The 140,798-nt window shown below is 36.3% G+C and overlaps 1 protein-coding gene and 1 long non-coding RNA gene across 11 annotated transcripts; one reads left to right on the forward strand and one right to left on the reverse strand.

Moving 5' to 3' along the window:
* Window positions 1-19,980: 19,980 nt before the first annotated feature.
* Window positions 19,981-86,199, reverse strand: CPEB2 (cytoplasmic polyadenylation element binding protein 2). Of its 9 annotated transcripts, none has more exons than XM_003898498.5 (12): window positions 84,342-86,199; window positions 81,121-81,402; window positions 80,279-80,368; window positions 71,470-71,560; window positions 54,555-54,605; window positions 47,253-47,276; window positions 37,649-37,819; window positions 36,002-36,091; window positions 31,735-31,853; window positions 30,981-31,095; window positions 27,984-28,165; window positions 19,981-23,991 (listed from the first exon to the last, which is right to left on the reverse strand). In XM_003898498.5, exons 1-12 carry the CDS (start codon window positions 86,010-86,012, stop codon window positions 23,764-23,766), a joined length of 3,114 nt encoding a protein of 1,037 aa, XP_003898547.3. In that variant the 5' UTR covers window positions 86,013-86,199; the 3' UTR covers window positions 19,981-23,763. The 9 variants fall into 9 exon arrangements, with proteins under 9 accessions (XP_003898547.3, XP_009204806.3, XP_017814065.1 ...); XM_009206542.4 differs by having other exon boundaries at window positions 81,112-81,402; window positions 84,342-86,194; XM_017958576.3 differs by lacking the exon at window positions 84,342-86,199 and adding an exon at window positions 83,808-83,927 and having other exon boundaries at window positions 81,112-81,402.
* Window positions 86,200-99,033: 12,834 nt separating this feature from the next.
* LOC108585845 lies at window positions 99,034-121,639 on the forward strand. 2 transcript variants are annotated; one of them, XR_002521950.2, is made up of 4 exons: window positions 99,034-99,085; window positions 118,914-119,054; window positions 120,467-121,417; window positions 121,591-121,639. It is a non-coding gene; the product is annotated as an uncharacterized LOC108585845 (long non-coding RNA). The 2 variants fall into 2 exon arrangements; XR_004182844.1 differs by having other exon boundaries at window positions 118,914-121,417.
* Window positions 121,640-140,798: the final 19,159 nt, after the last annotated feature.

Below are 140,798 nucleotides of genomic sequence, written 5' to 3' on the forward strand. Positions count from 1 at the left end.
CTGAGAAGGCCTCTCTCCGTCCCCCCACCCAAAAAAATGTTGAAAGCTTTTCCTCTCTGCTGCAGTATGAATATGGTTTGTCCCTGACAAAACTCATGTTGAAATTTGATCTCCAATGTGGTGGTATTGAGAAGTGGGGCCTAGTGAAAGGTGTTTGAATCATGCAGGTGGATCCATCATCAATAGGTTAATGCCCTCCCTCGGGAGTGAGTGAGTTCTCACTCTTGTGGGACTAGATTAGTTACCTTGAGAGTGGATTGTTACTAAAGTGAGTTCAGCTTCCTAGACTCTTTTTTTTTTTTTTTCTTCTTTTCTCACCATGTGATCTCTTTCCACAGGCCTGTTCATTTTTCTGCCTCTCTACTATGTTTTGACCCAGCATGTGCCCTCCACTAAAAGCAGACCAGATGCAGGGCTATACTCTTGAAATTCCCAGCCTACAAAATCATGGCATAAATAAATAAACAGACAAACCTATTTTCTTTATAAATTACCCAGCCTCAGGTATTATGTTATAGGAATGTAAAATAGACTAAGAGACTCTGAGATCAGAAATGGAACAAGGATACCTACTTTCATCACTGCTGTTTACTATTTACAGGTAGTAATGCAATAAAGTAAGAAATAAATTGTTTTTCAGTTGCAAAAAATAGTAAAGCTTATTAGCACAGATGATATGATTTTATATAATCTGAATAATAAACAGGTAAATTGTGAAAATTAATAAGTGAGTTTCTCAAAGTTGCTGGATATGATAAATCAATAGATAAAATTTCATAAAAATTCTATATTATATTAACAAAAGATTAGGAAATAAAATTTAAACAGAGATATCATTACAATAGCATAAAATACAAAGAAATCTAGACTCTAATAAAAGATATGCAGGCTTCTACACAGAAAACTATAAAATATTATTGAAAGAAATTAAAGAGTCTTTGAATACTGGGAGATATACCAACTTCATTGATTGGTGGGCAATAATTCATAGAAGTCAATTCTTCCCAAATCTATAGATTTAATTCAATTCCCCCAGTATCTCAAGAAGATTACTGCTGAAATAAGCTGATTGCTTTTTATAGCAACATAAACAAGAAGAAAGATGTTAAAAAAAAAAAAAACACTTATTCTAAGGGATATGAAGACTTGCTATAAAGCTACAGTAATTGTATGTAGTATGGTACAAGATCATACAAACAGAGCAATGAAATGCATTCCGGTTCCCAGGAACTATCCCATGCACATATAGGTACTTGGTGCCTGACAAAACTGACATTCAGAACAGCGGGAAGTGACTTTTTAAAATACACATGCTAATTCAGCTGAATATTCACTTAAAAAAAAAACTACTATTACCTTGCTCCATATAAACAATGTTCAGGTGAATGGGTGAAATAAATAGAAAAGTTAAAACAATGAAGCTTTCAGAACACTATATAGGTTCACATCTTTATGATATTTGAAGAGTTAAAATTTTCTTAACTAGGTCGTAAAAAGATACAACAATAAAAAGTATGATAAACTGGAATACATTAGGATTAACTACTTTTATACACAAGAAATATGATGAAATGCCTAGCCACAGATGGGAGAAGATATTTGCAATTTATGTATACAAAAAACGCTTGAGCTAGAATACATAAAGAATTTCTACTCAACAATAAGTAAAAGACCAACAAACTGTTTTTAAAAAGGGCATCTACAAAAAAAGATATCCAAATGGCTAATAAACACAGAAAGGTGTTCATCATTAGGCATTAGGGAAATATAAAATTAAATCAAAATAAATTACTGCTATATACTTACCAGAAAAACAAAAATTTAGAAGATAGACATACTACGTCTTGTTGGAATTGTAAAGCAATGGGAACTTCGTACCCAACTGGTAGGAATATTAATTGGTCCAATGACTTTGGAAAATAGTGTAACAACTTAGGTTGCAGATAAGTATCACCTGTTACCTGAAAACTCCTATTCCTAAATATATTCCTGACAGAAATATGTGTATATGCGCACCAGGAGACCTGTATAAGAATGTTCATAGCAGCCTTATTCATCATAGCTCCGGACTGGATACAACCCAAATGCCCATCAGCAAAATAACAGATAAAATATGGGTTTTTTTCTTACAATGAAATACTATTACAATAAAAATGAACAGACCACAGCTACATATGATGTGTATGATTCTCACAAATGATAGTGAAAGGAATCAGAAAGAAAACAAACATCCTATATGATTTCATTTGTATAATGTTCAAAATTACACTTTTGCTTTTAGAGGTTAGGATAATAGATATCTTTGAAAAGGAGGAGCATGGCGGGGGTGCTGGCAATATTTTATTTTGTGACCTGGGTGGAGATTACATTGGTGTTCACTATCACTGAATAGTGATAAAGGAGTAAAAAGAGTGCAAATCATGAACAAAAATATCAGAAATTATGGAGAATAATAGGCTTGGAGCAGAGTACTTAAAGTCTATGTGACTTTGTAAACGGAATTATCTAAACAATAATTGATGCTTAGGCAGATACCCGAGACAGTGCCGATAGGCAGCTCAGTGAGGTTGTAGGCTGACTCAGAGTAAAACAAAATTGCAGAAAAACAACAGACTGAAAAAATGTTGGCTCTTGAGACACAAACAATGCAGATGGAAGGCAAGCTCTCAACCAGGTGGGCCCAGAAGAAGGCATAACCTGCCACAAGCCAAGAGCCAAGAACCACGCAAGGGAGTCTTGAGTGTTGATGCTTGTTTTTAATATCCTTAAAATAGAGCTGACAAGTGCAAGTAGGACATACACTAAGATAGGGCATATCCTGGGCCATAAAACAAGCATTAACAAATGGGAAAGACATAAAATCTTACAGTGTGTTCTCCATTCACCATAGAATCAACCTGAAAATCAATAGCAGAACAACAACAAGACAATCTTCAAACACTTGGAAACTAAGCAATCAAATGATCCATGGAATAAAGAAAAAGTCTGAAGGCCCTTAAAAAACAAAACAAAACAAAACATTAAATCAAATGAAAACAATTTACAACATGTCAAAATTTCTGTAATGCAGCTAAAGCAGTGCCGAGAGAGAACTTTATAGCAATAAATTCATTCATTAGAAAGGAGAAAAAGCCTCAAATCAATAATTTAAGCTCTCACCTCATGAACTGAGAGAAATAAACTCAAAGCAAGAATAAGAGAGGAAATAAATATTATAGTAGAAATTAAATAGAAAACACAAAAACAATTGAGAAAAATCAATGGAGCAAAAAGCTAATTCTTTAAAAGAAACAATAAAATTGACAAATCTCTATCAAGGGTGACAAAGCAAAGAAGGAGGAAATTACCAATATCAGGAATGAAAAAGGGGATGCCACAACATACCCTGAAGATGTCAAAAGGATAACAAGAAAACAGTATGACCAATTCTGTCTGCGTAAATATGACAACCTAGACTAAAGGGACCACTTCCTCAAAATACAAATAACTACAACTTGCCCAAGATGAAATAAATAATTTGAATAGCCTTATAATTATTGAAGAAATTAAATTTGTAATTTAAAACTCCCCATGCCCAAAGAACTTCCCAGAAAGTTTCCCTGGAGAATTTTACCAAATGTTTAAAGAAGTTACATCGATTCTACATAATGTCTTCCAGAAAATAGAAGAGGAGGGAACCTTCTCAATTCAATTTCTGAAGCTACTATTACCATTATATTAAAACCAGACAAATACTGTGCAAAAAAGAAAACAGCAGACCGATATCCCTGAAGATTATAGATGTAAAAATCATGAACAAAATATTACAGATAATTCAGCAATATATAAAAGAGACTATATACCATGACCAAGTAAGATTCCTTCCAGGGGCCGGGCGCCGTGGCTTATGCCTGTAATCCTAGCACTTTTGGAGGCCGAGGTGGATGGATAGCGAGGTCAGGAGATCGAGGCCATCCTGGCCAACATGGTGAAACCCCAACTCTACTAAAATACAAAAAATTAGCCAGGCGTGGTGGTGCACGCCTGTAATCCCAGCTACTCGGGAGGCTGAGGCAGGAGAATTGCTTGAACCCCGGAGGTGGAGGTTGCAGTGAGTCAAGATTGTGGTACTGTACTCTAGCCTGGCGACAGAGCAAGACTCTGTCTCAAAAAAAAAAAAAAAAAAAAAAAAGTTTCCTTCCAGGGCTGTAATGTTGGTTCAGTATTCAAAAATTAATCAAATAATCCCCATATTAACAGTCTACAGAGGAAAATCACAGGATAGTATACATAGTTGCAGAAAAATAACTTGACAAATTTCCACACCCATTAATAATAAGAACTCTCAGGAAAAGGAATAGAGGAATAGAGGGAAACTTTCTCAACCCGATAAAGAGCACCTAGAAAAAAACCTAAAGTTATGTTTAATAGTGAAAAACAATAGTTTTCCTCTAGGATTAAGAACAAGGCAAGAATGTTTACACTCACCACTCATGTAGCATAATGCTATATAAGTTTTAGTCAGTGCAATGAGGCAAAAAAATAAAAGACATACAAATCAGAAAGAAAGAAATTAAACTGTCCCATTTGCAGATGACATAACTGTCATGTAAAAAATTCTGAGGAAAGCTACAAAACAATCTCTAGAACTTATAAGCAAGCTCAGCAAAGTTACAGGGTACAAAGGCAAACATACAAAGGTAATATACAGGTAAAAATACAGAGGTGAACACAGGTAAATATACAATGACCAGCTTCATATCTATATACTAGCAATTGACACATGGACACCAAAATAAAAACTAAAATACTATTACAAACATTCATACAAAAAGAGAAATATTTATGTTACATTTAAGACATGTGCAGGACTTGTATGCTAAAAGCTATTAGGTTGGTGCAAAAGTAATTGCGGTTTTTGCCATTACTTTTAGTGGCAAAATGTGATGAAGGAAATAAAATGCTGATGAAGGAATGCATGTTGATGAAGGAAATCAAAGAAGATCTAAATATATGGAGAGGCATATTGTGTTCACGGAGTAGATGACAACATAGTAAAATGTCAGGTCTCCTCAAATTGATATACAAGTATAGAACAATTTCTCTCAAAATGCCTGCAAGATATTTTGTAGACACTGACAAGATTATTCTAAAATGCATTTGAAAAGACATGAACTAGAACAGCTGAAACACTTTTGAAAAAAGAAGGATAAGAAGAAAAGAATCTGTATATCTGGTTTAAAGGCATTATATAGCTACCACAAACAAGACAGTGAGGTATTTGCAGAGGGATAAACAGATAAATGGAACAGAATAGAGAACCTAGAAGTATATACACACAAATATGCCCAATTGATTTTTACAATGGTGCGAAAGTACTTCTGTGGAAGAAGGATCATCTTTCAAAAAATGGCACGAGACCAATTAGAAACTCACTGGAAGAACGGAGAAGGAGAAAAGAAGGAAAAAGAGAAAGACCTGGACTTGAGTCTCAGACTTTGTACAAAAATTAATTCAAAAGAGGTCACAGACTTAAATGTGAAATGTAACACAATAAAGCACTTATAAAAAACAAAACAAAACAAAACAAAACAGGAAAAACACTTCAGGATCTAGGGCTCCACAAAGAGTTTTTAGACTTGATACCAAAAGCACCATCCATAGAAAGGAAAATTTGATCAATTTTACTTCATTAAAATTAAAAACTGTTGCTCAGTGAAAGATCCTGTTCAGAGGATGAAAAGGCAAGCTACAGAATTGAGGAAAATATTTGCAAACCATATATCCTATAAATGTCTGTCATGTAGAATATATATAAACAACTCTCAAAACTTAACAGTAAAGAAAAATAAACAATCCAATTATGAAATGAACAAAAGACATGAAAAAACATTTCACCAAAAAGGATAAACAGATGGCAAAAAAAAAAAAAAAATGTGTAGAAAAATGTTCAACATCATTAGCCGTCAGAGAAATGCAAATTAAAACCAGAATGAGGTATCTTTACACATCTACTAAAATAGCTAAAAGAAAAAATAGTGATACGGTTTGGCTGTGTCCCCATCTAAATCTCAACTTGAATTTTATCTCCCAGAATTCCCATGTGTTGTGGGAGGGACCCAGGGGGAGGTAATTGAATCATGGGGGCCAGTCTTTCCTGTGCTGTTCTCGTGAATAAGTCTCACAAGATCTGATGGGTTTATTAGGGGTTTCTGCTTTTGCCTGTTCCTCATTTTCTCTTTCCACCACCAGATAAAAAGTGCCTTTTGCCTATCTCCATGATTCTGAGGCCTCCCTAGCCATGTAGAACTGTAAGTCCAATTAAACCTCTTTCACTTCCTAGTCTTGGGTATGTCTTTATCAGCAGTGTGGAACAGACTAATATGATAAATTGGTACCAGTAGAGTGGGGCATTGCTGAAAAGATACCTGAAAATGTGGAAGCAACTTTGGAACTGGGTAACAGGCAGAGGTTGGAACAGTTTGGAGGGCTCAGAAGAAGACAGGAAAATGTGGAAAAGCTTGGAATCTCCTAGAGACTTTTTGAATGGCTTTGACAAAAATGCTGACAGTGATATGAACAATAAGGTCCAGGCTGAGGTGGTCTCCGATGGAGATGGGAAACTTTTTGGGAACTGGAGCTAAGGTAACTCTTGTTATATTTCAACAAAGAGACTAGCAGCATTTTTCCCCTGCCCTAGAGATTCGTGGAACTTTGAACTTGAGAGAGATGATTTAGGGTGTCTGGTGGAAGAAATTTCTAAGCAGCAAACCATTCAAAAGGTGACTTGGGTGCTTCTATTTTAAATGTTAAAAGCATTCTATTTTAAGAGGGAAACAGCATAAAAGTTCAGAAAATTTGCAGCCTGATGATGCAGTAGAAAAGAAAAACCCTTTTTTTTTTTTTTTTTTTTTTGAGGAGAAATTCAAGCTGGCTACAGAAATTTGCATTTGTAGCAAGGAGCTTAATGTTAATCCCCAAGACCATGGGGAAAATGTCTCCAGTTCATATTAGAGATCTTCATGGCAGCCTCTACCATCACAGGCCTGGAGACCCAGGAAGAAAAAGTGATTTCATGGGCTGGGTCCAGGGTCCCCATGTTGTGTTCAGCCTAGGGACTTGGTGTTTTGTGTCCCAGCTGCTCCAGTCATGGCTGAAAGGGGCCAACATAGAGCTTGGGTTGTGGTTTCAAGGCTTGGCAGCTTCCACAGGGTTTTGAGCCTGTGGATACACAGATGTCAAGAATTGAGGTTTGGGAACCTCCGCCTAGATTTCAGAAGGTGTATGGAAACACGTGGATGCCCACGCAAAAGTTTGCTGTAGGGATGGGACCCTCATGGAGAATCTTTGCTAGGGTAATACAGAAGGGAAATGTGGGGTTGGAGCCCCCACACAGAGTCCCTACTGGGGCACTACCTAGTGGAGCTGTGAGAAGAGGGCCACTGTCCTCCAGACCCCAGAATGGTAGATCCACCGACAGCTTGCACCATTCTCCTGGAAAAGCCTCAGACACTCAATGCCAGCCTGTAAAAGCAGTCAGGAGAGAGGTTGCACCCTGCAAAGCCACAAGGGCAGAGCTGCCCAAGACCATGGGACCCACCTCTCGCATCAGCATGACCTGGATGTGAGACCTGGAGTCAAAGGAGATCATTTTAGAGCTTTAAAATTTTACTGCCCCACTGTATCTCAAACTTGCATGAGCCTTGTAACCCCTTTGTTTTGGCCAATATCTCCCATTTTAAATGGCTGTATTTACCCAATTCCTGTACCCCCGTTGTATCTAGGAAGTAACTACCTTGCTTTTGATTTTACAGTCTCATAGGTGGAAAGTACCTGCCTTGTTTCAAATGAGACTTTTGACTGTTAATGCTGAACATTAACAGTTTTGGGTTAATGCTGAAATTAGTTAAGACTTTGGGGTACTGTTGGGTAGGCTTGTTTGGTTTTGAAATGTGAGGACATGAGATTTGGAAGGGCCAGGGGAAGAATGATATGGTTTGGCTGTGTCCCCACCCAAATCTCAATCCAGGGGGAGGTAATTGAATTATGGGGGTCAGTTTTTCCCATGCTATTCTGGTGATAGCGAATAAGTCTCATGAGATCTGATGGGTTTATCAGGGGCTTCTGCTTTTGCTTCTTTCTCATTTTCTCTTGCCCCTGCCATGGAAAAATTGCCTTTTGCCTCCTGTCATGATTCTGAGGCCTCCCCAGCCATGTGGAACTGTAAGTTCAATTAACCTCTTTTTCTTCCTATTCTCGGGCATGCCTTTATCAGCAGCATGAAACAGACTAATACAGTTAGTGATGAAGATATGAATAAACTGGATCGTTCATATGTTACTGGTGGAAATGTAAAATGGTATAGCAACTCTGGGAAACAGTTTGACAATTAAAAAAAAAAACACAAAACATGCAACTCTCATATGACCAAGCAATTACAATCCTAGGCATTTATTTCAGAGAGAGGATGACATATGGTCATACAAAATCCTGTTCAGACATGAAAATAGCTCCTTTATGTGTAATAGCCAAAAACTGGAAATACCCAGATATATCCTTTCGTGGGTGAATGGTTAAACAAATTGTGCAATATCTATATTATGCAATATTACTAAGCAATATAATATGAACATACTAATGATACAAGCAACAACCTAGATCAATCTTCAGAGAATTATGCTGAGTGATTACAGAGTGCACACCACCATGCCACAGACCTTATAATCTTATTTATGTATTATTTAGTGGAATGACGGGGTTATCGACTATGTTAGCACAGGCTGGTCTTGAATTCCTAACGCTCAAGAAGGATATGGGGATCCGACCCAATGCCTTGGCCTCTCAAAATGGTGCCATAAAGGATCTGCATGGTGATGAGCCACCGCACCCGGCCACTCTTTCTTCTCTAATCTCCTCATGAATGAAATGATAGATTCTAGTTTTGTTTGTTGTTGGTAATGGAGGAAATTGAGTAGAGCTTAGCAAAGTACCTGTCATAGAGGAAGCATTTCAGTAAAATGCAAGCTATTTTGAAATATCCTCATCATCACCATGTTTACAAGCAACTCCGGGAGGGATACGTTTGAAAGGAAGGTGGCAGAAGGGTGGACATCTAGGGCATGCCAGTGGGGTATGTGGCAGAAGGGGTTTGGACAGAATGAGTTTGGACATAACTGGAAGAAAGCCACAGTGAGGACTGGGATGGCAAGAAAAAGAGCCAGATGTTGTTGACGAGACTTTCATTATTTTTCTATGTCTGTTGAATGGCAGCTTATTTTATGTTTCAAACCCAGGTATTTGAAGGGTGATTCCTTCTCCCCTGCAGTCACTTGTAAGAGAAAAATTGCCTGTTTTGATTCTTCATTTGCTTAATTCAATTCATTCACTAAACGTTAAGCTAATCTCTACCTGTGTTTAGCACTGTTATGGGTACTTTTATTATTTGAAATGTAGTGCTTCCCATTTCAATTTTTCACCTGCAATATAAATGATCCCATTTGGAACAAAGGATTTGAAGGCTAATACAATGAAGAGGAGGCTAGATAAACACTGTTGCTTTGAACAGGGGCTTAAACTCCCTACGCATCAGTGTCTTCATCCATAAAATGGGCAGCAGAATTACCTGCCCCAAAAGGTTGTGAAGGTTAACTCAGCTAATCCTATAAAGTGCTTAGGGTTTCTGACACATATTATATCCCCAATAAATGTTGCTGCCCCTATGACAAATCCTGGACCAGATCCAGTCTTGCATGTATGCCTGTGACTGCAACACATGTTCCTCTTCCTCATGATTTGGGAAGGGTCATGTATTTAACATCGGCTTTGGTTTCAGATATCATTTCTATGCAATCTGAGCTTTGTGATCTGGAGCAGAGGATTTTACATCTCTGAGGTTCAGTTTCCTCATCAGGGGAATATAGCACGATTTAGTGCTTAGAAGCACGGTCCCCGGAGTCAGACAGATCTGGACTAAAAGCTCCCATTATTCATGTGAATTCATGTGACCCCGAGTTGAGCTGGTAACTTGATATCTCTGCACTTTAATATCAAATGCAAAGTGGAAACAATAATAGCTTTTATCTCCTAGAGTTATTATGAGGATACATGATATATTATATGCAAATTCCTATGTATGATACTCAATAATCCCCTTTCTCTTTTGCCTTCTCCTCACCTGTCTTCTTATATGTAAAGTACCTAGTACAGTGCCTGAAACTCAAGTAAGGGTAGCTATCATTATTACATTTCTTATTTCCAAGAGTAATATACTTATAAGTGATATGTGAATATGAAAAACCTATAAATGATTAAATAATTCATTTCTGCTGCATTTCCAGATTACACAAAGACAGCCCTTCCTCTTAAATTCTGATAGCTTGGAGAGAATGGCTATATGGTAATCATTTCAGCATCCCCAGGGCATTTGCTATGGTGTCCAGAAAAGCACGAAGTGAGATCTATTGGAGAAAGTGTGGAGGGAACAACTATGAAAAACAGGAGAAAACTCTAATGCTTCAAATCATTCCAGGTGTGACCCTCCCCACTTACACATGCCCAAAGTGGAAAAAGGATTAATCTTGCTTAAAACAGTTCTCCATAAGTTTCTGGAGTTAGATTATTTGAGTTAGAAAATGAAAACTTACACACCATTTTTTATTGCAACAGGTATTGTGTAAAGAGTCTTGCTGAAGTGTGGTGAGATAGGCTCATATGTGGCCAACTGATGTCTCAAACTCATGAGATGAGATATTGAGTCCAATTTGAAATAAGAGGCAAGCCTCTTTGAATGAACACTGTGGTCCCTATATTCAGGAGACAGCTAAAATCCAGAGAACTTTTTAATTTGTTAGAGAAGAGGTGAGTGAGTTTTGAAGGAAATTAATGTGCATTATACTCCATTCTACAATAGTGGGAGTCTTAATAAATCTCATATCCAAAAAAGTGCCAACATGGTGAAACGTTGTCTCTACTAAAAATACAAAAATTAGCTAAGCACGGTGGTGCACGTCTGTAATCCCAGCTACTTGGGAGGCTGAGGCAGGAGAATTGCTTGAGCCTGAGAGGTAGAGTTTGCAGTGAGCCGAGATCGGCACTTTAGCCTAGGTGACAGAGTGAGTTAGACATTGTCTCTAAAAAAATATTTTAAAAATCCAAAAAATGCATTATAGAAGTAATCATTTCGATGGGAAGAAGAAATAAGGTACTGAAGGTTTTCAAACTTGCAATAACAAAGTTGTTTTTCCCCTGTAGGAATTTTATTAATGAGTATTTTTTTAACTAAAAACATATAGCTATAAAAATGAAACATAACAAACCTGGCATTTGTTTCCATCTAGCTTTTTTCTCAAAAACAATCTCTTTCCTTTTTCTATTACTACTAGCTGTTCTTATACATTCTTACTATCTGTTTTTATCTACTTAGCAATTGTCTATCAAAATTTCTGCTATGTGTGAGGCACTGTTCTACATGTTGGGGCTGTCATAGTGACTAAGAAGGGTAAGAATTCTGACTTCAAGAATCTTTCAATCTTCCAATCTAGTGGGAGGGACAGACATGATACACGTAAGCAACCAAATCAATACAATAATTATGGGTCGTGATATGTGATAAAGGAACTAGATACGACACCGAGAGGGAAGTTAACAGGAAGGACTCCCTTCAGAATGCATGGACAGGAAAGGCCTCATGAAATCTGAGATCTGAAGACAGAGAAGACCTGGGGGAAGAGCATTCCAAGCAGAGGGAACAGCGAATGCAAAGTCCTTGAGGAGGAAAGAGTTTGCTGTGGTCTTGGAAAGTTCAGAGACACCCAAACAAAACAACTGTGCTGCGTGTGAAGCAGCATTTTTCTTCACCACTAAACTGCTCAATGGTTCGTTTTAATCAATAGCAGATTACATAACGCAAAATAAGTCTCCTAATTAATATACTGCATTGTGTCTAATTCAGATCATGAAAAGTCACTCTGTAGGAGAAATGCCTACACCACTTTAAGTAACAACATCATTGCGAGCCACCAAAATTTTAGTTTCTCAGGCAGCATGACATTTCAAAAAGTGCACTGGAGTGGCTTCTTATGGTCTCGGGGGAAGGCAAGCACTGGACAAAAACTCTGGAGCTCCCATTTTGGCTCATCCACCAAAGAGCCTTGGAACTTCAAACTAGTCATTCTCCCTTCTTAGAACTCAGTTTCCTTCTCATCTGAAATAATTGATAAAGTCACTTTAAATAAGTAAGGGCTATGGTTTATTTCCTGTAGAATGGTTAATGATTTACATGTCATCATCAGTATAATTTGAAAAAGGGGGAAAAAAAAGAAAGAGAAAGGAAGAAATAAAAAGAGGAGAAAAACTAAAGAAAAAAAAGAAAGAGGAAGAAAAACAATGAAGATCTTGCATATGAGTAAGAAAATGCTTAATAAATGGCATATAGTAATCATAACTTTTTAAAAACAGAAGTTTCTATGTCAAATATATGGCAGGGCTACCTGTTTAGTTGCTGGTTCCATCCCTGTCCCACAATTCCTAGTGCTGAAAGCCTGTAATCTGAACCTGACTCCTCTGATGGCAATAATAATTCTCAATTCAGCCAAAGAACACCAAATGTAATTATTGAATTCTAAAGATGGTCTCCCAAGAGTTCCCATTTCTTATTTTTCAATTGAGCACTGATCTAGGTACTGCTATGAGGAAATTTTGCAGCTGTAATTAAAGCTACATGTCAGTTGACCCTATAATACAGAGATTATCCAGTGGGCTGACTCAATCAACTGAGCCCTTTAAAAGCAAAATTTTTGCTGGCTGGTTGCAGAACAGAAAGTTTCCAAACTTGAGAAAAATTCAACACATTTTTTGCTGGCTTTGAAGAAAGAGGAAACAACGTTAGCAGGAATATGGTCAGTCCTAGGAGATGAGAGTGACCCCTTGCCACTAGACAGCAAAGTAACAGACATCTCAAAAGCACAAATGCAAGAAACAGTATTCTGCTAAAATTTGAATGCTCTTGCAAGTACTTTATTTCCCACAGGCTTCAGGCAAGAGTCCAATCCAGCCATCACCTTGATTTTGGCCATGTGACAAACTTAGCAGAGAACCCTGTCATATTCCCCCAGACCTCTGACCTACACAATTGTGAGCTAGTAAATGGATTTTAAGTTACTAAATTTATGGTAGTTTGTTACATAGCAATAGAAAATGAATACATCAAATATTTGAAGAAAACAATATGAAAGACACCAAACTCAACTAACATCCAAAGAAACAGTTAATACAACAAGTAGAATGTTTTTCTTTAAAAAAAAAAAAAACTATAATTTCTCCAGTAATTTTAAAAATTGTGTTAAGAACATTTAACATATCTATCTTCTTGACAAATTTTTAAGTGTACAATGCAATATTGTTCAATACAGTCATATTGCACAACAGATTTCTAGAACTTACTTATTCACCTTGCATAACTAAAACTTTATACCCACTGCACAGGCAACTCCCCATTTTCCCCTTTCCCCAAACTCTGGAGACCACCCTTCTACTCTTCGCTACTATGACTACTTTTGCAAATTCATATAAATATTTGTTCTTTTGTGACTGACTTATTTCATGCAGCACGGTGTCCTCAAGATTCATCATGTTGTCACATTTGGCGGGATTTCCTTCTTTTTTGAGGCTGAATAACATTCCATTGTATATACATACCGCATTTTGTTTGTAGAGTCTTTGACTTTGGTATCAGGGTAATACTGGCCTCATAAAATAAGTTTGGAAGCTTCTCTTCCTCTTCAATTTTTTGGAAATGTTTAAGAAGGATTGGCATTAATTTTTTAATAATTGAATAATAATTTTTATTATCATGTCTTCTCATTCCTAGGAATTTAACTGATAAAAATCAGAACAGAATCTGAAATATAGTCGCACTACAAAATTGGTTAGATTTCTCTCGGGATACCACCACATGTGCTCATAAGTGGGATTTAAATGAGGAGAAAAAAGACACATAGAGGGGAACAATATACACTGGTGCCCTTTGGAGGGTGGAGGATGGGAGGAGGAAGAGGATCAGGAAAAACAACAAATGGGTACTAGGCTTAATATGTGGGTGATGAAATCATCTGTAAAAGAAACCACCATGATGCAAGTTTACCTGTGTAACAAACCTGTACTTGTATCCTTGAACTTAAAATTAAAGTTACAATAAAAGGGTCAAAAATTATAAAAAGAATTGCATACTCCTAAGTCATCTATTTATTTAAAAGTGTTTGGTGTAACTCACCAGTGAAGCCATCTTATTCAATTTCCTTACTAATTATAGATCTGTTCAGGTTTTTAATTTCTTCGTAATCCGATTTTAGTAAGTTGTATGTTTCTAGTAATTTATCTATTTATTCTAGCTTATACAATTTGTTGGGTATAGGTGTTCATAGTAGCCTCTTATGATCCTTTCTATTTCCATGGCATCAGGTAAAATGTTTCCTCTTTCATTTCTGATTTTTTTTTTTTTTGAGTCTTCTCTCTCTCTCTCTTTTTTCTTTCAATTCTAGGTATAGGTTTGTCAATTTTGTTGATCTTTTTCAAAATTACTCTTAGTTTTATTGTTTTTTAAAAATTGTTTTTCTGTTTTCTATTGTGTTCATTTCTGCTTTAATCTTTGTTATTTCTTTCTTTTACTAACTTTGGGTTTAGATTGTTCTTTTTCTACTTTCTTGAGGTACAAAGTTATGCTGTTTATTTGAGATCTTTCTTATTTCAAGGTAGTTCCTTATTGCTATATAATTTCCTCTTACTACTTTTGTTACATCCCATAGGATTTGGTATGTTGTGTTTCCATTTTCAGTTTTCTCAAGATATTCTCAAATTTCCCTTCTGATTTTTTCTTTGATTCACTGGCTGTTCAGGAGTGTATTGTTTAATTTATATATTTGTGAATTTTCCATTTTTCTTTAGTTATTGATTTCTAGTTTCATTTCATTGTGGTCAGAAAAAAATATTTAGCATGAGATCGGTCTTCTTAAATTTGTTAAGATTTATCGTGTGACCTAACATGTAATTAATTCAGCACTTGAAAAAAAATGTAATTATTCTGCTATTTGGTGAAATATTCCGTATATGTCTCTTGGGTTCATTTGGTCTATAATTGTTTATGTCCTCTGTTTCCTCGTTGACTTTCCATATGGAACTTCTATTCATTGTTAAATGTTAGGTATTAAGTATCCTACTATTGCTATTTCTCCTTTAGTTCTGTCAATGTTTGCTTCATATATTTAGATAATTCTAATGTTGGATGAATATATATTTAAAATTGTTACATTTTCCATAAGAATTGATTCTTTTATCCTTATATAATGACATTTTGTGTCTTTTGTGAGAGCTTTGTCTCATAGTCTATTTTTTCTGGCATAAGTATAGGCATCCATCCTACTCTCTTTTGGTTACAATTTGCATGGAACGTTTTTCCATCTCTTCACTTTTAGCTTTTATATATTCTTAAGTCTAATGTCAGTCTCCTGTAAACAGCATATAAGATCCAATATTTTATTAGTTTTATTTTTATCTATGTAGCCATTTATAATTCGAGAATTTAATTCATTTATATTTAAAGTGATTGTTTATAGAGAAGAACTTACTATTGCCATTTTCTAGTTTTCTGTCTTTTGGTTCTTATGTTCTTTTCCTTTCTTGCTGGTTTCTTTTGTTGATTTTTTTTGGCATTGATATGTTTTGATTCTTTTTTACTTACTTTTTAAAAAATTTACTTTTTACTTTCTTTTGTGCATATTTTATAGGTATTTTCTTTGTGGTTACATGGGGTTTATAGAAAACATCTTATAGTTATAATAGTCTATTTCAGGCTAGTATCAACTTAACTCCATACAGAAACTCTACACTGTTACTTTTCTTCTCCCCACACTTTGTTCTTGATGTTACAATTTATATCTTTTAAAATTGTTTATTCATTAACACATTTTATAGTTATATTTGCACTATTTTTGCTTTTTTAACCTCTAAACAAATTAAAACTTTTTTACCCATCGCATTACATGTTATGGTATTTTCAATCTGTATATATATTTACCCTTACCACGAAGTTATATACTTTCACATGCTTTTGAATGGATGTTAAGCATCCTTCCTCTTCAACTTAAAGAATTCCCTTTAGCATTTTCTGTAAGGCACATCTATTGGTGAAGAATTCCTTCAGGTTTTGTTTGTCTGGGAAAGTCTTTATCATGCCTTCATTTCTGAAGAACAGGTTTTGCTAGTTACAGTATTCTTGGATGACAGTTTCATTCTCAGCACTTTTCATATATCATCTCACTGCCTTCTAGCCTGTAAGATTTCTGCTAAGAAGTCTGCCAATGCTGTTGTGTATATTTCCTTAGATATAATGAGTTTTCTCTTGCTACTTTCAAAATTCTCTTTGACTTTTAAAAATGTGTATTCTTTTGCTATTTGGTGGAATATTCTGTATGTGTCTCTTGGGTTCATTTGGTCTATGATTGCTTATGTCCTCTGTTTCCTCATTGATTTTCCATATGGAACTTCTATTCACTGTTAAATATTAGGTATTAAAGCATCCTACTATTGCTATTTCTCCCTTAGTTCTGTCAATGTTTGCTTCATATATTTAGATAATTCTAATGTTGGATGAATATATACTTAAAATTGTTACATTTTCCTTAATAATTGATTCTTTTATCCTTACATAATGACCTTTTGTGCCTTTTGTGACAGCTTTGTCTCAAAGTCTATTTTGTCTGGCATAAATATAGGCACACAGCCCAACTCTTTCCCTGCACCCCAGAAGAAGCTGAGAGCTGCTATTGCTTTTTTTGCCCCTAAATATGTTTCTATTCCAGTCTGTTAAATGCAGGAAGCGAAAGCCAATGTGATGCTTCTAGAAGGCAGGAGAGGGATGGGAAAAAGCTGGTATTTATCAAGTGCATCTATGTGCCAGACAGAACACTGGGTGCTTTACATACATAATCCCTAATCTGAATAGCAATTCTGTATATTAGGTATCACTGATGCCCAGTACGCTTAATAGACGTTCTCAAGATTTTCTAGCACCTATAGGGCAAGGATAGAAGAGACATTCCTTTTTCTAACTGTATATGCAGCCCCCGGTTCACTATCTTTCCACTATATGGGTCTGCCCCTTTTCTGATTTTATAATTTTCTAACATATCTTCTCCAAGTTTTTCCCTTTCTAGACATTATTTTCCCTCAATGGTCAAAAGCAGCCGTGCTTCTCTTACAAGAACATTAGAGTATGGTGATGGGAACAGTCAGGCAGGGCAGTGTAGTATGGCATAGTCCAATAGTATGGCATAGTCCAATGGCTCCTGCCCCTGCCTGTACAGCAGAATCACCTGGGGAACATGTTAAAAATATATTCATCTGGGCCTCACTCAAAGCCTACTGAATAAAAATATCTGTGCCTGGAACTTCGGGAATATATATTTTAAGAAACCATCAGCATAGATTTGAGAACCATTGGTGTAGTCAGAACTAGGTTTGGATCTTGGCCCTGCCATTACTTACTATTTTTCCATCTTGTGTTATATGACAACTGTTAGTCAAGCTAGACTAGGTCATGCTGCAGCAATATATTAGCCCTGAAATCTCATTGTCTTACCACAACAAAGGATTATTTATCACTCTTACTTCACTGCTGGCTTACTGGCCTTAGCATACAGTTTATTTCTGTATTTGTTTTGTATTTACACAATATATAGAAAAATCTTGATTTGCACACAAATAGTTTAGCATACTGACTTAGATGCTCACAAGAAAAGCAGCAGAAAAACTGGATGGAAGGTTGTATCACTAACAATATCTAACTCAATTGATGGGATTCCTTAGTTGGGAAGTACTCAGTTTAGAGGTAACTGAACAGGTAGGTTCACTATTTGGTAGAAAATACTTTTCAAATGGCAGTAAAGTTGGGGGTTAAAATAACAGTATTGTATATGTTCAAGAGTGTCATTAAAAAAATCTCAGTTGTCTGTTGTACTTAAAGTTTGAGATCATACAGACATATTTTCTATATATTAGGGAAGGCTAACTTTAACAATTATTGTTGAAGTTTTATCAATAGTTATAAAGACATAATTTTGTGATTTGCAGTAGAGCTTATTTTAATACACAGCATCACTACTTATCATATGACTATCTGTGTCTTTTTTTTTTTAATTTATTTATTATTATTATACTGTAAGTTGTAGGGTACATGTGCATAACGTGCAGGTTTGTTACATATGTATACTTGTGCCTTGTTGGTGTGCTGCACCCATCAACTCGTCATTTACATCAGGTATAACTCCCAATGCCATCCCTCCCCCCTCCCCCCTCCTACTATCTGTGTCTTGATAGTATCACCACATACTTGCCATTTGTCATGTGAGGCCCAAGTACTAACATAGTGTATTTTCTTCTTCAAGAGGAGAAAATGGTAGATCCAGGCTCCAGTGAGTGTGGGGTAGAGAGAAAGCTAATTGAAATTAAGCTTCCTAGATATGGCAGGGAAGTTGAGTCTTGAAAAGTTCCATAATCTGCAGTTAGATCTCTAACCTCATTATCTGCCATGCCCGGCTTTGGAATTTACACTCTAGAGACATACCCTACAGGTTGTTTTGAGCTTTGTTCAAACTCTTTCTTCTCCCTAAAATCTCTTATCACTTTTTTCTTTTGGTTAAGTAACACATATTCTTCATGCCTAATCTCAGTTTTTATTTCTTCCAGGAAATGTTCTTTATTCCCTTGTTCTTTAAATTACTTACCTTATTTTCTGTGTTCTTGTGGCCTATTGCACACATCTCCCTTATTTTAACATGTCATTGAAATTATCAGAGTACTCCTAGAATTTACAATAAACACCTTGTCTTATTCTTCACATCTCCATATATTTTTACATATATATATGCATTAAGTACATTCACATAGCTGCACAACCATCACCACCATCCATCTCCAGAACTTTTTTCATCTCAACATGAAATTCTATGTGCACAAGAAAATGATCTTTATGTTAGTAGCAAGGGAAGTAAGACAATGTGAAATTCCTGTTGTCTTAGATAGGCCAGAATGTGGAGGAGACTCTTTAGTTTTATTACGAAAGAGGACTTTGTTGAGGAAAGAGAAAACAGATTCCAAATAGAAAAGTGGCAGCATATGCTGAACATGATACAGATATGTAGAGATGCATGATTTGCTTGGAGGACATGGGTGACAGTGACAGAACATGAAGGGCATGCAATGGCAAGATTAGCCTAGTTAAGAAGTTTCTATGGTGTCTTGTAGAAAATGAGGAAATATTAAGTTTTACCCTCTGAGATACCTATGTCCTTATAGGTAAAAGAAAACATTTGGTTATGATCAGTGATCTTTCATTTTTTAAAAATGCAATGGAATCCTTTCTTCCTTCTGCCCAGTGACTGCATACTAATTTTTAGGTAGAACTTCAGCTTTGTTAAAGTTAAAAGTAGAGCTGTTCTAGTTATAATTAGGATGAGGAACCTAGATTCCACGCTGCTTATTCTATGCTTCTTTTCCTTCTCCCTCCTTTGTCAAAGTAGACACTGAAAAACACACACAGGCAGTGCAAAGAACAAGTAAAACAATACAAGTGATTCCCAACTAGAGGATATCCGAAAAAGTATCGTGAAAATTGTGCATTTACCAATATGATGAACATTTCCTCGTTTTTTGAATGCAGCATCATCTTAGATATGGTAATATTAACTACAAGTGATGATGGTAACACAGAAATTTCCATGATATATGGCGGGTGAGGGTAGGAGAAGAACTGACACAAGAGGGCTCAGGGCTGAAATACTGAGAGATACTAGACAACATGGTCTCCAAGGCTTCTCCCCTATCCTTGTACTGAAATGTAGTTTGGCCTGGGCTTCATAATATATTTATGTCACTAAGCTCTCTAATAAGATCTTACTGGTGTTTCTGAATATTTTAACTGATTTGAACTGAAGAATAAGATTCCACAACTATGCCAATAACTTAATAGTTTATTAGTCAGTCAACAATATTACAAATATTTAAAAATTACTTAATATAAATAGTTGGCAGCAAACTATTCCATTACAGAGTTAAATTACCAGTACAACAGACAGACTGGAGATTTAGACACCTGGAAGATAACAATAAAATAAACTAAAATATTTAACAAAAAATTTAAGCTGAAGGCGTTTACCTAGTGTCCATAAAAGCATGGGTTCTCCTTTTATTTAGAAAAAAATAAAAAACGGCTTTAACACCCCATTAGGAATATAAAATAAAATCAACTGAAAATATTAATTTGCATATCAAAGAACCATTTATAATTACAATCCAAACACTCCATAAACCACTTGTGCGATTCTATACAGAAACTGGGAATTAGAAACTAGTTGCTTTAATATTACAAAGATTTCAGCTCCAAAAATAATTCAACATAAAATAAACTTTAGCAATTAGTGTCATAAAATTATATATTTCCACATAAAAATACAAAATAATATTAATGACAAGAATATGAAAAATTATTCCAAGTATTTTACTACTATTAAAATAAAATAAAACCCAAAAAAACAAAATAGAAATATGCATGAAAAAAGTCTCTCCTTTTGTTAGCAAAACACTATCCAAAATAACTACAATCATTTACATCAGTACAAAGATTTCTGGATTTAAAAAATAGTTGCAATGACAAAAGGGGTATCTTTTCTGACAGTAAAAAATGACACTGTGGATAAAATCTGCAAAATATGCAATGAAAAAAATAAATTTGCATTAAAAAGGTTTACACTGTTTTTTTTTTATACAAACATTAGAAACAGTATTGCACATCACAACACAGAATCGAGGTTAGTCAGCCTTCCAAAATGTGTTATATTCAAGTTTTGTAGCATCTTTGAGGAGAGGCTCTGTGCAGCCAGATGCAACAGGGATAAAATATCAAGTGTTTTCCATACACAAATATATAAATGCTAAATGTTTCCTTCTTAACAAAAAGTGTGGATTTTTAAAGTATTTTTTTTCCTCCACAGTCATACTTTTGGGCAGCAATATGAATATTTAGGGAACACAAGTGAAGAAGCTTTTAAAATACAAAAATACAATCAAAATTAATAATTTTCTACAAAAATAGTAAAATAAATATGATCTGTAAATTAAAAAAAAAAAAAAAACTCCAATACAGTGTTTAACAGTTAGAAAATAAGAATGTAGTACATAAAAGGCAAAAACAAAACAAAACAAAAAAGAGGTAGGGGTGAAGTGGGAAAGGAATAAAACAGACTAATAAGCTTTACTTATACAGAAATGAAGGTAAAACAAACCATACATTTCTGTTATTTTTACCCGTGGCAAAAAGGGTGTTCTAGTACATTCCCCTTCATTCCAAATATTTATTTCTGTTTGAGAAGGGAAAATGATTTTCAACATCTCCAATTATTTTAATTATATAATTTGTGTTCATTATTTAATACATAAAAAGGCTCTTCAATTTTAAACATTAAGCAGAAATTATGAAAATAAAGTTTAAAAATCTGCGAAATTAAATATCTAAATAATTAACATTGCAAAACTACTGATTTCTTCTCTAAATTCCAAAAATTGAGGTATAGCAAAGGAGATGTCATCAGTCAAAAAAAGTGTGCCATAAAATAGCTGACTGTTGGAAAAATCTCTCACAGAGATATAAAAATAGTGCATAACAAATGTCAAAATGGATCAAGGTTTGGCAGGGTTAAGGTTAGAAAAGAATACTCCAAAAAATCTGGAGGATCATGGTTAAGTAACAAATAGGGAACATTGACAAATAAATTAGTAAAAAGCTCTTCTGAAAACAGCATCAACTTTAAACATTAAAAACTTGAACCACAACCACAATAAAACAGCAGAGTTAGACATGAACCACATATTTTTACAGTACAAAAAAGCACACCACAGACAACCAATATTAAGATCAACACTTTGCTCACATGAAGGATTGTCCCAAGGGTTTGCTATAAGGCAACACCCTTGTAATTTTCTCTCTTTAGAGTCAAAAATCTTAGTTCTGCATTTTTAAAAAACATTTACCATTGTTGGGTGCTTTGCTTAGATTGCAGAGTAACTCTTACATTAAAATATAGGGGCTAGTTGCATTAAAAATGCTCTAAAGAGAAAAAATATCACTAATGATATTCTAATAGTGTTCAGTACCAAGAGGAACTCATTAACTACTGCATGTTTCCATGCCACTTTCTCAAAAAAACATCCCAAAAAACCTGCAAGCAAAGTCATTACCAAAATTCCTTCATCAAAATTTTCAAAAAAGCAATTCTCAACTATTAAGAACAATGTTCCATGCAACAGTGACCCCAGTTTAGACAGAAGACCCCAATATTTATAGGTTAAACACATAAGCAAGTTCAAGCCAGATTTCACCATTGTCTTATAAAGGTAAAACTTAATTTTATGCAACTAGCCATCTGTATATTTCCCCTTCTCCATTTTGACTTTACTTAGGGTTTACTAAAGTTTTGCATTCTTCTATAAAATTCAGATTTTTAAATATAGGTTTCTTATGGGTCTTACATTTGGTGACTGGTTAGCAGTGTGCTGGCCATCTTTGGTTTATAAAGGATGTCTTAACCATGGACTATCAAAGGGGCTTAAATCAACTTTCTTTAGAATTCTTGTATTTTCTTTTGCTCATTCTTTTATCTATACTATATCACTGCACATGAATTAGAACCGCACGTCACAAAATTGCACAGGGATTACAAATATTACATCCAGTCTGCATAAAATCGAATTCCACTACTGACCAGATCACAAAATGGCTGCACTCTCTAATCTAAAACTAATTTGCATATTGTACACATGTAAGACGATTTTTTAAACTTGAAGTCACAATAATGCATGCAAGTTTGCTTTTTTAAACAAATTTTATAATTTGTTCATGCTACCTAGATTCAAGAGAGCTTTTTTGAACATTTGCAATACCTCACCTCATTAGTTAATAATTCTAGTGCATGCATATGGTGTATACAGGTAAGTAAACATGCATTTTTTTTTCACATTCTAAAACTATGGCAGTTTAGGCCATATTGTGCTGCCTGCATTTTATCTGCAATGCAGTGTGTCTCTAACGTTTTCAGTCCCGTATTAATAGGTGGCATTTACACATAACACCTATATAGCAGCAAAGCTAATACAGCTTGTGATTAAAAATGTTTAAAAATAGCTAATAAATCAGATTATCTTGAGGTATTATTTCTTGCAAGTCAAAATGGAGAGCAAAAAAATCAACCCTAATTTTTAGTTTATGTATACACTGAAAATAGCAACAATAAAAATAAGCATTTGTAGCAGACATATTCCATCTTCACTATTATTTTGCTACCTTTGGTAAATTACTGGGGCAGATCTTGAAGTTAAAAACCCATGTTTAGAAATAAGTGCACGCTTCCCCCACTATATAGCAGCAGACTGTGTTGCCCCTACGCAAAACATTCTCATATCTAATTTTAACTTTACATATAAAAATAACTTGGAGAAAATACAAAAAAACATTTTATTTTAACATGAAAATATCACAAAAATTAGTAAGCCTGAGATGTAGGGTTTTGGTGAAAAACAAGAGGCTTGTAGTGTTTTGGCTGCTGATAAAGATGCATGTATTGATAGCTGGGGTGAAAAGCAGAAGAATGCACTTATTTCTTCTGCATGTCAGTATCTTCAGACACAGTAAGCCACATGCACCCTTTCTTTCCTTGTTAAACAGAGGCCAGTTTGCTATTCTTAGTTCCAGCGGAAGTGGATCTGACGTGGGCGATCAGCACCTTCCTTTACCAATGGCTTATGGAACTCACGTCCAGCACGAGAGTGGATATTTGCCCAACAAAACTCACAGTAATACTGCAGGCAAGTGACATTGGCACAAAAAAAGGGAGCAAATTTTCCACCACAGCGTGCGCCCTGGCATTCATCACACATCTGGTCATCCAGCACATATGGCTTTACCTCCACCTTGAAAAAAAAGAAAGTAAGTCTCATTAGGGTCTGCTTCAGAAATCAAGTTCTGTAATAACTTAAAATGTTTCTATAGAGGAAAAAAAGGACCAGCAGTAAAAGCTGAGGAAATGGGCAGTTTCTCAAGGAAGGAGCTTTACCGTGTAGTAGGTTAAAATACTTTAAAAATCTGTAAAAAAATCTGATTTGCAAAACATTTCACTCTCACCTTTCTTGAATAACATCTTTGAAACACCTGTGTCCTGGTATTTTCAGAGTTGGGGGAGATTGTGAGTGAAAAACAAAAGAGATCTCAAGTAGCCATGGAAGACAGTTTCCACACCTTTTTCCCTCATTCCAGTATCACCTGTGAGATGGCAGAACCCGAACAGCCACTGATTAAGGCAGCGCTTCTCCACTGCAGGTGCGAGTCACACTCTGCTTGGAAGTAAGTGGCACAGACAAGCCAGAACTGTGGAGAATCTTACAAAGGGCATGCCTAGACTTCTGTAAATTTGTAAGATATAAAGTCCAAGTCCTGTTGTGAAGGTCTGACTTGGCAGAACACTTCAGACTGGAGTCAGCTCTGAATGATAAACTTCTCCACCTCAGTTTCCACATCTGTCAAGTGGGAATAACAGATCTTGTCTCAGAGTTGTGAGGCTTAAATTGTGAATGTCAAAGCATAAGACAGTGCTTGGCACATGGTAAAATATTCTATAAATTAGTATTATCTACTATTAGCTGCAATAGCCTTGCTTTTCTGCTTGTGATAACTTTATGAATGGAAGGTTTTTACCGTTTGGCTGAAAAGTGCCAGACAGAGTAACAGCTCAGCTGTTCCTTAGGAGACAACAGAACACTGAGTGTTCTGAACGACTGGATTGAGATAAAGTAAAGGTTGCCTATAGTAAAAAAATAATGACCCAACAGTTTGTATTCTGAATGTACTCTACTGAAATACTTGCATGAGTGCAGAAAATGAATATAAGGATACTTTCTGCAATATTATTTGTAAGAACAACAAACTAGAAACAACCTAAAAGTTGAGTAAAAGAACTGTAGGATGTTCATTTGATAGGTCATGGAATTACATTGTTATTTATATTTCATTCATAAGGATTAGGATAAATATATTTTATGTATATTCGACACTTGGCTTTTCTGAATTGCTTGTTTGTATCTCTTGCATATTTTCTTGCTGGAGTTTGTTTTTTAAGTTGATTTATGAGTTCTCTTTCGTCAGTTAAGAATTTTTAACCTTTTTCCTAGTGGCTTTATAATCTTTAACACAAATTTTTAAAATTTTTATGCTTGATCTTTATCTCTCAACTTTTTCCTTTATGGGTTCTATCTTTTCTTTGCCAGGGTGCTATTTTTGATTCATTATCTTCACTACAATTATAGTTATAATAAAAAAGAACATTATAACGACTAAAGAATAAATTAAGGTAGCAGACAGTTACTGGATTTCATTTCACTGAATTATAAACTCCATGAACAATGCGACAGCACCCATTTGCACAACATTCAGTTCCCAGTGCCTAGAAGAATATCCAGCATGAAGTAGAAATGCTATAAATATATGCATAAATGCAATATATTTACATATGTTTTCTGGGTTTCTTTCTCATGGTTATTTATTTATTTTTTTTAAATAAGATTTTAGAGAAATTGAAACCAGGGTCTGTGATGTTTACTTCACTTCCATAATAATAAAGTGCCAGATGTTCAGGAGTTACACTTTAATATAAAACTGTTGAATGAAAATTTTGCAAATGCAATGATTTCAATTATCTGTATTTTTAAAATTCTACATATTAGTTTATGAAGCTAACCTACTTTACTCAAAACCAGAGACTTTAAAGATGGAAAACTGAATTTCAAAACCTATTTTTCATTAATAATCTCTGATAATTAAACTCTTCTACATGCAAAACGAAGTTTCATTAACACTACACTTCACCTAGTCTTATTTTCTAACATTTACGAGAAATCACAGTGAATTATACTACTCATGAAATAACATACAAAAAAATACAATGAATTACACATCTGTGGTGATTGCTTTCCAGCTATCAGATAGGAACTAAACCACAGTATCCATGAGTCTAAAAAGTAAGTGGAATAAACAATTTTTATTCCCTCCAAATATGTATCCTGTGTATCTTTGGGTTGGCAGTTATACACTTAAATTTACTCCATTTTTATGGTTTAATAACCATATTCATATTGGAGAGATGAAAAGTATAAAGGTTAATGGTTTAATATTTCTTTGTATAAGCAATACTAGTGACTTGTAAAATATTTAAGGCTCAAATTCTTATCAAATACAGTTCAAAATTACCTTTGTAACACTTATCTTATTATAAGCTTTTCTCTCAGGTATTTCAATCAATGCCTTTTTAAGAAGGCACAGGTATCTCAATTCATCTGCTCTGCAACTGAGTTGCTCTTTAAGAGTCAACACTCTGCTCCAAATAACTGGTCCTTCACTACCATTTCAGAAACAAAGAGGTATGAGGTATGACACTGTAACAGTCTTTTTCTTCTGCTACTGCACATTAAATACCATGATTATATACTATGTAAATAACGTCCCCTGTGACTTATTACCTCTCTGTAAAGTAGGGGATTAGTGGTCTAAACCACTGCTGTACATTTGTGTCACTTTCGGAGCTTTATCGACTCCTGTTGCCCTGGCTGCCTCTCAGACCAATTCAGCAGAACCTCAGCGGGTAGGACCCAAATGTCAAGAATTTTCTAAGTTCCCAGGTGAATAACGTACAGCAGAGGTTGAGAACCACAACATTAGAGGAACTCTTAACGTTCTTTCAGACAAGTTCAGAAAAGTTATGTATGCATGTCTTATCAAAAGCAGAACACCTCCTCTTAGTTTTTTTTGGGCAACCTTTTAAATAGCAATGCAAACAAACGAACAAAAAGGAAACCACTCTGCATTTGTGAACTGAACCTATGCTGCGTTTCTTTTCTAAATGAGATGGTTGGGTAATTACATTGAGGACTACTTCTAGCATGCATGGTCTAGTCCATTGGTATTAATTAACCAGCCTCCCTGTCCCCAAAATAGTCTTTTAATGTGCCAAACAGCCCCCGGTTTCAAGAAACTGTTACACTGGGGAAAAGGAGTACCCAATCAACTTATATCTTCTATCTACTAATTTGGATATAAAAAATCCATTTACCCCCATATTCTTAATGTATTTCTGCTGTACTATAAATATAAACATGATTATTTTAGAATATGTTTAGCTATGTATAGGAACTGTTCACAGATTTTGGCATAAAATAGATTTGTAAATGAATGCTAGTGTCTTTATTTTAGAAGGTAGTTAGTACTTGGAATTATTCAATAGGGTTTCAGTTATCATTCCTAGTACTTCTTAAAAGTTCTTATTGTGATGATTCAAGCAATGCTACTAAAAAAATTTTAAGTTTAGGTCAATTATTTTAGAGAAATATACACAATGCATTTTTATTTTAGATTTTGTGACAAATGAAAACAAACATTTAAATGACACTCTCCGCCAAGTTCTATTCTAAGTGCTTGTGTATATGTGAATGCATTTCATCCTCAAAATTACTGAGAAAGACATATTATCATTGTTTTCCATTTTACAAGTGAGGAAAAGGAGGCATAGAGAAGGTTAATTTGTAGAAATGGGGTTTAATCACAGGCAGTCTGACTCCAATGTACAGGCTCTTAAAACCACCTCTGCCTCCATAGTTAGAATATTTGACCTTACTGGCTGATTAAAAAATTTTGACATGGCTGCACAATGATATTAATATTTTTATATTATACCTAAAGTTTAAAGTGTGTTCAGTAATTTTCCATTTCAAGGATATTTTTATATAATATCCTTTAAGACTTAAAGAAGTATAAAAACTAAACAGCGTTCGAATTATATTATTAACTCCTTAGGGTATGAAGCTTTGGATCAGCACCTCATTATAGGACATAAGTTATTTCCCAATATGCAACTTACACGTTTATCAATATCACCATGCTGAAGCTGAACAAACCGAGCACTAATGGCAGCAATATAGCTCTGCTGATTGGAGAAAGCAACTCGCCCAGCACCTTTTGGGTATTTTAGCTCAGGATCTGTATCAATTCCTGCATAACAAACTCCACCATACAGCCGGTCCATGATCATAGCAAGTTCCACTTCAAAAGGAAAAGAAGTTTACATCAAATTTGAGAGAACACAGGAATCAACAATTTTTAAGTACTTTTTGTAAAATGTAGAAGTCAATAGTATATTATCATTTGACCAGGAGTAGAATGGCAGATAAGAGGCTGTTGTTAAAAAGGAAGGGGATCAAGGATGCCTTTTTTTTTTAACTATAAAGTGACTCACCACCATCACATCTACCCACTTACAGCACTAAACCTACTATATACTCTATCTTCTGACCTATAGACAAATAGTTCCATGCTCTTTCCTAAATCCAATCCTTTCACTTGCATACTAGATCCCATCCACTCTCACTAAGGACACTGCTTTAGCAATTCTCCCCTTTCCTTTCTATACGATCAGTTTTCCCCTTATACTAGATCATTCCCAAGTATACTATAATTTTCCTATCTTAAAAAATTCCCTTAACACTTTTTTTCCCTCTTAGCTACTGCTCCATTTCTCTGTTCCCCTTTACAACCAAATTTCTCAAAATCTGTTCCAGTATTCCCCCCAATTCCTCTCCTCCCATTCTTTATTCAACTCTTTCTAATCAGACTATCGCACCATGACTCCATTATAATTGTTCAAGCCAAGTCCAATGGTCAATCTATCTGTAAATAGCATTGAAAACAGTTAATCCCTTCCTTCTCATTCAAATATTTTCTCCATCTGGCTTCTAGAATATATTATCCCACTAATTCTGCTCCTACCTCACTGATAAATTTCTTCTGAGTCTTCCTTGATAGTTCATCTTAAACTCCTTAACTTTTCAATGTTAGAGTACCCGAAGTTTCAATCCTTGCAACACTATCTACACTCCTGGCTTTGGTAACTTCATCCTGTATCATAGCTTTAAACACCATCTAAGTTTTTAAGCTCCTACATTTTTATCTCTAGTATGGACCTCTCCCCTGGACGACGGACTCGTATATGCAACTGTCTAGTGGACAACTCGATATTTAACAGGCACTGGCCACACTCAGTATATTAAAAGTGGAACTCATTATCTTCCCCTATCCCATTAAACCTGCTCCAATGAGTTTCTGCTGACCCAGTTAGAAAGCAACAGAAAAGATGAAGTTGTCAAGATGTTTGGCTTCATCCTTTCCGTATTATTCCCTTGCTCCATACTGTACATGCAATCCTGTGAACCTGATTTTCAAAACATATCTAGAGTCCAATCGCCTCATCTCCATCACTAACATCCTGATTCATGCTAACATCATTTTTCATCTGGTTCATGGCAATAGCCTTCTCTCTTTGCTTTTGGCCCTTGCCTTCCCAGCTTGTTTTTAAAACAGTATAAGGAGTGATTCTCTTAAAAAATATACCAGATACCACCATAAAAATACATTAAAAATATACCATATATGATGGTTTAATTGAAATTTCTATTTGGCAGCTCTGAATGGTGCCATAAACTTGTGTTCAAAACCAAGACCACAATCTTCCCTCCCAATCTGCTCCTTCTCCAGTGCTCCTCCCATCTCAGTAAAAGGCATCACTGTCCACCCAGTGGCTTATGACTGAAAGAAGAGATTCAGTCTTTGTGTTTACCTCATAAATATCTGTCACCTCTGTTCAGTTGGCTTTCTCCACTGCTACCACTAATCCAAGCCACCATTGTCTATCTCCTGGCTTGTAATAATAGGATGCTAAACTGGTCTGCCTGTATTTACTCTTACCTTGGCCCCCCTCTCTCTGAGTCATTAAAGTGAACTTTGAAAACTGCAAATATGATGAAGTCTCTCTTTTGCTTAAAAACTCTTCAATGGTTTACCCTTGCTCTAAGGGTAAATACCAAGTTAGCCTATTAGACTTGTATGATGTGAATCCTGTCTACTTTTTCAATGTCTCCTTGTGTCCCCTCCCTCACTCTTTGTATCCCAACTCAGGCACTTTGGACTTCTTTCAGTTCCTCCAAAGCACCCTGTTTCCGTCCACTCAAGACCTTTAAATAAGCTGTTCCCTTTCTGTGAAACATACTCCTCAGAACCCTACTACCATCCTGATCCTACTCCTTTAGCCCAATCTTTGTATGTCAGCTCAACTACAAATATCTTCAAGATATCAGACTTCAAATATCTTCAAGATATCAAATAATCATATTTCCTTGCTACATGCTCTTCTATTCCCTATGTACTTCTTTGTAGAAGTCATCATATTCTATAAGTATTTACATGTATGAATCATTCTTTAACATATGTCTCTAAGACTGGGGAGAGGATGTTTTCAGTGATGGAAATCACTAACACTCTATACATGGTGCAGGGTACCATCTAATGTGAGCAAAGTGGGTATATACATCTACAATTATATTCCCATGTGACATATTTTGGTAGGTTTCTGGTTCCTAGTTATTGATAAACAGAAGTTTATCATCATTCACTTATCTAAAGTGCTACTTTAATGATTAAAATATAGATAAAAGAGAAAAATTCCCATATTTCTTTTTCAGATATCGGAATTGATCTACACAAAATAAACAAACCCCAAATACTCGTATCTTAGAGAGGTACACTTAGAAAATCGGAATTATTTAGGTGGATTCTTATAGATTTGCTTGGAGTTAGCTACTGCACTAATATTGATAGATAAGCACTCAATTTTCCAGTTTGAGTTTCAAGAAGGGGTCTCAGAATTTGTTTCAAAATTCTGTAGTTAGCAGCTATTGGAGCATGAAGAATCTGCTTCTGCTCTGTCCAATAGTGTCATGTACACAATAGCTTCCAAATGTTTATTAAATTGACTAGGACATATTTAAATGATTTTTTTAAACAAAATTGTTAACATTCTACTTACCAGCCCTTAATGGCCTAGGAACACCTCCAACAAAAATTGTTTTTCGGGGATCCAAAGGCTGAGAACCATCCATTACAAAATCACTATCACTTAAATTCCAAGGACGTATTTGAACCTATGAAGAAAATCACATTGAGTCTTACTCCCTTGATGGCTTATGAGAATTTTCTGTTTGTTTTTGCCAGTTAATAGTGATTGTTTTATTGTTTAAAAATTTGTATAGTGGGACCTGGAAACAAATTTTTTTATAACTTTTGATCTAAATACTATAAATCAGCAGTCCCCGACCTTTTTGGCACCAGGGACCAATTTTGAGGAAGACAATTTTTCCAAGGATGGAGGTGGTGGAAGATGGTTTTGAGATCAAAGTGTTCCACCTACGATCATCAGGCATTAGATTCTCATAAAGAATGTGCAACCTAGATCATTCACGTGTGCAGTTCACAATAGGGTTTGCATTCTTATGAGAATCTAATGCCATCTCTGATCTGACAGGAGGTGCAGCTCAGGCAGTAATGCTGGCTTGCCTGCCACTCATCTCCTGCTGTATGGCCTGGTTCCTAATAGGTCATGGACCACCAGTACTGGTCCACTGCCCAGGGGTTGGGGACTCCTGCTATAAATTATCTGGATGTTTCAAAAACTAAAACTCAACATGATAGTTTAATTGTTCTTTTATTAATTAATAATCATTTCAAAACAATTTTTGAAAAATCTACATTTGTAGCCTGAAGTTCATGTGGTATTTACTTACTGGTTTGTCCTTAATAGTAGGGCTAGAAACACACAGATAGAGTTTTCCATCTTCTTCAATACAAGCATCAATTAGTGCCTGAACTGAGCTCTCTTCTTGAAAGAGAAGAAATGCATAGCCTGGAATAACCATTAAAAATGAGGCAGTATGTCAAGTCAAGTGATTTTACTCCAAATTTCAGTACTATTTAGAAAATACATGCTTTTGAAAAAAAAAAAACAAAAAAACAACTAGGACAAAAAACCATTTACCTTCTACAAGAGAACACAATATACTATGTAATACACATTAAAACAGATACTCAGTAAAGCAGTTGGCTACTTTATATAGAACACTTGCTATCAGATATTGTACTAACTTACATGCATTATTATTTGATTCTCAAAAGTCTATGAAATATGATTCCCATTTTACAGAAGAAGAAAAATCAAGGTACTGAAGTCAGTCTCCTAGTAAATAGTTGGTTGAATAATTTCAAACCCAGGTCAGCCCCAAGGTCTCCCATGCTCTTTCTAGTAGTGATACTACCTTCTTAAAGAACTTGGTAGAATTAACCAGGTGAGTATATCTGGAGCTAAAGTTTGCTATAAAGGCCTTCAGGTTAATCCAAGTTCTAGAGCATACTTTTAGACTGGAATACACTTGGAAAGGTCCAGGAAATCCCCTAAGCAGAGGAAACATTCCACAGTCTCACGAAAACTTATCAATGATACTAAGAAAGCTACAGTAGAACGGTTGGAATAAAATATGTTCCTTAATAAAACATGGGTCAGATGGATCAAAACTTTTAAATCAAGCCTCAACTCAGAAAGCAGTGGAATACATTTTTCAAACTGTTTGGAGACTATCTAGACTTGTAAACAACCAATTGCCAATCTTTAACAAAAAATCATGTATCCAGCCGACAGAATAGACTACTTATAAAAAGAAGGCATCAAAATTTACACAACAAGTTTACTATTATGTGATTATTCCCAGCAGGTGATAGCTATAAATGATCTATCCCTTATCTTGGCAAGATTTCTATGTGAACAAATGTACAGCATTTTAATCTAGTCCCAGTATGAAGCAGACATCAAGCAGGTCATGTATGTCTGTTCCACCATATAACGGGAAGTGTAAGGTCATGTTTTACTCAAGTCAAAAAACTCAGCTTATTGTCAACAATAGCTTTATGCCACAAAGGTCTGATGTGACACTAAAGTACTTCATTTTAATAAAATTAATAGCTGATTGTATAAAAAATACCTGAAGCCATTTCCCCCTATACAAATGATTTCACCCTATATAAATACAAACTTCCAAAGGTAAGATTACACAGGATTAAAAAACATGTCTTAGATTTTTTACATTGCTAGAAACAATTTAAATATTCTTAAAAATAATGAAGCTTTTTTAAGGCTTTAATTTTGATACAAAATAAGGATCTGGGAACTATAAGTATTTTGTAATAAGGAAAAGGGTGTAAGACCAATTTACTGAAATAGTACATTAAATTCGGTCATTTTTAAAAATTTTTGATATTAATATTTTAATATTGCTAAATTTTAAAATAATACTTTAAATTCAATATTTTTAATATTTCTCAATTTTTATTATTAGAGAATAAATGTTTATATTACAAAAATTAAGCCATATCAGGTAAATTATGACTTACCCAATGCAAGTCATTAGCTATTAAAATATTCTTAACAAAAACATACTATATAATAGCTTCTTTCGAATTTGTTAAAGCAAGCTAACAATCACGTAACGTGAAGGTTATCCACTGCAAAGGGAACTTATGTACATGTGTGGCTTAGCATCTAAGGGACTCTAGTCACTGCTGTAATTACAAGGTAGCTTCATCCACTGGATGCTTCTATACCAGTGTTTTCCAAACCATGGAAAATGCTGAATTACAGAAATAAAAAAATTGCTTGAAAGAGCAAGGTTTGGGGATACTGGTCTTTGAAAATGGCTACAATTAACTGTAATTGTACCAAAAAAAGTATGAACTGCCAATGCCAATTTTATGTTTTCAATTAGAGAAACTACTACAAAACCACAATAACAATGATAGCAACAATAGCAATAAAGACAACTATTCTGTTTCACATTAAATTTGTTCCATCTCATCTTTCTAGGCTTAGAGTACACCATACCTGTAAGTGAACAAGTGGCTCATGCAAAAATGTGCATCTCTCTCCAGCCAAACAATTCCTAATTCCTTTTTAAAATTCTATTTCCATTCCTGCCTGGAACTCTGTTCAAGTACTTTTTATCTATCTGTATACAGTACCTTAAATTAATTCCAAACCTCTCAGTGAAGCTTTCCCCTATCTATTGAAGTAATTTCTCCATCCTATAGTATTTTTTGTTATCTCATTTATTAGGCAGTTAACAATCTGTGAACTATTGAGAATATGAACATTCACAAAGGTGAATAAAGACACTATCTTACAGACCTTTGAAAGAAACTGACATTAATAAAATAATTACAAATTTTTAAAGTTGTAAAAATGTAATACTGCAACTGTGATGAGTGCTCAGAGTGAAAGAAACAGACAGCACTAGGAGTTGGGCAGGAGGAGCTGACCTCATTTGGTAGATCCTCAGTGTCTTCTGTGATCAACTTACACTTAAGCTTGAGATACAAAAGATAAGTAGGGAATATATAGATAAAGAGACACAAGGAAGATACACCGTCAGTCTAGAGATTATCACACATAAAAGCCCTGAGGCTGGAGAGGACAAGGCCAGTTTGTGGGACTGGAGGGAAACAAGCAGTAGTAGTAGAAGAAGCTAGAAAGAAGATGAGGCCAGGCAGAGTGAATGCATTTTTCTTTTATCCTAAAAATAAGAAAAACCACTAAAGGGTTTATGGAATAAACCCTTAAGGAATAGTACTATCCAATGAGTTTTCAAAGACTGCTGTGGCTGGACTATAGGAGAAAATTGGAGAGGGCTAGAGATGTGGAGAGACTAGAAAGACAGCTGAAGGAGTCAAGGAAGTGATGATGGTAGCTTGTCGAGAACATTACAAAATAACTCAATACTCTGAGTATTCAATAAAAATGGCATTTATAAAGTAAACTTTATGAAATGGCAAGATAGTAAAACTATGGCCAACACTAAAACTTAGCTAATAAACAAACATCTCTATCCATGTGGAGATAATTTCCTCTCTAAACCAAGGTTTTGTGACCTCCAATAAACTCCAGACTACATGGAGAGAGCTAGATAGCTTTAATCAGATTCTTATAGAGGCCTAGGATCCAGAATCCCTACTCAAAAGATGCTCTTGATTCCATACATACATATAGATCTACAAGTATTAAAAAAAATCATTGCATTATTTCATTTATCTAAAAAACTATTTGAACTATTAGTGGAGGTGCTATAATTCTCACTGGCAGAAAGTAGATACTGTACCTAGTTTTTATATGCCAATAACTTCTTTATCATGCTTCATTTCCCAGAGTCAAAATCAAAGCATTTAACAGTTCTATTGGAGTCTTTTCTCCAGGCTTGACAATTCACTAAGTCATGAAACTAAACAGTATGTGTGATGTGCTTTTTCTAAAATTATATTTCAGCAATGTTTAAAGTAAAGTCTTAATCTTTGAACCTCCTTCTTTCTTTTACTTATTTCAGAGAATCTTCCATTAGCAATTCTGACTCCTTTCTCCTCTCTTCCTCTTGTTATTGTGGGCAGGATATACTTCCTCTCCCCACAGATGATGACTTGATCATGTGACTTGCATGTGAAGGTTAGCACAATTTGTAATTCTTGTCCTGTGGCGATCAGTCACAGTGTCTTCCTAGCAATAACTGACTAACATAACTAAGCATCTTCTCAAGTCTTACATCTTTATATAACTGAAAAAAAAAATAGACCCAACTAGCTACTTTGTCTTTTATCTAAATTATTTATTCATCAACAGAGCTGGTAATAATTTATACCGCTCTGCTGTTATCTAGAACACTTAATGTAAATCTTATATTTCAACTGTTCATAAATTTATATTTTATAAAAGACCAATCACTTCACATAGATCTTAATTTCATAATGCAGAGAGATCCTCTTTCATGTCTACACCCAAGTTACCTGGAATGATGCTTTAGACAGAGAAAATACTCAAACATTTGTTGATTTGAGTCTTTGAAATTATTATCAAATCATAGCAAGTTTCTTATGATTCCTAACTGGCTAAGAAACTGCTATTCTTTCTTTTGCTCTCATACAACCAATTTCCTAGCAAATATTAACAATAACAATCCTTACCTTTTGGTGGAAAATAGGACTTGCTTTCTGCTTTATGAGGCCAATCTACTACCAAAGGCCCAAATCTTCTGAAGCTAGCAGTTATTTCATCTTAAGAAAGTACAATAATACGCATTAGAAATTAGTTTCAGTGATTCGTTCTAAGAAATTCTGTACTTTTACTATGAAGATTTAACATTTAAAAGTGCCAAATACCTTAAGATAAATTAGAATATAAACACTGGGAATATGTCTAATATACTTATTGAAATAATATGTCAAACTTAATATCAATTTTTGTTAAAATAAATTCATTTTTAAGCAGTGCACTGGTTAGAATACTCAATTGCATGTGAATTTTAAAATTTTATATAACATTGTATGGATACTAATGACTTTATAGTACACCAAACCACAAATAGCACTGGATTGAAAAAAACGCCAACATTACGTAAGTTAAATAAAATCTATTACTGATTCACAAATAAAATCATTTTATTATAGGAAAAAAAGGTCTGCTGAAACAAGACTTGAATAACTATAATGTTGAAAAAATATACTAGGGTCTGATACATGCCAGGTAGTTTCACTGAAATCCATATAGGTTACATCCAATTGCTATGTCTTATGTTATTTCATTACATGGAAATCTTATGAAGATCAATACTTAAAATAAGTTTGCAGGTATTTGAATCATAACTAAAAAACATTCTAAAATATAAGAATGAGTGATACATTTCCCATAACCTCACAAATATAGTTTAATATTTTAAGTCTTCAATTAATTTTCTTTTGTTATAATTACACATGATCATTTTCACATACAATCATTAGTGTTTGTGAAATCCTAATTTCCTATTCATGTTCTGTTTCCATTTCCCTTTTGCATTTGATAGCCTCTTTCTTCCCTGTTTCTAAGAGCACATTTATCCTTAAAGAAATTAAACTTTTGGCTGGGCGCGGTGGCTCATTCCTGTAATCCCAGCACTTTGGGAGGCTGAGGCGGGCAGATCACCAGGTCAGGAGATCAAGACCATCCTGGCTAACAGAGTGAAACCCATCTCTACTAGAAATACAACAAATTAGCAGGGCATGGTGGCACACGCCTGTAATCCCAGCTACTCAGGAGGCTGAGGCAGGAGAACTGCTTGAACCCAGGAGGTGGAGTTTGCAGTGAGCCGAGATTGTGCCACCACACTCCAGCTGGGGCAACAGGGCGAGACTCCGTCTCAAAACAAACAAAAAGAAATTAAACTTTCGATTACCAAGCATTGCAGATATAATCTTATGGTTGGTTCTATTTACTTCATTGTGTGTGTGCATGCACACATTATGGTGATTTAAAAAGTTTCAAGTGTTATATACCTAAATATGTTCTATTATTTTAAAAACAAGTAGAAATGACCGAGGTCATGAAAATCTTATTTACCAAAAATGCTCGCAGTTACAAATATGATAAGATCTAAAGAAAAAAATCATAAAAAAGCTTTTGTTTAACTGTTTTCATATTTCAACAGGTGATAAAATATTTTAAAAGAAGAAAACACATTCTAATTCTGAAAATCTCCAGGTGGTAAAAACTTCCATAGTCCATTCACATTAAATTTCATATTTTTTTGTTTTTGTTAAAGCCCAAATCACCATGTTAATAAATATCTTAATAAATACCTTCATCAATATCTGGAGGAAGACCACCAACAAAAACTTTTCGAGAGAAGCGTTCTATTCGCTCTCCATTTTGATGAGCTGAATAACAGGTGGGTGAATTTAAAACTCCAACTTGATCACTGTGACCATCATCCAGCAAGCCATCATCTATTGGAAAGAGGGAAGAACGACCTAGAATAAAGAACAAATATAACCTGAATCTCAGATCTGAGAAAATGATAAATTTAAGTATAAAAATACCAATGACAAATTAAAAGACTTAAAAATGAAGGTGATGCAGGTGAACATAAAAATTAAGAGAAATTTAAATAGTATGTGGTTTTAATTACCTGGATTCAAGAAAGAAGCAATCTAAAGAGTGACTTAGAAATAAACATAGCCATATGTCAACAATTAAACTGCAAAAGAAATACTAGATCACTTCAACTTGTTATGAGCAAGAATTTGTTATAACCAAGAACCTAATGTATGCGGACAGTTAGACTGGATATGCAACAGGTAAGACTTTTCAGAAACTGGTGGCAGAAAGGAAATGACACAGACTAAATAGATAAGGGGATATAATTTATAAAAAATCACTTGTAGACTACAGCAAGTAAGGATAAGGAGAACAAGTAACACTTGTATACAAGGTCTTGACCTAATTTATTACATGTGTGCCAATTATATGAAACGGTAGACAGGGCTTCTGCACATGTACAAAATAGAAAAGGGTGTCCCCTCTGGCACTTTAGTGCCCATCTGAGCCCACATTTCAGGAGGTAATCCTTGTATAGGGCACATCCTGTATAATCCTCTGAAGAAGTAATCCCCACTCTGTGGGTAATCCCTCCACAAAACTTAAATGACCTAATATACTCCCTGGCTGTCAAGGAATGTACATTTAGAAAGATCAGATGTATATATGTAACCATGGTACACATCCATAAGAAAGCTTTAAAGTGCTCAGAGGACATACTCTGGAGGAAAGGAGTCTAATAAAAGGGGGATTTCCTAAATCTCTAAGTGAAATTAGATAGTATTTATGATAAAAAGGGAAAAATAGCAGTGCATAGTGAAGCATTAGAGAGGGTAGAATATCTATAGGTGGAAATATTTATAGGAACATGGTTTTCAGTAAATTTTCCTTTTTCCCAAGTGAAAGGAGAAACAGAAAATGTAGGAAAAATTGAACTTAAGAAATAAGGAATAGTCAAGGTTGGCTGAAATATGTTGGAAACAAGCAGAGTAAAAGCTAGAAAAGCCCTTTGAGGCTAGCTAGAGTTATTTAACGCTGAATGCCAGGCTAACAAGACATTTAGTAGGTGATGAAGATAATCAACTGGATGCAGGGGTTCAATCAAAATTATAACTTTTTCTGTGCATTAGGGAGAGTTAGTAAATATGGATAAGGTAGCTGGAAATGAGTAGATTAGAAGTTGTGTAAAAAATCCACAAAGGATGGATGGCAGTCACAAGCAAATAGGAAACAAAATAGGGAGAAAGAATGAAAAAGGAGAGATCTAAGGAAGACTTTAGAAAATGATAAGAACCATTAACTGATATAAGGACAGTAAAGACCAGAAACTGGTATGAGAAAGGAAAATAATTTAAGCTTTAGATATGTAAAGTTTTATATGCTATTAGGATGTTCACAAGTAAATGTATAGTAGGAAGCTGAAAAGGAAGTGCAGAAAAGAAATATCGTATTTCTGAGAAAATAATTTGGAGTCAACTCCACATGGGTTATAGTTTAAGGTCCTTCATAACATCAATGATAAACACTCCAGTGAGAAATGATGAGGACAGCTCCTCGGGAAACTTACAAGGAGGAAGCAGAACATTCAAGGAGCTAGAGAAAGGAGTGGTAAGAAAAGTGGGAGGGCAGCCAAAATATTACTGTACTAGAAGCACCAAAAAAGTAATAAAAGAACGAAAGAGCAATTAAGTAACAATGTGAAATATTAAGATAATTACTTTTAATAATGACAGCTGTTTTGAGGACATACATGATCTGTGAAGGTAGGTGTTTCAGGAAAGTTGGGTAGCAGTCACATTGCATGTATTTAGAGTTTTATTAAGTATAGAGATCAAATGAAGATTAGTTCTTAAAGTATATTAGATAAGGAAAAACAGAGTAAGAATATGGACAAGTTGTTTTTCTTTCAATATTAACTGAAAGATTTTTTTGGATAGGAGACAATGGATATAATCTATAGCAGTGGTCCCCAACCTTTTTGGCAGCAGGGACTAGTTTTGTGGATGACAATTTTTCCACAGCAGGGGGATGATTTTGGGATGAAAATGTTCCACCTCAGATCATCAGGCATTAGATTCTCATAAGGAGCACACAACCTAGATCCTTCACACGTGCAGTTCACAATAGGTTTCACGCTCCTGTGAGAATCTAATGCCACTGCTGATCTGACAGGAGGTGGAGCTCAGGCAGCAATGCTCACTTGCCCTCTGCTCACCTCCTGCTGTGTGGCCTGATTCCTAACAGGCCATGGACCAGTATCAGTTTTATGTTAGGTATCTGTCTATATATTAAACAAATAGGCCACAGACCAGACCATTTTATGTTGGGTATTTGTCTATATATTAAATCACATGCCATAGAGCATCTTGAAAAATATGACACATGACGCAAGTAATAAAAACAAAGACAATTAGAAATGTGACAGCCTGAAGAGAATGGGTTGGGGATAAGAAGGAAGGGATCATATGCCTGTCAGAGTGAGGTAGCTAGCTACCTAGATGTTTGACATAAAAATTTAGTTTATAAGACACAACAACAGAGAGAAAGATGATATTTGATATAGGAAGCGAATTATTCTAAAGATTCAAATGCTGCTTAAATACGATGTTCTGAAAAATACCCGTGTTCACTGAGGAACTTTGTGAATATTGCTTAACTTTTCAAATACCTGTTATTAGAAATAGGAAGCAATATAAAACAAAATGTCAGTTTTCTTTGTGATCAACAGAAAGGAAACTCTTCAACATGAAACTATTTTTACTTAATAAAATGAACATCAAGATCCACTAAAAATAATATTAATTGTGAATAACTGGTCAAAGTTTTAAAGGTTAGACTTTAATTGAATAATTCTCTATTTTAAAAGGAATAAGATAAACAGCATGCATACAAACTTGATTTTAAGGGAAAAAATCACAAATCCAAATTCTATATTTATTTCAGATATACCAATTCTTTGGAAAGTTTTTCACTTTAAAATGCCCTAACACAAATAAAAACTTAGCAGTGTCACAAATACAGTAAGTATTTAAATGTCTTTCTAACAGACATTTAAGTTGAGAAAAAATATGGATCACAAATACTTAGGGTCTACATAAAAAAAAAAAAAAAAAAAAAAAAAAAAAGAATGCGGTGACAAATCACACTATAAGCAATGCCAAAGAGAAAAGTGACCCAAAAATGACTCCAGTTTTTTGTTTACTATAATAAAATACTGCCCTTAGTATTCATATAACTAAAAACATCTATAATTTATGTGTCTATAATCTATTAACAAAGTTCAGCTAAACAAAGAATGTAATGAAAAGTTTAAGAACATTTAGCACACTAGCCATACTAACAAGAATCTTCACTGTTGGACAATAATGACTGCTTTTTTTCAAGAAGCCATAAAAGCTACAGATTTAAACACTCATTTAAAAGAATATATATCATTGACAAAGTATGACTTTTTACTTTGCCAATTATCCTTTTATCATATTTCAAATTACTATGACAATAAAAGGAGAACCATTAAATAAGTTTATGTCTACCACTGTAGTGTAATTTAAACATGCTTTCTAAATGATACCATACATATGTTTTCAGGTTCTTACACCTCAAAGGAATAAAACTGAATGATAATGAAACACAACAAATTCATTTTGCTGGAATGCAGCAAAAGCCATGCTTAAAGGAAAATTCATAGTTTTAAAACCATATTAGAAAACAAGACATGCTTAAAACAAATCATCTTGTTTCTACCACAGAAAGCTAGAAAAAGAATAGCAAATAAAATATAAAGTACGATGAAGGAAATAAAGTAACAAAAAGGAGATATCAATCAACATAGAACTTACAAACATTAAAAGATGAAAAAGGGAATGTTATTAGCCACTTTATGGTAATAAATTTAACAACTAGAGGAAACAAATCCCTTGAAAAATGCAGCTTTTCAAAAATGGCACAGGGAGAAAAAATCTGAATAGTTATTTATCTATTAAAAAATGAAAATCATAACTCAAAAATCAAAATAAGAAAATATTCCAACAAAGAAAAATCCAGGCCTAGGTGGCTTTACTGGCAAATTAACTAGACTTTTGAAGAAGAAAAAAACAGCAATTTTATACAAACTCTTTCAGGGAATAAAGAAAGAGGAAGCACTTCACAACTTGTTTTTACAACTGCAATCTGACAAAAACATTATAAAGAAACTATATACCAATGTCCCTCATGAACACAAATGCAAAAATCCTAAAAAATATGTTGGCGGAATGAATCCAGAAGTATAGATAAAAAAGGAAAACATATCATGATTAAGTAGGGTTCACCCCAGGAACATAAGATTGATTTATCATTTTAAAATCAATTACTGTTAACTGTACCACATAAACAGACAAAAACAGAAATAGCATAAAATCATTTCCATAAATGTAGGAAATGCATCTGATAAAATTCAATAGCTATTCATAATTAAAAAAAAAAAAAAAAAAGCAACTCCCAGAAAACTAGGAGTAGGAGGGAATTTCCTCAATCCAATAAAAAGCATAAAAAAAAAAAAAAAAAAAAAAAAAAGAGTGAAAGTCTTCAATAATAAATTACCAAATGGCTTCTCTTGAAGGTTTGGAAGGATGTTCACTCTATTTCTACTCAGCATTGTACTACTGGAGGTACAACAAGTCAAAGAAGATGAAAAAAAATAATTTAAAGTCATGAGTACTGGCAAAGAAAAATAAAAGTATTTGGTATAGACATAATTGTACATGTAAAATTCAAAGAAATCAAACTAGTAGAAATAATTGTATTTAGGGAAGAAATGCAAATTCAATTTACAAAAACCAAATTATTTCTAAATGCTAGTAATAAACTTGGAAAAATTTTAAATATCATTTCCATATCTCATCCAAACCCACCAAATATTGACAAATAAACTTAAGAAAAGACATGCGAGATTTTTACACTGAAAATGACAAAAAATTGCTGTGGAAAATGTTAATAAAATGAAATAAATGAATAAACAAAAGAAACCATGTTAGATGTAAATTCTTTCCAAATTATCCAATCTATAGATAGATTGGATACAATCCATCCAAAATCTCAGCACACTGTCTTCTAGAAATTCACAAGCCAGTTCTAAAATTTATGATAAATCAAAGACCTACAAACAATCAAGGAAAGCATACAAAACAAACAAACAAAAAAGCCAAAGTTGGAGGATTTACACTACCAAGTTTCAAGACTCACTAGTTAGCTATAGTTATTGAGACTGTAAAACTGATATTAGAGTAGACAGACAAATAGAACATAAGAGTCCAGAAATGGGCCTACACATGTACAGTCACTTGATGTTTTAGTTCAATGTGGAAAAGTAAATCTTTTCAATAAATGCATTTCTAGTTGGAGGGGAAAATACATTTGATCCTTGTATCACACCATACTGAAAAATAAATCCAAGAAGGATCACAGACTTAAATGTAAAAGTTAAAACAATGAAACTAGAATTTCTTCATAACCTTGTGGGTAGTGATAATTTCCTGGGACTAAATGACACTAATGGTGAATGAAAACAATTGGATTTTTAAGAAAATTTAGACATTTTTCTGCTTATCAAAGATACTGTTAAAAAGTGGATGACAAACAATACACTGCTGGAAAATAGGACAAAATATATAAACAACTCCCATAACCAAGAAAAACAACCCAATTAAAAATGAGCAAAAGACTTGTAAGGGAACTTTACAGAAGAATACAATGGAATGGGTTAGAAGCACATGACAAGGTGCTTAGATGCCATCCTTAGTCATCAGGAAACTGCAAATTAGAGCCACAGTGAAGGACTACACACCATCAGAATGGATAAAATTAAAAAGCCAACACTTGGCCGGGCACGGTGGCTCATGCCTGTAATCCCAGAACTTTGGGAGGCTGAGGTGGGCAGATCATCTGAGGTCAGGAGTTTCAGACCAGCCTGGCCAACATGGCGAAACAATTTTTGTAAAAATACAAAAATTAGCTGGGTATGGTGGCGCATGCCAGTAATCCCAACTACTTGGGAGGCTGAGGCAGAAGAATCGCTTGAACCAAGGAGGTGGAGGCTACAGTGAGCCGAGATCGGACCATTGCACTCCAACCTGGGCAACACGAGTAAAACTGCCAACACTGGGTACTTCACAAGATTGTTCCAAATAGCAAATCCTGGATCAACTTTAAAGCAGTATATAGCATACTGTGTTTTCAATAATTCCTTATTTATCATAGCACATAAGTCTGAATGACTATACATTATGAATAAATCAAACTTCTCTAATTAAACTTCCATCATTTGTCTCCCTTTAAAATTATTTCTCCTATCTTCTCGTCCCATATGTAATCTACTAACTCAAGCTTTGGGTTTACTTGCTTAAAAGGATTGCCTCCTGGGGCTTAGAACCATTAACTAAAATAAGTTTTTATTTCTATTACTAAAAATATTCTACATATTTTTATTCCTTCTGGAACACAGTAGCCCTTTAATCCTTTATTAAAGTAACTGATTGTGCTATAGAAATAGTTTAAGTTGAAAGGATCGAACTTAAGTTACACTTCACACCTCCCTTCACAACCCTCATCCTACTTGAATCCTGGACAAGTATGTTCACTCTCAGAATGGAATGGAAGAAACAATGAATAAAAAATAAATACAAATGATAAGTAGTTTTCCATATTAAAGTCAGCTCCCCATGTGAACCCTTTTCCTTCCTAATGCTGCCCCCTAGGCAGCTCTAAAGTAGAACTCTTTATGGCTACCAGGGGACAGAGACACACAGTAGTGGCAGTAGGTGCCAACTAAAAAGCAGGGAAAGAAATCTCTGCTTTTCTTAACTACTACTAGCATAATTACATTTTGATTATTCCTAAAGTGTATTTCATAAATTAATATCTAGAGCTAGCTTTAAAGTTCTTATTGACATTATTAAGAAATTCAAGTACATAAAGTCGTTTTGGTATTAACTTGATTTGACTGTAGTCAAGTGAGAAATCTTTTACATGAAAGAAGAAAAACAGTTCTTCCTGAACAGGACTACAAAAGTCAAAGAAAGAATGTCCCGTGAAAATAACTGTTCACCCATTATTGCACTGGTAGAAGAGCCACGACTTATTTTTATCAAAAATTGTATCAACTCAGTGTGACACATCCCACATGAACAGAAGATAAGCAACTCATTTTTAACAAAATAATTCTAAACAAATGCAGTTTCTTTGATGGATCAAATCTAAAACATGAGGCTATATAAAAGGGGGTCTTTGGTGGTAAAAAGGTTATCAGTCTGAGGTTTGTTATATCTAGGATGGAACAGGAAAAAAACAGTAAAAAATAGGAAGAAAACCAGGTGACTAGCCATTTCTGAGTCATTCCTTTGGTATGCAGGTTTTTTTAAAAAAATCATTACTTACTGTTTCAGTGTACTTTAAAATTCAGATAAAATCTCTCAGTAGTTATTTCTAATGAGTGTGGCTTTCACGTGACTCTCACAATCAAAGTTTTAAAAGTAGACTGCTACTGTTCATAGAAGATGAGCTAAAAATTTACTAAGGCCATATAATCTGAGATGAAAATTCAGCCATTCATTCCCCCTTATGCTAAGCCAAATATGTGTGCCAACCGTCAGTTCTGTCCTAATGGAAGCTTTTATCAGAAGCCTTAAAACCATGTGAGAGTCTTCCTGCTTCCAATGCAGGAAGGCAGTTCTGAAGTCAAATAATTCTTTATGGCTTCTAGCGGATAGAGATATACAGGAACGAAAGCAGGTTCCTATATAAAAGCAGGGGAAAATTTTTGCTTTTTCTTAATATCACAATCATAATCTACAATTATTGAACTGAGAAGAAGACAAATAATAACACTACTTCCTAATACTTTGTTCCTAAAAACTTCTTAGGTCATGATATTTACATGAGAGTATATGAAATTAGACTAAACGTAAGCCACAACAGTTAAAAGATGAAAAATGTTTAACAAGGCAAGAATTCTGAATTGCTCTATAGCTTCAAAATGCCTAAAAATCACAGATTGGTAAGTGGGTTGTGTTTCAGAGAACTGAAGCTCCATTATTAAAATGGCATAGTGAAATAAGTTAGTCCATAGGTTTGAAAATAGTACTAAACTTCCAAACTTTCCCCACTTCTCAGCTTCCTATGTCTTTAGAAAAGTTGTTCAGCTTCAATTTTCTAAATCTTGAGTGTCTATCTCCTCTAAATTTTTAGTTTGAAAACTGAAGAACCAAAAGATTCAGTCAAGCATTTGAAGAAACATATTAAAAATTAAGTTAAATTCAGATAATCTGAAATATAAAATTGGGAGCACTTAAGAATATAAAATACTAGTTTTGGTTGTCAGTTGTGGCAAATGGTTTTGCTTGTTTAAAAAGTACACACATTCATGACTAGTTGAAAAGAAATGGAAGCACTAGCACATGTATATAAAAGTGATCAAGGGCATATTATTACTGTCTATTCTCCATAGCTTAAGGGAGATTTTTAGAGGTCAAATAAAACTCTTTTTATTCAGTGTGGCACTTGGAATAAGCCTAACAATATAAACATCATGATTTTTGCTCATTTAGAGAACAATCTAGTAGCATACTTTTGCTTCCTCTCATCCCATCTACTAGTCTGCACATGGCAAAAGGAGAAGCAGCTTCAGCCACAGAAAACATCAGCTGCTTTCCTAGGAAGTTCAATAATAGTCTTGCATCACATAGTCCTCTTTCCTTAGGATACCACACAAGAACTCTGTGGGGAATACTTTAGTGGGGGAGGGAAAGGAAAAATGAAAGGGGAGAAGGTATGTGTTTGTGTGTGTGTGTGTGTGTGTGAGAGAGAGAGAGAGAGAGAAAGGGAAAGAAAGGGTTACATTCTTAGAAAACAGAGAAATATAAGCAACATTATTTCTATAAATCAGTGTTAACAATAATCTATTTGGTGTGTATTATTTTCAACTGGGTCAAGATAGAACTAACAAGCTAGAGTTGTAAATTATACATCATAAATATGACAGTTACACATTTAGAGAGTAGAAAAATCATACTTCATGCTACCTACACTAATATTAAACATATTTAAGCAGACAAACTATAAATAGCATCTTTAAGAGATACAGAAATAACTTTAAAAACTAGAGTTAAATCTCAACAGTTTAAAAAGGGAAAATTTATTAAATAACCACAATTAGTATAAAAATACAGTTCGAAAGTTAAAGAGATTTAAAATTAAAAACTTCGACAAGTGCTCAAATCAAAATACAATTGTGAGTTTTCAGAGATTGCATGAAAAATCTAGAGTAATTACAACATTGATCAGTAAACCCAATTAGAAACAATTATACCATAGCAAACGGAAATGAATTACCTCGTCTTCGCCCATAACTCCTTGCTGCATGTAAACAAAGGACAAATTGTAAAATGTCAGAACTAAAAAATAAGCCCACATATACAAATATTTCTGGCATGAAAAGCTATGTGGGCATCTGAAAATTAGTGCTACTTTAAGAGCAATGACAAAGTCACCATATAAGATTTGCATGTTTTACCATTCTACAAAGGACTTTTATTTATAGGTAAGTATATATCATCTGAATCACATAAAACTCTGAAATGAACAAGAAATACACCATTTATTAGCATTTGTGTTAAAATTCACAAATATTTGTTTCATCTAATGATGACAGAAATATATAACACTTTGCAGGAAATAGCATCCCAAATAATTTTCCCAGTGAATGGAAACAACTTGAACTAAATGCTTATTTTTCCACTTATTATAAAGAATGATATGGCATATATAGTCCAATAAATAGCTATTGAGATCCAATCCACATTATACCAAGCCCTGCATGGAAGCAGTGCTAGAAGAACAGATGACTGAGAAGATATTACACTATTAAATTGACACTCTGAAGCCTGTACAGATTAGACAGGATTTAAGAAATCAACATTTAAACTTGTTTAGAGAAATTACTATAGCTAATAATGCTTTCCATCATTTTAATATACGGTATAACAGCTATCTACTAATTGTTTTTATGTCTACCTATGAGGTAAGAGGGATTCAGATACAAATTACTATGAACATCATCATAGAATAGTACATATGTTAAATACCATAGAAGTAGATAGGCATTTCTGTCTATGTTACTTGCATTGACATAATTCCTATGGAAAAACAAAAAGACTGTAATTTCTTTTTCATAAGAAACTACCAGTTTGATAAAATCCACAAATTGTTTTAAAGGAACTCCTCCCCACAAATTTGAATACACAATGAGTATTTTTACCCTGAAATTAAAATATGAAGTCAAGGCAGTAAACAAACAAACAAAAAAAGACTGTTAAAATTAAGACCTTATTTCATATTCACAGATTTTTTTAGGCCTGCAAAAAATTCAATAGTGAATAAATCTCAAGTAAAAATATGTACTGAAAGTTGTCAGAAACGTCTACCTAAAAATATAAAACTTAAAGATCAAAAGAAAACATTTCACATTATGAAATACATTCTCTTTTATACTAATGCTTTACTACAAGGAAGTGTGTCTATAACACACTAGTTCCTCTAATAAAAAGTGGGAAAAACAACCTTGTCAACTCTTGGTCATTTAAATTCTAAGAAATAAGTCAATAAATATAAGGCTTATATCAGACCCTTTTAAATAAAATAACTTCATGTGCATCTCTGCCATTCTAGTGTCTTTAGCTATATAATCTGTTGCACACTTAACCTATCCTTGAGCTCCAATTACCTCAAAGTGCGGCAGATCTATTTCATAGCTTACCTGACCTATATATTATTCCTCCTCTCCTGAGATAGGGGTGAAAGCAGCACTTAATATTTTGTTGTCTAGGTCTTCTAAACATAAAAGTTTTAAAAAAACTCTAACTGATGGGAGATCAACTGTGAAAAATCAGACTGATACAAGAAATTATAATAGAGTGATCAAGAATAGACTATAGGGCTGCACACGGGTGATCACGCCTGTAATCTCAGCAGTTTGGGAAGCTGAGGTGGGTGGATCACCTGAGTCTAGGAGTTGGAGACCACTCTGACCAATATGGTGAAACCCTGTCTCTACTAAAAATAAAAAAATTAGCCAGGCGTGGTGGTGGGCACTTGTAGTCCTAGCTACTTGGGAGGCTTAGGCAGGAGAGTTGCTTGAACCCGAGAGGCAGAGGTTGCAGGCAGCTGAGATAATGCCATTGCACTCCAGCCTGGGAGACAGAATGAGACTCTGTCTCTCTCTCTCTGTCTCTCTCACACACACACACACACACACAGAAAAAAAAAAAAAAAAGAAAAAAGAAAAAAGAAAAAATAGACTACAGAAGAGTGAATAGTTGTATTAAGCCTAGAAATGGTCAACAGTCCCCAAACCACTTCACAGGATGAGTCGGTTGGGTTTCCTGCTTATCTCTGGGCATAGCCTAATGGTATTAATCCAGTATGAATTTGTTTTGGAGAATTTCATTCATAGGTGTAGAAAGCTGAAGATTTACAAAGCAAATAAAAATATTTTCATCAAGTTTAAAGTCAAATGATGAACTATGAAGTCTTAATGTCACACTTAATTCTTGACCTACTAAGAAAATTAATGGTATCATAGCCAGTTTATGTTCTTAGCTGAGGCTACTCAATACTAAAATGGTAAAAATATGCATAAATTTCATAGCATCTTAAGTTTTCATTCCTTGGCTTGAACATAATCATTTAGAAAACTTCTCCAACTATCTCATACCTGAGGAATTTTAGAATCCTGTAAAGAGCTATTCTACTTATTTTTTGGACAACTCTCAGATTCCAAGTATCTACATTACCAAAAATAGAACTGACTACAGATGAAGCTAAACCATGTGAAATATTTCCTATTCCCTGTTATGGAAATAACTAATCTGCACACTAAACAATGGTGTGTGTATTCACTTTCCTACCAATATTTCTATGTGAATTTCTGGAGTATGTTCCATTATAACTCTGAATCAGAATTATGAGAAACACCTACCTATTAAGAAAAAAACTAAGTGACTTATGTTTTTAAAAAGACTTTTTAAAACAATATGTCCTTCAAACTCATTGAGAATATGATTTTTAAAAGGAAAAACTTGTATAAAAATGAAGAAAACACCTATGAAGTGTTACAAAAATAACATGAGGAGCTGGCTATTTAACATACCTGTTCACGTTTATAAGCACAGGTAGATTAAACATGTATTACTGACACATGTGTGTCCTTATTTATTTAAAAATAAGAAGGCTTTGAGAAAAGCCTGAAGACAAGCGACTTCACAATTTTGGTTCTGGTTTCCAAATCGTCTTATTAAGGTTCTAATCCATAGCTACAAAAAATAAAAACAGGATGATTCTAATATTCTGACTAGAAACTGTAGGGTCATATATGTATTGGCTCTCAGCTACAGTTGTAACTGAACTACTGCAGCTAGAGGAAGGGATAGGCAAACACATTAAATCAGCTGGAAATACAGGCTAAAGTTCTCTTGATGAGGAACCTAATGACATTTTTAGGTTTTTCAACTTGAAAAAGCCAAAACTAAGGAGAGAACTATGCTTCTAAATCATAGTCCTTTTTTTTTTTTTTTTGAGACGGAGTCTTGCTTTGTCGCCTAGGCTGAGGTGCAGTGGCCAATCTTGGCTCACTGCAAGCTCCGCCTCCCGGGTTCACGCCATTCTCCTGCCTCAGCCTCCTGAGTAGCTGGGACTACACGTGCCCGCCACCACGCCCAGCTAATTTTTTTGTATTTTTAGTAGAGACGGGGTTTCACCGTGTTAGCCAGGATGGTCTTGATCTCCTGACCTCGTGATCTGCCCGCCTCAGCCTCCTGAAGTGCTGGGATTACAGGCATGAGCCACCGCGACTGGCCCCTAAATCATAGTCCTTTTCAAGACCCCCAAAAAGCTTATCTCCTCCACTCATTCCACCAGCATAAAAAAAAAAGAACTGATGGCTACCCCACTTTCCTATTTTTATGACTGAATAGATATAGTTAAAGCGTCTGCCTTCAGAAATACAATTACTGACTTAATTTTCTTAAACGATACACATAACTTTTTTCCTCTCAGAAAGTACAGTAAGCTCTTTATCACACACATAGCTGTACTTGGGTTATCACAGCAGATTTACATTTCTAACTAGCTTGATAATACCATTCCCACACCCCGTCCTGGCCACCAATACTTCTGCTCTATTTGTTTCTCTTTTGAAAAACGTTATGTACTAACAAAAATGTAAGCTATTTTCCTTGAGAAAGGGGTAAAGAAAATATAATTCAAATATTAATACAAATACTGAATGATACATTATTTTGTATTGCTCTTTACAGGGTTTTTTTTAAAAACTACTTATAATAAAAAGTGTTTAGGATTTATACATTTAGAAATATAAACATACATACTTTCATTCTAACTTCAGAAGTACTTCACCTTTGGTTTCAAGACAATCTACACAATTCTATATAACGTGACTTCCCTAAAGTGCTTCTGGATGCTAAATATGGACTCTTCAACATCTTTGAATTCTTCAATAGTGACAGTCTCCAGTAGTCAATTCAACTTAATTTGGGGAATATGGTCTGTTCAGAAGGAGACTGCTTGTAGTTATATTTATATGGTTTTTTTGTTGTTTAAATTAAACATATCGCTACAGCCTCATGAGATATACAGGTATTTATTGTATTACACCTCTTTTTTAAAAAACTATATATCTGAGCTAACAGATGCTTAGAGTTAAGGATTTGCCAGAGACACTTCATAGTTTTAATGAGTTTGATCAACTTCCTGGCTTTTATCCCATTTTCTCTTTATTTCTTACTTAAAGGAATATTTAAAAGATGAACCATAACTGCTGATTAACTATTAAGGTAGAATCATAAAATCTTTACAGATATGTTTACAGATATATTTGCCATATCGGCCCTAACAATTGTAATAGTATGTTTTATTAAAGAAACTTAAGCCTAGCATCACTGTCAGCTTTCTGTCAGTTCTGCATTTTCTAAGGAATGTTCTTTAATTGCAACAGTCACGCATTTATTTTAGTGGGTATCTGTGTACATCAAAAGTCATCTTGGGTACTCCAAGGAGCAACAGCATCACACTTTAGGAAACAATGCCTCAGAGAGTTATTTTACCTTTTTGGGGGGTTATTTTACCTAAACTTTGTCCCAAGATAGTTTCTAACAAATAGTTCTAGTTTGGCTTTCTGCAAGAACACAAAATGGGCCATCTTTGTTAGCTACTTGTAATATACCTCAAATAGTTTAAAATATCAGTTATGTTTTCTCTTAAGTTTATATTTTCCAACACAGACATACCTAACTTCATCTATTTATAGGACATGATTTTTACTCTTTCAAATAAATTTTTATCACTGTTCACCATCACCCACTACTTAGCTAACATTTACTTTCAGAAGCTGCTCTAAATACTTTACATGAAGGAATTCACTCACTTCTCACAACAGTCCCCTGAGTCAGGCAGTATGCTAATCTCTGTTTTACACATAAACAAACTGAGTCAAAGTGAAGTTAGGTAAGCTGTTCAGGGTTACACAGATAGAAAAAGCCAACCTGGGTTTAAACTCAGATAATCTGGCTCCAGAATCTATGTTACAACCACTATGAGCTAGCTACTATTACACCACTATACAAAGACTGATGCAAAATTTATTACTAAACATTTATTTTTAAAATTAACAATATTCGCTCTGTCAGTTAATTCAACTTACTTAACCAAATGCCTAAAAGTGAGTTAAACGTGATATACTTAAAGAGAAACTTTCATAATTCAAAAAGTCGGTCTATGTACGATGAGAAACAACAATTTCTTTAATCCGTCAATAACATTTAATAAATACTTAGTACAGGAATACTAATATCACTTAATTCTCACATTTCCCAGGGAGACCATATGCTAAGAATATAACTGAATTACACATAGTTAAAAAATAGTTCAAGAAAAATATCCCCTTACCTATTAGTACATTTCTTTGCCTAGTTCTCTCCTTCAATAACCTTGGTGTTTACTAAAACTATTTAAATCCCTAATATTCAAGACTTCTTTAACCCACAAATATTCCCAATTACGTTGCGACTTCTTTAACCCACAAATATTCCCAATTATCTTGCTTTACTCTCAACCAATGATTCGAAAAAAGTTAAAAAAAAATTCTCTTTGGATCAAATTGTTTCTTTTCCTGATGTAAACACATTTTCATGTCCTAGTTTAATTATCTTTTTCTCCCTGCTAGTACCTTGCCAGAAAAAGTTCAGAGTTTCCAGGCTAGCTTCCTGTACTGAGTATGCATTGTCGCCCCAAATGACAGACTACTAAGACTACTCACATAATATACAAAGCAGATTTGTCCACAAGATGCAACTCTGGCCTGAATACTCTTCTTTCTGCTGTGTGATGAAACACTTTTCCACCTAACATCTAGATTATTTATAAGGGCTTTTCGCAACTGACAAAATCATCAATTAGTTTAATAATGTTTAGTATAACTAATAATGTAAGTTGCAGATACACTGTGGATACTAAGTTCTTTGCTTCCACATGACTCAGTACGGCCCCAGTAGTACCCTGGCAATTCTGACCACAACCACCCTGTAGGATTCTCACTAATTAGATAACCCAATGCTTAGACTAGGCTGGCATGTGTTAGACAACTCAACAGTGAAATGCTGAATGATTAAATCAATCACCTCATCTAATGCTCGGCTTCTTCAATTTTTCTCACCGAAAATCCTACTTACCCTGACCATCTCCTATGTGGCCTAGACTTTATTTCCATCCTTCTGTCTTAATACTAGTTCACATGGTCTAGCTTTACATGTACTTTATTTTCAGTCTTTGTTCCTCAACTTCATTGCCATGTTATTTCAGTAAAGCTTTAGTTGAAATACAAGAGCCAAGCCATTTTAATGATATTGTTTTTTAAAGTAAATATTAATACTATTTCTATTCTTTCCCCTTCCTATTTCCCTCTCCACACCCACCCTCTGACTTAAAAATACTCTTGTGAAGGATATTTTAATCCTCCATCTCTACTCCCACAATCACGGATGTGCTAAGTACTGAGACTCTGAATATGTTAATGTTTGTCTAACAGAAAGAAAACTAACTTTAACGAAAATTTATTATTTTCCTTACTTTGGTGAACTTCACTATGTAAGTTTTCTAGTTTGAATAAGTTTAGTGTGATCACAATATTTATAGTGACCAGTATATTCCTTATTTAACCACAAACAAAAGTGCTACACTAAGTAACAAGTTCTACGCACTTTGCAAACATCTCATTTGAATCTCACAATAAACCTTGAGACTATATTCTCATTACACAGATGGGGAAACTAAGGTAATAGTAATCTGTCCAAGGTCATATCTGAAACTGGAAAGGCAATATTCAAATCAGGACTGCCTCCAAGTCTGTGATCACTGAATTAGTCATACTGTTACAAATGACGGCTTTACCAGTCAGAACACACTCAGATTCCTAATTCTGCCTTTTGTATAGGAATAGTAGTAACTTTATTTTTATACTCATAGAATGATTAAACTGTGTGTATGGAGAGGTTCAGAGATACATGTATTAAATCATCTTTATATAAACCAATTGGAAACATAAAATGTTTTTATAAAACTTACCATTTAACATCAATAGATTGTCAGTTCCTGGATGTGGATAGCTCAATCGACCTTTAAAAAGACAGGAAAGGTGAGTTTGAAGATTATGGAGTTATTTGAAAAGCAAAAAGAAAAAAACAAAAAACAACAACAAACAAAGGTGGTGTAAAGAGAAAATTATTGAGCACAGTATTTTTCATAAGATTACAATGTGATTTGGGAGCAACGCCAATAGAATAAAGCTTATTTATTTTTGGAAATGTAAAAACAATATACGTATCATATCCTAATCTTGCAAGTTTAATATGAAATGTGAATTTTTAAAATTTTTTCAAAGTTGTTTGTAATTTTATCTATAGATCTCTTGTCAAAAATAAAACTTGAGAGAAGTTCATATTCCTAAATCAAAAACAATTAAAATGTTAAAATAAAAAATAAGCAGAAAAATTCATCTCAACTTGCCAATGTGGCTTTATAAAGTCATATTTAAATAAATAAGGTTAATGAAAACATCTTATATTACAAATATTGAAAACTTCTTCCAAGTTTATGAATGATTAAAAATATAAAAAAATAAATAAAAAATAAAAATACTAAAGCTGATGAGCATAGTAGCATAGTATTTCCTCTGAGTCATTCTTCATTCAAAAGTTTTTTATTTACTAAATGCAGAAGGGACAACAGTATTATGAACTGCTGTGGAGAAGAAAAAAGGTATGCATGAAACATTCTGTGGTTTATCCAGCATTTTTACATCATAACACTTGTTTGATAAATGCCAATAGCTAGGATGACCATTATTTTTAGTCTATTATAAAATACAGGATTTTCTCAAATGCCTGAATCTCTAATGGGACTATTAGAATAGCACATTAAAACCCATTTAAAGGCTGGGCACAGTGGCTCATGCTTGTAGTCCCAGCTAGCTGGGAGGTGGAGAAAGGAAGATCACTTGAGCCTAGGAGTTTGAGCCTATAATGAGCTATTTTGTGCCAATGCACTCCAGCCTGAGCAACAGGACAAGACCTTGCCTCTAACAAATGAATAATAATAATAATAAATTTAAAGCCCATTTGAAAAATATCTAAAAATTAAATGTCTGGGATTGCATTTTAGTACTTTTCAGCACAGTCCCTTTAAAAACAAAACAATATGCTAGCTAGCACATGAGTAAGGAGTACAGATTAACTGCATCTACCTTTATCACCTCAGCAAGTCCTCTACAGATTAACCGCATCTACCTTTATCACCTCAGCAAGTCCTCTACACCCTACAGGCCCACATATAAGATGGAGATTGTCGGCTGACTTTTAGTTATGAAATTAAAGAGTTTGATCATCTTCTAACGCAAGAGTAAGTGGTAAAAATAATCCAATTTTGACACTAAAATATGTAAATATATATGATAGATATACAAATATGTTACCTGTACATACACATACACACACACACACTTCACCTGAGCTCTAAGTTAACTGTGGGACATTTTGATTTCAGACTCAACACAGGCAAAATACGTGTTATCAAAAGGATTATCTACCATCTCTTATTTACTCCTGCATTTCACACAGCATGACATGAGTTAACTAAATGACCTCTTAAATAAAGTTGTCATACTCTAAAACATACCAGTAAATTGCTTGTTGTGATACCTTGATATGGAGAAATAGAAGCACACATATGGGAGGTACACAATAAAGAGCCAGGAAGCACAGCTTGCCTAAACTGCACTTCAGTAACACAGAACATTACTTTGAAGTATTATAGCTTATTTTGGAAATATGCCTATTTCTAAACATCTTGCTGCAGATGGCCAAATTTGGAGAACAATTTAAGGCCTTGAATAAATTACTGTAATTTCTGACTTAAGATTAAAAAAAAAAAAAAACAACTCCTACAAAGTGGCAACCTGTTTCACTGTTCAGCATAATAAGTTAATTAAATCTACGATACTGACAGTGTGTAGGATGTAGATGATGTAAACATGAGTGGGACATAATCTTATGATGTGGTAGGGGAGATAGACACAAATATACAGTTTCAATAAAATATGCTAGGTGCTAAAAGAGTTACATACAGAATGCTATATAAAAAAACACAACAGAGTCTATAGTAATCAGGCCCAGGGATTAAGGCAAGACTTCCTGGAAAAGTAAATTACACAAAGCCTTAACATGAAGCCTAGTTCCACCTTGAAAGATTCTCAACCTTAAACCGTCAAACCCATTTAGAGGCTGGGCATGGTGGCTCATGCTTGTAGTCCCAGCTACAACTTTAATAGGTTCTCAATTGTAATAGGTTCCTGTTCATTTATTTATCTCAAGATACAGGTTAAGAAAAAATATTTTCACTGCTAATAATCTTTTGCTATTATGGCTCTGAATAGACTTTTAAAAGGCACACATTTTGTGGAAAGTTTAAAAAACAATTATTTGCAAAGTAACATATACTGTATACATTGTATACATATGTATATGTTGTATACATATGTATACATATTCTAAATACTACAGCTCTCTACCTAAGAAAATCTCTTAATATAAGTAATAAAGTACTCCAAATGAAATAAGCAAATTTAGACTCATTTTAAAGATACCCAACCACCTTTTCTCCACCCCAGTGGAAACATTAATGCATCTTCATAGGTTAACTTTTAAAGTTATGTTTTACTTAGGGTATTATTAAAAGTACTTTCACTAAAAACCTGCCAATTGATAGTAAGAACTAACAGCATTTGAGGCTATACTCTGAGCCAGGAGCTTTTCTACGTTCTTTACAACCAGTTACTTAATCCTAACAACAATCCTATGACTTAGGTATTATTATCTTCCCATTTTAAGATGACGACACTGTGTCACAAAAAGTTAAATAGGTAAGTTGCCCAAGGTTATACCACTGGCAGGTAGCACTGGCAGAACCTGAACCTAAGCAGTTTGGCTCCATACTCTTAATCACTACCTTAATAATTACTTTATATTGATAACATAAAGGTATATAAAAGTATATATGGTTGGTTGTAGGACAATTTTATCTCTTAAAAAATTCACAGAATATTCTATAGTATATTTGATAATTTAAGCTTTAATACAGAAAAAATAGAAAAAAACCCATATTACTATAAAACTAATTCCTCCTTATTGTTTAAAAGACCTGTGGTGCAGGGACTGATAGGTGTACACTGTTCCTAATAGAGTCATCAAAGTTAGACAGATACAGAGCTTCCCAGAATGAAAAACAAAAAACCAAAAAGCTACATACGTAGCCCAGTCTTCTTGTAGATAAGCGTACCCCTGAATGTAAGATCTGGCCAATGGGCTATAAAGTGAAAGTGGTATGTGCAATTTCTGGGAAGTATTGTATCCTTAAAAGGGAAGACCTTCCTTTCCTCTTTCTTGCTTGCTGAAATGCTGATGTGATACCTAAAGTGAAGAAGCCGTATTAAACCATGAGGCAGAAACTGTGTTCTCAGGATAATAGAAGAACGAGATAAAAACGAGCTTCAATCCATGAAAATCACCAAACTACTCTAGGAGTGTTAATGTTTCTGAGTGTTAACGTTTCTGGTAAGGGAAACAAACTTCTATCTTATTCAAGCCACACAGGAGTTTTCTGTTGTCCTTAACAAACCTAAGCTTACTAAGTCCTCTAGTAATAAATTTGAGCAAATTAAATTTTAGGTAACCAGGCAATTGCTTATTATTGTGAAAATATGATCATTTCATAATGGCTTAATATATCTATAAATAATGAGTATACACGAGCTCTTAGCACTGTTCCTTTCACATTAAGATACTATGTAATTTAAAATAAGTAATTTAAAAAATATATATATTTTTAGGTGTCAGTGAATAACTAGAGGATCTATCGTATCTTAAAAATTGTCTTATTCATCTAATTATGGTTTTAAAAAGTAATTTGTATATAATATATAGTCGACCCTCTGTGTCTGCGGCTTCTGCATTCATGGGATTCAACCAAGAAATTATATTGAAAATATAATTCCTGATAGCCGGGCACAGTGGCTCATGCCTGTAATCCCAGCACTTTGGGAGGTGCTGTAATTCCAGCACTTTGGGAGGCTGAGGCGGGCGGATTACGACGTCAGGAGTTTGAGACCAGCCTGACTAACATGGAGAAACCCCATCTCTACTAAAAATACAAAAAAAATTAGCTGGGCATGGTGGTGCATGCCTGTAATCCCAGCTACTTGGGAGGCTGAGGCAGGAGAATCACTTGAATCTGGGAGGCGGAGGTTGCAGTGAGCCGAGATCGCACCATTGCACTCCAGCCTGGGCAACAAGAATGAAACTCCATCTCAAAAAAATAAAAAAAGAAAAGAAAAGAAAAGAAAGAAAATATAATTCCTGATCAAAAATACTCAGGAAAAAAAAAATTCCAAAATGTTCCAGAAAGCAAAACTTGAATCTGATGTGCCCCAAGTATGATATGACATTGAATCCACACAAATGTGATGTCTAGGCACTGTTTTAGGTATTGTAAGTAATCGAGAGTTGATTTAATGTATACAACAAGATGTGCATATGTTACATGCAAATACTACATCATTTTACATAAGGGACTTGAGCATTGCCGATCTTGGTATCCCCGGGTGGTCCTGGAACCAGCCCGAATGGTTACCAAGTGACAACTCTACAAAAAGGCCTTACTTCATGTTAGCCACTTTAAATGTATTATCTGAGCAATTAAAAATACTAAGAAATATGACAACTGTATAAAACTTATCAGTTGTTTAGACAAATTACCAGATTACATTTGAAACAAATATCTGGTCCCTGATTCTTTACCATTTTTGCTACACTGAGCTCTTTGCTGTTCCTCAAACATGCCAGGTAATCCCTTTCCAGGATCTTCCTACTTCCTTTTTTTCCTGCTTGAAATACATTTGCTCAGATACAACCAAACCTTGCACCCCTTACTTCATTCAAATCTTTAAGAGATAGTATGACAGACTATCCTGTCTAAAATAGCAGCTTCTTTCTCTATCCCCTTGATAGTGTATTTTTTCTGCATAGTACTGATTATTATCTAACATTTTCTGTCTCTATACTTCTTTAAAACAGAAGATCCATGAAGGCAGTAACTCAGTCTCTCTTATTCTTTAGCATATAAAACAAAGCCTAGCATATAGTAGGCTCTCAAATATTTGTTGAATGGATAAATGAAATATTTCATTCTACTATGTAAACTACAGACTGAATCAAAAACACAAATACCTTAATATGTGTTTGTATGTGTGGCATAGGGAGGATATTCTCTAAGATAATGAAAAAAAAATCATAGAACAAGACTTTTTTTTCAGCTTATTTCTAAATCTCTTACATATTGGAAGTTGTGGGGAGAGATACTGCAAAAGTCCTGCTTGTTGCTCTTTGCCAAGATAAATTTTCCCCTTCTCTAAACTAGTTTTTCTTTAATAAGTTAATAGAAGAAATGAACTCCAAAGCCCTAATATTCAGTTGATGATGCTAACTCACTCTTCAGTGATGAGAACATAGCTAAAGAACAATGCCATGTGCTCTGCCAACTGTTTTTAAAAGAAAAATAAACATTTAAATCACATTAGAATCATACAGAGTTTAGGTTAGAATTAACAACAGATCAAAAGGAAGACAGTATGGTGCAGTGGTTAAAAGCACAAATTCAGGAGCTACCAAGTTCCACCACTTACTAGCAGTTGAAATGCAGACAATTATTAAGAATAAGCCACAGTCATCCAACTGTAAAATAAGGGTAAATATCTACCTCTTAGTCATGGAAATTAAATGAGTTAATACATATATGTAGAGTCCTCAAGAATAATGCTTAGCTGTATCAACTGCTCAATAAATGATATGTATGGTATGTTATATACTGCATATGTATATTAAACACAAAATACACACATATCCTTAATAGAAGACATCTAATACTTCTTAATTAAGTGCTTTAAATAAAGCATTGCCCCCACTCATCTGACAGACTCTTCCAATATTGTTTTCTTTTTTTTTTTTTTTTTTTTTTTTGAGACGGAGTCTCACTGTGTCTCCCAGGCTGGAGTGCAGTGGCGCGATCTCGGCTCACTGCAAGCTCCGCCCCCCGGGTTCACGCCATTCTCCCGCCTCAGCCTCCCAAGTAGCTGGGACTACAGGCGCCGCCCGGCTAGTTTTTTGTATTTTTAGTAGAGACGGGGTTTCACCATGTTAGCCAGGATAGTCTCGATCTCCTGACCTTGTGATCCACCCGCCTCGGCCTCCCAAAGTGCTGGGATTACAGGCTTGAGCCACCGCGCCCGGCCCAATATTGTTTTCATAATCTACATTTACCTTTACTTCCAAATCCAATTAGGAAAAAAAGGTTCATTTGAAGTCTGGTAAAATCTACTTAGAATGTGGTCATTACCAACCTTGAATAACTCCAATCTCTGCTCAGATCCAAGGGGCAGGACAGTCATTCCTGACCACACTCCCAAATTTCAATGCATGCCTCATAAAAGCCTAAGAATAAGATCATACAAACGTAGAAAAGACCCTTAGATCCAAAGTACCAGATCCGAAGAGAGCAACAGAATCATTCCTTACCTCATCTGATAAAAGCCACCAATCTACTTTAGATTCAACTGAAATTAATTTAGTTAACACGTTCAAATCAAAATCCTATCATAAATTTTTTGATCTAATCATATTTTAAGACTTTTAACCAATTAATCCTAGAAAATTTACCAAGAAACACCAAAGAACATAGAATACCAAAAAGTTTTGATTCAAGGAAAGGATAATCCCAAAAGACAACAATAACGAAAGACAAAACTTAAGTCATTATTTAGTAAGATAATGTATTATCATACACCTATTATAATAAAAGTGGTATTAATTCAGATATATGCAACTAATACTAAAATCAAGTTGAGTTAATGGTTGCAAAACTTTTTACTGTTAAGGGTTTTAAACAAAAGTAATGCTGATAACCATGAGGAATAGCAAATGGATAACAAAATATTGCCAGTGGAACTGGTATAAAGCAAACCTAAGTTGGCAATATATGTTTACAGCCTCAGAAACAAGCATATGAAGTTGTGCTATGAAAATAAACACAAAAAAAGCTAATTCAATTTTATTTAAAAATTTGAAAAACCTAAATGTTCAACTATTCAAGAATGGTTATACAAACTATTTTACATGTATAGATACAATATACAGTAATTCTTTAAAGTTCTAAATCAGTATTTTGAAGAGTATGAATCATGAGAAAATGCTTAATCATTTAATCAATAATTTACTGGGCCCCTCCTATTTGTGTGACATTATGATATCTGCTGATTCAAGGTAAAGCAAAAACACATGTGGCCATTGCTCCCATGACAGTCTTATGTGAAAGATTACATGAAAGATATATATTAAAAAACAGTTCCGGCATGGTGGCTCAGGCCTGAAATCCCAAGCACTCTGGGAGACTGAGGTGGGTGGATCACAAGGTCAGGAGATTGAGACCATCCTGGCTAACATGGTGAAACTCCGTCTCTAGCAAAAATACAAAAAATTAGCCGGGTGTGGTGGCATGTGCCTGTAGTCCCAGTTACTTGGGAGGCTGAGCAGGAGAATCACTTGAACCTGGGAGGTGGAGGTTGCAGTGAGCTAAGATGGTGCCACTGCACTCCAGCCTGGGTGACAGAGTGAGACTCCGTCTCAAAAAAACAAACAAAAAAACAAGAACAAATGATTGAATCTAAAATAAGAAAGGTGCTCTAATTAAAAAGAAACTTGATTCTCTATAAATCTTTAACACAAAAGTAATCTACCCTTGATAGGGGTGCCAAAGAGTCTTTATGATGAGGTAGAAGTTGACTAGAGATTACAGAGACTGCCAACTGAACACGAAGGACTGAATACACGTGTTCACCTCTGTTGCTTTCTGAAACCCCTAACATGGCAGTTAAAAATATTTTAAAGAGGTGTCTCAAAAAAAAAAAAAAAAAAAAAAAAAAAAAAAGATTTTTAAAGAGGCATAACCCCATTAGGATAAAGACACTGGAACAGGATCATAAAACAACCAAATCATCAAATTTCTGGGAACTGTAAATGTGAATGGTTGAATGGTAACTAACTTTGTAGACCAGAAATCACTGAAAACACAAACCTAAGCCAGTGTATGTATGGGGAATGCCATCAAGTTAACACTCCATTTACTGTAGTACACACCTGGATAGGTTTAGAAATCAGAAGCTCTGGTTATAACCGTGTGTAAAAGTGGGGTACAACTAAAAACAGGAAGGTTTAAGATTGCTTGCTAGTTTTTAAAACAACCCTCCTGGGTTCATCTAAGGCTAGCAGCTAGGCCTACAGCTCACAAACAGAAGACTAGAAGACCCACATCCATGTTCATTTCCCAGAACAAAAGAAAAGACCTAGACGCATGTATTGTAAGGGGCTCACCCGACTGCCTTTCTACAATCATTACTAGTTGATAATTTCAACTACATACATTGAGCTTCCAATCCCCATTTTGTGTGTCTACTTTTAAATATGAATAGACAGTAAAGGATGAAGCCTCCAACATGAGAAAAAAAGAGAACACAACCAAATAAAAAAGAAGAACTTAGAAGAAGCACAGACAATATAAGGAACTGGGAAAATAGTCTTCAAACACTATAACAGCCTCCAGAGAAATAAGATCAAACAAGAATAAGATGTCATTGGAAAGTTCTGAGAATTTTTTAAAGGAGGTTTTAAAAATTAGTAAAAAATTTTAAAACAAAAAACGCAATAGAAGATTTGAAAAATAAACATAAGCTCTTCAAACGCAAAACCAGAGACAAAACAATGGAAAACAGAAAAGAAAAACATATGATGACTATATAAGGTTTAACATTTGAGGAACAGGAATTCCAAAAAGAGGTAATATTAAAAAACGGGAGGCAGATACGGTGGCTAACGCCTGTAATCCCAGCACTTTGGTCGGCTCGAGGCGGGCAGATCATAGTCAGGATTTCGAGACCAGCCTGGCCAACATAGTGAAACCCCATCTCTACTGAAAATACAAAAATTAGCCAGGCATGGTGGCGGGCACCTGTAATCCCAGCTACTCAGGAGGCTGAGGCAGGAGAATCACTTGAACCTGGGAGGCGAAGGTTGTAGTGAGCCAGTATCACGCCATTGCACTCCAGCCTGGACAACAGTGCAAGACTCCCATCTCAAAAAAAAAAAAAAAAAAGGAAGAAATTATCAAAGAAATAATATCCCAAATCTCCAAGAACTGAAGATACAAACCTCTGAATTAAAACGGTCCAATGAAGGTACAGCTTAATAAGTTAAAAAATGAAGATAGGAAGGAAGGTATGTATGCACATACACACTCCAAGATACACATTTCGTTATTATGAAATTGCAGAACCACGAGCATGAAAAAATCCTAAAAGCTTCCAGAAAGCAAAACAACAACAACAAAAATAAGAAATCAAGGCGATCATACAAATGAACAGGATTCAGAACAATGCCACACTTAAAGCAATACTGGAGGTTAAAAGACTCTGAATCAATACCTTCAATATTCTAAATTGCTAATATATAATTTCATAGTGGCCTATCATATTATATTGGTAGAAAAGTTATGTTTTAATACATATAGGGTCTCAAAATTTATGTGCCATTAGCAGGAAGGTAATACAGGTACAACAAATCAAAGAGAAACAAAGATGTAAGTCACTGAAGAAAGGACATGGAGATCAGGACATGGATTCCACAGAAAAAAAGGAATTCCTAGGATTATGGAAGTCCCCAAATGACTGCTATATAGGGCTACAATAATGAAAAAAAAAATCTGGATGATAATTTGATGCATTTATATGTATTGAAAGAAGCTTTACAGTCTATGGATAAATTCTGGGATGAATTAATGATAAATACTTAGAAAACTAAGCAAATAAACCAAAAAAGATAATGATTAATACCAGGAAAAAGAAAGTTTTATGAAAAAGAAAACGTTATAGCACAAAACATACAAGGTTCATCTATGAATATTATTTGCCTTATCTCAGTAATACAATCCCTGACTTAAACAAAGGTGCTCTTATCATTTTGGAGGACAGAGTAGGGGAAATATTGAAGGATATTAAGTCATATTAGAATATCAACATATAATATCTAAAATGTAGGAAACCTAGAAGCACAAGCATATTATTTACAAATAATTACACAAAAAATCATTTCAAAAAAAAAAAAAAAAAGGCTCATAGTGGCTACCACTAAGGAGCAGGAATCTGAAGTGGACAGACAAGGAAGAGGAAGGAGACTTCTATTTTTTCCTTATATAAAACTTACAGCACTACTTGACTTTCAAAAGTATGTACATATATTTTTTAAACTAATTTTTAAAAAAGTTAACCAGGTTGGATGGAAGGCAAAGATTTAATTACTGCAAATATTTTAAGTTTATAAATAATGAAAAGATTGGAAAAATTATACACCAAAATATCAATTATGATTACTTTAGTTCGTGAGATAAGTGATGATTTTAAAACTTGTTTCTCCTAGTGTTTCCACATTTTCTTTAATAAATGAATACTATCTTTTTTTTTGTAACAGGAAAACAAATACTTTAAAAAGGATAAAACGCTATTATTTTGGAGGAAAAAACCTTCAGAAGAGATTCTTCGATATATCTTCAAATACTATAAGTAGTTAAAATGCATAAGCCTAATTATTCCAATTACTTGCTTTTATCACTGCAAGTTATATATAGGAAACATTCTTTTTGTTGTCTTTCCATTTAAAACAAGTGATATAAACATTTTTCAGATCATATGAAAGATGCTTTGTGGTAAATAACAGGATTGCAGTAAAAACATACATGTTCGGAATAAATAAATATGATTTTAACAAAATTCATTGTAGTTTCTGTCTGATAGGTTTTAGTTTTTAAGAAAAAAATTTCAGTCTGTCATAATTTAAATCATTTACCTAAATATTCAAAGATGCTTGGAAGAAATAAAACTCAAGTATGTTTTAAATGTAATAACAGTTTGTAATAAAGACAATTATGTAAAAAGAAATAAAAGTAAAACTTATCTCTATCCATGATGCCATATTTCAAATAAGTTTTTTTAAAACAAAAACTTTCACAACCACATTTTTATAATTTCCTTTTCAATCTACAGATATTCTCAATGACCAAACTCATAAATTGTACTTTCACCTTTCACTAAGATGAACAATTCTGAGCAGTGGAAGGATAAAGTATTAAGATTCCATGTACATTATAACAATAATCGCTTCTTAAAGTCAGAATTGCTTAATAAAATATACATGGCTTCTATATAAATATAATTTACTCCAAAAGTTGTTAATAATTTTTTTCCTATCAAAGGCCAGGGCTCTACAGAATAAAGAAACAAAAAATCAATAAACGAGAAATAATATGTCAATCCTATTTACTCCTTTTTAAAATAAATGGAAACATTTCATTTAAAACTGAACACATATGCAACATCCCTCTAACTTTTTAAAGATATATATCTAATACAGGTGATTTTCTTCTATATTCTTTTTTCTTTGTTATTAGCAATTGTAAAACTTTTGACTTCAGGAAAACACCAGCGGCTGAAGAAAAAGTAAACTCAGTTTTGAGAAATGCACCCCTTTTTCTCTGTCAGGGGAAATAAGGAAGAGTCCTGTAAGAGCAGATGACATACCTGCTTTGGCATGTATATTATTGGTATTTGTTTTATTGTGAACTTTATTTTAATAAATGCCATTAAAATTTCACAGTTTTTTAAAAGATCTCTTTACCACTGCTCTCTTATACCAGAGTTTCTCCAGGTGTGTTCTACACCCCACATAAACTGCACCACCACTAGGAATGGGCCCTGAAACCCACATGGTTGACACAGTCTCAGAGTCTGAGAACCTCTGTCTGGCTCAACAGTTCTTAAATTCTAAATATAAGTTCTCACAATGGAGACTTTTAGAAATTTATACAGGTTATTTTGTGACTTGGTATTGTAATCTTATATCAAGGTCAGCTGAAGAGAAAGAGAGGGAAAAGTGGAAGAAAATAAGAAATTTGGTACTACCATAATCAGCCAGCACCTTACAGGAATAACTCCTTATTTTCTTAGGGCTTATATGCCCTAAAATAAACAGAGCTTCTTACTTCAGGAGTCTTAAAAAATAGGAGGTTAGCAATCAGGTAATAAAAATGACACTAGACACACAAAAACGTAGTAAATAAGAAGTTTTAAAGGCATCCACCTCTAGACATTCGTTGATGTAAAATCACATTCTAAATTCTTTTTCCTTAATTCCCTTTAACTGCTCATGAAACATTGGTAAAGGCATTACAACTTACTGACACATATCTTCCCCAAAACCATTACATAAACTACATTTCTTCCTAGAGTTTTCAAATCAACTTTTATGAGCTACAATTAAGTACTTTTGTTTGTCCCTATACTTTGGGGAACGATACAAGCAATTTCTGGCAAAAAATACACAGTAAGCCTTTTTACAAATTGTTGGGGGCAGGGAAGGAAAAGAGCTTAACAATAATCACTGTCTTGTTCTTTTGTTTAAAGGGGGGATGAACATATATACACATATATTAAAAAATCACAAATTACTTAAAATAGGTATGCAAATCTAAAACTGAAAAACTACAAAACAGTACTTGGCAAAGCATGATTTACTTTAACCATTTAAAGAATCCATGATTGTTCTTCCTTTGAAAAGTTATTTGCCAAGAATCAAGACAGTAATCAGAAAATAGGATGTTAATGGAGAGAAACTACCACACAATAAATAAAGCAGACGGGTCAGTGCCATTCTTACTAAAGAAAGCATTTAACAGAGTGTCACTGTTCATGATCCATAGCAAAATATAGCACACTCTCGACAGTATTAACTGTGCCCTGTTACACCCAGTCGGCGTCAGGCAGCCCAAAACAAGCTATGCCAGGACTAGCCTCCTTTCAGTTCCTCAAACGTGACAATCTCTTCCATGCTTTTGCACATGCTGGTTCCTCTGTCTAACTGACACTTTCTCCCAATATTTTTTCATCATTGTGCTGCTCATGCTTCAGGTCTCAGCTTCCTTTACTCCACATCTAAATTGGGTACTTTCATTTATAATCTCTCTAAACACCGCATAATCTTCCTCCACAGTATTTCTAACACGCAGTAGATATATGTATATTGTATTTGTATAAGGTATCTCTCTTTCCCCAGTAGGCTAAGGGGAATTTTTTATACATATATATAAAATTACATTTTAAATATAAATATATATATATACAATTATATATATATGTATACACAACACATAAACACATGCATATATATAGATATGTATGTTTTTCAATCTCAAGTGAATTCAAAATTTTTAAGTTAGAAAAATTATCTTTGGCTGTGAGAAGGGGAAAAACATGCTCACTAACCATCTTTAGGAATCATCATGGTGACAGGTCTCTTCATATTTACACAATGAGGGAGGACACTGTCTGTCTCAGAAAATGTGCAGTCAGTGTCTAGGAAACTTGTGCAAAAGCAGACACGCTTAAAGGAGTCAGGTGCATTCAGCGTTCCATCTTGGGTTGCCATCATTTCATACCTGGACAACTCCAACAAGACTAGACCCTTCCCACCTGCTATGCCAGACCACGAAAATATCAACATTAAACAATGGAGGTTCCCTACTGTCCTGAAAAAACACTGGAGAGTAGGAAAATGCAAATAAGCTGCAGTGAAGTGTTCTGGGCATAAACAGGGATGAGAGGGAGGGTGCTTCTGTTAGCACAATCACCCAGTTCTCAGTTAGGTCAGGAACCTGCCACTTAGCATTCTAGAGATCTGCTTGACTCCTTTCTTCCAATTGACAGTCTCACCTTGACTAATTTTTCTTTTCCTTTAACTGAGGGTAGAATTGAATACAAATTTACCACTCTGCCTTTTACCTCTGTGGTAGCCAGCCTCTAGTATTCACATCTCTTGAATAGCAGACCCGGCCTAAATTGAGCAGACCTGATCTACGTAGTTAACAGAATGTTGTGGAAATGATGGTATGAGACTTCTAAGGCTAGGACATAGAAGACATGGGGGCATTCATTTTGAGCTTTTATCACTCACTTTGGGGGATATAAGCAACCACGTTATAAGAAAAATTTTACAGCCCTGTTGAGAGGTCCATGAGGCAACAAACGGAGTTCTTCTGCCAACAGCCAGCCATGCGAGTGTACCATCTTAGAAAAAGATCCTCCAGTTCCAGTTAAGCCTTCAGATGACTGCAGCCTCAGCCAGTATGCTGACTGCTACTTCATGAGATATCCTCAGCCAGAAGTAACCAGCTGAACTGCTCCCAAATTCAAACCCACAGAAATTGTGTGAGATGATGTTTACTGTTGTTTTGATCTGCTAAATTTGGGATAATTATACAGAGATAACTAATATCTCTCCTCACTCAAGTTCATTTTCCTAGATATTTTCACCATTAATATAAAGAGAAACAATTCATTTTAAACATTTACCCTCCAGCTCTCTTCTCCTTTTTCATCAGATCCCGTAACAAAAACAAAATCAATGGCTGGTTTGTAAAACAGCATTTAGAAAGGACAAAATAATATTCATTTTGTTTTCTAGGGGAAAATAATTTTTTTAAATTAAACAGAGGACAGGATTTCCTAGAAGGGATGAAAAGGTAAGAGAGAAGAGATGAGACAGAGGGTGAAATACCGCCCTCAAGAACAGTAATGGAAAGAAGGAAAACAAATTCAGGTGTTAAACCCTGGATGGTTTATTCCATTTGCTACCACCTTGATTTAGAAGATTCTACTGAGGTCTAGCCCCCCCAAAAAATTACAATAATCAGAGTATGGGAAGAAAGAAAATATACAACATAATATCCCAGGAGGCAGTGGAATCTGTGTAAGTAAGGAAAGAAAGGAAAAAAAAAAAAAAAAAAGACTTAAAGTGGCAGAACCTAGTACCAAGATAATTTTAAATAGGGATATGATGGAGCTTTGTACAAATATCAGTCTTTTTTTTTGATTTTATGCAGAGAAAGTTTCTCAATTTTTTCTTTTTTCTCTTTTTAAAAATTCCCTGTCATAAAACATGTGGAAGACAAAATATTCCACGTTTTGTGTAAATATGAACAGACTTGTCACCATGATGATGCCTAAAGGTAGTTAGTGAGCATGTTTTTCCCGTTCTCACAGCCAAAGATAATTTTTCTAACTTAAAAATTCTGAATTCTCTTGAGATTAAAAAACATATATATCTATATACATGAGTGTGTGTGTTTATATGTATATATAATTCCCCTTAACCTCACAATGCTTCCATTTCCTTTCCAATGTCCTCTTTTTAGGTTTCTCTTCACTTTTACTATAATCCAGGCTAGTAAAAAGAAAAACAGAGATAATTAACAGTGCCACAGTGAACATTTTATCTAATATGTTTAAAAAGCCTTTTGAAAAAAAAAAAAGACTGGGAGAAACAACGAAAAACTTTTATTATCCACTGGTAACAGTTAATAATCTTGACTTTATCTTGTATTAGAATTTCTAAGAGTTTTCTTTCTTGAGAAGCCAAGGAGATAAACAGGAAACTTCTTAATCATAAACTGCTGGCTTCTATTCTAAATGGTGGATCTAAGACAAACCACTGAAACTGCCAGCATAACAGTGAAAAAGACCAAGACCCTATACAAAGATACTAAAAAATCTAAGCTGAATTTTGGTTAGAAAAAAAAAAAAACAAACCGAACCCCAAAAACTTGACATATAACTTTACTGTAAGTTTGTATGAGGAATTACTATTAGCACACATAATCAACAATCACTAATATCCCCACAGCTTCTCAAGCTCCTTAAAATTAAGGAATTGAAAAGACAAGGAATTCTTTTGACAAGCAAAATCCATAAACAGAACAAAATAATTAGATATGTGGTCAGTATTATCAACTTAGCCCCACATCACCACCTCCCCGTCAATATGGAAGTTTATAGAGTTTTTAGGCCAAATCTCGAAAGAGAATTCTAACTTGGCTTTATAGAATTAAAAATGGAGAAAGTTTACAAAGTAATCCATGATTTTGATTCAATGAGAGATTTTGAGCCAGAATAAAATAGTTAAGCTGCTCCTGAATTTCTGACTCACAGAAACCGTGTAAAGTAATAAATATTTATTGCTATTTTAAGCTGCTAAGTTTTGAGATAATTTATTATGTAGCAAGATATCTGTCATGACTCAAATTGACAATTTGGTAGATTTTCACCATTGACATAAATGACAATGAGATATACTGTATAAAAATACATAATAATACGTAATAATTTTCATTTTATATACAGAATATGTACAGACAAAAACAAGTATGCTAATGAAACTTCTTCAAATACTATAAACAATTAGTGAAGACTGCTACTGTAGGATTAGTGGGCTGGTTCTTTTCCCTAATTTGTGTCAATTTCTATGAAGAGCTACTTTTCACCTTGGAGAAGCCACTATAAAATATTCTTCCCTTTTCAAAACCCTATGACAGTAGAAGAAAAATAGAGAAAGGAGGTTAACTAGGGAAAATTCTAGGCTGGAATCACCGCAAATTGTGAATACAAGTATTCCAAGAAATATTTTTAGTATTTTCGTACTTGAAAGAATTCTAGAAAAGTGACTGATGTATACTTTTAGATCCATTCTTCGTTCTCTGGTGAACTGAAGCATGTCTCTAAATAGTGAATTTTCCTTAAATTGTAAGTCAAGGTAGGTGAGTTCACATTAAGCAACAAAGGAAAAAGTATGGCATTTCATAAAAAAAAGATTATCATTAATAAATGTATAATAGAATTTTATAGTGGATATAGGTGCTACTTAGGGTTCACTTTCATATAAAAACTAGTTAGATAAGCAAATTGGTATATAACATAAACATATTTTTTTAAAAAGTCACCTACCCTTAAGAGGATCATGCTCTGCTCTCATAATATCGATAAGGGAATTTTCCAAAGAGTGCATATTCAAACTGTCATACATTCTACTTCGATCCTGGAAGAGAAGAGGAAAAAAGACATTATAATCTATGCATTTTCAAAACGCGATTATAAAAATACTATCTAAATTCTCTTACATCAAAGAGGACATCTGATTAATATATTACCAATTAATCTGCATCCCACAAAAACACCAGTAACTACACATCTCATGAGCTACAATGTTCCTTGTATTGGAGGACATTATTTTCAGTACATTTATCTCTGAAATCTTTTATCAAAAGCAATCTAATTTTATTGGCAATACTAATGCAAAACAGTAAAATAATTTCTATGGTTACCTTTCTCTATAAAGTTCCCTGAAATCTTATATACACAGAAAGTATTTTTTGGTTAATTTCTAAACTTTTCTCAAGTATTTAGGAAGACAGATACTGGCACGAGGAAAATAAATATTTGGGAGGAAATATTTTAGTTCCATAATTGCACCATACTTTAAACATCTATCAAACACTCTGTTATTTGACATAGTAGTCTGAATTTCATAATGAGTGCATCAACATCTTATATGGCAAAAATCAAAAGCATAAGATACTAACACCAGAACAAGGACTAATGCCTAGAATATTCAGATTCATATCTTACTCTCTAAAGTGCTTCCTTATTTGTCTCTGCATTTTTAAGCCTGCCTCCCCCAACTCCCCTGCAAAATAGGCACGTGGAAGAGAGAAGAGTAAAAGCAGTAATCTCATTAAGTCTGCTACTTCACCAAGTCTCCAAAGTCTTGTGTTATCAGAACCTTGTTTGCTGAATGTTCAATCCCTTCACTTGCTTATCTGAAAGAATCTGACTCTTTAATGTCCATGAATTTCCACTGTATTCTGTTCAATACATACTCAATGCATCTGAAAAAAGGTACGTGGGGAACCACTACAGAAGCTTTCTGGCCCATGCCATCATCTAGGAGTCTTCCCAAAATACTCACCCAACCAGTTAAGTATGTGTGTACACGCATGTGCAAGCTTATATATACGTTGGGGAGGCAGGATAGTCCATTCTAAACTCTAAACAAAAGATTGTCACAGAAAATGGAAAGGAAGAATCTGAAAATTAAGTGGAAATAAAAGTCCCCATAGAAGTCAAAATAAGGCACTTAAGAACCTGGGTCCATGAGCTTCAATAGAGACCAGAAGTCTCTGAGATTATATATAATAGACTGTTCATGGGTGTACAGTAGTCCCCCCTTTCTGCCTTTTGCCTTCCACGATTTCAGTTATCTGTAGGACAATACAATAAGATATTCTGAGAGAGAGAGAAATGCCACTTTTACATAACTTTTATTACATTACATTGTTATAATTGTCCTACTTTATTATTAATTATTGTTGTCACTTACTGTGCCTAATTTATGAATTAAACTTTAACATACATACGTTTTCACTGGGAAAAACCCGTATATGAAGGCACTATTTGCAGTTTCAGGCATCCACTGATTGTCTTGGAACGTATCCCTCATGGATAAGTGGGGACTGGTGTATATATAATTTTTTTTTTTTCCTGAAGAAAAGGTTTATAGCTTTCATCAGTTTTCCATGGGAGTCCACAATCCAGAGAAGATTCAGAATCAGTTCTTTAGAAAGCTGAAGAAAAACCTAAGTAGCTTTTCTAAGAATATGTCTATTTATTTACTTTACTTTGATGTTTAAATTGAGGTTGTAGCCTTTTTAAATCTAGGGGTTCAGAATCAGCACTGTAGACTAAATAAGTTGCTATCAGGGATTTAAAAAAGGTAAAAAGTAACACTGAATGACGGAAGGAACGCTAAACTGGAGGCTCTTATTCCAGCTTTATCACAAATTAACTTTATCAGTACTGTTTACTGATCTGTACTGAAAGGCCCCTGAGGTAAAACACATGCATCAATAACAGGTGCTCTCTAGAACAGTGACCTTGATTAGTGATGGAGGCACAAAGAATCAATGAGCTGTAACAGTTGTTCCTAAACTTGAGCATGTTTCAGAATCATCTGGAAGGCTGGTTAAACACACAGACTGCTGAAACACATCAAATTCAGTAGGTCTGGAGTAGAACCTGAGAATATGTATTTCTAACAAGTTCCCAGGTGATACTGATTCTGCAGGCCTGGATTTCACACTTCATAAGAAGCAATTAGTTTCTTCGTCTGAAGTCACTAAATCTCTCTAGGCTCTGGTTCTAACTCCTAGAAAATAATCATGTCAGACAAGATTATGCCTATAGTCTCTTTAAAAATTACAGAAAAGAAAAAGACTGAAAATACTCCAAAATTAATGAAATATTAATAAAATCAAAACATAATAGGATGGCCCATATGGGCAAAAATGACATATTAATTTTAGGAATCTATCCAAATATGTCCATGTTCCCTGTGCTTCCACAATACTGTGTTCATAACCAATTTGTTGATTTTCCTGTCTCTTCCACTAAACTTCTAAGTTGATTAAGAATAGGGACTAATTACAGAATATAGTTAGTTCTCATATGTCTGCTGAATGAGTACTCCTTTACCATAAAAACTCAGTAAAAAATGTAAAAAAAAGTCGAGTTCTGTGAGGAGAAAGACTGTACTTCTTAAACAGTAATTGCAAAGGACTATAAAACTTTCTCAGAATCCTCAATGGAATAGGTAGTCAAATGTTAACTGACTAAACTGACACAAGCATCAGATTAATGTGGCTTGCTATGAATCTGAATTTCCAACAATCCAATGGAAGATTAAGTACTATTATACTGAAAGTTCCCAGATGTATTTAAAATAGAATTATAAAATGTAAGCTGTAATGACAAAAGCTAATGTTCATATAATTAAGCAAAAAATCCCTCTGCAGGTATGCTATATCATGACGGTTCTAAGAATACACTGTAAATACTTTAAAATACTTTATTATCCTCCTTACCCTAAATCCTCACAAAGGAAATATATTACAGTTCATAGTTATCTTTTTAGGTTGATGACTTTGAACAGAATCAACCTATGCCCAGTCAACTGATGACCTTAATTAATGGTAACTAATAAATCACCCAAACAATATTTCCCAAGTAACTTCCTTTTTCTGGAGGTGTAGGGGAAAGTACACTCTACCTTCATTGCAAGAGGTGTGATCTTGCTCTAGAGCATGGTAAAAGTATTGCCTGGGTCATGGACAATATTTAAAGTATGAAAGAGAAACATCCTTTAACTATAAATATCAGTGACCACTATATAATTAATTTTGAGAGGTGTTACTCAAAAAGGCTGCATCTATTAATAACTTCCGCTTGAGTGTCTATATCTAACTCAATCAGTGAGACGCCTACTTATAAGGTCTCTTATTTTCCTTTTTCTGTTAAGTATTTGATCCTAAACTCCTACTCTAGGAAAGAAAACAGCAAAGCTATTTTAAAAAGATTAGCTTGGTTATACTTTAGTAAAGCATCAGCTGCATCCCATGTGATTTTTAAAGCAACAAACATAAAACAGCCGTGAGCAACCAAAGAGCACATGACATCTCAAAATTGCTTTTTGAATTTAATGAAACCTATACGCTTACATGCAAAAGATATAGATAATTCCATTAAATAAATTGTGGGAATTAAAATATGACTTCTGAAAAAACAGAAACAAATCTGGTTATAAAACAAACACTCATGCATTCTTCTGAAATAAAGACATTAGGAAAAGTTATGTTTATGCAAACTGCCATCAGTTTAAAAACTAAACTGAGGAACTAAGGCAATTTTCAAGTGACCATGAACACAACAATACTAATTATCATTAATAAATATGGAAAATCATAGCAATGTAATTTACATTTATTACAAGGCTATTTGAAAACACCAAGATATTCACAAAAATAAGAATCTATGAGGAAAAGTGTGCATGCAATCAATTCTGAAATATAAAAACTATCTGGCAAAGAATCAACTAAATGGGCTTTCAGAAACGAAATTACAGAATCTCATAATAATTAACAGAATAAAATGATTAGAAAACACTGTTGGAAAAGGTATAACCTCTTTTATTATAATACTTATTTCATGGTTTTTCTTAAACCCAGACATTTGCCACAAACACTTACGGGAGTGTCAATAAAAGCTTAGAAAGGCTGAAAAACACACAAAAGAACAAAGTGATCCTAATCTTGAAAAAAGATGACCTAAGCAAAGATTATAAACACTGAAAAATAACTAAGGAGGTCAGCGCACAATATTAGAAGCAGTAAGACAAAGGGAATTCAAACTTAATTACAATTTGAAGAGATATTAATTTTTTCGCTGGGATATATTAAAAACCCTGTTTTATTTTAAAATAAGTGGTCAATTAGAAACTTTTCCTCCTGAAAATGAGGTACTCTTCCAAAGAAAAATAAGATTATAGAAAAACCCTATATTCTTATATTTAATGATTTAGCAGATGCTTGAAAATGTATTATTCTGCTTAATTAGAAAGATCAGCTTTTATTGTACTTATAATATTTGTGTTTACTTCTCTAATTTTTACTTTAAAATAAAGCAATGTAGTGCTAATATTGTCCTTAATTTTAAGTAGATATTGACCATACATTCCTGTTACACGTTATTGCACCATACTCAATTAGTAGCAGATGACGTGCTACTCTACTGCATAACATAGTACTCAATCTCATAAGCTCTCTTCTCATTCTCTAGTTGTTCCACTTAGATAATCCTTATTCATCCAACTAGACTCTTACCTTCTCCAAGACAAAGAATAGTATTTTTTATCCATATATCCTGAGGGTAATTAAAACACTAACATACAGAATGAATGAAGATACATTTCTTGAATTTTCTTTATTAATTTTGAACCTCAACAAAGTGTGTTCATCATTCTCAGGAAAAAAAAAAAAAAATCAAATGTTTTAAAAGGCCAAAGCTATTCTAGTACTCACAAGAATTAAAATAGAAAGACAAGTGGAAAACATTTCAAGAACAATTAAAGCACTGAACACAGAATAGGAAACAAAAAGAAGGCATCCATTACTTAAGCTGTAATACAAGAGTCCATTCTTTTTCATTTTCAGTGGGCATGTAACAGTCTGATGACTATGAATGTCCCTGAAGTTCATCTGGTTTACAAACCACTATTTAAGAAATGCTTTATTAGATAAACAAATTGGGCTTGGTATGCAACTACATACTGTTTTTGTGTGTGTGTGTGTGTGAGTAAAGACTCAAATAATATTTTTTTCTGAGACAGATCTCCAAATTATGATTTACCACATTATCATAACAGCCTATTAAAGATTAGTGGAAAGTATCTTCAATTAGTTCAAGGTAGTTTATTATGTGATATGCTCAAGCACTGCAAGTAGAACGTGTGGAAGACCAAAAATTTAGAGTTGATATATTGACCACTCCCCAGGTGGAAGGCAGGGTGACATGCATGTATATGCTTCACACACTCGATTACTGTTGCAAGACATTACTTTGTTTACAGTGAGCTGATATGTCATATGTAAACTTGTAAGTAATAACAACCTCAGTTAAAGGATATTTACTCTTTGATTTAAAACATATGAATAAATATAGCGTAACCTTAACATTAAACTGAAAACTCCTATTTTTCTGGGAAGAGGGGATGGTGTCTTGTTATGTTGCCCAGGCTGGACTCAACTCCAGGGCTCAGGCAATCAATCCTCCTGCCTCAGCCTTCCAAGTAGTGCACGTTGCTGGATCTGGCTGCAAATTCCATTGTAATATAATTTAGAATTCAAATTTTTAAGTATGCTTCTTGCAAGGGTAACTAGCTAATGACATTTTAAAGTAAAGTAATTAATAGCCCTAAGGATATTCATGCATATATACTGGCTGGGCGTGGTGGCTCAAGCCTGAAATCCCAACACTTTGGAGGCCGAGGCGGGCAGATTACGTGAGGTCAGGGGTCTGAGACCAGCCTGGCCAACATGGTGAACCCCTGTCTCTACTAATAATATAAAAATTAGACAGGCATGGAGGTGCCTGCCTGTAATCACAGCTACTGGGGAGGCTGAGGCACGAGAATCGCTTGAACCTGGGAGTGCAGTGAGCCGAGATCATGCCACTGCACTTCAGCCTGAGTGACAGAGTGAAACTGACTCAAAAAAAAAAAAAAAAAAAAGAAATTCATAGATATATATAATACTCATTTTAAAGTCAGAAATGTTTATAATTTATATTTGCTTTTAAAAAGTTTTAAATGTGAGGGTTTTCTATTTTAAAAAATTCTTATTTAAAATAAAATTCCAACCCACAAAATTTTACATATTAACAGAAATAAAAATCAACCTACAAAACTAGTTCTTTCTTATTTATTGAATTCAATTATGTGTTCACCTCTTGATATAGGTAAGCCTGCAGTATCCAAGTACAAGAATTAAGACTTCAGTTCTAGAATTTTGTATTATATTCTAGGCCCTAATGAGTTTGAGCCTAAAGGAAATAAAAAGTAAAATGTTCTAAAATAATGTACTTGTTAACAAAAATATACTCGAATTACATTGTATGTGATGACAAAAGGTCAGAAATGCAAATAATCTCCTCAGATATTTAAGTGACTAAATATCTTCTATAATTTTAATTTTGCCAAAGAATGAGAAACTACCCAACATTTTAAGATATCAATTTCATTTTGTAGCTGCTGCAGTATTTTTAAGAGGCTCAACTTCAAATACCTCAACCTTTTATGGAAAGATGGAAACACATAACAAATTATGTATAAGCACTTTTAGGGTACATAGAGGAGACAATGACATTTCTTTTAAGTCCAGTTGAAAGGTCATATACTACCTCCACTTCCTTAGACTAATGCCTTAGACCCTTTGCTCAAAGAAACCAAGAGGCTTGTATTCTAAAAATAGAGGCAAGGGGGTGGGGCACCAGGGAGGAAAAGAAATGGCCAAAACAGATCAGAGAAAGTGTAAAAGCTGGCTGGAAAGGCCTTAAATGACCTAGTTCAAGGTCCCCCTTTTACAGATAAGGAAACTGTGACCCAGAGAGATTAAAGCCCATAAACTATGTCATTCAATGTCATAAAGATTATGAGGAAGAGGAAGAAGATCCAAGTTACAGGCCTTCTTTCCTTCCAGTTCCATTCACTTTCCATTATCTCTTTTTTTCCTCCACCACTGTCTTCTACTTCATCACATCACACCTCTGGCTCAAGTATCTAAAGGGAATGCCAATATCTCGGCAGTTTACCAGATAAGTTTATCTTTAAGCACCAAAATCATTTTTCCTAAAATAAATTTCCCTAAAATCTTAGGTTATAAAACAGGTAAAAGCAGAGTAGCTTTGATTGAGGTCTAAGTGGGAGGGCAGCCCCAGAGGCTGATTTGAAAGCTTCCCTTTCATTATCACCCCTGTCTCCTTTCTAGCATTCCACCAATTGAAATCAACTCAATAACCTGATTTCTCGACATCTGTCCCTGCCTCATGGACCCTGTAATGCCAGCTAATTTGTATTCTTTTCCATGGATACTTATTTCTCCTATATATGTATCCATCCTATTGCTTCTTCCTGCACAAACAGAGTAATTATGTCCTCTTCTATCTGAAAACATTTCTCTTGCCACCTTCAAAATAATTACATTAATTTTCTTCTCCTAAACATACCATCTCCTAGGCATTCATGTGTTGAATTTAAATACAAAAATGCTACCATAAAAATGTCACTAATAAGGTTTAACTGGACCAGAGCAGAGAAGAGAGTAGATGTAAATAGCTAACTTATATTAACAAGACAATACCTTGCAAATTACATGAAGTAACTACCACTTGTAAGTGAAGACCCTGGCAGGACTACTTTGGAAAACAGGCAGGACTTTGCTAAAACAATTGTTAGTGGTTGATTATCAAAATTGGTGCTAACTTTCTAGATTAGAAAGTTACTTACAAATATATTACTAATCTGTTTATGTCCTTACTTGTAAAATCATATCATGTTAATAAATTAACCAAGGAAGAGACTTAGAATAACACAGCTCCATTCATAAAACACACGCGACGTTAAGTCTATGCTCATTCAAACTGGAGCTCTCTGAGAAAGAACCTGCATATATAAGGACTGAGTTTTCTATATCCTGTAATAATCCTCACCACCTGGTACACCTAGTATACATTCAAATTCAGTTTGCAAGAAGAAAGATAGTATTTTGTAAAAAGGTGTGAATGTAATTTGATTAAGGCTAACTCCCAGCTTTTTCACTAATGGTTTCTCCATAGAAAACTGATTATTTGGAATAAGTCAGGGTACAAAAGCAGTAACAAAATTTAGAATACTAGGCTATAAGGTGAAAAAGCGAAACCAAGAGAAGTCTTTTTTAGAAATATATCTCAAAACAAATAGACTTCATGACAAAAATTTACTGAAAAGTTCTATGAAACATTAAATACAAAGCTGCATGTTAAGTAAACATATGATTTTGTACCTAATTGCATATAATTCTGAAAAGAGATACAATCTGTTTAGTTTGACTGATGTTTAAAGTCAGGTGCTCTTGTGTATATAATCCCTTTTTCCAAAAATATTTATTATGTTTTAGAAATATAAAAGGATTAATTACTCTTAAATTTGAAAATAAAAAAATTCTTACATTAAATAGTTCAAAGCAGGTGATCCTTAAAAAATAAATTGCTTCAGTGTCCTCTAACATATGTTTCAATAGGTATAATAAGAAAGTAAATACTAAATCCTACTCATAACATAAATACTAAACTCCTAACCGAAATCCTAAAAAGTATACACTGTGCAGCCTACCTGGTCTATTCTGGATGTTCCGGCTGCAGTGCACCAACTATCTTGGAGTGAATCTGAGCCCCAAGCTGGCAACTGCAAACTAGATCTCACCTTCAATAGCATAGAAGTTTTCATCAGAAATCAGCAGTTGTCTTCCCCATACCCACCCAATGAAAGAAAGAAAGAAAACCAAAAATAAACCTCTATCTTAAATCCTCATTCCATCCTTTAAAGGTTTAAGAAAAAACAAAACAAAACAAAAACCTCACTTGCAATAGCCATAAAGGAACTTCAACAAAATAATAAAAAGCCTGGGGGAAAAAAAAAGTCTAATCAACATATTAGGCCACATTTAGAAAAAATAATCAGTGAATTAGTGAAGATAAATTTAAATTAGATGCAAAAAAGCCCTAATATTATTTTGCCACAATCACAGCTGTACTAAGTATATTCTAATACATATACAGCCGATCGTAGTCAAATCTAAGAATAGTTAAAATTACAGAACATTTTAGCTTAGCTATATTATAGGAGAAACAAATTTTTTGGTGGCCCATTAGAGTTTATAAATGAAAACATTCTTAAAGAGTTGCCAATTGAAAGCTTCAGTATGTATTTAATCAATACAACGGGTTTTTCTATGTTTTACTAAGCTTATTTTCCATTGCGTGTTTAGAGAATTTTTTTACATTCTCAATTTTCTCTGTATAGATATTTTAACCTTTGTTAATTAAATTACAGGCTTAAAAATTAAAACTTTATTTGAAAAAATGTTAATTTTACCATACCACTACCACCACCACCCAATTCCCTATTTTGAAAGATTAACATTAGAGATAAGGTCATTTACATACCATTCTTACCTGTAAGGGTAAGAGTGTATTACTATTGTTGTCTGTTCTGAACACATTATCTTCAATCCAAGATTTTGGAGTCAGTGATGGAGTTGAGCGAGTAAATTTCGGTGGTGCTATGACATTACCAGAAAACGGTTTCTTCAATGGAGATATCTGATTCATAGTTCCTGGGATTCCCATGTTTCCGGTTCTACGATGATCTCTGCCATGCATTGCTCCCCAGGACATACTTCCAGTGCCCCAGCCACTGCTCTGATGGTTGCTCCAGGGAGATTGTTTCAGAAGAGGCTGGGGAAAACATAGCTATTTAAATTGTGGCATTTAAAGAGTTTACAATTCAAATTCAAATGTCAGACCTAAGAACTTATATGAATGAAATATATAAAGGCAAAAGAATACATCTTTTCTAGGTTATAAAAGTAATAGTCTTGAGATCTTTCTATGTGAAATCATATTTGATGCTGGTCAAGTTTTCATCTTCTTGTGTACTATAAATATGATATTTTATGACAGTTATTGAAATAGAACCATGCAGTTCCTTATCCTTCAGAAATAACTGTATACATGATAAATATGAAGAAAAAAATTGAAATTAACTGAAGATTCTTAAAGATATAACATACACGGTGATCTTAAAGCAACCATATTATGCTAGGCACACAACTAAAAATATGGTCTTTGTTAATTAAAATATCCTACTCATGCAAGTGAAATACATTGACTTCATGTTTCCAAAACAAGTTGCACTGCTACAAAAGTGGGAATTACTCTATTGCACAAATTAAAATCGCCTTTTGGAATAAGGGCAGTATAGAAACTATGTCATTTTTCTGCATTGTTTATTTAACTGTTAAGGCATACTATTCCAGTTTTAGTATAGTTTGTCTTAAAGTGTTTTTGTTTTTATTTCACTTAATTATCCATGAACTTTCAAGCAATTATCTGATGTTGCCCATAGGTGGATCCACTGAGGTATACTGCCAATTAACTATATGCTTTGATTATTCCACTAGAGATCTTGATACAAGTCTCCATCAAGTTGATTCATTTTCAAAAGTAAATTACATCCTAATCTAAAGCCTGTGGCAAGAAAAGTCAAGTCATCAAAGAATGGTAAATCCACCAAAAGGCTAATAATTGTAGTTTTGGGTTTGTTTTTCTTTTTAAAGAAGTATTCATTGCTGGTAATTCTACTGTCAATACGTTTATACTTTAATACTTTGGTGTTAAGATGTAGCCAAAGAAGTATGAACCATACAGTTACTAAAAATATGATTCTCTTAAAATTGAACCTGCTTTTTATAAGACAATTAAAAGAGAAACTCCTGATCTACAGTACCAATTTTTAAAAACTTTTAAATGCTAACATAATCATGAGTATATATTACTCTTTCCTCCTCCACAGAGTTCCATGGATAATTAAGGAGCCATGGACAAACCACTTCATTCTTGAGGGCCTTACTTTCCTTATTAAATGATTTAATGCTCAAAGTTATCTTCCAGTGATCTAAAATTCTATATGAAAGCTGTGTGACCTCTCACACTCCATGGCTAGACCCATCTTTTGTTCAAAAGCAGATTACAGTTAAATATGGATCATTGTGTATGTTCTTCCAACGTTCTGTATCACAACTTTAAGAATACAAAATTACCTACAGATAATTTTCTGTGGACAAGTTTCCAGTTAACAAAATGAAGACCCTGAGACACAAAAGACAGTTGCTGAGGACTATAAAAATCATGAAAACGTGGAACATTATTTCAAAATCCCTATTTTCAATCCTTATAGGCCACATTCTCTTTTCTAAGAAAGAAATCAGTGATTCAACAAAAACTGTTCACTATCACTTTGGTTAACTCAGATAAACTGTTAACTTTCACTTGGGTTAATTTAGATAATATTCACTTTAAAAAAGACTAATCCTTGAAAACTTTGGTCAACTGAAAAAGTTATGGGGTTAAGGTCATATTTTGCGTCTCTGTCAATCCTTAATCACGAAAATAGAAAATGGACTTAAACAGAATGAACACTGCAAGAAATGCTAACAAGATTCAAAACCAACAAGACACTCTTTCGAAGTCAATTTACCAATCCAGCAGTCACCCAAAAATTGTATTGAGGGAATAACAAAAAAGATCTTGAATCAGAAAAGATCCGGAAAATAAAAACCTCTGCCCAGTGTTATTTCATATTACCTACTTAAAATACACACGGCTCAATATTCCCTTGCAGAAGGTTAAGGCAACCAAAAAATGTACCGAGAGTCTACAAGGAAACACTAATCCCAGATCCAAGTTCAGTTTTGTCTTAAAACCCACAAAACATGACACCAACATTGAAAAGCACAGAAACTAAGACAATCGTGGGGTATCTCGGTTTGAACCCGAGCCGTCACTAACAGTTTCTTCTTCCCAGTCCTGTAAGCCGAGGAGGCGACACCGCGGGAACCAGGTCCTGCGAGGAGCGCGGTCAGCCGCTCCCTCCCCACTCGCCGGTGGCCCAGGGTGCGGCGCTGCCGGCAGGTTGACCGGGCGGAGCTTTGCGAGCGGCTCGACGGACCGCCGGGCGGGCCGCGGCTTCAAGGCGAGATCCCGGCCGGCCAATTAAGAATAAACAAACTCCAAAGAAAAAAAGCCTTTCCGCCTTCCCTCATTGGACGGTAGGACAGAATCAAGGGCTCCCCCGCACGCACCTTCTCCAACAATCATTTTCCTCCTGCCCAAGTTCACTTTCCACGGCCGCTCTTCCAAGGCCCCTGGCCCGCCCCCGGTCCTCGCCGCGCCTCCCCGAGTCAGGGGCCCGGGGCGGCGGCCCTCCAGGCTCAGGGCACCGGGTGGAGCCCGGGATGCGCCAGCTAGGAGGGTCAGGGAGAGACGCCGCGCCCGGCAGCCCGCGGCCACGGCGCTATTCAGCCCCTGCCCCAGCCCCCACCGCTGCGCCGGGACATTCGAGGGGCGCCCGGCCAGCCGAGGCTCCCAGCGCGAACTCGTCTCCCACGCCCCCGCAGCCCACGGTGGCTACTGTCTTCCCACCTCGCCGGGGGCTGGGGTTCCGAGTCCTGTCACGGTCGTCCGCCCTCTCAGTCCTACTCTCACTTGCGCGAGTGGCCCCGTCGCGGCTTCTCTCGGGGCTAAGATCGGGTCCCCGGCCTCCCCGCCGCCGCCTCCGTCCCCCGCCCGCAGTCTCCCGGTCCCGCGGCGCGGCCATGCCGCCCGGCCCGCCGTACCTGGTGGTGGTTATAGGAGTTCCTCTGCTGCAGGAAGGCGGCGGCCGCCGCCTGGTGCTGCTGCTGGAGCTGCGGGCTGACGGGCGACCTCCGGCTCTGAGGCTGCTGCGGCGCCGCGGGCGGCGGGGGCTGCTGTTGAGGTAAATTCATGGCGGGCGGCGGCGGAGGGGGCACAGCGGTAGCCGAGAAGGGGCCGCCGAAGCCGCCGCCGCCGCCGCCGCCGCCGCTCGTCGGCACGCTGAGCCCAGTGCAGCCGTGCGGCGACACGGGCGAGAAGCTCGGGAAGAAGGCCGGGTTCATGGACGACGGCAGCCCGGGGTAGAAGCCGTTCTCTGAGTCGGGGCTGGGCGGCGGCATGGCGCTGAGCGAGCCGCCGCCGCCGCCGCCCGGGGTGGTGGCCGACGAGCCGGGCGGCTGCGGCTGCGGCTGGGGCGTCTGCTGGGGTGGCGGCTGCTGCTGCTGCGGCTGGGTCGGCGGCGGCTGCTGGGGCTGGGGTGGCGGGGACGCGGTCTGCACCGACCAGGGGGTGCCGAAGCCGGGCAGCGGCGGCGGCGACGCGGAGCCGCCTCCCCCTCCGCCTCCTGGGGGCCCCCCGCCCCCGCCGCCGCCGCCGCCCGGGTGTGGAAGGTCCGGGCTCTGCAGGCTGCTGAAGGCGCCCGCGCCAAGCGCACCGCCGGGCAGGAGGTTACTGGGACTGTTGAGCAGAGGGTGGTTGGGGGACTCCATGGAGCCCGGCGCGGGGTTCACCGGCGGCGTCGAGGAGGCCAAGCCCGCATTGGGGGACTCGGCGGCGCTGCCCTCGCCCGGGGCTGGGGTCTTGCGAGGGCTGCCCGCGCCTCCGTGGCGGCGCCGCGGGGCTGCGGGCGGCGAGGGAGGGAGCTGCGGGAGCGGGGGCAGGTCGGGCGGACGCTGCCGCGGGGCGAAGTCCTGCGGCGAGAGGTGCTGCGGGTGCGGGAGGCTGAACTGCTGCGGCGGCTGTTGCTGCTGGCGCTGACCGAGCTGCGCCGGCTGGAGGAGCGGGCCGGCCGGCGGCGGCGGGCTGAACCGACCGGGGCAGTGGAGCGGCGGAGGCGGAGGCGGCGGCGGCTTCGAGTCCGGAGGGTGGGGAAGGTGGGGAGGGCTGAACTCTTTCCTCTTCTGGCTGCTCAGCTGCTGCTGCTGCCGCTTACTGAAGTCCTGCGGGGAGGAGGTGCGGCAGCAGCAGCAGGAGGAGGCGGAGGAGGAGGAGGGGTGGTGCAGACTCAGTTTGAAGTCCTGGGAGGGGAGGAGGTGGGTCACACCCGCGATCGTGCCGCCGCCGGGGTGGTGGTTGGGGAGTTTCTCCGTGGCCGCCGCCCCCGAAAGCGGCCGCGCCGGCTGCTGTGTCAGCCCCAGCAGCAGCTCATCCTGCATGGTCTGCTGATGCGCCAGGAACGGGGAGGAAGAGGAAGCGGCGGCGGCGGCCGGGCTGCCCGCGCCGCCGCCGAGGGGGATGGAGAAGGGGGAGGCGGCCTCTAAGAAGCCGGTGACAGGCAACGGTGGTGGCGACAGCGGGCCGAAGGGCGTGGCGGAGGGCAGCGGGTTGGCGGACCCCACGGCGTAGGGACCGTACGCCTCGCCGCTGAACAGGGGCCCGGGGCTGCTGCTTCGAAGCGGGGCGGTCTGCAGCACCCCAAACCCGAAATCCCTCATTTATCTGGCCGCCGGCAGCGGGAGGAGACGCTCCTCGTCCCCTGCCCCACCTAGGAAGCCGCCGGCGCTGGGGCTGCGCGGCCGTGGTGGAAGGAGGGGGAGTCAGTGAGAGAGGGACACCGTGACTGAGCCGGGGGCACCGACTTCGGCCCCACCACCCCTCGCGGCGATCGCCGCCGCCGCCGCCACCTCCCGAGACCGGCTCGGGCGCCGCCGCCGCTCCCGTCGCCGTCGCCGCCCTGGCCGCTTAAGAACCCCGGAACGTGCGTCAGCGCCACCTCACAATCGCGCCGCCCCCCGCGGTGCGTCCCGGCACGCGCGGGCGCGAGGCCACCGCGCCCCCGTCACCCCTCCCCGCCCCTCATTAATATGCAGACGCAGCCGGGGGCGCGCTCGCGCTCCCGGGAGGGCGGGAGCGAGCGGCTCGTCTCCTCGGGCCTCTCCGCTCCCGGGGAAATGGAAAGGCCCGTTGGGGCGGGGGTCGGCTGGCTGACAGAGGTCGGAGCACGGGGTGGGCGCGCGCACGAGGGCAAGCACGCGCCTGGGAGGGAGGGACGGTTCCTGGGCAACGGCCCCTCCCTGGCGCGGGATCGGCGCAGAACCTGCCCGGGTCGCACGCGTCTCCGCCCCTCGCGGTGCCTCCTCCTTCCTGTCACCTCGGTTCCGCCCTAAGTGAGGAGAAGCCCTGCCGCACCACTCGGGCTTCCCAGGGCGGGGCTGCCCCGTGGGGGAAACTGAGGCCCGGGACCTCGACCAGCGCCTGCGCCGTGCGAGCCCGCGTAGAAATAGGTGCCCGAGGACCCCAGCGCAATGCGAGAGCCCGGCGCAGCCCGGCGGGTCCTGTGGTGAACTCGCATCTGGGCTCTGCAGGCTTGAAGTCCGCTGAGCGCCTGGCGCCTCGCCCCGCACCTCTAGACCCCGAATGCAGGGTCTAGGACCCCCTCGTCGCCCTAGGAAGCTCCCTCTAAGCTTGTTTCTGTTTTTAGGCGCTGGTAGGGGTGCTGTCACCGACATCCTATAGCCGCCGAGAGTGTTTCTGTAGGGTAAACGTGAAGCCTCGGAGCCCCGGCTGTATTCCAGGCATTTTCACTTGGGTAAGAAGGAACAAAGTCCCTGGAACAAACACGCTCCGCGTGGTTATTTACACACTCGGATGCGTGGAACGGGTTCCACGGCGAGCTCCCATGGTAACCCCGGGCCAGCTCCGTTTCATAAAAGCGTTTCATGTGCCATCATCAGGGCTGCAGCATGGGACTCCTCCCAACCACATTCATTCCGGCGTCCCCGCCCCTTCCCCCCAGGGAGACTCTAATTTATTCCTAAGCTTTATGAATTTTCAAGGGAGAAATAGTTCTTACATCAGGGAAAAAAAGGAGGTTCTGACTCAGCAGCAGACTTGTTGAGACTTGCAAAATGGAAGGGAGAGAGCTTTCCAGGGTAGAGCTCTTTAGAAGCGTTAGAGGAGGAACTAATCCTGTGTATTTCCTTTTGTATAGAAACATTTTACATACAGTATTTGAAGGTCTAGATAAAGAATGACAGAGTGATCCATACAACATGATGAGATGAACTTCATGATCCTGTTTTGTAATTTTAACGTTTTGCTTGATGCTTAGAGAAATGAAACTATTAAATGAATCCTAGAATATAGACTCTTAACCCCCAAAGTAATGGAAGGTAGATTCAGACTTTACTTGATTTTGGTTTACAAGTGAACTAAGATTAAATATTTAATTTTATAAATTACTATACTTCTACTGATGTAGGCAGAGTGTACATTTTTGTAAGTCCTCATTCTGTATTTGAATTCTACTTCTGTTCAGTGTCTTAAATTTATATAAATCAAAATAAACACGGTAGAAAGAGAGCAATATTGCCCCAGGGAACTGTATTTCGTGTATAATGTTTATCTCTGCTATCCTGTCCAATGAACCAAGTTTTATGTTGCCTTTACAATAAGGAAAAAGTATGTTTTTAAAAACTCATAAATGGTTCAGAATTTGGTCAGGTGAATAGAAAATTGGTTCAACTTATTAATCTCAAAATCATTTTTAACAATCAGGCAAAATGTAGAACTGGAGAAGTACTTTTATTCTAAATTACAATGTCTAGAAAATAACTGGAGCTCAGAATTTAAAATATAAATGGTTATTTTCACAGTACATATTGACATCTTATTCATTTTTTAAAAGGTATTGTGCAGGAAAAAAAACTACTTCTGCAACCAAGGAATGTAAAATCTTAAAAACGGATGAATTTTTTTCCAAGTACAGATGTATTTGATTGGAATCATTTGCAGATCCAACAACAAATCTTGAAATAGGGTGAAAATACAGGCATAAACCTTAGCTCTATCATCCATTAACACTGCAGTTAGTAAAGAGGAGAGAGCCCATACTTTTAAAAGCTAACTGGTGCCTTTCTGGGCTAGAGTTTTGAACAAAAACAAGATTTATTAGTACTTTGATACTAGTTTTGTTTTAGAGGATTTAGAGCTCTCTGAAGTGGGGAAAAGCCATCAAGTTTGTTGTTACATAATAATGTCAAACTTCGTATTAAGTACACCAAATTCCAAATCCTGCCAGGGCCTCTACTCACTACTTTTGTGAGGGCCCCGTTTTTTTAGAGCAGAAAGTTACTTTCTGACATCTTGTAAGCTGGTGATCTTGCCCTTATTGAAAATATTCAAATGAAAAGATTTCCTAGAGTGGGGAGTGGAGTGGGGTAGGAAGAAGGAGCAGCACGTGGTGGGGCGGGACTATGGTCCTCTAGCAGTTTCCATGCCAAGTCTTATGAGTCCATTTTATGATTTTTTTTTGTTTTTTACATGAAAATATTTTGACTCATGATCATTAACTAGGACCTTGACTTTGTGTTTGACAGTCCCTTATTCATTTACTCCCACTGTCCTGGGCAAGTGTTTTTAAAAATATTTTTGCTACAACCCAATATACATGCAACAAACTCCTTTTTATAATTTTAATTTTAAAATCACGTTTGATCTCAAATTCCAAAGTTGGTTTTAACACCTTCTATCAGATTATGAGCTGAAATTTAAAACCACTGTCCTAGAAGACCATTTCAAACATTCTGCTCTGTCTGAAAACCTCTTGTCACATCTCTCCTACATGCATCTGCTAGCATATAGCACTCTCAGCTGCTGAGCTACATGCTTATTTCACTGAGAAAAGAGAAGCAACCACAGGAGAACTTCCACAGTCTCCATCTGTCCCTGCACACCTTGCCTTCCCTCCCAATACAACGGATGGCCCATCTGTCTGCGCTCCTGTCTAAGGCCAGCCTCTCCGCTGGCGGAGTAGATCCTACCCCTAACCTACTCAAGACATGGGCTCCAACAGTTTTCTCTCTCTCTCCTTCATCATGACCTCTTTCCTCTTGAGGAAACACTTCCATGTGCACAAAAACATGCTTTACTAGTTCTCACCTTTGAAAAATAAAGCCAAAACTTTTTGACTGTATATTCTCCCTCCTTTAGCTACTACCTTCTTTTTCTGCTTTTACATTATGTGAACAACTTGCCCGTTTGACTGAGTGTCTCATAGACACCTCAAATTAAACACATCCAAAATTAAACTCTGCCTCACTAGTCCCGATCCCCGTGGCGCTCCATTGTTCTAGTTCCCATTTGGCACTCCATTGTTCTAGTTGCTCAGGCCAAAAACCCTGGAGTCATTCTTCGCTTCTGTCCTTCTTGCATCATATCCAAGCCATCAGAACATGTTGCTGGTCCTACCTTTAAATTACTGGCATAACCTAGAGATACCGTGGGTTCCAGGTTACCACAATAAAGCAAATATCCCAATAAAGCAAGGCAAACCAATTTTTTGGTTTCCCAGTGCATGTAAAAGTTATGTTTATAGTATATTATAGTCTAAACATAACTTGTAATTATGTTTAAATAAGTTCACAATAGCATTATTCTGAAAAACATGCACACATTAATTTAAAAATACTGCTAAAAAGTGCTAATGATCATCTGAGCCTTCAGCAAGTCATAATCTTTTTGTCAGTGGAGGGTTTTGTCTCGACATTCATGGCTGCTGACTGATCAGCATGGTGGTGGCTGAAGGAGGAGGTGGTTGTGGCAATTTCTTAAGACAAAAATGGAGTTTGTCACATAGATTGAATCTCCCTTTCACGAAAAGATTTATCTGTAGCATGCAATGCTGTTTGGTAGCATTGTGTCCACAGAACTTCTTTCAAAATTAGTCCTCTCAAAACCTGCTAATTCTTTATCATCTAAATTTATGTAATATTCTAAACCTTTTCTTTGTCATTTCAACAGTGTTCATAGCATCTTCACCAGGAGTAGATTCCATCTCAAGAAACCACTTTCTTTGCTTATCCATGAGCAGCAACTCCTTCGCTATTCAAGTTTCATTGTAATATTGCAGCAATTCAGTCATATCCTCAGGCTCCACTTCTAATTCTAGTCCTCTTGTTATTTTTATCACATATGCAGTCACTTCCTTCACTGAAGTCTCGAACCCCTCGAAGTCATCCAAGAGGGTTGGAATCAGCTTCTTCCAAACTCCAGTTAATGTTGATATTTTGACCTCTCATGAGTCACAGATATTCTGAATGACTGTTAGAATGGTGAATCCCTTATAGAAGGGTTTCAATTTACTTTGCTCTTATCCATCAGAGAAATCACTATCTATGGCAGCTATAGCCTTATGAAATTTTTTTCTAAAATAATACTTGAGGTCATCCTGGTGACAACTTAGTGATGTTAAATTTTAAAATGAAAATAGAATTATAAAAAGGAGTTTGTTGCATTATTAAAAGAATGGCTTAATAGCAGCTTTATTTCAAAACAATCCCAGCACTTTGGGAGGCCAAGGCGGGCAGGTCACTTGAGGTCAGGAGTTCGAGACCAGCCTTGCCAACATGGTGAAAACCGTTCACTTCTAAAAATACAAAAATTAGCTGGGTGTGGTGGTGCATGCCTGTAATCTCAGCTGATCAGGAGACTGAGGCAGGAGAATCGCCTAGACCCAGGGGGTGGAGGATGCAGGAAGCTGAGATAGTGCCACTGCACTCCAGTCTTAGAGCCAGAGCCAGACTTTGTGTCAAAAATAATAATAATAATACTTGAAACTCATAATTACTCTTGAATCCATGGGCTGCAGAATGGATTTGGGCTAGCAGGCATATGAGAACAACAATTATCTTCTTGTACATCAGAGCTCTTGGGTGATCAGGTTCATTGTCAATGAGCAGTAATATCTCAACAGTGGACTTAAAATGTTCAGTAAACTATGCTCTTTCCAAGTTTTGTGGTTCCATTTACCAAGCACAGGCAGAGTAGACTTAGCATAATTCTTAAGGGCCCTAGGATTTTCAGAATGATTAATGAACATTGGCTTCAAGTTAAGGTCACAAGCTACGTTTGCCCTTAAGAAAAGAGTCTGCCTATCTTTTGAAGCTTGAAGCTAGGCATTGACATCTCCAGCTATGAAAGTCCTAGATGATATCTTCTTCCAACAGAAGGCTGTTTTTCTACAGTGAAAACTTATTATTTAGTGTAGCCACCTTCATCAATTACCCAGCTAGATTTCTGGATAACTTGCTGCAGCTTCTCCGTAAGCACTTTCTGTTTTACCTTGCACTTTTATGTTATGAAGATGGCTTCTTAAGCACGAACCCACCTCTGCTAGCTTCTAGCATTTTTCTTCTGCAGCCTTCATAGAATTCTCTCTCAGCCTTCATAGAATTGAAGAGAGGGCCTTGCTCTGGAATAGGCTTCAGCTGAAGGGAATGTTGTGGCTGGTTTAATCATCTCTATCCAGACCATTCACACTTTTTCTATATCAGCAATAAAGCTGTTTCACTTCCTTATCACTCATGTGTTTGCTGGAATAGCACTTTTAATTTCCTTCATGAACTTTTCCTTTGCAATCACAACTTGGCTAACTACTTGGAGCAAGAGGCCTAGCTTTCAACCCATTTCAGCTTTCCACATACCTTCCTCACTAAGCCTAATTATTTCTAGCTTTTCACTTAAAGTGAGAGACATGTGCCTCTTCCTTTCACTTGAATACTTAGAGGTTATTAGAGTGTTATTAATTGGTCTAATTTCAATATTGTTGTTTCTCAGGGAATAGGGAGGCCTGAAGCCTTTATTGATTAAATTATTGTCTTATATGGTTGTGGTTTGTGGTGCCCCAAAACAATTACACTAGTATCATCAAATATTACGATCACATATCCCCAAAATAGTTATAGTAATAATGACAAAGCTTTAAATAACACAAGAATTACCAAAATGTAACACAGAGACACAAGGTGAGCACATGCTGTTGGGAAAATTGTGCTGATAGACTTGCTTGATGCAGGGTTGCCACAAACCTTCAATTTGTAAAAAACTCATTATCTGAGAAGCACAAGATAGCAGAGCACAATAAAGCGAGGAGTGTCTATATATCCAGAATCCAAGCACTTCACCCCATTCTCACCACAAGCAGCCTGGGCCAGGCTACTGTTACTTCCTGGATCGTTCCTCTCACCCACTAACTCGTATCCCAGCTTCTGATCTTGCCCCTCTCCAGTCTATTCCCAACATAGCAGCCAGGATGATACTTTTGAAATGGAAAACAGGTCGTGTCAGCTCCTCTGACTAAATACTTACATTTTCTCAGAATAGAAGTCAAAACATTTTAATAACCAAAAGGTTCTTCAGAATCGCTCCTGCCACCAACCCCTCTGAAAACTTCCCTACAGTGGAATGCTTATTTCTCTAACAGCCCAGGCCAATTCAGCCTTAGGGCCTTTGCCCTCGCAATTCCCACACCTGGAATACTTGTCTCCTAAGTAGCAACTGGGCTCACTTAACCATGTTTTTATATATTTTTTTTTTTTTTTTTAGTTTCTCTCTCACTTAGGTCTCTGCTAAAAGTCATTTTTCAGTGATGTCTTCCCTGACCACCATTGTAAAATAACAACCCCCCACTCTTTCCCAGCCTTCTTATTCTTTATAAGGTGTTTGTTTTTCCATCTGACCCACTATGTACTTGAACTGTTTATCTGTCCTCTCTTATAAGATCACAAGCCCATGAGGAAAGGTCCATGCCTTGTTTTGTTCACTGTTGTATCCTCAGCACTTACAACAATGCCTTGCACATAGTAGGCTTTCAAGAGTTGGGAAATGCATGCACTGAATAAAGGGATTGTTGAATTAATAAATAGCAATTTTAGGAAATGATAGCTAAAAGAATACAATAATAATACAAGGGTCTGTTTATAAATTGTTAATTTGCTTTCAGGAGCTATCCAAACACCATGCAGATGCTCCTAGGATTCTTAAACAAGCCAAAAATAATTCCAATCATTGTCAGATATAGGATAAGTGCATGAGGACAGGTAAGTCATCCCAGGACTGTAACACTGGGGAATAGATAACCCTGGAGTACAAGGGGCAAGACTCCTGTCTCAGAAGCCTTGAGTTGGTACTCCAGGCTCCAGGAACACAGGGGTTCATTGCAGGAGCTTGAACAAGGAGAGGAATCAAGACCCCAGCTCGTAGAAATGGAACCAGTTTAGGAGGCACTGCAGTTAAGGTCAATTGGATGCCTTACCTCCATGCTGCTAGTTTTCCGTGGCACAGCCCATGCCCATGAATGTAATTAACCCCATAGAATGGGAAAACTTTGAGTCTTTAGATGGGAGCTAATTAGTTCTGGTTTGGACTTGGAAAAGGAGAAAGTAGAAATTAAGATTCATTCTGACCTTGTCCAACTTCAAGGTGCTTTATTGATGTGGCACTCAAGAATAGTACCACCCTCAGTTACTTCTAGTTCTCCTACTTTTCTAAACCTTCCTTCATAATTTCCTCCGTCACTTTATCCTTATGTATTCTTTACGTGTGAGAGCTCCTTAGGTTTATGTTTCTGGTCCTTTTCTATATTTCTACCTACTTTTTCTAGATGAATTTATTATCATGTTTTCAAACATCATCTAAATGCTAATGTCTTCCGAATCCATCTCTTTAGCCTCATGGTCAAAATCATATTTCCAACTGCCTATTTAACACTTTGACCTGGGTGTCCTTCAGCCACATCAATTCAATGTGTCTATACCTGCATTCAACATCTTCCCCAAAATCTGCTTCTATTTTGCTGCTTGTCTTGACTGACGTCATCATCACACAACCAGTTTCTCAAGCTGACACATGAGTCATCCTCTTCCTTCATCTCTCTCACTCTCCAAAAACAATTGGCAACCATGCTCTGTCAATTATACTGCAGAAATGTTGCTCAAATGTAATTCCTTCTTGCATCTCCACATTCCCCTTGCCTTTCACGTACCTAGAACACAAGTGCCTAGTAAGTATTTGTTTATTAGTAATTGCCCAATGAATGCTGTAAGAAGAAAAGATGAAGAAAAGGAGAAAACAAGGTAAGGAAAGGAAGGAGGGAGATGGAAGGAGGGAACGAGGTAGATGTTTCCAAAGCATGCTTTACAAAGACGTGCCATTCTGTAGCATTGTTAACTAATGTTTACTGGAGAAAAAATAAAATGAATAACCATATTGACAATGACAAAAAAGTTATTTTCCTTGACAATACCAAACTAAAAGTTTCATTCTGGTTATTACAATCTCCATTCTGGTTATTATGCCACGGGATGAACTCATTGACAAAGAAAAATATCAAAAATCTTCCCCGATGACAAAGTGTAGTCCTGAAACATAATAGAAGTTCTCTGTTACCCTTTGTGGCATCAGGGGGATTTATCATCCCACTCCAATACCCCCACCTAGGAGAGAACCTGTCAGCCTCTCCAGTAATTTTTGCCACGATGGTCACTGGGCCCTTACGTAGACTGACTCGCTTCTCTATTGCTACTTATCTTGTAACTTTAAGGCCACGTCAACTTGATTGAATTACAAGTCTTTGGAGGCAGTCGCTATGCCTTATATGTTCTTTAATTTTCCTAGTTCTTATTGATTGATTTATGTATTCAGAAACTCTTTGTCGAGTGCCTACTCTGTACCAGACACTGTGCAAGGCACTATGGGTGTAACTGTGAAAAGAACAGAAAACATACATTATTCTGTGTATCCTCACAGAGACTGTAAATAAATGCTATTGACGTTAGTTATGATAATTCCCAACCCTAATTGTCTGGGCAGAGTCATAAACAGTGAGATTGTAGGTGGAAACTGACTTCCTAAATTGGAATCCTACTTGCGACAATATGACCTTGCCAGGCTGGTCATGGGTGGAGCCTTGTGATCTCTACAGAATATCGAGGTAAGGCAAATCTAACAAGAAGGCAGATAAAATTACACACTGAAGCTCATCTCAATCCTGGCTTGAAATGAGATTTCTATGATTTCCTTTTCTTGTCACAATATACTTTGTGAGTAGATAAAGCAAATCATATTTTTGTTTTATTGTTGGAAAACCAAAGCCCAGAGGTAAAGTTGTTTGCTCGAGATAATTTGCATAGACTGAGATTAATGCCCCCATCTCCTCATTTCTCAGTTTCTTGCTTCATTAGTTGGCCCTCAGGCTAGTGCTAGAAGCAAAGACAAAGAGTGGGTCACTGCTCAGCAAGTACCTGAGCAAAACAGAGTCACAGAGACACATGCTTAAAAATGGTGCTTGGGTATATATATCCTGAGGACTTGAAACCAGTATGTCAAAGTGATGTCTGTACTCCTGTGTTCACTGCAGCATTAGTCACAGTAGCGAAGACACAGAAACAACCTAAGTGTTCACCAACAGATGAATGGGTAAAGCAAATGTAGCATATATACACAGTGGAATACTATTCACCCTTAAAAAAGAAGGAAATTTGGCTATCTGCAACAACATGGATGAACCTGGAGGATATTATAGAAGTGAAATAAGCCAGGCACGGAAAGGTAAAAACTATATATTCTCACTTATATGTGGAATCTAACACAATCAAATTCATGGAAGCTGGGAATAGAATGGTGGTTATTGAGGCCAGGGACTGGGAGAACAGGGAGATGTTGGTCAAAGGGTACAAAGTTGCAGTTAGATTTAAAATCATATAAGTATTTAAGCTGATGGATATGTTAACTAGCTTGATTTAGTCATTCAACTCTGTATACATGTAACATCACTGTGTGTTCAATAGTAATATACAATTATAATATCAAAAAATAAAACTTTTTTTGTTAAAGCAACAGTCCTTGCTTCTACTAAAAGTTAAGGAGTGGAAGGGATAATCCTTCAAGTCTTCAAAGTGACACCTAGCTACATGAATGACAATTGGTAGTACAGACCTCAGAGCAAAAGCATCTTATTTTCAAAATAACATATCCCACTGAAATTCAGAGATATTCCTCACATATGCTTACTCATTTTTCTCCTATAGTAAGAATGAGGCCTGGCAGTATATATTGGATATATTGTACTTTTTCCACATTGTGGAAAGCTAACCGCGTCAATTGATAAATTATTCTAGGCAGAGAAAAGTGATGCATCTTGACTAAATATTAAATATGTAGACTTTAAGTAGATGAAGAGCATTGCATCTATCAAATTTGACCTTAATTTGTTTAGAATCTTAGAAGATTCAACATTTTAAATGTTTGTTTTGGAAGCTGTGAATGTTCAGTTAAAAAGAAATATCGTGAAGCTTAAATGGTAGCAGGCATTATGACCAACCTTTGTACAAGGATTGATTAAATGTAAAGACAAGAGAGGAAGAACATTCGGAGGGAAGAGGGATATTTGATTTTAGTCCTAGTTAGTGCTTCATTGTCAGTGCTAGCAATTCACTTTTGCTGTCTCCTTTTTTTCATTGGACTTGAGAAAGGATTATAGAACTTTATGTCATCTCACATCCAAAATTCATTTATAGTGTAAGCCATTGTACTAACATTGGAGTACATAATTCATAACAATAAGAAAAAACATAGACTTCAATTTTCAATAGAAAAAAATAGACAAACTGGTACAGAGAATAAGCAACTCTTAAGATTGTCATAAGGACATAAATCGTATATATGAAAAATACCATTGTTTGTAGGCCCACAGTTGATGCATATTCATCCCATATTAAGAGATAGGGAGGAGTGATATGATGGACACACCAGAGCTAGAGTCAGAGACCTGGCTTTTAGTCCAACTTCCTCTGTTACTATGTAACTTTGGCAATTAAACTTTGGGAACCTCAGTATTCTCATCTGTGAAGGTAAAGACAAACATTACCTGTGAAGCGGGGGCTATGGTGATGATAATTAGCAATATTTTAAATAGAGAGTCTTCTACAGTGTTTGACACAAAATAGATGTTTAAACAAACTAACAAAACACCTTAGCTGTCATCTACTATGCAGTTCAAGGTAAAGAGCAGATGAGAAAGCCAGCTTGAACACAGTGGTAGTCCTGGAGAATGGATAACCAAAGCAAAAACAAAGCAAAACAGTTACCAGACAACATGGGGGCTGGTAATGGCAGTGAAATCCTTGATTGCTAGCAGTGGAAGGAGATATCCAAATAAAAAATGAGAAAAATAAACAAAGCTAAATTCCTCTTAGATCTGGAAAACAGAAAAAATTTCTGAAAGTTAAATGTTAAACATATTCAATGACTGTTTAATCCCTCTAAGGAAGACCAGAGACCAATTATGCAATTAGGGCAAACTCTGACTTTAAGGATTATTACTGAATCCCACTACCAGTTCTGACACCTATGGGGTAGGTTATGTTTACCTGGGCATGTTAACCATTCTCATTCTCTGTTTTCTACTCTGATAAATAACATAGAGAAATATGTATGAAAACACCAAATGCTGTTAGAACACTGATCTTCAAACTAGGATATGTCTAGACCATTGTGGTCCAATAGAAATATAACATAAGCCATAAATGTGAGCTATATATGTAATGTGAACTTTTCTAGTAGCCACATTTTATTTTTTAGAGACAGGGTGTGGCTCAGTTGCCCAGGCTAGAGTGCAGTGGTGTGATCATAGCTCATTGCAACCTCCCACCTCAGCTTCCCAGGTAGCTAGGACTCAGACGTGCACTGCAATGCCTACCTAATTTTCAAAAAAAGTTTTTGTAGAGATGAGGCCTCGATATGTTGCCCATGCTGGTCTCCAACTCTTGTACTAAAGCTAGCTTCCTGCTTTGGCCTCCCAAACTGCTGGAATTACAGGTGTGCACTGGCCACATTTTAAAAATTAAAAAGGTACAGGTGAAATTAACTTCAGTAATGTGTTTTATTTAAATCAATATATGCAAATAATTATTATTTCACCATACAATTGATATACAAGTTATTGCTACTTTACTGCTTTTTCTCCATCTGTTAAGATGATTGTAGTTTTTGGTTTATTGTATTAATATAGTATATTAAATTGGTTGATTTTCATGTTTTAAGCCAACCTTGTATTCCTGGGATGCATTTCATTTGGTTATGGTGTATAATCCTTTTTGTATGTTACTGGATTTGGATTGCAAGCAATTTGTTGAGACTATTGGCATGTATGTTTATGGGGGTTATCAGCTTGTAGCGTTTTTTTTCTTGTGATGTTTTCATCTGTTTTTGGTATTAGAGTAAGTAACACTGATCTCATAGAATGAGTTGGGAAGTATTACTTCTTATAATTTTTTGTTAAGAGTGTGTGAAGGATTGGTATTAATTTTTCTTTAAGTTTGTGGTAGAATTGATGAGTAAAGCCATTTGGGCCTAGACTTTCCTTGTGGAAAGTTTAAAAATTGTTAATTCAATTTGTGTTTGTTATAAGTCTATTCAGACTTTTCATTTCTTCTTATTTTAGTATAAGTTGTTGGTGTTTGTCTGCGAATTTGTTTATTTCATCTAGGCTTTCTAATTTGTTGATATATAATTGTTAATGGCATTCTCTTTTTTAAAAAGTTATTATTTACTTATTTTTTAAAATTAATTTTTTTCTAGAGATGGTGCCTTGCGTTGTTGCCGGGCTGGTCTTGAATTCCTGGCTTCAAGTGATCCTCCTGCCTTGGCCTCCCAACGTGCTGGAATTACAGATGTGAGCCACTGCATCCTGTCCATAGTGTTCTCTTCTAATCCTTTTTATTTCCATGAGGTTGGTGCTGAGATCCCCTTTTTTATTCCTGATTTTAATAATTTGATTCCTCTTTTCTTGTTCAGCCTCACTAAGCTTTCATTAATTTTACTGATTTTTTAAATAAGTAACTTTTGATTTCATTGATGTTTGCTCTTTATTATCTATTTCATTTATTTGTGGTTTAATATTTATAATGTTATTTATTCTGCTTGCTTTGGTTTTAGTTTATTCTTCTTTGGTAGTTTTGTAAGATAGAAGTTTAGATCATTAATTTGAGATTTTCCTTCTTTTCATAATAAACATTACAGCTACAAATTTCTCTCTGATTACTGCTTAAGCTGTATCTAATAAGTTTTGGTATGTTGTGTTTTTGGTCTCATTAATCTCAAATAATTTTCTGATTTGCCTGGTACATTTTAAAACCATTTTTTGTTTAAAAGTGTTTAGATTACTTTTTACATATTTGTGTTTTCCAAATGTATTTGTTATTGTGACTTTTAAATGTATTCCTTGGTGGTCAAAGAACATCCTTTGTGTGATTTAACAGTCTTTAAACTTATTGAGTTTTTTTTAATGGTCTTTTCACATGTGCTTTATCATGGAGAACTTTCACTGTATATTTGAGAAGAATGTGTACTCTGCTATTTTTAGAGTTTTCTATAGATAAGTTATATCGAGTTAGTTTATAGTGTTGTTCAAGTCTTCAGCCACTATTGGAAGCAGGTTATTGATGTTTCCACTTATTATTGTTAAATGTCTGTTTCTCCTTTCAACTTATGTATTTTACTTCATGTTTTAGGAGGCTCTGTTGTTAGGTGCATTTATGTTTTTGTTGTTGTCTTCCTGATGAATTGACCCTTTTATCATTATGTCTTTTTTGACTCTAGTAACAAATCTTGTCTTAAAGCCCATTTTGTCTGATACTAGTATAGCCACTCCAGTTCTCTTTTGAATACTCTTTGTATGGTGTACAATTTTCTAATTTTTCACTTTGGACTTACTTATATCTTTGAATCTAGTGTGTCTATTGTAGATGGCATATGAGTGAATTGTGTTTGCTTCGTTCTGCATTCTCTATCTTTTGACTGGAGAGAGATATGCATTTTTATTAGAGGAATGATATAGTCATTATTTGATAAATTGCACATTCATTGCTTTATTAAAATTAGTTGATAAGAATTATCCTATTAATTTATATTCCTCTTATAATTGATGAGATGCATTACTTTTATTAGATCTATATTAAGTTTGACGTCCTTTCATAATCTGTCTTATAGGATTCATTTTGTAACTTATTTCTCAATGTTTGTGGGTTTTGTTGATTTTTGTTTTTGAGATGGAGTCTCGCTCTGTTGCCCAGGCTGGAGGGCAGGGTTGTGATCTCAGCTCACTGCAACCTCTGCCTCCTGAGTTCAAGCAATTCTCTGGCCTCAGCATCCTGCGTAGCTGGGATTACAGGTGTCCAACACCACACGCAGCTAATTTTTGCCATGTTGGTCAGGCTGGTCTCGAACTCCTAACCTCAAGTGATATGCCTGCCTTGGCCTCCCAAAATATTGGAATTACAGGTGTGAGCCATCGTGCCCAGCCTCCATGTTTTAATAACATTCTTTGCAATGCAAATTAACACATTTGTTTGAATTGAAAAATAAAGGCAGAATTTTTCTGGAGGGAAAGTACAATTTGGCTTACTGGTTTGCCAATGTATGTAGTACACATGTTCCATAAATTGAGCTAAATATGAAGGACCACAGTTTTGATTTTATATAAATGTATAAAATTCAAGGGCAAAGTATAATGCAAATGTGAGTTCAAAGAAAAAATATCTGAAATTTTTAAATTAAAACATCTTTCTCATTAAAAAAGATAGTCATGGGTATCAGATTGTTATGATATTCAGATTTCATTAAATACATTAAAAATAATAGTAATTTAAAGTGACAAAATAAAATATGTACTGAAATTATATCCTTTGCAACAATTATTTCAATTTACAATATTTTTAGAGAACTTAAAATATATGTATGAGGCATCTAAAAGTGTTCAAATATGCAAGCTATGTTTTGGAAAATTTTCAGTTTCTTTGAGTAATTCTTAGGGGAAAAAGTTTGAAGAATAGTTTAAAACACTCCAAACTCATAGTCTCTAGTTGCCTTAGTTACTACTATATTCCCAGTACCAATCACAGCCCCATGATTGAATGAGTGAATTAATGTGTTAAGTGCCCTGAATGGTATCATTGCATTTTACATACTTGCTGCCTAAAGAAAGGACAACCTGGGAGGCTGATGTTTTCCTACCTAGGTTAAGTAATTAGGTAGTAGGTAGAGAGCTGGGTCTTGATGTAAATGGGGAAAGGAAAGGGATACCTACAATCCTGACTCTCTTCCAGACAGCCCTGGATGGCTACGTTTACCTTTGGCAGACTCTAGATAATGAGAGTAAGATTAGGACCTAGACTTAAGAGAGCTCAACAAAGTGTTAAGATCCATACACAGCAATTACCTTGAATTCTACACACTTTCTTGGAGCATGTACTTCTTGCCTGGCACTCTGTGAGGCACTGGGCATGGAAAGATGAAGACAACACGGTACGTGGGAAGTATACTTAAAGAAAGAGGTCTGATGAAGCAGGATAAATGCTGTAAGAGGAACATATCATGTTATAGGTTCAAGTACTGGAAACTGCAGTTATTTGACCACTTTGACCTACCAAAAACTGGTAACTCATATGGTTTAACCTACATGTTATATGCAAATCCATGTGAAAGAATAATAAGTCTTGAGGAATTTATTAAGAAGGGCAAATGATGTGCAGTCGGTGGCATTTGAGCTGTACATTGGAAGATGAGTGGATGGATAGGTGGCAGGTGGGGCATTTGAGAGAACATAACCAACAAGAGCAAAAGTGGAGAGTAATGGAAGATGCAGATGCCATCTAGAAAAGGACACTGAGTGTTCTTTGCGTTGAGATCTGGGAAATAAGATAAGAGTGGAAAGAGCCTCAGACATATGTTAAGAGTGCTGCAGGCCCAAGAAGACACTGTTCCACAAGCAAAGGCAGGCTACCAAAACTTTTTTTAGAGGGAGTATTGTTAACAGATAAAAATTTTTAGAACGCCTTAGGTGGCTGCATGGGGAATGGGTTGCAGATAAGGAGATTGAAACTGGAGGCACTGAGATACTTAGCAGGTGGCTGCAATAGTTAAGGTGAATATAGTAGATGTATACGGGAGTTGAGGAGTGGGCATGTTTCTCTGATGTAATTGTCATAGTTTGGCCAATTATTAGGTTTGAGGGGTTAGTTGAAAGAGGTACAGGTTGAGGAGTGGTGGGGGGGCGGGGGGAAGAGTAAGCTAAGTGAAGATATCAGAGAGTAAGAGTAGGGTTTTGGTCTATGGATCTTGGTTTTTGTTGGTGTGCAGTTGATAGCTGAGGCCGTGAAAGTGTATGGGATTATCGGGCAAACTTACCTAGGGAGAGCAGGGAAACGGAATAAGGGCAAAGGGCAGAGGGGGGAGTTAGGGATGAATCTGTACCTTGTACTTTGCCTCATTTTATCTCTGTCACAGCACTTGTTTACGTGAGTGTCCACTCTTCACAAGTTTGTGAGATCTCCAAAGATTGGTAGGAGCTAGATCTTATCCATTCTTTAGAATCCTCAAAGCTCCACTATACTCAAAAGGTAGCTACTTAAAGAAGTGCTTGCTGGATCATACTCTTATTTTCTAGGTTTTAGGCATTGTTCTAAGTGCCACGTAGGTGCCATTCCATTTCACACTTCATAATAGCTTTATAAATTGATGCTATTATTAGCCCCATTTTACAGATAAGGAAACTGAAGCATGAACTCATTCAAGGACACAATCAATAAGTAAGAGCCTGGATTTAAACTCAGACAGTCTAAAACTAGAGGCCACTGAGTACTAAAGTCTCTGCTATAGAATGAGTGGGATCAGAGGGACTTCTGTTTAGTACTTTGCAGCTTAGAATTGCTTTCATAAGCAATTCCAGTGTCCTCAAGGTAACTTTGTAAGATGGAGGGAGGGGGTAATACTATTATCTGTATTTGATTTGTGAGTAAATGAAAGCTAAAGTCAAGTATGTTCATGAAAACACAACAGTAAGTGGCAAAATCACCACTGTCTTCCGAGTTACATTCCTGTGTTCTGTTCACTCCATCTTGTTTCCTGTGAATCCAGTTGTCTGCCCTATTGCTCAACAAGATAAAATATCTGAGCTGGTGGCTGGAGGCTGGAGGAAGAATCTGGAGAGAGAGAGAGACTGTGGAAAAGGCATAGAAAGACCTTTGAACTAGCAGAATGTATTTCTTTGGGGGATGTAGGAACTTCATTCTAGTAAGACTACAAGGTATCAAACTTACTTGTGAATTCTAACATAGTCTCTTTCATTAATAATCAAGAATGTTTGAAATTTAGGTACAAACTGTGTATAGAAATGATTGGTTTGTTGGTTGTAAATGTAAACAGAGATAATTTACTAACTTGTTATTTCTTCTTCCTTGCTGAAGACATACTGTAACTTTTCCTTAGGCATGACATCAGAGGTCCCTATACTGTCTAAAGGATTCAGTCTCTTTGGAGCCTTCTGTAGTTCATTTACTGTAGAGGATAAGATTTACCCTCTTCACTGGAGAATGGAAACAAGAATGATGGATTCTCAACTTCTGTAGGCATTTGATTTACCTAATCCTCTACCACACATATATATATATATATTTTTTTTTTTTGATGGCTAGTCTCTTAGCTAGGAGCAACTCACTAAAGATTTCAAAGGAACTGAAAATGAGATTGATAATAAGCTTTATACTTGTGTTCAGCTCATTTTAGTTCAGGAAAAAAATTCCCATACATCTGACAGATACTGCCTTATTTGAAATTTAGAAATCTAAGGCAAGGTTGTCCTGCCATTTCTCTGCCATTACACAAGATTGGTTATCTTGCCAAGTTTCACTGTTGCTAATATAGACTCTGAAGCAACAAATATTACAAAGGATTTATAGAAGAAAAATCTCCTGTTTTGTAAGTTAAATGTAGACTTGTTTATTCATATGAATGGTGAAAGTATATTCTCTCTATGGCCAATATGTTTAGGCCCTTAACTTATAAAATAAGCAATGTTATAGAAATTAAAACAGAGATACCTACATTCTTGTTTAGGGAAGGATAGAAGGAAGGAAGAAAATTCAGTAATTCTTTCCTCTAATAGTTACATTTATAATATTAACAATTTATAATATAAACTATTAACATTTATGTCATTCTCTCCATGTGCAAGGCATTATTCTGAACATTCAGTACCCTTTTCAAATCCATGATAAATATTACTATTGTCTTCATTTCAAAGGCGAGTGAACTAAGGCACAGAGGTGTTAGGCAGCTTGCCTGAAACCACAGAGCTAATAGTAGAAACAGTATCCCAGAGTTCCTGCTCTTAATTTACTGTGCTGAAATTTTTGTGAGTCTCATAATTTTGTCTCCACTAAACTGGAGAAGACTTCCAAGAGGCGGCAACAGTTTAGAAAATCTTTGTTTTTTGTGAGGATTTGTGGTGTTTGGTTTTCTTATTTTTTGGTTTGTTTGTTTGTTTGTTTGTTTTTGAGACAGGGTCTTTCTCTGTCATCCGCGATGGAGTGCAGTGCTGTAGTCTCAGCTCACTGCTGTCTCTGCCTTCCAGACTCAAGTGATCCTGTCACCTCAGCCTCCTGAGTGAAGATCTTTGAAAGATGGGAGTTAATTTAATTAAGAATGGAAATCTAGAGAATTTCAGTGTTTGAAAGTAAACTTCTGATTCTAACCGAAATCCGGAACAGTGCTTCTTCATGAAGCAGAGATGTGATGCTGCATTAACTTTATGAGAAACTGGGCTGGTGTCAGCATGGTTTTTCTGTTGATCTTATTGAAACCAGGGGCCACAGGTTTTCATTTATACATTCATGCTCATTGTTGGTGTCCTTCCTCTAGGTCATATACTCTACAAATGGATGTTGTTTCTTTTTTCCTTCCCTCCCTTCCTTCCATTCTCTAAGTCAATGAAATCAGTTAAATGAGCCAGGCTCTGTGTCAGGGGCTGATACATAAATAAATAAATAAATAAATAAATAAATAAATAAATAAATAAATAAGACAAGTGCTCTGGCCTTTAAGGAGGCTCAATGATGGTTGTTTGTTTTGTTTTGTTTTGTTTTGAGACAGAGTCTTGCTCTATCACCCAGACTAGAGTGCAGTGGTGTGATCTCGGCTCACTGCAAGCTCCGCCTCCTGAGTTCACGCCATTCTCCTGCCTCAGCCTTCCAAGTAGCTGGGATTACAGGTGCCCACCACCACACCTGGCTAACTTTTTGTATTTTTTAGGAGAGACGGGGTTTCACAGTGTTAGTCAGGATGGTCTCTATCTCCTGACCTCATGATCCAGTCGCCTAGGCCTCCCAAAGTGCTGGGATTACAGGCGTGAGCCACCGCGCCCGGCCTCAATGATGGTTTTAAATGGCCCTCTGTTCATGGTGTAAGCAGCTAAAAAAGAGGGAATTGTTACTTCAACCTGGGGCATTGGGGAAAGGCTTCAATGGAAAAGCTTAGTATTTGAGTTGAATCTTAAAAGATGTGTAGGTTGGGGGTGAGATGGTCAGAGGGAAATAGGAAGAACATTCTAGGAAGAGGTGTCGGCAAGAATAGCCAAGCCTTGGAGGAGGCAAATAGTAGGACATGTTATGGAAAGGGAAGAGGGTGTTGCCTAGATGGAGCAAGGGGGTGAGGTGAGGCCGTTTGAGCAAGGCTAGAGAAGTAGGGGAAGTCAAACCAGTCGAGACAGAGGGATTCATCACTGAAAATTCACTTCCAGGACCTGCACCTAACACAGGATCTGTTTATGGTTATAATTTGAACATTCCCAGCAGTTTGTCGTGTAATATCTGGGATTCAGGGCTTCAGGGATGCTGGATACTTTTACTAACATATTCTATGGTGTTTTATATAGGTCCTGGCAAGATTATCATATTGTTTTCTATGATGACAAATAGCTAATATGAAATGAGGATTAGTTTGATCTTTCATATAAGGTCTAGAGAATGTTTCTTCACAGTTACCCCAGACCTTTGGTATAGCATCTGTTTTTCAGTTCTAATGCAAAAGTATGTTACTCAGATTGAATATTAATGACTAGTAATATTCATTCCAAGTACCTATTTTCATCAAATTTCTTTTTTTAACTTTTAAGTTCAGGAGTACATGTGCAGGTTTGTTACATAGGTTAACTCGTGTCATGGGGGTTTGTTGTGCAAATTATTTCATAGGTGTTAAGCCTAGTACCTATTAGTTATTTTTCCTGATCTTCTCCCTCCTCCCACCCTCCACTCTCCAGTAGGTCCAGGGGTCTGTTGTTCCCCTCTCTGTGTCCATGTGTTCTCATCATTTAGCTCCCACCTATAAGTGAAGATATGTGGCATTTGGTTTTCTCTGCCTGCGTTAGTTTGCTAAGGATAATGGCCTCTAGCTCCATCCATGTTCCTGCAAAGGACATGATCTTGTTTTTTTATGGCTGCATAGTATTTCATGGTGTGCATGTACCACATGTTCTTCAGTCTACCATTGATGGGCAGTTAGGTTGATTCCATGTCTTTGTTGTTGTGAATAGTGCTACAGGGAACATACACGTGCATGTGCCTTTATGATAGAACGACTTACATTCCGTTGGGTATACACCCAGTAATGGGATTTCTGGGTCTAATGGTAGTTCTGTTTTTAGCTCTTTGAGGAATTGCCACACTGCTTTCTGCAGTGTTTGAACCTAATTTACATTCCCAGCAACAGTTCCATCAAATTTCCCAAAATAATAAATATGTAATACCTGTGATATGCCAGACAATATTACACGCATTTTACTAACAACACAATGAGAGATAGGCATCTTCATTATCCCTAGTTGATAAATGAGGAAACAGTAGTTGAGTAACTTGCCCAAAGTTATAAGCTAGTGAATGTTGGAGATGGTAATTGTGCGCAGGCAACTTACTCCAGAGATGTAAGCCCTGATTATCATTTATCTACTCTTCCAATTTATATATTTTTTTCCAAACTAAATCACTGGACAGATTTTTAAATTCTTTTGACCACTTGTTTAATTGACATGACACAATATTATATGAATATAATTCACATACACAAACATTACATGCCCATATATGATATGTGATAGTTATTATAGATCAGTAGTTCTCAACCCTGGATATAGATTGAAATCATAAAGTGAGGGAGGTTTTTTTGTTTGTTTGTTTCAGTTTGTTTTGAGACGAGGTCTCATGCTGTTGCCCAGGCTGGAGTGCAGTGGCATGAACAAGGCTCATTGCAGCCTCCATCTCCTGGGCTCAAGCCATCCTCCTGCCTCAGCCTCCCAAGTAGCTGGGACTTTAGGTGCATTCCACCATGCCTGGCTAATTTTTAAAATTTTTTGTACAGACAAGGCCTCACCTTGTTGCCCAAGCTGGTCTCGACTTTGGGGCTCAAGCAGTCCTACTGCCTTGGCCTCCCAAAGCGCTGAGATTACAGGTGTGAGCCACTGCACCTGGCCCATGTGATGAATTTTTTTAAAAACTGTTATTGGCTTAAGCCCCACCTCCAGAGATTCGGATGTAATTGCTTTAGGTGAAGCCTGGACATCAACATTTTAAAAACTCCCCAGGTGATTCTAATATTCATCTGGGGTTGAGAACCACTGTACAGACCAATCATTTATGGTTTACTTCAGGCACTGTACTATACATTTTATACACATTAATTGTCATTTCATGTGACAACATGATTAGATAGGGTATAATTATTGGTGTTTTACGGATGTGGAAATTGGGGAACCAAGGGGTTATATAATTTGCCCAAGTTTACACAGCTAGTAAATTGCAGAGACAATGTATAGGGTAAAACTGCATTTTCTTAGTTGTAACTACCATGCATAAAAATCAACCTGTGTCATAAATTAATTTATCAGCATTCTGGAATATATATGTTTGTATGTACATGCTAAAACTCTTAAAATCTGAATAATTTAACCAATTTTCCATTTGGTCTGTTAAAAATACCTTTGAAACTAAATTATATATCTATTTCTATTATATACAATACAATATATATTTTATATTATGTAATATATTGTTATATATGCCGTGTATTTCTAATATTAACCTTTTCATTTCATCTTTTCTACTTCTACATATGAATATGTAAAACATTCTAAATAAGCTTTCAAATACATGAGTAACTTTTAACAACTACTGGTTGTTAATATTTCTATTGAGAAGAAAATAATATAAAAGCCATTTATCCTTAGTGAAAAAATCTTAGGTTACCCTTTGTGAAGAATGTCCTAACCACAAGCAGCATCCAACAGCTAATATTTGAGCACATGTTTGCTACTATGCCAAGTACAGTGTCTACTACTTTCTATGTATTATTTCATTTAATATATTCAATGCATTAACTCACCTCACCTCCTCTCTGTATTTAAAACTTCCACGTTTGCTTATCTAGCTCAGGGACTCCCTTCTGAGGTATGAGCTGCTTATTCGACTACCTACTTGATGTCTTCCCTCAGATGTTTGAGAGGTACCCCAAATATAACGTGTCCAAAATGAAGCTCTGAATTTTCCTCCATTTATTTTTTGTTTCCTCAGTCTTTTCCATCTCAGTAAATGGCTCACCATCTACCCAGTGGCTTCATGCCAGAGAGCTAGGACACATCTTACATTTTTTTTCTTAGCTTCCAAAATGATCTTGTTGGTTTCATCTCCAAAGTGTATCTCAAATCCATCCATTTCTTTCTATTGCCACTGCCGCCACTGTAGTCCCATCCATCAATATCTCTTGACAGAACCTCATTATAACCTCCTAACGGGTTCTCTTGTTTCCACTGTTGTTCTCTTATAATTTATTCTTTACCCAGTAGCCCGTGTTGCATCCAATTCATCCTTTTTTTTAAAAGTCATCCAGTGGTTTATTTGGTCTAGTCTACAAGGCCCTGTGTCTTCTACCATCAACTTGAGACCACTCAACCTCTCACGCACCATGCTCAACTATTCTGGTTGTTCAGTTCTTCAAACACTCCAAACTTTGCTCTGACTTAGAGTTTCTGGGCTTGCTGCTGTCTTGGCCCAGCTGACTCTTCTTCCAACTGCGTGGCTGACTCCTCATCTTTCAGATTTCATCTAAGATTTATTTCCTCCTAGAGACCTTCATGGGCTGTCCTCTCTAAAGTGTCCTCCTTTTCAGGCCATCTTTTATTTCCTCAGAAGTATTGCTCACCAATATGTAAGATTTAATTCATTTATTTATTTTATTTTCTATTTCATTTGAATATGAGATCCACGGTACACTCAGATATGCACTGTTTGACTTATTCCCAGCTAGTTACTTAGCATGTAGCACAAAATATGCTCACAATAGAAGATAGTTTAGTTCTATGTTAAATGAATATAAATGTCATGAATCTTTAATATGCAATAAAAACATAATAATCTCTCCCTGAGATTTTAAGAGAAAAAGTTAGACTAATGGTTCCCAAACTCTATTTTATGTAGTAATAAAATAAGAGGGAAAAAAAGGAAGAGCGAAAATTATGTTGTGAAGATTCTGTTATTGTTGTTAAGTAAGTTTAGTTATAAACAAGAAAATCGCCATACTTTCTATGTCTACCATCATGGTACCAGACAGAATGGTGGAGAGCTAAAAGCATTCTAGGCCAAAGACTGCATCTATAAAGGCACAAAAATGGAGATAGTATGGTGGCTTGGAGTAAAATCAGTAAGAATAGTTGGAAGAAAGTGACCAATAACAAGTTTGAAGAAGTTAACAGGTTTAGATGATGGAGAGTTTTATATACATGAGAAAGCATTTGGACTTAACTCTATAGGGAGTGTGAAGTTCTATATAAAACAGCTTTTAATGGGAAAATGATGTGGTCCAATTTGTATTGAAAAATTATTTTGTGGCCAATATGGCAAATGGTTTGGAGGGAGATGAGATACAAATCAGAGAATTCAGTCAGAAGGCTGTTGGTATAACCCAAGAGTGAGATGGTAGGTCAGGCTTGAAATGAGGAGATGGCATTGAGGATGAAGGTGAAGAAACTGGTCTTTGTTATTAGCAAAATTGCAAAAATTCTTGAAATGATTGCCATGAGGTTCCAATTGACTACTGTTTCCAGTTCTGGCTTTTATCTTCTACCTATGAGATTTCAAATGAATTTCCATGTTGCATATGAGTTGGCCTCATATCTTCCTTTTTGTTTTTTTTTTTTTGCAAATGTATCTTAAAGAAAACCATTACACTATAGAACATTCATTGTGAGGATTTAAAGAAGAAATGGATGTGAAAGCACTTTTAAAGTACTATACAAATGGAAGCTATTTTTATTACCAGTAGGTCAATTTAGTTTACAAAGAGAAAAATCACTTTCTAGCATGTAAGCTCTGGTAAGCAAAGTCCCTAGGCAAAATGAATCATTCTTATAACCATAGCACTTTTTTGTACTTCTATCATAACACCTCCATTAATTATAAATTGTTTATGCATTGGTTTTTTTCATAATGTATAAATTCTTTGGAGGCAGAGACAGAAGAGTCTTATGAATCATGCATCCTGGTTTGTGGTAGACAGTAAATGGTCAGCAAATGTTAATTGCATGCATGAATGAATGATTAGTTCACCGGAAAGGATAAAGTCAGGTAGCAGGGAGCTGGTACAGACATCAGAGATTAAATAAATAATAGGGCAAACATATTAAAGTGAATTAGTGTTATTAATGATCATATATTCAATTTTAGTTTATAAGATATGTATAGTGTGTATAGTATATATACTGGTATATGTGTGTGTGTGTGTGTGTGTGTGTGTGTATATATATCTTGTAGACTGTACTACAAGACTATATGCCAAAATACTGTATCAACTTGCTGTATATAAAGTTATTTTGTAATGCTGATAATTAAAAATCCTTTTGCGATATTTGTTTATCCATTCATTCGGCAAATCTGTTTCCAATGCCTGATAAGTACAAAGCACTGTGTGGACATGTTCCTATTCTCAAGAGGTTTGTTATGCAGTAGGAAGGAGAGGAAGGCCTGCTCTCTGCCAAACACTCTCCTAGGAGTTTTGCACAATCCGTTGAGTATTCTTTATATTTTTAACAGCTCTGAGAGGTAAGCATTATTACACCCATATTACAAATAAGAAACCTCAACACATGGACACAGGGAGGGGAACATCACACACTGGGGCCTGTTGGGGGTTTGGGGGCTAGGAGAAATACCTAAGATAGATGATGAGTTGATGGGTGAAGCAAGCCACCATGGCACGTTCATACCTATGTAACAAACCTGCATGTTCTGCACATGTATCGTAGAACTTTAAGTATAATAAAAAATAATAAAATAAAATAAAATAAGAAACCTCAGCTAAGAGAATATTATTAATTTAGCTGAGACCACAGAGCTAGGAAGAGGCAGAGGCAGGTCGATTGATAACAAGGAAGAACATCAAGGCTTATTTCTTTTTCAGAGTCTGGATCCATTGCAGCAATTTTGAAATTAACAAATAGTAAGGGAAGGCCAACAAGGACAGATGTATAAAAGTAATGAATCATAACAAGAGCTTCATCCTCATGGAATTACTGGTTTAGTAGAACAATTTAGGAAAATGAATACAATCATAAGGTGGATCTTAACCAAAGATGGTCAGATCACTGGGGGAAAAGCTCTCGGAAAATGAGCAGCATCTAGGTGTCATATGAAAGTGTTCTGGGCTTGGAGGGCCAGAAGATCACTGTTTACGACATCACTGCAGTTCTAGTTGTGTGCTGGTGGGAAAGACACTGAAATTTCTTGACCTCACTGCCCTAATTTGTTAAATATAAGAAATAATAGAGCTTTCTACCTTATTTTAAGAATTAATGAATGGAGGTATGGGAAAGCAGTTTCTAAAATCATTACAAATTTATGATTAAGAAAACCAATTTTACAGAAACAAATTTTTGGTGTAAGAGCCATCAAATAAGAGAAAGCATAAAGAAGTGAGTTGTACATTCTTATCCCTAGTAACATGGTGTCTGTTACAGAGTAAGTGCTTAATAAATACTTTTTGAGCTTAGCTCCTAAATGACTGAAAGACACAAGAGAAAATCAGATTCTCTCTCTTCAAGTGAGTGGGAAGACATGTTACATCCAACTTCTTGTAACCTATTCCAGACACCAAACAGTTGTCAATAAATATTACTTATAATCTAAAATGCTGAATAAATTGGGTCTTCTTTGTCAATTTGATTGATTGAGATGCATATGTACGTATGTGTTGCAGAGATGCATGTACATGACTGTGTGTATGTGTCTAAAAGAATATACTTGGGAGTTCTGGTGAACTGTCCTCATATTTGTTTGGTTCTGTTAAGTATCTAAGTCCTTTCTATTGGTGAGGGTTGGAAGCATGCAGTACAAATTGGGGTCTAGAGTAGTACCATATATTTTCCATGGATACTTATATTCAGCAGATATTATAGACATTCATTAAAGGGATAAAGCTTAAGCCTGGTAATGCTATACACTAGCCAGAGAGAGAATTTATTTGAGGAAGGCTGGTTTACTTAGCACCATCAAACCACATATTCATAGTTATCAATCTGCCTACCAAAAATACCTTTAAATTAGATAGGTGACTATACATACACATGCCTTTGCTAAGAATGTGGCCAATACTCACCTACAAATCTTAATCTTGTAAGAAATAACAATAAGATTACTAAACATACGAAATCTTTATTCTACTTTAACATTTCATTCAATGTCATTTAAATGTGTTTTTATAAGATGTTATTAAGAATAAATGTTTAGAACCTCTGCCTCCTTGAAGATAGAGTAGATTATTTGCCCCTCTTCCTCCCACTAAGGACAACAAATAACCCTGAATATTATATACAAAACAAAAATCTAAAAGTCCAAAAGGTAAAGAAAAGAAGGATAACCATCTAGGCATCTTGGAACCCAAGGGACAGTAAGGCCCTTTGATTTCCTTTTTGCCTTGTATATCCCAGAATTGGAGGTGGAGAATCTAGAACTCTGTAAATGCTAACATGTTCAAACAAACAAACAAACAAACAAACAAAGCCCAAACAAAAGTCTGCTCTATGTTAAAAAAAAAAAAAAAAAAAAAGGTGAAGGGGCAGTCTAGCAGCACAGAAACTTTAGACGATAACCATCCTATTCCGGCCAAATAACGACAGAAAAAAAAAAAAAATGTGACCCGGCTATCAGCTATGCCTGTAAAGACCAAGTGGGTAGCCTAGAGCTCCACTCTTGCTAGGCTGTAACAAAGTGTTTCCCCCAACACCCTAAACATACCTGGATGTGTTAGATGGTGCTGGATGGTGTTAGAGGAGGCCAAATAGAAAACTAGTACTTTCATTCTTGCTGAGAAGTAATGAAGACCCCCCACTCACAATGTCAGTGGAGACCACATGTGAACCTGGACTTCCACCTGCACCCTGCAGTGATTAGGTTCTACTCCCTCCCGCTACTGAGTCGACATCAGAAGATACCTAATGGAGAGTCTGGATTTTTGCTAGTGTTCAGTGGTAATGAGGCCATACAATCCCTGTGGTGGACATGTGGGGAGCAGTAATGAGTCATTTGCACTTTTATCCAGGGTGGTATCAGGTGAGGGGTAGTGGGGAACTGAGACCCCCACTTCCTCTCAGTAGTAACATAGAGCCCCCTGTTCTCAGGTATCAACAGGGGCCAAGTGAGGAACCTGGACTTCTATCTCTACCTGGAAGTAATGAGTCAATATCCCTGTCTGCTGTTGTCAGAGTGATATCATCGATAGCTAGCAAAAGTATAAGGTTAAAATGAAATCTGGAGTTTCTTAACAAAATACCCAAAATGTCCAGGTTCCAGTAAAAATGATTCATCAAACCAAGAACCAGGACAATCTCTCTTGAATGAACAGTAACAATGAATGCCGACACTGAGATGACAGAGATGTTAACATTTGAGGAGTTTTCAACCATTATTTTTTCAGCTCTCCCTTTTTTCTCCTTCCCATATTCCGATGACATGAATGTTAGAGCTTTTATTTTAGTCAGAAAGGTCCCCAAGTCTCTCTTTTTTTCAGTATCTTAAGATTGCATAATTTTCATTGTTCTCTCTTTCAGTGTACTGATTATCTTTCCTGTCCCATTTATCTGAAAAAGAAAGTTAAAGCAGCTGTTATAAAAGATGCTTCAATGAGCAATTATAACATGCTTGAAACAAATGAAAATAAAAAGTCTCAGCAAAGAAGTAGAAGCTGTAAAGTCAGATTTTAGAACAGAAAATGCAATAACAAAAAAATTCAGTAGATGGATTCAACAGCTGAATGGAGGGAACAGAGAAAAGAATCAGTAAACTGAAAGAAAGAATAATAGAAATTATCCAATCTGAACAATAGAAAATAAACTTGAAAATTGAACAGATACTCAGGACTTATGTGACTATGTCAAAAGATCTAATATTCATGTCACAAGACTACTGGAACCAACAGGATGTAATCAATATTTACAGAACACTCAATCAACAGCAGAATACACTTTTTTTTAAGCACCTATGGAACATATACCAAGTTATATCATATTCTGAGTCATAAAAAGAACAACAACAAACTTATAACAATTAAAATCATCCAGAGCATGTTGTCTGACTACAGTGAAATCGAACTAGAAATTATTTTTAAAAATAACAGTAAAACCTCCAATCACTTAAAAACGGGACAACTTACTTCTAAATAACCTTTGAGTCAAAGAAGAACTCTCAAGGGAAATAAAAAAATACATTGAACTGAATGAAAATGAAAATAATACATGTCAGAATTTGTGGAATGCAGCTAAAGCAGTACTGAGAGAAAAATTTATAGCACTAAATGCTTAGATTGGAACACAGGACACATTTCAAATTAATAGTCTTAGCTTCCACCTCAAGAAACTGAAAGAAGAATAAATAAAGCAGGCAGAAGAAAGGAAATGATAAAGATAAGAGTAGAAATTAACAAAATTAGAAATAGAGAAAAACAGCTGGTTCTTGCAAATTTCTAGTAAGAGTGACAAAGAAAAAAAAAAGAGAAAAGGCAATTTACCAATATAAAAAAATGAAACAACTGATATAACCACAAACCCTGAAGACATTAGATAATAGGTGAATATACGAACAACTCCACATACAAACATTTGATAACACATAAAATGGATCAATTCTTCAGAAAGCAAACTCTCAACACACTCAATAAGAAATAATTTTTATAGCCCAGCAACTCATAAAAATTGAATGTGTAACTTTGAAACTCTTTGATCCCCACCCAAATCTCATTGAATTGTAATCCCTAATGTTGGGGGAGGAACCGTGTAGGAGTTAATTAGATCATGGGGAAGGAAGGATTTCCTTGCTGTTGTCATGATAGTGAGTTCTCATGAGATCTGGTTGTTTGAAAATGTGTAGCACTTCCCCCTTCTCTCGCTCTCTGTTCCTCCTGCTCCTACATGTGAAGGTGTGTTTGCTTCCCCTTGCCTTCCGCCATAATTGTAAGTTTCCTTAGGTCTTCAAGCCATGCATCCTGTACAGCCTATGGAATTGTGAGTCAAACCTCTTTTCTTCATAAATTACCAGTCTCAGGAAGTTCTTTATAGCAGTGTGAGAATAGACTAGTACATCCAGTCCCAGATGATTTTACGGAAGAATTCTACCAAATATTTGAAGAACAACTAATACCAATTCAGCACAGTCTAGTCTCTCTAGAAAACAAACTAGAACTACTTCCTAATTAAATGTATGAAGCTAATGGTATTCTGAAATGAAAACTCAAAAGAAGTACAGAATAAAGAAAACTATAGGTAAATATCCCTCACGAATATAAACAGAAAAAATATTTTATAAAACATTAACAAATATATTTCAATAATATATAAAAATAATTATACTTCATGACCAAAATAGATTTATTCCAAGGATGCAAGTCTGGTTCAATATAGAAAAATTAGCCAGTGTAACCCACCATATTACCAGAGGAAAGAAAGAAAAAAACCACACAATCATGTTAGTTGATGCAAAGAAAACAGAATAAAAACATTTGACAGAATTCAGTGTGTATTTATTATAAAATCTATCATAAAAAATAGAAATACAGGATAACTTTCTCAGCTTGAGTAAAAAATTATAAAATATCTACAGCTTAGCATTATACTTAGTGATGAATTACTGAATGCTTTCCCCTTAAATTGAGAAAAATACATGATGTCAGCTTTCATCATTCTTATTCTACATAATGCTGAAGTTCTTTCTAGTTGTTGCAATTAAGGCAAGCAAAGAAAAAGACATACACATCAAAAAGGAAGAAATGCTACTTTCACTATTTGTAGAAGACATGGTTGTCTACATAGAAAATCTGAAAGAATGTGTTATAAAAACTCTCCCAGAAATCATAAGTAAGTTCAGAAAGATCACCGGATACCAGATAAACATGCAAAAACTAATTGCATTTCTATATGCTAGCAGTGAAAACATGGACATCAAAATTAAAAGTATGATACCATTTACAATTGCTCCAAAAATTAAATACTGAGGTGTGAATATAAAAAATATGTACAGGAATTACAAGCTGAAAACTATAAACTACTGATGGAAGAAATCAAAGAATTTCTAAATAAATGAAGAGGTGTACTATGTTTATGGATTGGAAGACTCAACATAATAAAAATGTCAATTCTCCCCAGACTGATAAACAGATTTAATAAGATTCTCATCAAAATTCCAGCTATATTTTTTGTACATGTAGACGAGATTATTCTAACAGTAGTATGGAAAGGCAAGGGAACTAGAATAGCTAAAACAATTGTGAAAAAGAATGTAGTGTGAGGAGTCACTCTGCCCAAGTTCAAGACTTATGTAGCTATAGTAACCAAGACCGCATGTTATTGGCGGAAGGATAGACATATAGATGAAAAGGACATAAAGAGAATGAATACAAAGGGACTACATAAATATGCCCAACTGATTTTTATTATTTTTAAATTTTTAATTAAATTTTTTTTGTAGTTGAGATGTTTGAGTTCCTTGTATATTCTGAATATTAATCCCTTGTAGGATAAATAGTGTGCAAATATTTTCTCTCATTAGACTGTAGCTTGTCTTTTCACTCTGCTCATTATTTCCTTTGCTGGGCAGAAGGTTTTTAGTTTGATTTCATCCCATCTGTCTATTTTTGTTTTTGTTGCCTGTGCTTTTCAGGTTTTATTCATAAAATATTTTCTCAAACCAATTTTCTGAAGCATTTCTCTGTTCTACTTAATAGTTTTATTATATTGGGTCTTACATTTAGTTCAAAGTGGGGGTCTAGTTTTATTCTTCTGCATATGGATATCCAATTTCCCTAGCACCATTTATTGAAGAGATTGTCCTTTCCCCAGTGTATGGTCTTGGCAATTTTTGACAAAGATGGAAAAGCAATTCATAGGAGGAATTATAACTTTTTCAACAAATGGTGCTAGAGTGATTGTAATTTATAGGCAATAAAAATGAACATAAACCTAAACTTCACGTTATACAAAAATGTTAAATGCATTATGTATTTAAACATAAAACATAGAACTGTTAATCTTTTAGAAGAGAACATAGGAGAGAAGCTCTGTGACCTAGTCTTGCATGAAGGGTTCTTAAATATAACATTATTAGTAAGATTCATAAAAGATGAAAATGAATAAATTGGACTTCACTGAAATTAAAAACTTTTGCCTTCAGAATAACACTGCTAAGGGAATGAACAGACAAGATAGAAGCTGGAGACACAATATTTGGAAACCACTTCCCTGACAAAGGGGTAGCATATAAAATACATAAAGAACTCTCAAAACAAACAGCCTGATTAGCAAATGGCAAAAAAATTAAAGCCATGATGAGTTATCACTACATACCTATCAGAATGGCACAAATAAAAATTACGACAATACCAAATACTGTTAAGAATGTGAAGAGAGTGGATCTCATTTGTGTTGCTGGTGGTATGTAAAGGGGCACAGTCACTCTTGAAAACAGGTTGGCAATTTCTTTATAAACTAAATATGCAGCTATCATATCATTCAGCAATTCCACTTTGAGGGATTTATTCAGGGAAATGAAAACTTATTTTTATAGAACTTGTACATAAATATTCAAAGAAGTTTTATTTATAATAGGCAGAACTGGAAGCAATCCAGATGTCTTTTAATAGATGAATGGTTAAACAAACTGTGATATGTCAATGTTTATTCATGATCTATTTGGTGTCACAGGACTCAACCAGGTGCTTAAATACATTTGTGACTTAAATTTCATAATGTAAATATTATTATCCTAATTTTGTAGATTAGAAATTTGAGTTTAAGGGAGTTTAATAGCTTAGCCAATGTCATTCAGGGCAAAGGCTAGAATTTTCAACCTGAGTTCATGGTATTCCAAAACCCATTTATATCCCACCACAGGAAGCTGCCACGAAAATTAGGTGAGGGACTATGTGTGCTTGTTATTCTTTGTAATCGAGAAGGATATAACTAATCATGTTATACCCTGTCTAAGGACTACTTCTGTCATTACATTTTCAGCCCAAAGTGATTGCCTAAGAACAGACTTTCTTATTCAGTAGTTTCCATTCAATGCATTTACCTAGGTAGGTATCTGCAAAGTCATGGCATTTGATGAGACTTCACCAAGAAAGAGAATAGGCTTAAACTCTCTTCTGTTGACTCATTTAACTAAGTAACAGAACTAATGCTTATTCTTTTTCATAATTAGGTTTGCAACCTCATTTTTGGAGCCTAAAACACTCATTTGCTCACATGGATGCCTGGAATGACTTTGTTTTACAATGCATTTCCTTGTCTTCAGAGTCAACTAAAGCACAACCATTGAGGTCCATCCCCAGTTATGGAACAGGTATGGTTGAAAAAGAAGACATATCATCACATTTTGTAGCCAGAAGAAATTATTCAATTGAATCAATCACCTCATTTTGTAGAGGCAGAGTAACTTGTCCAGGTCACACATATGTGTTTAAAATTAAAACATGAGTCTTAGATTTCTCCTGAGGCTCAAATCTGGGTGTTACCAAAACTTCTTTCTATGCTCCATACGTTGAATTCCAGTTGCTATTCCAAGTTTTACAAGAGCAATTCTTGTTTTGTGAATAGACCATGAACAAAATACTTAATTATTTCTTTTAAAAGCCAAATTTCAAGGTCCTTAAACCTAGAAGGAATGGCAGCTGCAAAGATATAACTTGCTATGTTACCTAAGCACCTCTGTGTTTTAGCCATGCCTCTTAATTTTGATACCTTAACAAATTCTTATTTGGTGCTTACCTTGCATTTTGCTTGGCTCTGGAGAGGAGATTCAATGATAAAGTAATAAAAATACTGCCTTTATCTAATTTGGAGTGTTGATGAATTAGAGAAATGAGATAGTAGATGTGAAAACTTTTTGTAAAGTGTACAATTCTGTAAAAATTAGACATGACACCATTTGCAATTGCTAGTGTATATGATATCATAGATGAAGATTTGAAATATTGAAAACTCATCATAAACAAAAGATATATTTATATTGTAAGTTTATGACATCTAGACATTGAAATTGGACAGAATGCTTAATAACAAACATTTGTTATGTGCCGATCACTTATTTATAATTTCTGTTCTCCACTCAAATGTAAATACAGAAAAGTTTTATCTTTTTTATTACTATTATTCCAGCTCTTAGAATAGTAAGCACACACCATGCACTAAATATTTGATGAACAAGTTAATAAATTAATACTTTTTGTGTATATATGTTCATTTTATGATACATGACCAAAAGTGGAATTAGTGGACATAAGATTATATAAAGTCTTCATAGATATTGCTAAATTCCTCTTCTAATTAATTGATTATACCAATTTATCTTTTAATTGTCTAATTTATTAAAAAGGACACTGAGTGCCTGTATATTTTAAGCTCTTTTGCATCTGGCTAGCATGTTTTTCTTCTGGGAATAACAGTCCCTTCCTCTGGGAATTATGACTTCCCTCATCCTTCTGTTGAGAGCAGCCAAGTTAATGTGAATTCATCTTCTGGTGCAATGGATTGGGTCAAGAGTGGCTCCAGACTCAAGCTGGGCTAGTCATAGAACCTCATCTCTGAAGTTATCAATTATTGGTCCAGGAATGTTCATTGGATCTAGTCAGGGCCATGACTTTCTTGGAATTTTTGGGCATGGGAAACTTGTGACTTGAATCAATAATTTTCTGATGGTTGAAGCTATTAAGGACTTAAAACTCAAAATTTGTTGGTTGCTGTTTTTCACCAAAGGGACAAAGTTACTTGGCACTGAGAGAGAAAAGGATGAAGCCCATACCCAGAGAAGATCCCCCAAGATAAGTCTAAATGCAATTTGAGTGCCTGGTTCTCAGTGTTCCTGCAGTCAAACTACATAAGCAATGTTAAGATTGAGGAAATATCTCAATCTCTTTATGATGATAGTAGTAAACAGTAATAATGTTCTTATTTTTAACTTAAATTGATTCAAATTATCTTTCCCCCATTTTTTGTAACCAAGCATCATAATAGTGAAGCTTACTACACCAGCAGGCACCTTGACTCAATGTTCTCTTAAGCAGTATATGAAAGTATCCATTTGCCCATATATTTACCTATAAGGCATGTTATGAATATTTACATTGTTGTGTTCATATGGTGAGTAAAAACAATGGAATCACTTACTTGTTTTAATTTGTGTTACTTAAGCAGCAGCTAAGCTGAGAATGTTTTCAGGTCTTTATTGGCTATAATTCTTCTGTGAATTGCTGATATATAATATTTGGTCATTTTTCTCTGGGGTTGTATTTTTCTTATTAATTTGCAGAAACTTTAAAAAATGGCTATTAATCTTCATTATATTCATTGCAACGGTATTTTCCTGGCCTATTACATGCTCAGTTGCATTTGTTTATGCTATATTTTATCACATAGAGGTTAATTATTTTATATATTCAAATCTATTATGCTTTTTCTTTAGGATTCCTGATTTTTTTCTTGTTTAGGAGCATTTGTCCCACTTCTAAATTATTTTCAAAAATCTAAATTTCCTTTTTACACATCTTAGTTTATTTTCTACCTTTCATTTTATGTTATTCCAATCACTGTACTTTGCTCTTTTCGTATGAAATTTAATGCATACTTTGCAAGATAAATATTGTTATCTCCATTTTCCAGATTATGGGAAGGAAAATGAGTTTCAGAAAGTTGTTCAGGTCACACATGGTAAGTGCTGATATTCTGGCAGCAAATCTCATAATCGTTGATATGGTTTGGCTCTGTATCCCCACCCAAATCTCATCTAGTAGCTTCCATAATTCCCACATGTTGTGGGAGGGACCCAGTGGGAGATAGTTGAATCACTGGACCAGATCTTTCCCATGCTGTTCTTGTTACAGTGAATGGATCTCATGAGATCTGATGGTTTTAAAAACAGGAGTCTCCCTGCACAAGCTCCCTCTTTGCTTGCCACCATCCATGTAAGATGTGACTTGGTCCTCCTCAACTTCTGCCATGATTGTGAGGCCTCCCAAACCACATGGAACTGTGAGTCCAATAAACTGCTTTCTTCTGTAAATTGCCCAGTCTTGGATATGTATTTATCAGCAGTGTGAAAATGAACTAATACAATCCTTCAACCTTTCATGCCATCTCTGCAAAATATAGATGAGAAACTGGCTAATTTATAGCTGCTGGGATTTTATTTATTCCCTAAGTGATTTGAGTTGATTAATACTGCAAATTAATGTAGCAATATAGATATATATTATGTACGGGACCTTGGATCAGTACAAACTGTAGTCTAATGCACTTTGTATTCAATATATCCTTGATTAAGAAATTGGTGAATAAATAAATGACTGGGGTGGCAAGGGTCACACTAAGCTCATCTGCACTTGGAGAGTCAAGGTTAAACTAGAAGCAAAGATGTGGTGTAGGATGAGGAAAAAGCTGGATGTCAGGTGTGTGCAGCAGCACCATTAAGGCACATCTTGCTACCTGGAGTTCCCAGCTATTCACTATTCTTCCCATAGTGATGAGTTGAGGCTCACTCCTCTGAATTTGCATGATGTCTTCACACACCTCTAGAGCACTTTTGTCCTTGTTAGCTTAGTGTACTAGGCAGTGTCCTCCGAAGCCGTGGCACTTAGTCTTTTTGTTCTGTGCCCCTGGTCCTCTCCTAGCACCTGGTATACTATGGAGACGTGGTCAACACACAAGCCAGAGAGCCAGCTGGGGCTGTTGAACTTGGAAATGTGGTCTGTGATCTAATTTCAAGATGAGAAACTTAGAAAGTTGCCTTATTCTTGATATTTTTCAAATAATTCTGGATATAATCATTTTGGTGGCTAAAAAGCAGTGCCAACTTTCTTAATGGCATTCTTCTATTCAATAAAGCAGGCAATTTAAGTTCCAAGGATATATATTTTTTCTGTGAAACCCAATAAGTCTATTTTCTTTTTGAATGAAAGAAATATAGCCTCTAAGTAATACACACACACATACACTCCTATGTGTACATATAATATGTATCCATGCATATTATTCCTGTATTGGCCTTCATGTAAAAGAAGGCTGCTCAGTACTGGACTCCATGATCAGCAAATGCCAAACTTAGGAAAGGATCAATTCATCAGTCCACAGATACATTTAACCAGCAATGCATCAATCTTCCCCATAGATAGATCCCATCAGAGAGCCATCAGTAGCCTCAGTTGCTTCCTCCTGGCTGGTCCCCCCAAAACATTAGAGTGTTCAGTGATACCTGCCAGGTGTCCACCTGCCAGCAATGGTCTATAAATCATGACCTAATAAAAAAGGTCAGTGGACATCATGTTATGTGTGCATTTCACCTGCATAAATGCAACCAGAGGGGCTCTGGCAACCATAGAAGTGTGCCACTCAGATCCACTTTTAAGAGGACCTTTTGTGGGAAGCACAGCTGATGGCAGCTGTTGGACTTTCACATTCAAAACTGCCAATGCTGTGCTTCATCTGGACTCTTCTAGCCAACATCTGGATATGACGGGGGGACTGGGTCCCTTCTCTACCCAATGTGGGATTCCACTAACAGGCAATGTTGTGTTTGCTTGTTGACTCCTTATTGGTTTGGCTGAGATTTTCTTAGAACCTCACTATAGTCTGAGCTTTTCCTGGCCAGTCCTTCTTTCTTTCTCTCCTTGCGTAACTATCCAATCTGTGTTATGATCTGAAAGCTCTTCCTTACCACTCCTGCTCCCTTTATCTTTATCTTTCATATGTGTTTTCCCCATCAAATCTCTTGTTCATCTAGTCCCTTTTTGGTGCCTACCTTTCAGAAAATCTGAATTGATACAGCAGCCCATCAGAAAAAAAAAGATGGGGTGGTGGTGTTGGAGAAAAACAGCAACTTAAATAGTACCATCTACGAATTAGGAGTATTCACTGAATGAGCATGAGATGTAGGTATCTTGTTCCCTCAGCCAGGTCCTAATTGTTCCTTAAAGTCCTAATTTTAGTCAATAAATCTTTATGGCATTTACTCTATGCCAGACATTGTTCTAAATATTTTACTTATACTGAATTATTTGGTGTTTACATCAGCCCTGTGATTAACTACTGTTTCCATTCTGCAGATGAGAACAATGAAGCACAGAGAGATTATGTTAACTTGTCCAGTGCCAAAGAGCTATTAAGTGGCAGAGCTGGGATTTATTGCCACTGCACTGTTGCCTCTTCTGTTAGGAGCTCTTTGCTGTGCTGAGATTGCAGTATTTAAAGATAGGTATTTTTAATAAAATATGTTCATTAAACTTTATTCAATTTCTTTGCATGATACTTAGCTAAATAAATAAGAATTTCTTTGCATCAGTGAAAGGAAAGCTGACTGCACTGAATTTGTTAGTCTTCAGTATGGCAACTTCATAGAAATTGAGGTTCAGAAAGTTGTTCAGGTAATTTGCAAGAAGAACATTGATTATATATATATGAAATTATATATTATATAATTAATATCTATAATTACATATTTATAACATATAATTAATATCTATAATTATATAAAATATGTAATATATAATTATAGATATAATAGGTAATATATAATATAATATAATATGTAATTATAGATATTATATATGTTATAAATATATAATTATTTTATATATATACACATATCAGCTATTTCAAATGACAATTCCCAGATTTGCTTCATCAAGGCAAGGTCTTTCAGTGGATTTTTGTGGGGTAAGAGTGAAGAGGGTTGGTGGTATGTTCTAGTGTTGGAAAATTAATCAGAAATATATATTCCTCTTCTATTACCAACTGGAAAACTCTATTTTCAGAGGACTCATGTGACTCAACAGGACCCACTTGGATAATTTCCGTATTTTAAGGTCAACTGTACCATATAAAAAAATCTAATCACAAGAGCAGAATCCACGATATTCATGGTCAGTAAAGCAGGCAGTTCAAATTCTAAGAATATATGCATTTTCTGTGAAACCCAATAAGGCTATTTTCTTTTAGAATAAAATAAATATAGCTCTTAAGCAATACACCAATAATTGTTTAATTTAATAAGTTTCAATTCAGAAATATATATTTCTGACTAATTTTCTAACATTAGAACATACCACCAACCCTCTTCACTCCTACCCTGCAAAAATCCACTGGAAGACTGCCTGGGTGAAGCAAATCTGAATTGGCATTCAAAATAACTGATTTTTGCAGAGTGATGGATGACAATTTTCAAGTAGTTACTATGCTCTGGATAATGTTCTAGATAATGAACATGCATCCAATAATTTAAATCACACAACCACCTGTGGAGTGGTTGCCCATTTGAGAAGGAAGAAACCTGAACTAGATATATTAAATAAATTGCTCAACATCAGAGCTCGTAAGTAGCTGAGTCAAATGAAAACCAAGTCTTACCAATTAGTCTGTGTTGTTGTTATTTTAAACTGCCTGCATCAGCTAACTAGGGTTTATATTTCTGAGCTACCCCTCGCCCCCAATTATTCTTGCTTCTGTGAACTTTCTTCTTAACCATGGCAAATTATACCCACTTTAAGCTTTTCATGATGTCACAGGGACTTCTTTATGAATTAAATTACTTTAATGCCAACATTGGTGAGATTATGTGTGATATTAGATAACTACTTTTATTACTCATTCTTTTTTTCTTTCACCAATGTTTGTAAAATACCCTCTTTTTTTTTTTTTTTTTTTTTTTTTTTGACAGTCTCTCTGTCACCCAGGCTGGAGTGCAATGGCGTGATCTCAGCTCATTGCAACCTCTGCCTCCCGGGTTCAAGTGATTCTCCTGCCTCAGCCTCCCAAGTAGCTGGGATTACAGGTGAGTGCCACCACGCCCGGCTAATTTTTGTATTTTGTTTTTAGTAGAGACGAGGTTTCACCATGTTGGCCAGGCTGATCACGAACTCCTGGCCTCAGGTGATCCACCCACCTCGGCCTGCCAAAGTGCTGGGATTACAGGCGTGAGCCACCACGCCCGGCCTAAAATACCCTCTCTTTTAGGCAGATAGATAAAGGCCATTCTAAAACAAGCCCTAAGATTTCCTGCTTACTGTTGTACATATTTTTCATAATCCCCAGGACAAGGAATATGGTGGATTGTAATAGATAATACTGAGTGTCTACTTGATTGGATTGAAGGATGCAAAGTATTGATCCAGGGTGTGTTCATGAGGGTGTTGCCCAAGTAGATTAAGATTTGCATCAGTGGACTGGGAAAGGCAGACCCACCCTCAATCTGTGTCGGCACCATCTAGTCAGCTACCAGTATGACCAGAATAAAAGCAAGTAGAAGAACATGAGAGATCAGACTGGCTTAGCTTCCCAGCCTACATCTTTCTCCTGTGCTGGATGTTTGCTGCCCTTGAACATCGGACTCCCAGGTTCTTCAGCTTTGGGACTCAGACTGACTTTTTTGCTCCTCAGCTTGAAGACGGTTTATTGTGGGACCTTGTGACTGTGTAAGTTAATACTCCTGAATAAACTCTCCTTTTCAAATACATCTATCCAATCAGGTGTGGTGGCTCACGCCTGTAATCCCAGCACTTTAGGAAACCGAGGCAGGAGAATCACTTGAGGTCAGGAGTTCGAGACCAGCCTGGTCAACATGGTGAAACCCCGTCTTTACTAAAAATCCAAAAATTAGTTGGGTATGCTGGCACATGCCTGTAATCCCAGCTACTTGGGAGGCTGAGGCAGGAGAATTGCTTGAACCCAGGAGGTGGAGGTTGCAGTGAGCCGAGATTACACCATTACACTCAGCCTGGACAAAGAAGGGAGACTCCATCTCAAAATAAAGTAAAATAAAATAAAATAAAATAAGATAAGATAAGATAAAATAAAATAAAATAAAATAAACACATCTATCCTATTAGTTCTATCCCTCTAGAGAACCCTGACTAATACAGTGGATTTTGCTCTTGTGATTAGATTTTTTTATATGGCACAGTTGACATTAAAATAGGGAAATTGTCCAAGTGGGCACTATTGAGTCAAATGAGTCCTTGAAAACAGAGTTTTCCGGCTGTTAATAGAAGAGAAAGTCAGATTGGAAAGCATAAGAAGACTTTGCCACACAATTGCCAGCCTGAAGATGGAGGGGCCCAGATGATAAGGAGTGTGGGTGGCCTCTAGGAACCCTTGGCTGATAGTTAGTAAGGAAATGGAGATCTCAATTTTATAGTATCATGAAGCTGGATTTTGCTAATTGAATGAGCTTGGAAGCAGATTCTTCTCCAGAGCCTCCAGATAAGAACTTAGCCTAGTCAACACCTTGATTTCAGCCTTTAGTGCCCTCATCAGATCATAGACCCTAGCCAAGCTGTGAATGGACTTCTGACCTAAAGGACCAGTACTAATAAATGGTTGCTGTTTGGAGCCACTAAGATTATGGTAATTTATTATACTGCACTAGAGACAAATACACTCTTTATAGAGGATCATCATAGTTCTTAGTCCTGGGGATATAACATAGCCTCTGCAGTCATAGAGTTTATGTTCCGGGAGAAGGATGGGGGATGAAGAAAATGCATGAATAAATACCAATAAATAAACAGTAAAATATCAGTAAAATATCAGATGGTGGTCAGTGCTATGAAGAGAATTATAATGGGGTGATATAATTGAGAGTGTTACGGGGCTCCTTTAGATCAGTTGGTCAAGAGAAGTCTCCTTGAGGCAGTCTTATTTGAAAAGACTCGTATGACAAGAAGGTTCCAGTCAAGTTTAGTTCTGGGAGACGTGCCATCCAGGCAGATGAGGTGCCACTGCAAAGGGCTTCATGTGAGGAAGAACTTGTGATTGACAGACAGGTGGTATGGCTGGCCCCTAGATGATGGTGGTGGGGCCAGAGGAAGTTGGAGAGATGGTTAGAGTTCAGATTTGGTAGGACTTTGTATACTATGGTAAAGAATTTGAATTTGATTCTAAATGTGTTGTGCCACTGGAAGACTCTAAATAGATTATATGATTTGATTTATATTTTCAAGATTTTATACAGTGCAGAGACACATAGAAACATTTCAATAAGAAACAGAGCAAGACTTTTTTTTCCTTTTTCAAAAAGTTGAAATACTTCTCTACCTGTACATGTGTAGAACATTTTATATTTAAAGTTTTAATGCATTTTTTTTAGCTCAGGGATATTATCCTTTTATACTTTTTATATCCTCCTTTTACCCTTGTCCTTGTTATGTTTTCTATCTTCTCCTTTCTGTGTTTACTTTTTTTATTTTGAAAAAAATCAGAAGAAATTTACAGAGAACAGTATAAAAATATCTGACCAAGAATCAACATTTAACATACTGACATGTTTGCTCCAAGTTCTTATGCTTTTTAAAAGAAGGGAATGTTATGTGTTAAAGTCAAGTCCATTTTGTCCTTCATCCTTGTCTTAATTTTTTTGAAGAAGTTAAATGTATCATAGATTTTGTGTGTATCATTCTAGGCCTTTATTGATTTTTAATTTTTTTACATATACATATATGTGTAATTGTTTGGTGATTTTTAAATTAAAAACACTGTATTTTATGCATTTGTTATTTATTTATATAATGTCACTAAATTAAGTTTGTATAAAGGCTATAATAAATGTTTAAAAAAAGTTTGCCTAGGCTAATAGGAAAATGAGGACCAGTTGAGAGTCGTCTGTGGACATTCAGATGAGCAAAGACGGTAGTTTGGACAAGGGCTATGGTAGTAATGGTGAAGAGAAATGGACAGATTTGATATCTGTTTCAGAGACAGTTCTTGCTGATGGATAGGATGTGGGAGATGAGGGACCAGGAAATCTAGCTCCTAGATTTTTTTTTTTTTTTGTCTTGAGCAATTGAGAGGATGAATGACAAAAATAGAGAAGACTAGGAAAATAAGGGGTTGGATTGTGTAGAATCAAGAGGCCTATTTTGGCCATATAAAGTTTGAGTTGCCTATCAGGCATCAAGTGAATATGTCGAGTTTACAGTTAGATATGTAAGTCTGAAATTCAGAAGGAAGGTTAAAATCGGAGATAAAAATGTGGGAATGATTAGCAAAAGGAATCATACTTAGAGCCTTGAGATTACCTAAGGAGAGACCTTATATAGGCCAGAGAAAAAGGATAAGGACTGAAGTCTAGGGTACTCCAAAATTTAGAGATCAAAGAGTGGAACCTGCATAGCAGTATGAGCAGGAATAGCCAATGCATTAGAGGGAAACAGAATGGTGTGTAGGGTGCTGGAAGCCAAGAAAAGAGAGAGGAGGGAACGAGGTGTGAAATCCAGTGACTCTATGCAGCAGCTCTTTTACTTTTGATCCCCACCATGACCCTTAGAGTAGGCAACGACAGAATTATTATTTTTATTTGTGGATAAAGAGCAGCTTTGAGAGATTAAATGACTTTTCCAAGTGGCCTGGCTAATCAAGGGGCCTTCCGAGTGCCTGGTTCCTGATCCCTTTGCCTTTCCAGGGAGCACTGCAGCGACCCTGTCTCCTTCTGTTGGGTTGTATTACATTAATATCTTGGGGCCTATGACACATTTAACATTCAGTGCTTCTATAAAAAATGAATGCTGGGGTTTTATATGCTTGTGACCAGTTTTTATGGGTTTCCTGCTTCCTCATTTGATGTTAGGATGTCAACTAGCACTTCTCCTTACCCTTAGTACTCCTGCCTGCATATGACCCTGGCCTGCCTTCTGTTATTTTAAATTTGTTGAGCACTTTATAATTCACACCTGAATTCCAAATGAGTGGTAGGTACCCAAATTTTTCATAGATGATGCCAAGTGTAAATTAGTAGAGTTTTAAATATTTACAGAATGCTTGGCCCTGTTTAATTGTTAACACTGGGTCATATTAAGTGAAACAATGTTAACTTAGGGTTTTGATATTCTTGCAAAAGTGTTTAGGGTCTGTGGAAAATAATAGCCTAAATTTTCTCTATTCTGTCACAGCAAATAAATTTGTACCACGATAATCCTATAGCTAGTCCTGGAAAAGTACTGTGATTCAAGTGGAAAAGTACTTTGATTTACTCTTTGGAAAACAGTCTCTGGGATCTAACAGCCTCAGTCCCATGATTGAGAATGTCTTTCCTTTTGTTTTTCTCTGTCTGGTTTAAGGAACACTCAGTTACTGAGAAACAATAAAGAAAAAAATTTAAACAATAAAAATTAGAGGAAAGCACCAGGAAACACACACACACACACACACACACACACACACACACACACACACACATATTTGCAAGACATGAAGGTTAAGTTTACATGTACAATGACTTGGTTGATTTGGTAGTGTATAATGAAATTAAAACCATTTGTTCTAAGTGTAAACTACAGCCAAAGTTTATAAGTAAACTCAATGAACCGGGATTGTTTTTTAATGAAAAATTTTAAGATAGCAATTAGGATGTTTAGTTCTCAAAAATTTAATTCTCCTTATAAACTAAAATGGCACTTATTTGTCATCTCTCCAGTTAAACTATCTTCATGATTTTTCTGCCTATTGTAGAAGGCTGCTGGGTTACAATATTAAAGGAAAAAATGCCTTAAAATTGTATAGGATTTGAAGGCCTACTTCTTCCGTCTGTGGGGTAGTATGTATTTCATTACATGGAGAGCAAGAGAGCAAGGAAAGAGACTCACATTTATATTAATGGGAGGTAGGGCCATCTGAAGGATTTGAAGATGAGTGTATTAATTTTCTAGGATTGTATAACAAAGTACCACAGAGTGAGCAACTGAAACAACAGAAATGTATGGTCTTGCAGTTCTGGAGGTTGAAAGTCTGAGATCAAGCTGTGGGCAGAGCTGGTTCCTTCTGAAGGTTGTGAGGGAAGATCTATTCCAGGACTATCTTCTTGGCCATTTCTTTGTATGATCTTTCTTCTATGCATATCTCTATGTCCAAATCTCCTCTTCTTATAAGGACACCAGTCATATTTTATTGAGGCCACTTGTATAACTTTGTTTTAGCTTGATTACTTTTTTAAAGGCCCTACTCCACATAAGGTCACATTCTGAAGTGCTGGAGTTAGGACTTTAACATATTGATTTTGAGGGGAAACAATTCGGCCCATAACAATCAGGCATCTTTAGTTCATTAACTTATTAATTTATTGGCCTCTTATACACACACAGACACTGCACCAGGAATTGGAGGACAAGGTAGCCAATTTCTTGCCATTCTATTAAGGGAGGCAGATTTTAAACAAATAACCACAACAAAATGTACAGAGTGACATGATCAAAGGAGTACAAGGAGCTATCAGAGATGACTAGGAGTTGGCCAGATGAGGAAAATGTAGAGGGAAGTGTCTTGAAATCTTTCCTCTGAACAAACCTGAAAGGTAGAAGACCATGAGATGACGCCTCTGGGGGACTGGGTATATAGCTCAAGGCTGTTCACACAACTGGGATATCCTTTCATTTATGCTCTCTTTTTCATAGCATTTATGCATTTTATATTCTACTCTTAATATATTTATGTTGGTTTAAATACAAAAATAATCTTTTAAATTTGTTTCTATCACGGAAAAGGCCAAGCCAAAATGATTTCCTTCCTGCCACCAGGAATATATACTATTTTTAACTCCTGTTGTGTCCCCAGCAGTTCTAATTTTACCCCAGTTTGAGAGACATCCTCTTATCACCCCAAATTTTATCCTTGGATTAATCCAGAGCATCTGAGAATTGCCTTGGTTTGGACCAAATATATCGGAGCAACTAAATTAAATTTGTGGTAGTGTTGATAGATGTTTTCAAACTCCTCATTGCATACACCATAGGGATGCTACTGACAGTTCCATTGTCATGCAGTGACCCCTTTAGGAAGACTTGTGGGAAAAATAATTTATCTGAGGACTCTGGATCAGAAATATCTTTATTCCTCCAAAGTATAATGTGGCCCCTTTAACTGATCATTCTTCCTTCTTTGCTTTGGCTGCCAGGAGGCTCAAAACAAAATTACCATTTATTTATTATTTATTTATTTATTTATTTATTTATTTATTTTGAGACAGAGTCTCACTCTGTCATCCAGGCTGGAGTGCAGTGGCACGATCTCTGCTCACTGCAAGCTCTGCCTCTCGGGTTCACGCCATTCCCCTGCCTTAGCCTCCTGAATAGCTGGGCTACAGGTGCCCGCCACCATGCCTGGCTAATTTTTTTGTATATTTAGTAGAGACGGGGTTTCACCATGTTAGCCAGGATGGTCTTGATCTCCTGACTTCATGATCCACCCACCTCGGTCTCCCAACGTGCTGGGATTACAGGCGTGAGCCACCGCTCTCAGCCTGCCGTTTTATTTGTAATTAACTTGTTGGGGCTTTTACTGTTCAGAGTCTATCTAGTAACTTTTCCATTGTTCTCATCTCACCATTTTACCTTTATTATCTCTTCAGCATTATCTTGTTATTTATAATATAACAGTACTATGTGTTATTATATAGTCTATAGAGCTATATAGACTACAAAATAACATTATAAGACTATTATATTGCATCAGAATCTTTATATTAATTTTTACTTTATTGTGAGTGCAGTGGATATTGCTGTTTATATACCCATTATTGTATTTGCCCTAAGTAAACTATCCCAGTGTTCACTTAATGATGTACCTCCTTCTGTCACCCTTGATTTCAGGAACCCTGTCTCCATCTTCAGTTCTGGAGGTTCATGTAAGTTGTTTGGAGCTAATTCATGCAAAACTGGCATAGTGATTCAGGAATCCAGGTCTAAGACAGTTAGCACTTGCTAGGCCCCTGGACTCCATTCATGAATCGATCAAGCTCAGTCTAGAGACACAAGAGGGAGAAATTCTTAGGGTTCTGAGTCAGACAGTTCCTGTAACTGAAAAAGTAACCACTGGATGTCAGAGGGAAGTAAATACACTGAGTAAGGGGCAATCATAAAACTATGGAGAAACTGAGTTATAGTCTTCAGGTGAATAAATCCTGAAGTCTAGCTGGTTTCTAGGTTTCTTTTTTCCTGAGCCAAATATATTTCCTTATTATTTAAGATAGTCTGAATTTTTGTTGCTTTGTTATTGTTGTTTTCACTTAAACAAACCACCGCTGATATGGTTTGGATGTTTTGAGCCCTCCAAATCTCATGTTGAAATGTGATTCTCAGCACTGAAGTGAGTTCTCACTCTGAGTTCATGCAAGAGCTGGTTGTTTAAAAGATTCCTTCTCTTGCCATGAGACATACTGCCTCCCTTTCACCTTCTGCCAAGACTGTAAGCTTCCTGAGGCCCCCAACCAGAAGCTAAGCAGAGGCTGTTACCATGCTTATAAAGTCTGCAGAATGATGAGACAAATAAACCTCTTTTCTTTCTGAATTACCCAGCCTCAGATGTTACTTTATAGCAAAGCAGAATGGACTAACACAACCTCAGATCCTTTCAGGAGCAAGGTATAACATAAATAAATAAATCAAGACTGAAAAGTAACAGCACATGGAACAACAGTAGCCATTCATGACTACATCCGGCTCCTTTTGCCAGCCCTGCCTCTCACTGTATGCACCTCTGTGCATACACAGAGCCATCCACACTCCAGAAGGACTGGTGGTTCTCTGGATGCATCATGCCACCCCCTACCTTCTTGACTCTGCACAAGCTATTATGTACCATCACAATGTATTATTTCTGTCCATTAATGAGTCAACACAAATATCCCTTCCTAAAAAAGACCAACCTGAGCTTGCTGAGCCTGCTTACATCCATCTATATTTCTATCTGTCTGTCTATCTATCTATCTATCTATCTATCTATCTATCTATCTATCTATCTCCATCCATCCATCCATCCATCCATCTTTCCATCTATCTAATTCCTCTGCATACTGTATGTCATCTCTCCATTTCTACAGCCATGACATAGCTTTGTGGGTGGTTATGTGTCTTCCCTAGGCAGTAAATTCCTTGAGGGCAGGCACCAGGTCTCTTCACCTTGGCATCATGACTGCCTAGTATAGTGCCTGCCACATAGCAGCTTCTCAATCCATTTGCATACAATTTGTTGTCTTTCAAAGTAAGCATCTGGAAACTGAGAAATAAGAAGGAATTGGGTTCTTTGGTGACAGAAGTTTGATCCCAGAGAACAACTTCATGTATTACTTTGGAAAGAGCTCAGAAAATCTGGGGATAGATTCTATAATTTCCGAGTATTAGAACTAGAAAGGCTTTTAATATAAACTTCTCATTTTCTACATAGGGAAACTGAGACCCAGAGAAATGAGATGACTAGCCCAAGGTTGCTTAGCTTATTAGACTTGGGACAGGACAAGAACCCAAGTCCTCTTCCTCCCAGACTGCTGTTTATTGGCTACTTTTCCACTGTCTTGCATGCTCAACTCTTTGTGTGACCTTGGTTTGAGTCACTTAGTCCTCACTAACTCCTTTTTTCTCCATTGCAAGAATGGAATTATTCCTACTAAATCGTTGGGTAGAACCAAATGATGTAAACACGTGAAAATACTTTAAGCATCATTAAAATACAATGTTTTGTCTTAGGATACTTTTCAACCCTGTGTACTATGCAGAAAAAAACCATTCATTCTCCGTGGTGACAGGAAATATTGTAGAATCTTACAATTGGCAGGCCTACAAAGAGTAAAATTCAAGGCATTACAGACAGCATCTTTTTTTCATTTGTTTTAACAACAAATGTTTCATTTTAATAATCTGTGACAAGATGTTTAGCTAATAAGAAAAGCCTGGTAAGTATATCGGGTAAAAACAAATATAGTCAGCACTGTAGTCCTTTCCTAAAGTGCTTTGCTGTTAACCCTTTTGTCAAGTAGGGCGTCAGTACTGCTGGGCAGGCTCATGTGAGATTTGCCAACCTTGGAGATTTCTGAAGAGTTGAAGTCAAATGGGGTTGTTTATTTCAGTGCTACTCAATGTGCCTAGTTTATGCATAAGAAACTTAATTTTTTTTTTAAAAAAGGCTAGAATATGGAATATTTGGGGGTTTGTGAGGTCATGAGCATGAAATGAAAGGCATATCAAACCAGCTATTTTCCATTCTATCACCTCAAGCTTGCTCTTACAAATGTTTATTTAGATAATTTAAGCAGTTTTTATTTATCATTATGAACTATGTGTTCTAAGTACAATGCTACATGTTGGAGAGGTAGAGGGGAGAATTAAACCAACTGGGTTCCTCCCTAACCACAGCTATAGTCCCTTGAGGAAAATACATGAACAGGTAATGATATGTATTAAGGGAAGTACAAAGTCCTATAGGAGAACTCGGCTGGACCCTCCATTATTTCCAGGGATTGACTGAAATATCAGAGTGTACCTCTGGGCTAGTTTTTAAGTCTGACAGTCAGTCACTCTCATTTGCAGTTTAATTTCAACTTTCCAGTTCTAAACTTTTCAGGATGCTTTATTTGTCCTATGCCTATATTTAATAATAATGATAGCAAAATAGCTACTACTTAATAAGTACTGTGTGATACGTTCTAAATAGCATCTTACACAAATACTTATGTTTAGTTTAACCCTTCAAATAACTCTAGTTTCTATTAGGAAACTGAATCCAAAGTAAGTCTTTTGTAACTTGGTTGCTAATTCTTCATACAAATTTCTTCTGCTCATCTAAATTATTTTGGTCAGTCTTCTTAGTCAAATTTTCCCTATTAATGTGTATTTGTATAATTGGAGGTTGATGATGATGACATTAACTCATGTTTATTGGTGCTTACTGTTTTGCTAGACACAAGGCTAAACTCTTCACAAAGCATCTTTTCATTTAATTGGTACAAAAACCTTATGAAGTAGGTCTAATTTTTCTCCATTTTTGACAGATGAGGAAATGGAGGCCCAGAGAAGTTCAATTTTCCTGATAGATACACAACTACTTAGTGAGAGACCTGGAATAAAATCTGTATCCTCCCATATGCTAAGCTTGAAAATTGAATGCCGTGCTACTTGAATACTACGCTACTTCTTTTGAAGTCTCATGGTATTCCGCAGTCGAAAGATGCTACCCATGAACAGATGATTTTATATGTCTCCTAGAAGACCTTCATGTAGAACTCTGCCTAGACTGCCCTTTCTAGTTTCGCCACTTGACTGACTCCATTGTTTGTGTTTTCTTAATTGTCATTAGGCTTCCAGTTAATCACAGTCCATTGTTCACATAGATTTATCACGTCTCCCTCCCAAACTCTTGAAATGTTGGCAGGTAAGTACAGATATTGTTCTGCAAGAACAAAAAGAATAGTAGGAGAGACAATAATGAATGGAATGGCTCAACCACTTTTCTGAAGATAGGAAACAGATGCAGGCATGGCAAGCAACTTAGCAGAGTGGAGAAAGTACCTCCTTAAATGCCTGCAGATGACTTGCCCATGGAGCCTGAGAAGCTCTGCAAGAAGAGTATAGGATCAGTGGAAGGCTGGAGGGACAGGCTCAAATAGGGTGACTGGCAGACCCCTGAGGGTGCAGCTTCCTCCCAGCCTTTCCTAGCCAGAAGGTGGTTACATCCTTGCCTTTTACTGTCACACTGGAGAAAAGTCATTTGTTGGAGAATAAACTAGTGGGACTGTGGTCTCAGGGACACCAACATCTGGGGAGAGCAAGGTAGTGTGGCATGGGGTTAAATGGGATTAAAGAAAATCTATATAACAAATTCAGAGACACTCAGCACCCTTCCCCCATTGCTTTAGAAGGCCAACAGCCAGACATATGTCCTATTCTTCACCTTCTACGGCAGCAGATTGGAAGGTCATTTTGTGTAGAAATGAAGTGGGCCCAGAGACATTTTTAGAGACAGACATGTGTAGCTCTCCATGAGGAAGGATGGCTTGCCCTTTCATTACTATCAGTAAAACCCAGCAATTAAGTATCTGCCCATGCTTACAGTGTTCAGATAAAACACTTGGTGCTTCACTCTGAAAAAACAAGTGGACAATCCCGGATAACTGGGTATTCTGAGGAAGGCTTTCCACATGAAAGAGCCGAAAACACGCAAAAGATCAACCGATGAAAGAAACGAATCTTTTTTTTTTTTTTTTGAGACGGAGTCTCGCTGTCTCCCAGGCTGGAGTGCAGTGAGTGGCTGCCATCTCAGCTCACTGCAAGCTCCGCCTCCCGGGTTCACGCCATTCTCCTGCCTCAGCCTCCTGAGTAGCTAGGACTACAGGCGCCCGCCACCATGCCAGGCTATTTTTTTTTTTTTTTTTTGTATTTTTAGTAGAGACGGGGTTTCACAGTGTTAGCCAGGATGGTCTTGATCTCCTGACCTTGTGATCTGCCCACCTCGGCCTCCCAAAGTGCTGGGGTTACAGGCGTGAGCCACCGCGCCTGAAAGAAACGAATCAACAAAAACAACAAGGAAAAGGAATTCAGTGAAATAGAGACAATGTTGGGAACAGAGGAAAACTTTTAAAAAGCTGCCACTAATAACTTCAGAAAGACAAGAAAATTTGTTGCATCTTTAGAATAACAACAGGAAGCTAGGGAAAAAGAAACATCAGAGCAATAAAGAGCTGTTGGGGAAAATATTTTTATTTCATACCCCAGAAAAGAAATTTAAAAGTGCATACAATTTTGGAAAATAACTGTGTTGAAAAACAAGAGGAATAATGATGAATAAGAAGGAAGGAAAGAAAATTAGAATCTCAATCTGGGAAGCTTCACCTCTAAACATTAGGAGTTTCAGAAAGAGAAGATACAGAAAAAGGAAAGGATAAGATAATCAAATGAATAATGTAGGAATATCTGTCACAGCTGAAATACGTGAGCTTCTACACTGATGGGTTCCCTGATTGCTCAGCACACTGTACACAAGAAGACCCTAGATGAATTATTTGAGATGAAAGAGAGAGGGAGGGATGGCGGGGGGAGAGAGAGAGACAGAGAGAGAGAGAGAGAGAGGAAATTCAGAATGGCTTCTGAATGTCGAAGCATTCAGCAACACTGAATGCTAGAACAAAAAAAGCAATGTTTTCAAAACTTGGAGGGATAATTATTTTCAACCTACTATTCAATACTAAGCCAAATTATCGATTTAGGGTATACCGTAGTGTATAGACATTTTCTGACAAGAAAAACTCAAATGTTTTACCCACTCCACATATTTTCTTAGGAAGCAACTGAAGAATGTTCTTTATAAAATGAGGGAGTCAATCAAGGAAGAGAAAGATGTGGTATTAAGAAACCAGGCCATGTAATGCCTGGGGTAGAGGAGGGTAGAGAAAAGAAGGCTTAGCATGAAAGCCAGGTAGCTGGCCTGGAGATCAAAGGGTCCACAATAGGAGCAGAAGAACTGTAGGCTGTGGGAGAAAGGGTGCAGGATGGGTGGGTCGAAGAAGGGAGGGCAGGAGGCAGAAATGGATAGAGTGTTTGAAACTGTAGCCCAGCAAGTGCAAAAATTACTGGTAAGTTTTAAAAGATCTGTTGGAGCATTTAGGACAAAAGTAATAGTAAGTATGTTTAAAAAATGAAGAGAAACCGGAATGTATTAAGAACCCAAGGAAAAACAATAAGTTCTAGGAGAAGGAATATGTAATTATGGTACATTACATGGTTCAGTAATAAACAACATTTATATACTCATAATGATGCCCCCAGTATTTGATATATAATTAAATTAGGGATGTTGGTTGAGGATGGCATAAGAAAGCTAACCCCTTAACTTCTGTAATGGGAAGTTAACACAAAAGACTGAAAATTTATGAAACAAGATTTCGCAGTATAAGCATCTTATTTAAAGATAGGGAAACAATTACCAGGAGAAGTAGGTAAAACAATTGAAAGAGGTTGGCTCTGGGGAGCAGGACTGGGGTTTTGATGGTGACTGGGGCAGGAGATTACCATTTTCTCAGTATAATCTAGTTTATTTTATTTAAGAAAAAAAGAACATTTATTATTTAGATGAAATAAGCAACCTGTATTAAAAATCATGCTTCCTGTGCAGCTTTTCTTGATGCCTTCCATGCAATCAAAATTACTTGTCTTCCCCTCTTCTCCCACTCCAAATCACCCTCCTCATTTTGTACTCATCCGGATTATATGACCTATTTTGCTAGTTTCATTTATTTATGATCTGGCATTTGAGACTAGATGATGAGTTATTTGAGTGTAGGGGCTATGTCAAAGGTTTCCAAAATTGTCTTGGTTCATGTTGCCTTTATTGTCTCAGTAATGTTTTGATGGGGCCCGTAGTCTAAAATAAACACCTAATGGGTCTGTTTATTAGGTAATTAGGTCCAAACAACAACTTAAGATATCTTCTCTAAGTGTTTTAGTAAGGAGCACCAGCAATTTACAGCACATGTTGTTCATATCAGAGAGGTCCCAGTTGGTGTTCCTCAAATAAGACAAACTAACTTCCCCAAAAAAAGAGTTGCTTAAATTGCTAACCACAATAATAGTGAAAATTTAAAATGAAAGAAAAAAAGACTAATCCAGAATTCTGCCAGTGAAAAACATCACCTGTTTTCACTTCCACATTTCTATCTAGCTTTTTCCATATGCAGAAAATTACATATTTTTACATATAATCAGTAAAGATGTAATTTTGTGTCATATTTTCTCAAGACTTTCAGACACAGCTTTCTTTGCCAGTACGTGGTCTTCATAATGGTCATTTTCAACAGCCATGTTATATTTCATCAGATTTTAGTGACTATTGAAACATTTCCCTATGAATGGATATATTGTTTGATTCTTTCTTCCTCTACAATTAACATCTTCCTACACATTTCTCTATTTTTCTTTGTAATTATTTACCTCCGTTATTTTCTGGTGGAGGCTAAAATGGGTATGAATTTTTAGAGTATAGGAATCTTAAAACAGGGAGAGAAGTTGCTTTGTTAAACCTCAAACTTAAGGCAGGGACACCCTCTAAAGCCATACGCCTCTTCTTGACTCCTTTCTATAAATTTCACTTTCTCACAAGAAAGTTTATCCAACTGCTGGCCAATGCAAATTTCTAAAACTCAGAGTTTCTTGAGCTCCACACAGCATCATTTACTTGACTTGCTGGCCCTCATTCTGTCCTCAGGAGCCATATGAAACAAGTATGTTTTCTTCCTGCACGTGATAGCCTTTCAAATATTTGAGGATGATGATCATGGACAGGTTGACCTTTGTACAATCTTTTGACTAAGGTATTCCCAGTCTCTGACTGTGAATCCTCCCACACAATCACCTTTGCCATTTTCTGCCCCAGTTACCCAAACTTCTTCCATTCCTGCCAAACATCCACAGCTCCCCCAATCTCCTCCGTGGGCTGTCCCTTTAGATCTATGCCACTATATCCTGTTACATCAAAGATGCCATCAATTGTAAGATGCAATATGGTTTTTAATTTTTTTTTTTTACTAAGAAACAAAAACCACTGCCAATTAAACTCTGACATGATATCAATTGTAAAGCACACCTCATTTTCCGAGATAATAAAATATGAAAAAAATGTGTCTTAGAATCAATGACACACAGGAAGGCAATTGTTTCTTTTGTTTTTTAATTTTTTTATTTCCATAGGTTCTTGGGGAACAGGTGGTATTTGGTTATGTGAGTAATTTCTTTAGTGGTGATTTGTGAGATTTTGGTGCACTCATCACCTGTGCAGTATACACTGAACCCAATTTGTAGTCTTTATCCTTTACCTTCTTCCCACCCTTTCCCTCTGTGTCCCCAAAGTCCACTGTGGCATGGCTTTGCAACTTCATAGCTTAGCTCCCTCTTATTAGTGAGAACATATGATGTTTAGTTTTCCATTAATGGCAGTTGTTTCATCTCTTCCAGTTTGTACCTTGTGAGTGAGTCCCTGGGTTGGGGGTGGTTGCTGGTGTGTGTGTGTGTGTGTGTGTGTGTGTGTGTAGTATGTGTTGCAAAGGTGTGTTCATCCATCCTATAGATAACAATGTAGTTCTATTCCAATAATCATTTATAGTAAGAATAATTGCAAAGTCATAACTCAGGAATGGAGAAATTGCAGTTAAAGCACTGATGATGAGTATTGAAATCAGCTTAAAAGTAGAGAAGATCTGAAAAACTATTGAATTTATGGTCACATCTTCAAATGCAAATGGCATAAGCTTTCACAATGTCACAGTAATAATTTAACAAATTCAGGATGGGGTAGA

The sequence above is a fragment of the Papio anubis genome, chromosome 3, assembly GCF_008728515.1.
Source record: "Papio anubis isolate 15944 chromosome 3, Panubis1.0, whole genome shotgun sequence".
NCBI classification, from domain to species: Eukaryota; Metazoa; Chordata; class Mammalia; order Primates; family Cercopithecidae; genus Papio; species Papio anubis.

Coding starts and splice junctions, on each gene's coding strand:
- CPEB2 (XM_009206542.4), bottom strand. CDS start 86,012: ATGAGGGATTTCGGGTTTGGGGTGCTGCAGACCGCCCCGCTTCGAAGC. Junction 71,561..80,278: donor GAACATCCAGAATAGACCAG/GTAGGCTGCACA, acceptor CTTCTCTTCCAG/GATCGAAGTAGAATGTATGA. Junction 23,992..27,983: donor ATGGTGATATTGATAAACGT/GTAAGTTGCATA, acceptor TTTTTTTTCAAG/GTGGAGGTAAAGCCATATGT.